The sequence below is a fragment of the Vipera ursinii genome, assembly GCF_947247035.1.
Source record: "Vipera ursinii genome assembly, chromosome: 3".
Taxonomy (NCBI): domain Eukaryota; kingdom Metazoa; phylum Chordata; class Lepidosauria; order Squamata; family Viperidae; genus Vipera; species Vipera ursinii.
In genome coordinates, this window is record NC_139516.1 from 93100624 (window position 1) to 93244802 (window position 144179).

General features: G+C 38.7%; 1 protein-coding gene and 1 pseudogene across 3 annotated transcripts; one reads left to right on the plus strand and one right to left on the minus strand.

Moving 5' to 3' along the window:
* Nucleotides 1–2607: 2607 nt before the first annotated feature.
* On the minus strand, nucleotides 2608–81187 carry NEK7 (NIMA related kinase 7). Of its 2 annotated transcripts, XM_083359931.1 has the most exons (10): nucleotides 81003–81187; nucleotides 73557–73642; nucleotides 67950–68090; nucleotides 46275–46337; nucleotides 42033–42143; nucleotides 29854–29962; nucleotides 27105–27212; nucleotides 20664–20758; nucleotides 15907–16020; nucleotides 2608–7238 (listed from the first exon to the last, which is right to left on the minus strand). In XM_083359931.1, exons 2-10 carry the CDS (start codon nucleotides 73611–73613, stop codon nucleotides 7128–7130), a joined length of 909 nt encoding a protein of 302 aa, XP_083216057.1. In that variant the 5' UTR covers nucleotides 73614–73642; nucleotides 81003–81187; the 3' UTR covers nucleotides 2608–7127. The 2 variants fall into 2 exon arrangements, with proteins under 2 accessions (XP_083216057.1, XP_083216058.1); XM_083359932.1 differs by lacking the exon at nucleotides 67950–68090.
* Nucleotides 47411–48623, plus strand: LOC310638681 (transcription factor GATA-5-like; annotated as a pseudogene). The gene has a single exon. The product of its transcript is annotated as a transcription factor GATA-5-like (transcript).
* Nucleotides 81188–144179: the final 62992 nt, after the last annotated feature.

The window sequence follows — 144179 nt, forward strand, 5'->3', positions numbered from 1 at the left end:
TAGGTATCTGCAGTTCCTCTCACGTTCAGTTCACTCACTGTTTTGTAATCTGTACATAAAAGTAAGTTACGCTCATAGAGACATTCCACATGCAACATTTTGCCTTAACCTATTTTAGAAGGGCTTAGGATGCATTTATAAAGAAGAGGTCACTTACAAAAATGGATAGCTGAATCCATCTCAAGCCATTAGCAGGCCATTATATAGACCTAATAAGTGATAAATGGAAAGATGTACACTATATAAAGCTTTATTAACCTCATTTCCATGACTTTTTGTTTGAATAGGTTTCAACAAACAGAGTAAAACCTTGATTATACAGCTTAAGTGTACTTTCCCATTCTTGGTATCATGTTTTATTTGGAATCACTAGAACGTACTTCTGTATAGAAATGTATCTTATTTGACCCCTTCCTGCTCTACTTAGTCAATAAATGCTTGTTGTGTTAACAATACTGCAGTTGTTAATTAGGTCACTTTTCATATTAGTTATATGTAACAAAGAACTACAGAAGCTACAATCCTTGCAGAACTGAGATTTGATTTACAAGGTTAACAATCAGACTGACAATTGAAATCAAACTGCACATTAGTTTCTCCACATTCTGGACAAGCGGGTCAATTCCTCCGATTGGTTATCCCTAGAGGGAAGTAAAGCATAGTGGAGGAAGAACATATTATGGCATAGTACTCCTGTGCTAGCTATTGGATCAATAGCCTCTATCAGCAGGACTCTACTTAATGAAGCTTAGACTGTGCCATAAGTCTGCTAACAGCTGTAAGTTAACACCAATTCCAATAAAAACAACCGTTGAATCCAAATAATTGCTTCATTTTTTTTCCTACCAAAGAGATTTATGAAGAAATCACACAATGTGCATAAGACAATTGGGCATCAAACCTGCAGAAGCTAAGGGAGAAACTCTCAGGTCATCTGAAGGACAGCAAAATAGAATGCAAGACAAGAGTTGATATAGCTGCTTATTTTATTTTTCATAGCCAATAATTTTATAATCTGCTGATTTTATTAATCATATAATATAGCTCATTTATACTCAGTTTAAGACTTACATATGAAGTGGCAAACTGTGTGTGTGCACGCGCATGCGTGCATTTATGAGTGATAGTTATCTGGAGCTGTTTATTCTATAAAAATAATGATCATTAGAAGACCCCAAGTTAATTAGCATTGCAAGAAATTTCTGGAAACAGGTCATCCTCAACATATGACAATTGAGGCCAAATTTTAGTTGCTAAGCAAGTCATCTGGTGAGGTTTTCAGTGATATTGTAACTTTGAACTGTCACTAAATGAACTGTTGTAAGTTGAGGACGACCTGTTTTCTAGTACTTATAGCAATAGCACTTAGACTTATATACCGCTTCATAGTACTTTACACTCCTCTCTAAGTGGTTTATAGAGTCAGCATATTGCCCCAACAATCTGGGTCCTCATTTTACCGACCTTGGAAGGATGGAAGGCCAAATCAACCTCAAGCCCCATCAAGATTTATATCGATATATTTACTGTATGCATATGTGTGAGAGAGTATATACACAATATATATTTTAGCCCAACATTTATACTATGGGGGGTGGGGGGGAAACGGCAGCGATGGCAGGGTGATCTGCATGGCAGGTGGGAGGGAAACCTGCCCCACTTGTTTCACGGCCACATTCGGCCGAGCCGCATTACAGCAGCATTGGGTCCAATACGCGAGGCAGCAAACAGCTGTATCACGCTGAAACTGGCCGTTTGCCACCTCCTGCCCAATGGTGCTGGCATGAGACTGCGGAACAAGCCGGGTGACAGTAAGAAACCAGTATACCAGTTCCTTGCCTCCGCCTGGCTTGTTCTGTAGCCTCATGGCAGCCACATTGGGTGTGGTGTGTGAGGCGGTAAGCAGCCATGTCGTGCCAAAACTGAGGGGCCATCAGGCTGTGGCTGCTGATGGACACAGTTGGTCCCCATGCACTCGCTGTGTGTGGGAGGCCAATGGTGTCAGGTAGCAGTCGCCCCGGCCCCGGCCTCGCCTTGCCTTATGGTAATGTCACCCCTGCCCTGCCCCCCTGCCTTGCCTCACCTCGCCCCACAGGATGAGCCTCCTGCCCATCTCACCCAGCAGAGACCCCCCTGGATCTCCCCCAACCCTGCTTGGCACCCACAGGCGTTTCTCTCCACGTGCAACATCAAGGTAGCCACATCCACCCAGTCTTCCGTGACCACCGCAGCCACACCCATCCAATGGGCCATGCCCACCCAATGGGCCACGCCCACCTGCACCTGATGATACATAAGTGGGTTTTGGGTTGCAATTTGGGCACTCAGTCTTTAAAAGGTTTGCCATCACTGGTATAACCAATTAAAAATACATTGATGTAGCTTACAATGCTCAATGATTACTTTACAGCACAAACTGGAACACTAATTCATAGAATAGGATAATAGGTGCATGATGCAGCCTTTGCTTTCCTGTTCTACTGTATTTTTCAGTATATAGAACTGCATGCAAAAATTATTTTCTTGTGCTAGAGAAATATAGCATTAATATTTAATAACTCTTACGATTATAGAAACAGAAATTTAAACATGCAAGGTATTGGGATATTACATTCTGATTAAGGGTGAACCTTAGGAGAACATAACCTATTCTCTATTCTCTAAAAACTGCAAATAAAAATGCTTAATTTTCACATCATCATCATATCAACATAAGCATTCTTCAAACCTAGGCATGTCTGAAAGAAAATAAATGTAGGTGGGTTTATTTTACCATATATTTTATCTGTGTGTTTTTATATTAAGATATGGTACAACATAAAATTCCGAATACTGAGTACAATCATTGTGCAAGAGCAGATTTAGAAATCAAACACAACACAAATATTCATAAAGCCACAAATATTACCGTACATTACTGGATATCAAACCATGCATATTAAGTCTTGTTTTGTTTAGGATATAGAATAGAAGCAAACAGCTTGGTTAAAATAAATACAGCAAATGTATTAACAGTTCCCATACATGGAATCTAAAAAGAAATATTAAGGCATTTGTTACCTAGCAATTGCTAACTATGTAAAACGGTTTAGCTTGGAGAGAGTTGGGCTACCCGATTTCCGCTGTAAAAAATCAACATTACTAGACAGTAGCTGAACAATACAGAAAAATGCTTTTTGCTGCCATCTGGTAGTTACCAGATATATGCAACCCAGATACAGTACTGCAATGATGAAGAGAACTTGAGTAAGTTGTTTTCCTGGGTCTTGCCCTGTTGATCTTGGACTAGAACTTAAGAGTAGATCTTCCAAGAATGAAGGTCCAGAGGCAGAAATGGCCCAGCTGCCCTCCTCCTGCCTTATACTGTCAAGAACCTGAGTTCCTTTTTGGCCTCTTATGCAAGTTACCACTTTTTATTATTTGAGTGAGATCGAACAGGTGGTTGACATACACCCCCCCCCCAACATACACGCCTCCCTATCAAATCAAGATATTAAGAAATTTATTTTGTATTCCAAAGCATCAATAATAGTTCAAGGTAGTAAAAGTTAATGGTTCTTGCACTGCTCTAGCACAGTTTGATGGATTCTTCCCTTAGCAAAGCATTATGATCCAATGATGGCTTTAGAAGATCCTACACTGCCAGTCTAATATAGCTGACTGTGGACAATCAGAGTTGTAGTCCAATATGTTTGGAGATAACTCTTCTCAGTATATCAGTGTTCTGGATGGAACTTCATTATTTACTGCAATGAATGAAAGGGATTTCTGTGCCACCGAACCGTGACTTGATTTTATACAAAGGGATGGTACTAGGGAGGAGAAGGAATTATCCTGATCATGATTTAAGGATAATCCTTAAAAATAAAAGGATTATCTTGATCTTGGTTTTGCCAGTATGTAGTGGGATTGGGGCAAACTTGCTCTTTTTAACAAGCCTTAAACCCATCCAATATGTCTGATGATAACAGAAGATATATGAAACCAGTAACTTTTTCATACTTATGCAATTAATTTACACACTCAGTCCACATCTTTATTAGCAACATCAGAAAGTTTTACAAATATGTCTTTGGTTTTCATTGGAATTAATGTCATAATTATTCCCAATATTTATTTTTAGAAGCAATTCCCCAAAGTATTTTGTGTAAGGTAGCGATACATGCGCATGTGGGCATGCGCGCACACTCACACACACAAAAATTAGTGCCACGTACTTGGAGTGAATTCAGTAAAATTCTGTTTCAAATATGCAATGTCAGAAGGCCACATGAAGATTATGCTACTTTCAATGCTACAGCTTCTCTTCAATGGGGAAAAAATACAGTATTCTGAAGTATTTTTGCATAGGAAAGCATGAATGTTGTGGTGGGAACAAGGGCCTGGGATATTATTTTAGTCACTGTTTTAACAAATATTAGGTTAGTTTTATCCATAGCCAAAAAAAAGTTTAAGAATCTTACAGACATTAGCATTTTTCATTTTCTTTGAATTTCCTGTGAAGTCAAACATGTGCTAAGGGAGAAGGCAGAATTTCAAGTTTCTCCCTCATGGCTTCTATGACTACATGCTGTACTAAAGTTTTAACTATACTCCAAATATTACTGGAGATAGAAATTAAAATCACATTAACATAAGCTGATGCAACCAAAAGCATGAGTTCCATATCTGTCCAATTAGTGACCATCAGACCTCATTATTCCCACTAATCATGTATTAAAAAATCCTGATTAAAAAAAATCAGTCACCTAGTTAAGGTAGAACAGCAGGAGCAGAAAAATGGACAATGCTGCTAAACATTTGAAAGACAGATGGCATGTATCTTGTTTTACTTAGATCAGGGGTGTCAAACTCAATTTCATTGAGGGCCACATCAAGCATTGCAGTTGCCCTCAGGGGGCCGGGTGGGCGTGGCCTACTGGGTGGGTGTGGCTAGAGTGCGTATGGCCTACTGGGTGGGCATGGCCAGCTCTACATAGTTCTCATCAAGGGTGCCTATGGGGGCCTGAGCAGGAGTGGGACAGATCTGAGGGTCTCTGGCAAAAGGAGGGTCTCTGGGCCAGGGCCAAGGCAGTGGGGGCCGTTCCCTCACTGTTTCCAGGATGGCTTCGTGGGCCACATGAAACCACTTCGCGGGCCGGATCTGGCCCCCGGGCCTTGTGTTTGACATGTCTGACTTAGATCATTGCAAGGAGGATAGAACAGGGCTGGCTGTAATCATGAAATGACACATATTTTATAGTCATGAATGTGACTGAAATAAATGGTGAATTGGCACTAATCTGTTAAGATTAATATTCACAATGAAAGATTGAAAACTTTCTTTTTTTCATTACCCCTTTCTTATTATATTATGGATTTCAACTCTATATGTTGAGAACTTCAGAGTAAAGTCTGGGAGACACTATCTTAGGGAAGCCATGTTTATGATCTTCAATATCTTAAATAATCAAACCTTTATCTACATAATTTCCTGATATCAAAAATTAATATTCTTCCCTTTCATGATAGAATACTATCTGTTGCTTTATTGATCTATTTCATTTCAGGTAATTCTAACAAAAACATCACCAATTCAAAACTTCTTTTTTTTTAGTTCCAGCCAACTATTATTGTCTTTTAAATTAATAAAGGATTTTCAAAGCAGATACCTTCACTGTAATAGATAATTCATATCAAATCCTGCCCAGCAGTTACCTATTGCCATAAGTCTTAACCACAGTTATAACTTTATCATTAGGCTCCAATTGCATAAACAAACATACATAATGGCCTCCATTCAACATTATGAGTCACAGCATATGGAGATATTATCCTATGTAAATCATTTGAAGGATCTTCCAAATGACTGTAATTTATTTTAAGTGTCCCTCATATTTCAAATATCTTGGGATTATTTTCCCACACAACGCCTTTTGCGACTTCTGTAATATTTTCTATAACCACCCAAGCATCAGAGTACCAAAGTAACAGTAATGTAGCTTTATATTATTTCAGCAATGGCTGGATGTTACTATGAAGAAACTACATTTCACGGCTTGGTTCATCCAATGTGTAGGAAATACTGTTCTTTAAAGCAAATTTCTTTTAAACCCCAATCTCTTAGGTTCTTGGAGTCAAAGTTAAGTTCTCTAACTAGTGCACTAATTGTATGTTTAGCAATGTAATACTGACATAAAAACTAATTTATAACTGGAGCTTACCCTTAGTAGCTACAGATTTGGAGAATGGTCACACTACAGCTACAAACCTGAACCTTAGGGCAGTAGAACAAGCTGACTTGGGAGACATTAAGTGCTTCTTTCTATTTAAGCCGTCTGTCAGAGAGATAGCAGAGAAAACCTGTGGTACAAATGAAGAAGGGAATTGGACCAGGTGATCTCAACATCCCTTCTAACCTGGTGACTGATTCTAACTCCTAGACATTGTGCAAATTCTCTCTGTTGTTGAAATCAAAGTTAGGGATTAGGGTTATAATACAGTACAAGACTAGACAACAAACAATTTGACTAGATTTCTTTTCCTTTGTTTCCCCAGTGTGGGACAATATGCCAAAAAACAATGAAAAAGCCACATAATGTCGAATAAATATACATTTTTTTGACAAACAAAACTATACATTATTTTTTAAAAAATATTTTTTTTAAAATTCCTGGGAGAAGGGTAGAAAGAAAACCAACAATAAATTTACTAATTAATAATAAATTCAGTACTTATGTTTTCATCATATTCATATCCATAAATTATTACAACATTCAAGATTTAAAAATTTTGCGTGTAGGAATTAAAGAGTTATCTTCCTATTAAAAACCTGCAACTCAGACATGTTATACAAAAGCTAAAACTATATAACAATGTTTCCCCTTTATTCAATAATTGTATAGTATATAAATGAATTGCAATTACTCTAATTTGTAACAGTTTACCTATGTTCAAAACTATTTCATACCTTAAAATTTAAAAATATAAGTAGTCTTTACTTCTAAATTCTATAACAAAGGTGTGACTATATTCTTGGCACATAAGTAAATTTAAAGCAATAGACAATAATAAAAAAATTGGGGAGAAAGTATATCAATGTTTAAATGTTCACAACTTGTTTTTGTTCCTCATACAGGGCAAGTCTTTTAGCTGGTAGCTGTGCGGGCGTGCATGCGTTTTGCTACATCATAAACATAGGCTATATCTGGTCGTTTCTCTGGATCTGGGTTGATGCAGATGTTAACTAATTGTCGGAGCTAGAAAAAAAAGAGAAAAAAACAGCATATAAAGAAGAAAGAATTAAAAAGAAAAGAAAAATACTCCTGTAGACAAAATTATGAGAGTGCTTTTGTACTAGAAGTTCAATGCAAGTTATAAATGCTGGGGGGAAAAAGCAAGGCAGTAACACTTAAATATGTGTTTTCTTATAAAAACAGTATTCTTTAAACCACTGCATTTCCTTTTATATAATTCTTTACATACTTTTAATCACAGTAGTTTTGCAGGACTCCAGGCTATATTTAATAGTACAAATCACCTATTATATATCTAAGTACAAGATATATAAAATGGCCACACTGGACAGCAGGATGCTTAATGATGTTTCCATGATGGATTTTTCACTAATCTTAAAGTTGCTTAAAACTATTATGGAAAGAAACTGGGTTCTCTTTTCAGTGACTTTGCAGAGAGCTGAGAAATGCCTGCATGGAATGGAAATATTGTCATGGTTTCTAAGACTTGCTATGCAGAAAGGAAAGACACATTATAAAATGAATATTTTAGGCTACAAATCTATTTGTCTAAAACCACTGAAATCAACAGAAACACTGTTCACTCTTTGGTTTAATATGTAATGATAGCATCCAATCTTGAATTTTATTTTAGATGTGCAAAATTAGTACATTTTTTCCCACAAAATGGACTCTTTCCCCCTCTTTTCTGTTTTCAGTATAATAAAGCAGCAAGGAAAGTATGCAAAGTATGCTTAGAAAACATATTCAGTAAATAAAAAATTATAAAAGAGAGCACTGTTAAAACAAATTATATAACAGGAGCATTCATTCTTCTAATTGTTCATCTGCTAGTATTTCCAGGTTACTGCAGTCCTAGATCACAGGAGGCTTACAATATGACATACAGTAGAACAATTATATTTTGATCTAATAATAAAAAAATCTCCTTCAGCAACATCAGCATATCACCAAATAACACTGGAGCATTTAATAATATTCTTGAATATCAATAGAAGATAGTGATCCTAATTTTAGACTGATTTCAGAACGAGGAAGCCATTAGCTTCTGATACCCACCCTTTATCTTCCAGAGAGTAAACACAAAGACAGCAGCATACCATCCCAGCCAGTCCATACTTGGAACAGACCAGATTTACCTACGTAGGACTCAAGACTTGTACAGTTTATACATAAAATCAGCATCATCATTTCATATGCTGCCCAATTCCCTTGACTTGTACCTGGAAACAAATTGCAACCAGTGTATTTCCAGCATCAAGACATTAACCAGACTTAAAGGCTCTTACCCATTAAACACACAGACAGCTGCAACAGTGCAGCTGCAACTTTTGAGTGGCTTTCAAGTACAACCCTATGTAGATTGAATTACAGTAGTTCAAGCATGAAAGTGACAAGGGCATGAACAACTGTTGCCAGTGCATCAATAGCAAGCATGCATAACACAACACCATTCCCAGCATTCCACAGAGTTCTTAGCAGTAACTCTTCAAGCACTGCAAAGATAGATAGCATATGATTCTGAAAGTCTAACATGACTAACAAAAACCTCTGCTTTTCAGTTACTTCTCAAAGTCAAGCTGGCAAAGGAGGCAACGTATTGCTTAGGTTGTTACAGAATAATGTGAGACCCTCAATTAGTTCAACTAGCTCCAGAAAGCCAGTTATTCTTTCTGCATTTCCATAGAACTGATTTAAAGAAATATATACTGTGGACCTCGTCAAAGAAGAATGTTAATGTATGCAAGACAGAAAATATATAATTAAAATGTATCGTACATTATTAAATACCGTATTTACTAATGAAAATGCTTCTACTGTATTTCAGTAACATCTGTACTGTAGTCAAACTTTCAGCTAAAGTTTAAGGGAAGGAATATGCATACAGACACATATTCTTAATACTGTTTTCTGATCAAAATATTATCCATGCTCATTTACTGGAACAAAAAAGAGGGAACAGAAACGATATAATCTAATTTTGTTCCTTTTCTGAATATTGACCTTGGGTTTGAAAACAAAAGGGTAGAATGAGGTAGATATCACGCATTTTAATAGCTGTGATTGGGGAGAAGGGCCTGTAGGTTTGATTTAAATCTTTCTAAGTAAGATCTCTGAAAGCCTTGTCAGAATATGAGCATTTGCACTGTACTCTATGAACATCACTATGACCTTGAAGCATAAGAAGGCATGTTGAAAGACCATGATTTCTTACCCAATAGTCCAGTAGCATGAACAAGCCCACATCGTTCTAAAAACTGCCAAGAAGCTATTCTATTAACATGGAGCTTATGGCATCATTTGTATATGGCTGCCTTCGAAAACAGTAATTTGAATTGGGCTGAGTTAGAGAAGTCAGGATGGCTGCTTATTTCCCTTAACCTGTTCTGTGAACGTTGCTCAGTGACAGTATTTTGTCTGAAGCTTAACCAGTTGGTGGGACAAATTTCTTTTTTACATTAACAGCAGGTTTGTCAGTCTCCAAGAGAGAGAGAAAGGGAGACAGAGTAAGAAAATCTCCCCTAGGTCACAAAGGAGGACTAAAGTACCCTGGCCATGACACCAGCAAACAAGTTAACGGAAATCTCCTATAAAAGTACCAAAAAAACCCAAACAGGCATGCTCATTCTGGCAAGGATACTCAATGTATTACTCATTATGAAATAGTGATTAAAGAGTAAACAAAGGCTTTAGTAGAAGCACTGTCAAGTGATAGATATGGGAAAAACCACAAATACTGGGAGAGTGGACAGGAGCTTCTCAGAAAGGGATCTCACGGTTGTATGGCGAACAGTTTGGAATGTCAGCCCTGTGCACAGAAGCAGTACAAAAGATAAATTTCATATCATTACATATATTTCAGTTCTGTCATTTTCCTTTCCTAAATTTTAATAAAAAATCCTAAGGTTATACTTTTTTTTTACTTTTCCAAAAAATCCAAATTGAACTTTTCCAATTTCCATATGGCTTCATTGACCTCTTTTTCCCTTTGTGGAATTTGTTTGAAACGTTTAGTGACTGTGGTTAGGAAGTAGGAGTTTTGGCTTTACACATGCAGGGGAGAAGCATCATTTATTTTTATTTATTTTTTTAATTCCATTTTATATCCCGCCCTTCTCCAAAGACTCAGGGCGGCTTACAAGCTTAGCAGTGATACCTTGGTTTAACCAGTCTGAATCTAGTGATGGTTTGGGAGTCTTTTCTAGATATAATAGAAATTAGCACAATTCTGAACCGATGCCCTAAATTGTTACTGCTTTGTCAAAATTAGATTATTATTTTTTTTTGCTATGGTTTCAATGGCATCCGGAGGCAATATGAAAGTATTTTTAAAAATATATCTCTGATTATATAAGCGGAATTCAAAATTTAAAAATACAGTACTATCAATAGATTTGGACAGATTACTATATAAGGAGCCTAATTGAAATAGAGCAACTGAAGTGAAATCATATTTTTGCAACAGATATTTTATAACATAGTTTATATTAGATTTTAGGAAATTCAATGCACTGATATGGAGGCTTATTTTATAAAACATCTCTCTCTGATATGGAGGCTTATTTTATAAAACATCTCTCTCATTTCTAACTTTATTTGAACAAGTATTTTGCCTCCACAATTTCTATTCCAAAGACTATTTAAAAATACTGTAGGGACTACATATATTAATTTATGAGAGCCAGGAAAACTGCAGGGTATAGTCTAGGGCAGTCACCAGTATTGAACACTGACTTAAAGGTATCAACCCCCCAACCCCCCCAACTTAAATCCTTATTTTCCCATTTTGTTACTGTTAAAATTAATTTAAATATTAATTGCATAATATTACAAGATTCATTATCTAAATATTTTAGTTAATAAGATGCATCTTTTTTATTAATTAAAATTAGGTAATGAATCATGTAACATTATGCAATTACTGTATTATTTAATTTAAAAATTAACTCTCAACTCTTCCTTTCAGTTTGCATATAATAAATAAAAGAGGAAAGAATTGTAAATAAAACTGCCAATATCATATAAACATCTATTTGTGAAATGTATTTAAATACTGTATATACCTGCAGTCAAAATATAAAAATGCCCTCAGAGGAAATGGAATTTTCACATACTTAATCAATGCATTATGATGGAATTTTAGTAAGCATTAAATACCTTGGAGAATCTTATTTTATATAGATTCACATTAAATATATTCCAATTTGATTCACATTTCATGGGGTATAATATTTTGTTTTGAAAATTGAGCACTCCAGTTCATAGAGTCAACGCTCAAGAGGGAAACTATATGCTAAAGAGGAACTGAAAATAAAAAGGATTGGAAATAAAATTCATAGTAATTAATTCCACTTAAAACTGGAAGAGGTATAAATATATGTAGTTTTGACACACATATGTTCAGACTTTTTAGAGTTGGAAATGATACCCAAAGGGGTAATTCTCCAGATTCTATTCCCCCATTCTTGATCTTTTTGTAGAGGGAAAGCATTATTATTCATCTGTCATGATACCATAATTCTTGACCAATGGATCTTAATTGTGGAAAAGCTGGAACAATGAAAGCACAGACCCAACATTTTTAGCTTATGGGCAACTGAGCATTTGCAAGAAGGACAAATCAATGTAAATACAGTTGGAAGAAACAGAAATGTTTCCTTTCTATGAACTTCCCTTTCTCTCCCTCTACAATTTGAACTGTCCCCAACTTGTTGGATATTTAAATAATTCTAGGTCTAACCTGTGCCCTATACATATGGATATAAAATAACAATGATGGGCAGTTAGAATTCATGCTTTGACTGGATTTGTGCCTGCATGACCAGAAAAAGGATGAAGATAATCTAGGTTGCAAACACATGCTTCACGAAGACCAGAATAAGGAGCCTTTATGGTAACAGCCTAAGAAGCAAAAAGAAAAAATGCAAACTTTTGGGGAAGCAAACTTACTATCATCTTTTTATTTCTATATCATCATTAATGTAAAAATAAAAAAGTCTCCAAAGACAAGGGTGTCAGATTTTTCTGCTAGTAAAATTCTCATTAATGAGCTGACCTTGAGATCTAGCACATATCCCTATACTAATTTTTGGATGGTGTCTATTCATTTGCAGTCAAAGTCAGCCTTAGATCGCGTCAGTGAGCTTGCTAGAATTAGAGAGACAAATTGTATATATAAAATTACTGCCCAGAACACACATAAAACATTGGTTTGTCAATTTCTCTCCTTCCTCCTCATCAAATATTTTTAACAACAAAAAATAAAAAACAACATGCTGTCTTTGAAACCAATACAGTAATTAGGTAATTTCAGAATACTGAAATGAGACCTCCCTTTTCATCAATTAGAAGCACTCTAACTGTTCAGACATTAAAAGAAACATGGAAATTAAATGCAGTTGTCAGCCTAAGGATGTAAAGAAGTAATAGAGCTATTCACAGAAAGGGCTTCAGATAAGGAAAGGAGCAACATTATCACAGCATATTGTGCTGGCATATGAAATGAGGAGTGTTACGCGAGAGTAAGAAAGAAAAATGGGCACTCAAAGTTTTATCCAACTAGATCCTCACTTAGGAAGTATCAATTGGTTTACATGCTGGGAACTAACGTACACAGTGGTTCAAATGCTGAAAAATATCAAATGGAATAAATCTGCACTGTAGTAACTACCTACCAAAAATGGAAGTACATTAAAACAGATTTTAATTAAAAATATTTTCTTTATCTAAAAACCTTCTGTCAAAAACAGGCAGAGGTTGATGCAAAAACACATCTTTGTACATATTTCTTTGTTCTGTGACCCCTTAATTCTTCTATTCAACTGGGATGAACCTTTCAGTCTACAGAAAAGTTTAGCCTACATTTTCTCGAAGTCTTTTGGATGCTGTGGTAGATACAATACAGTCTTCTTCTGTATTACAGAGACTGTGCAAAACACAGAACATTAAAATGTACAGTTAACAGGGATTGTAACTATCCTTCTTTTAAAAAATACCAGTTTTGTTCTAAGTACAATTTTGGAACAATGAACTGTTCACAGTAATAGCACATCCTCTATTACTGAATTTTTCACTTTGTCAGGAAGTGATTTCCATACTTCTAATAGATCAGGGCTTTCCTTCTTCCAAATGTTATTGTATAGAAAAAGGGTTTTAAAACAAAGACTGTGAAAATAAAGCCCTTGTTTCTGAATAAGGGGGAAGTGCAGCCGGATATTTTTAAAATTCCCCCCTCTCCTATGTATATAATAATAATTATTGTTATTATTATTACTTCCCTTTCTGAATACCAGGGCTTCCATCAGGCCTGGACTTTGATATCTGCCCCTTGGCTGAGAATCTATATATCCAACTTCACACTTAGCTGCAGTGAAGTAGCCCTCCAGGCAGGCCGACTTCAACGAACCACTAGTGGTATCATCATTAAAATCCTGCTGAAGGTCACCATGGCAACCGCCTGCTGAGGCTTCACTGCTGCACGGCGGCATCTCCTAATCAGCTACCATGTGAAATGCAAATTCAGACAGTCTGAAAATTAGTCAAGAAGAATAGAGGATGAGGATGCAGGTACGTGAAATATTCATGCGCTTCGTGGAAAAAGGAAGACAGCATGAATGACACAACAAAGAACGGCCCCTGACATTCTTGCTATCATTTTGCATTATTGTTCACACCCTAACGTATTTCTAGGCCTCCAGTTCTGAAATTGCCTCTATGAAATGCCATATTTATATTCTGCACAATTGTCATAATTAAAAATGGCCACTGGAAAAAAAAGAGTTAATTGGAAAAGCTACATTAAGTCAACGCTGCATACACCAGCGAAGACCATCACATCCACTTCATCGTCTTCCTAGTCATCTTTAAAAGCATAGAGAACTTCACAGTCAAATTCTCCATGTAATAAAAGTGCAAATATTATACAATGATTTTTTAAAGAGATCCATAATTCATGGACCACAGTTTCTAATTAATAACTAAAATCTTTAAAAGCAATGAGATTCGGAGTTTGGAGTTATATTGTTCCCCAATTCCCTAAAGACAGTGAAATTTTACTGTTTACAAATTATGAGCATTTTATATGTATTTCTACATAGTTTAATTTACTTTTTCTGCTATTTTACTGTGTTCAAAATTTCAAAAGAAAATATGTTCATACATTTTATTTATTTATTTATTTATTTATTTTATTATATTTATATAATGGTAAAGGTTATTTCATTATATTTATACATGGTAAAGGAATCACACAAACACATAGTCATCTATGTATTAGTTACAAGAGACGTGAACATATTCATCCTTAGCAGAAATATTAACTTTTTTTTGCTGTGTGTATCTAAAGTTTTTATCCTATGACTTTGGAGGCATAACTGTTCCTCGCCAGGGCACTGCATACTAATGGACAAGAATCTCTGTAAAGAATATATTTTTCCTCTCCTCTGCAGTTACGTATGAATATACAAATAAGTACTGAATTGATTGTCAGAGAAACTGAAAGCATTTCCATTCTCTGCCACCTTTGTCCAAACAACCAACATTGCTAGAGAAGGTATGGAAAGCATACCACTGTTGCCCATTTTGTTGCAGCATGATGTGGTAGTTCCATGTACATCTCTGAATGCACACTCAGAATAACAGAATAGTAAACAGATTTATGATGATTCCTCTATATATATAAGTACATCATGTTGGAGATATGCCTTGCATTTGAAATACAATTTGTGATATATAATAAAATGAGGTTTCCAAGATTTTTCGTATGTGTGCTTTTTGTTGGTTAGGGCATCATACATACTGCAAAATTATTATTAGGGCTACACAAGGTATTTCAAAAAGGTTGGTTTGCAAAACCTTAAAACATCCAATGTATTTCAGTCAGTATCTTCAATTGTCTTCCCATACCTCTGCGTGCACAGCCACACTGCTTTGTTCATTGTCCCACTGAGATAACCAAGGTAAATCTTTGAAACAGCCATGCTGAGCTTTTCAGATGACACAGTTGCTTTAATGCTTCAAGGAATTCTTGCTTGCAACAATGCACTTAATGGTGTTCATAAAGCATCCCTCTCAAATACTATGCACAGTTCTAGTCATTACTCCTGAACAGAGCATAACTACTTTCTCATCACATCCATGTAGGCACTTAGATCACAGTAAACTGAGGGAGTTTCATTCTTTCACAATGTCTTCAAAAGGGTAAATAAGAAACCACAGGATATATCATTCAGAAGATATTCTATATAGCTGAAAATCAGAAATTCATGTTGTTCACCGTGGTGTAACCAATCTAAGCAAAGAGGATTTCAGGGTTAACTGCACTCAGTTTAAGCAATTTTCCCCTTATAACTTGGAATTTTAATGCCTTGCACAGAGTTGCAACTATAAAGAAAGCACAAGCAGAAGATATAAAAAATACTATGTAGAACATTACAGCAGTTCTTTCAAAACCATGGCACATTTAAGGTTCACATTTGCAGCCATATTTAAAAAGCATTTTTTTATAAGTTCGGCTTCCAGGAAGAAACCAAGTCCTCTCACATTGAAATTAATGAGAGCTGTGCAAGAAAATCCCAGCTATGGGAAACTGCATGCCACATCCTAGGAGAAATAGGATGCTTTTAAAAAGTAAAGCAAGTTCAAACAGCCCACCAAAAAGGAAGTTACTTACTTCTTCCGAGTAGTGGTCTGACGGAAGGGGTGGATAATCACATTGTTCTATCTTTTTACATAAAGAATACAAGTTCATTTTGTCACCATAGAAGGGGCTTTGCAATGCAGCCATCTGTGTGGAGTAATAAAAAGGATATACTTTTACACTGGGGTGGCAGAGAAGACTCAAATACAGAGGCTTGGCTTTATTTTTTTAAAAAATCCCAGTTTAAATTAGAGGCAAATACTTATTCTCTCTCTATGCTATTGGTTTGAGTCACTTACTTCTTACATCTGACGTTCAGCATATTGGATTAGATCATTTCTACAGCATTACACTCAGCTAACATTCCTGTTGCATAAATTAACTGAAATTTCTTATGTACCCAGAACATTATACCCAAATTTTGATTAATATAGTATTTTCTCTATATAAAAAACCAAAAACCATTTACAATCACCTATACCATGAAGTTTCAATTAGAAATCAGAGGAGCTTTGGTAGAATTCACCTAGCTTACAAAGGCTCTGATTTTGTTTTTCTCTGACAAATTTTATGCTCCCTGTGACACACCTTGTATCATGAAAACTATCATATTCTAAATTACAAATTTTCACTTGGCAGATAGAATTATATTCAAAACCAAAAGATGTTTTCTGCATCATGGATGTATTTGTTCTATGTTTCATTTAAATATTCTTCTTTAAAAGTTATGGGAACTATGAATAAATATTAATCCAAGCTATAAACAATAATAAGCAGTAAAATGAATAAGTTTATTATTTAAAATGAGTGGGGATAAATAGAAATATTTCTGCATGCTCCACTTTCTTCTGTTTGGCTATTTTTTGCCTATAGTCTTGGTCACTTTTCAACTGGTAAGGACATTTCTGAAGGCTGTAAAAGCCATCAACTGATATGTACTGAAAAATATTAAAAATATAAGTAGTCATCCATCAATTTAAGACTTTATTTTCTGCAACTATCAAGAAGCACTTCGTTGTTCACAGAAGACAAGGAATGCAATTCCCTGCAAAGAACTGTTTGCTCTAAAATTAAACATATGCACTGTAAGGTCTGTTTAAGGTCTGTTTAAGTCATATTTCTAGTATTTTTCTAATAAAGCATTTAATCTATTGAAGCGGTCCATTTTGCAAACATGATCCCGGTTTTACCCCCAAAACTCCATATATTTGGTATAATTATTTTTAAAATGTTGGAACTATTATCATTAGTGTCTCCACTGCTTATTTTAAAATGTTATTGCTTGGCTTTTCAAAAGCAAACAAAAAGTGCACCATACTGCTAAACTTCAAGAGATTTGTACAGAAATGTTCACATTGCCTCTGAAAGCCTTTAAATCTCTGAACCACAGCAGCATGAGCATTGCTCAAAGTGCAGCACTGCCCCAAAGTCAGTCACCCTTTTCTATATGTGCTAATAAGTTTGATTTTGGAAGGACAATGTGTACATTCCCCAGACAGGCAAAGTGTGTGTGAAACACGCTAGTCCATGCTGAGCTACTCAGTGAGCTTCAGCAGGGACAGGACAAGCTGAAAATGGCTCTCATCTGTCTTGTGGTCTTTGAGACAAGAGCATTAACTCCTTCACGACCAAAAAAGGATTCTCATTTTGATAGAGGTGCATAAAGGAATAAAGGAAACAAAAATGAAGAACTAATTAAATTTATAGCAAGAAGATCAAAATTGGATATCATAATTGATGAAAACTAAAGGTTTGAGACTATCAAGGAAAACAATGATTTCCAATTGTATTGCTGCCATAATATTAAATCTTGAAACCACCTAATTCATGCAGTGTATTTTATTTCAGTGCAATTAAATACAGAATTAGAAAGTTTCACCACCCAATCAGCATGCATGCACAATTGCAAAATAAACACAGAGATACTCAGCATGGTATAAAACACGTTCATTAAAAAGTAGTTCTGTTTCAATGCTTTAAAAAAGAGAGAGAGAAAAAATGAAAAGGGGGGGGGGAGAGAAAGCTGAATGTCCCCTAAGGAGTTAAAACAGGACTACTATATTTTCATGCATCTCCTGCTTTGACAGATGAAAAATGTCAACTGTCCTGTTTTTATTTTCAAGCTTTTGCACTATTCATCTGGTTCATTAGTGCATCTTGCTGCTGCCCCTGACAGCTGCTCGCCCTCTCCTCCCAGCAGCTGAATTTTTCAGGCTAATTTGATCCTCCACACTGAGACGATCGCTAGAATGATTGACTTGCTCCCTGACCTCCAGGGTCTGACTTTCCTGATTAGTATTCTAGGGGTGTCTGAGGGACGAAAGCCCACTGTCTGTCTTCAGGGCTGGTGGCAATGCTCTCCCCCACCACCTCACTCGCTCATTCTCTTTTTGGGGAGGTGGGGAGGGAGGAAACTGTAAGCCACCAACCTACGACCCTGTAAGGATGCAATTACTGTGCTGAACAATAAAGAAAATGTGTAATATCTACTTTTTCATGTAAAGGTCCATGTAGTGGAAGCATGGCATGTTGATTTTAATTAGTAAAGTCTACCTTGTTGCATATCAATTAACACAGGGTGATTAGAGTGTTTTGAATTGTTTTTTAAGCATTTCCAGAATATTTGAAAGTCTAATTTTCTGACTGTAAAATTAACCTTCAACAAAAACAAAAAAGGTAAGTAGTTAAGGAAAGAGAGCAATTTTTAACAGACTGTAAAACCAGCCTTCTCCAATCTGGTGTCTTCCAGATGTTGTAACTTCAACTTCTAGAATTCCCAAGCTGCAACACTGGGCATTGCATTCTGGACACATCTGGAAGGCAGCAGGTTGAAGAAATGCTATATCATAGAACAGCAGTGAATAGAAACCACACTTAATTTTAGATTCAGCTAAAGTCCAACCAGACTGAAAGATATTAACATTCAAATAAAATATTGGCTGAAGAATTATTTACGGGGAAGCTATGTAATCTTTTAGGAAAATCTCATGAATATGCAAAAAAAATCTTATTGCCAATTTGAAAATAATATAAACCAATGGAACTAATAATATAAGTAACTTAGAAATCCTTAAATGCACTTTATGTTGAATATATTGAGCAAGTCAAGAGTAAATTTCATTATTAAATTTGTACCATAATTAAATTGCTAAGCACATTGATTTGTGCTTCTTAGATTGTAAGCCGCCCTGAGTCTTCGGAGAAGGGCGGGATATAAATGGGATAAAAAATATTGCAGTATTCATGCTTTTCAACCCTCCTATTATTGGAGCTATATTGAGAAAAATCTTACTGTTCTGTAAAGTGCCCTACAATTATTTAATTTTTATTACAAAACTAAAGGTCCACAAATTCCTGTTTTTTTACAGAAACAATGGCTGAGTAAAAACTGAGGGAGTGAAATAAAATTATGGCCACTTATAATGTAAGATAACATTCCTTTACCATGTTGCTTCACAATATGCCATTAATGTGCCCCAATCCTTAATTTGTTTGCTAAATTTTAAGGAAAGTAGAAAATTAAATTCTTTAAAACATGATCTTATTACATAATTATAATTATCTGTCAAAAATTAGGTAACATGGCAACTGTGAGAAAGAAAAGAATAATGTAAATACAAATCTTAGTTACTAATTTCATTAATAGTACATGTTTACAAATAGCAGCATCACAGGAAAAAAATATTTTTTAATAAATCCCAGTTTAAGATATAATAACTAATAAATGTCAAAAATAATGCTCTCATTAAATATTTATTTCCTTTATAATTCAGTCATCAAGTGGTAGTTGAGATAAGCAATTATATATAGCAGTAATCTAGACCAAATAGGCTTTCTGTATACATGAGTCTGAGAGAAAATAATCATTTTACCATTGAATTGTTTTTTCTTTGTTTAAAAAAAAAACTTGTCATGGTACTCAGAAAATCCTAATATTGTAGGGTTTTTTTCCCCTTGATAGAGAGTTTTGATGAATTCTACTGAACTGCAATGAAAGTGATTTATCACTTCACCTTGCATGTAATTACAGAAACTTTTCTAGAGAGCTTTAGAGTGAAAGACTGCAAGCCAATGGGTAAAACCTTTACAGCTGGTTATAAAAATCCAGGTTTTTGTAGAATTTGGTTATCTTACTGATCTCATTATAATTAACATTTTACAAGCTAGAATTACGACTAGTTTAAACAAATCAAATGAAGGAATATCTTTTCCTGATATTATTTTTCCATAGATCCTTTACCTCTGTATCAAAGTATTAATGATCTTGTGTTTAGTCAGTTATATACAAATAGTCAGCCCCTGATATACTGTATAAAAAGGACAGAATACTAGTTTCCTAAGCTATCATCAGACTTAGAAGAGTTTAGAGATGTTAAACTTTAAAATTCAAAAACCAAAACTTTAATAATTAATGAAAATAATAGCTGATACTACAAGTGTTGACTGGAGTATGTCCTTGCTAGGTCCATTTCATGTGAAGATAATGTTTTCAATTTCAAATTGTCACCTTGGCAGTTAACCTTGATACTGAAAGATGAAGACTTTGAAAGAGTTTATTTTGCAAAGTATATGCCCCAAATTTTTACAAATATTTGTATTATATTTTCTTTATAATGTGAACTAAGGCAAATATGCAAATTTCACCACATATATCTGTAAAATGCCAGATTTCTTTACTTTCAGACAGTACTAATTTATGGAATGAAAAGTATCATAACACAAGTAGAAAAAACATTTTGATCAACAAAACATATCACCAACTTACGTGTATTAAAAGTTGTCAATCTTACCTCATATAACAGACATCCTAGAGACCAGATATCTGATTTGAAGTTATACCCATTTTCATGGATTCGTTCTGGAGACATATAATAAGGTGTTCCCACTACAACAAATATAAATACATAATAAACAAAAAATTAAATCAACAAAAATGATCTTCCAACATTTGCCTTGAAAAGAGTAAACTTCAGTAACTGAAAATTATTCCAAATAATTTAAGCTTTGTTTTATGAAATTAATTTCATGGTAACCTATTTAAAGAGTAGCAAAGTTTTCCATAATTATTAAGAAACCAAATTTTTTAGAAATTTAGTAATTTAATGTTATATTAACCTTACTAATGTTGTCAATCACAAAGTGATAAATTCTATATGGATATGTTTATTTATGCAGCATTTATTAAATAAAACATATATTGGTTTTATAACTAAAGGGGTTTCCCATTTATTTTTATTTCCTTCATTGAACAAAACTCATTAGACATATTTTTCTTAAAAGCATAGGCAACATACAGTTTGATCTTTACATTATTTAAAATAAGCAGAAAAATGTTGTTTCTAAGATAATCAATAAATCTTTTTAAAGGAAATGGCATCTTTATGTTATTAAGGCAAAAAAAAATTTAAAAAAGATTTTTTTTCCTAAAGCAGTGAGTTTATGTGTATAGAGATCTGTATGTCGATCTATCTATAACTCCTTTTAACTCAATTTAACATTTGCCAATTCATAAAATTTAACTAAAATAATAATCCAACTGTAGTTAATAGAAACAGAACTGGAAGAACAACAAAAAACAGGAAAGTTTAGTAAGGAATATGTCATCTTGCTCTAACAGGTGTTTCATATTGGATAGCAACCTGAGTAGGGTCTCTTATAAAGGCATTATACACCTTGAATTGATTCATTATCCCAGTTTCAGAAGCAATTTTGTATTTACCTATATAATTATGTACATAAATTTTGCTTCTATATAAGATGAAATGTTAGAAATTATTTACATTCCCAATTTGATAACTGATTAATTTGTTTTTAAATAAGTATAGAAACATTTCAAAATAAACACTGCCACAGAACAAAACTTGGAGTCTACATTATCTTGTGTTTTGTATGGAATACATCTTGAAACATGTTAAATATTCTGGTTGTAAGAAATAATGGTAACGTGGAATAAACTCTTTTCCTTTGTTTTTCATGTCACAGTCTCATACCAAATCCTCATAACAAGTAACAGAAACTGCAGATTAGGGCCTTTTTGAAAAGCAACAACCTCACACAAAGTAAAAAAACACAAATTAAGAAAAAAACAACCTACCTTATCAAAACCTAACAAATGAAATTAACATTTTGCCTCTGCATTCTTACATACACCCTTAATTACACTTGACCTTATACACAGATGAAGGATCAATAAGCCAACCACACTAACATAGTAGAACCTTTAATTTAAATGCATTTTAAAAACAAGATACAAAAGTATACTCTGAATGTAAATTGCAAACATACCAAATGGTTTACCGGTATTATTTGTGTTAAGAACTATGTAAACTTTCCAGCACTTCTGTGAAGCATGATACTCTGTACATGGGGCTGCCCTTGAGGACCACTCGGAGGCTCCAACTGGTGCAGAATGCAGCCGCGAGAGTCGTGTTGGGGGTCTCCCGATACTCCCATGTTACAACTCTGCTCCGTGAGCTGCATTGGCTTCCAGTTGCCTTCCGGGTGAGATTCAAGGTGCTGGTAATGACCTTTAAAGCCCTACATGGCATGGGTCCGGAGTACCTTAGGGAGCCCTGCGGCTGGCATCAACTTCCCTCCGCCCAGTGCGCTTCCACAAAGAGGGCCTCCTCAGGGTGCCACCAGTCAGAGAGTGCCGACTGGTGACCCCCAGGGGGAGAGCGTTCTCTGTGGGTGCGCCTGATCTGTGGAACCGTTTACCAGTTGAGCTCCGGATGGCTCCCGACCTTCGCTCTTTCCGACATGATGTAAAGACCTATTTGTTTGAACAAGCCGGCCTGGTCTGATGGGTTTGGGTTTTATCACTGTTTTTATGTAATTTATTTGTTGCATTGGGCATTGGTTTAATCTCTTCTTAATTTTTGTATTTCTGTATTTTAGTATTTATTGCCCTGTTCACCGCCCTGAGTCCTTTGGGAGAAGGGCAGTATACAAATTAAATTAAATTAAATTAAATTAAATTAAAAAATTAAATTAAATTAAATTAAATTAAATTAAATTACATTAAAATAAAATAAAAAAATAAATAAACTTTTACATTTACCTAATGGTTATTTATGTGGATTTCATTATAGCACAAGTACCATACTTACCAGGTAAGCAAGAAGTTTCAAGTAAAATAATTTCCTTATCTCTGACAGGAAACTGCTATCTGGAAAAATCTCCAAATTAATATACTGCTCAAAAAAATAAAGGGAACACAAGATAAGACATCCTACTATTAAATACAGTACATTGTGTTGTTTAAGTGTTCCCTTTATTTTTTTGAGCAGTATATTATCTGTGTATTAAGACTAGTCTCAGGGCAGTCTCTGGTCCAATACACTCTGCTTGATCCAGGTGAATCAATGAATGGGCATACGCTTTTGGAAGAAGGGACCACAGATGGATGGATAAGGTATATAAAGAGCAGCTCCTGAATGGTTTAGTGCACAGGTGCCAAACGTGCCATGTCATGTGACAGGTCATGACGTACTGCGACTTTTTTTGCATTGCTGGAGCTGGGGTGGGTGCGGCCTTTGCATGAAGCAACCAGCCTACAGCCCAGCAGTTTGACACCCCGGTTTAGTGACTGAAAACCTAACCTAAATGATTCCTAGACTGAGATTCCTAGTCTCCTGGTGGATATCACTCAAATGTTGTGGAGCAGAAATTATGCTTGAATCACTCAGGAAGGGGAAGGATTCTCTATGATTGATCCACGTGTGCTAGTATTTGCAGGCCAGCATTCATCCAACTCTAGGCAGTGGGCAGGTGGCTGCCAAAGATTTGGAAGACAAGGTAACAGAGTAGCCCAACCTGTTTTCAATGGTCAGACCCAAATAGTGGAAGCAGAACAAATTCAACTTAGGAAGTAACCATCAAGTCAACATCAAGCTGTAGGCAGAGTGACAACATGTCATGTGCTGAGAAAGGAGAACCCTCTCTTCGCAGGAACACTGATTGGTGGGCAAGATACATACCGTAGTTTCTGGCGTGTAAGACAACTTTTTAACCCATGAAAATCTTCTCAAAAGTCAGGGGTCGTCTTATATGCTGGGTGCTGAAACTTTAGGGACAGGGCTGGCTGGAAAACCTGGAGCGGATCTTCCATTTAGTCTGTGCAGGGAAAGCGGGACCAATTGGAGTAGAAGCTGCAGTCTGTGATTTTTTTTACACACTGGGGTCTGGGCATCTTTCCTTCTAAAGTTGAAGAGCAGCTGTAGGCAGGTGGGGAATGCAAGAGCAACTTGAAAGGCAGGTGGGGAATGCCATAGCCAGCTCTAAGGATACATTTGACTCAGGAACAGGGCGGGCTGGCTGGAAAACCTGGAGCGGATCTCCCATTTGGTCTTTTTTTTTTTTAATCCCATTTATATCCCGTCCTTCTCCGAAGACTCAGGGCGGCTTACAATTTAAACAACAAATCAATGTGCTTAGCAATAGCCTTCATTCTATGTATATGCCTTCTTATTAGAGCTTTCACCCCCCCCAAGCAGCATGTTTATAAGTGTTTATAAGTGACAGTTTTCCTACTAAGTACCTGCATGTCATAAGCATTTGAATTAAAATTACCATATTAAAATCAAATCTGATGTTTTTTAATTTTTATTTGGTGTGCATTGGAAGAGGGGTAGTCTTATACAGCGAGTATAGCCCAAACCCTATAATTTAACAGGAAATGTAGGGGGTCGTCTTATACGCCCAGTTGTCTTATACGCCGGAAAATACGGTATTCTTGTCCACAACTGATCTACGGGGCAGAGTGGGGCGGGCGGGGACCAAAGAAAGCCCCTCCAGTGGTGGAAGCAGCTGATGCACAGTGGCGGCAGAGGCCTTTCACCGTCACTCCCCCCAGGCTCTGAAATGGTGGAAGGGGACCAGGTAAGGTGACTGAGCCTCCCCCACCCATCCTCCATAGCATGGCAGTCCGGCTCAGGAGGAGAGTGAAAGGGAAGAGGAAGGCGGGCAGATGGGTCATTGAAAGGGTGGGGGGAGGTCGCCGAGTGGGGAGTGGCCTGGCTGTGGGAGCCCTGAGATAAGCAGGTGCAGGGCACATGGGGCAGTTCTACCCTACCTGCTTTGCCTCACCCCAGTGTGACGCATGTGATCTCCTCCTCCATTATGACCCTGAGCAACCAGACAAGTGGGATGGAGTGGGTGGGCTCTTAACTAGGGCTTATTTTTGGGGTAGGGCTTATATTAGGTGCATGCTAAAAATCATGCTACGGCTTATTTTCTGGGTGGGTCTTATTTTTGGGAAAACACAGTACAACCAGTTTCCATTATAAAAACCTCATTGCGGACAATGGATTCATTTAACAACAATGGTGTTTTGCTTAACCACAGTGATTCACTTAAAGACTACTTCAAAAAAGATGGTAAAATCAGGCACAGTCAAGTGGTGATCTACTTATATCTTATGACCGTAATTCCAGGCTCAACTACAGGTAGTCCTTGACATACAACCACAACTGAGCCCAAAATTTATGTGGCTGAGACATTTGTTAAGTGAGCTTTGCCCCATTTTATGACTTTTCTTGCCACAGTTGTTAAGTGAATCACTACAGTTGTTAAATTAGTAACATGGTTGTTAAGTGAATCTGGTTTCCTTATTGACTTGGCTTGTCAGAAGGTCACAAAAGGGGATCACATGACCCCAGGACAATACAACTATCAGAAATATGAACCAGTTGCCAATTTTGATCACATGACCATGGGGATACTGGAATGGCTATAAGTGTGAAAAACAGTCATAAGTCATGTTTTCAGTACATTGAAACTTGGAACAGACATTAAATTAACTGTTTTAAGTTAAAGACTGTCCGTACAGTAGTAGGCTGATTCTATCTGTAATTGGTTTTGGACATCCTCTGGGATACTATAACACTGAACTGGCCATGGATAGATATCTTTTTACCAATACTTGATCTACCACATTAAGAGGAGCAACTTTAGACAAAATTTGTAAAGGAATGGGAGCAAAACGCCATACAAATTCACTGAAAGCAAACAGGAAAGCTTAATGAGAAACATAATCCTCTTCTGGGTGAAAGCAATATATCATTGGTTTCATGCTAACACTTTTGGAAAAAGAAATTAGCTTAATGGCACTTGACAGAAACTAAACTATTGCTGCAAAAGACAAGAATATTCCAAATGAGTGCACGTCACACATCATTGGACTTGAGTGGATGAAGACCAGCTGGAAATATAATGATTTTTAATATTTATTTCCAAAGCAGCAAAAGATACTGCAGTGACTATAAGATAATAAAGGTATTTCTTTTCTTCTCAACCAAAGACAGACCCATATGGATTCATAAAAACTATCAGCTGTTAAGCAAAAGCAGAGCAGCACACGAGGGCATGAAACCAAGAAAAAAAGTCTGCAATAGTAGCTCAAAGGCCTGATTATATATAACACAGCATGATGACTAAGCAGAATAAGGGGGCAAAGATTAGCTGTAAGACCTGTGGCTCTGAATTTACTTTGCAACAATTAGGAAATCAATCAATCAATAAAAATCAGGAAAGACCAAAAAGAAAATGAACTGCTTCAGGGTCCAAATCATTTGTGTACATCAAGCCAGTTTGAAGATGTGAGTTTAGGCTAGATTGTAAGTGTGAAACCAATGGAGTTTTATTATTGTTTTCTTTTTACTAGGGTACACCATATGTTACAATCTCTAGTCTTCCTTAACAGCATGACAGTTTACATGACTAGTCTTCTCTATATGATTAATGCAGGAATGTATGATCCAAGCACATGCCCACTTAAGTTATCTTACATGGTGAATGTATAGGATAATAGCAAGAAATCTTGACAAGAGGGATCTCCTCTTGCTTTGAATCTCACCGCACCAATAAACACATTTCTTGTAGGAAAAAATAAGTCCCTACCATAGGCTGCATTAAACAAGCATTCAAACCAAAAATAAAGACTGACACATTTGAAAAACTATATTGTTTTGTAAAATAATCTATTAAAATCCCATTCAACAAGAATGCCATCAAAATCAGTTATAACAAAAACAGCTTAATTTTGAATGGATGTTTTTGAATCTATGCAAATGAAATTTATTTAACAAACAAATATTTTAATCTATATCAATAGACAGCTAAATTCTTTAACTAAAAATATATCATACAAAAGGTCTGCTCCATACACAGTACTCTAGATGTGTAACATTAACTTCCACTTTTAATTATACATACAAAGAAATCTTTCTGACCTAGAGAATGTGCTGCTGTGGTTTTAGAGCTGAAAAATCTTCCCAATCCAAGATCTCCAAGTTTTACTACTCCTGTAGCAGTAATGAATACATTTGCAGGCTTAATGTCTGTAAGAAAAAACAAAGTACTGTATAATGCTATATACTTTTAATAGAAAAGCCATTATTATTATATTAAGTATTAATGTTTGTTCAATTTTTGTTTCCTTTTTTAAAAATACAACAAAAATATTATCAATTATTTGTTTCATCTAGTTGTTAAGAAACCATGAGGGTGTGAATTCTAGTCCCGCCTTAGACATGAAAGTCAGGTGGGTGACTTTGAACCAATCACTTTCTCTCAGTCCATACCACCACACAGGATTATTGTTGGGGGGAGGAATAGGAGGAGGAAGGAGTATTGTTGTTGCGAAGTCGTGTCCGACCCATCGCAACCCCATGGACAACGTTCCTCCAGGCCTCCCTGTCCTCTACCATCTTCTGGAGTCCATTTAGGCTCACGCCTACTGCTTCAGTGACTCCATCCAGCCACCTCATTCTCTGTCGTCCCCTTCTTCTCTTGCCCTCAACCTTTCCCAGCATTAGGCTCTTCTCCAGTGAGTCCTTCCTTCTCATTAGGTGTCCAATGTATTTGAGTTTCAACTTCAGGATCTGGCATTCTAAAGAGCAGTCAGGGTTGATCTTCTCTAGGACTGACCGGTTTGATCGCCTTGCAGTCCAAGGGACTCACAGGAGTCTTTTCCAGCACCATAGTTCAAAGGCTTCAATTCTTTGGCGCTCAGCCTTTCTTATGGTCCAACTTTCACAGCCATACATTTACTGGCCTTGGGTTATTTATAAAAATAATATAGATGGGATAAAAATATCTTAAAAAATGATTAACTATTTTTAACTATTATCTGTGCCTTCAAACTTCAAGCATAATTGAATTTAACATACAAGTTATTAATTAAAATATATATGTATCTTTGCACTAATTTTAGGCTGAAATCTTTTATCCACTTTTAGGAAATAAATGCTATGAATTCAAGACGGCTTGCTTCTATAAAAAAATGAATTGAATTCTATAATTCTGTTTTCTATAGGTAGTGAAAAAATGATGCTCTGTGGGTAGTAACAATGACTTTACTAACCATGTATCAGTCTCATAATGATTATAAGAATTATCCTGGTAATACACCTGGTAGCATACGGTAATTTATTCCCTGAATGTTTTGGGACATTTCCAAATTTTATTTGTACAAATATTTAATTAGCAATGAAAGGTATGCTTCTAAATGTTTGAATAAGGAGGTTATGTAGGGGCAGATTGTCTTCTCTATGATTACTCTAGCTATCCACTCAGATTAATAGGAGACACCTTTTTCTGTCATGTTCTGAACATAGTTGCTTATGTCCAAATATGGAACTCTTCTCTTGAAACATCTGTTTGAAAGCTACCTTAGTTATAAAATAGGATTTAGGCTAAATTGCTTTAGTTTCTATGAAAAATCTTAAATCATAATGAGGTCATCTTACCAATGTCAAAGGGAAATGAATTTAACTAACCTGCTCTGGATCTCTATCTCACAGTGACTTTCAAACTCACTAGTTTGTATAATCTACATGTCTTGCTGTCAGAAACTATTTGCTGCTATGTTTATACTATTTTATAAATAAACTGAATGATGAACAAGGATAAAATAAGCACATTTAATGTATATCCATTACAAGATAATCTTAATTCATTGGCTGGACTTCATACCCCTCGTAGTTATCTAAGAGACAGAAAGAACTGAAATTTAAAAAATGGTGAAAATTTTCAAAAAACCTTTTACAAAATAAACTACAGTCCATTTGAAGCCCTATTCTCGGATGGAGAGGAAATCTTACTTATTCAATCACTGTGACTACATCACACTTTTCAGATATGTTAATGATCAAATTTCTGTCCTTGATGACAGTTACCTTACTACTGGTGGATAAAACTGCTCACAACTATGGTGATTTAGATGAAATTTCTATACAAGAGCAATCCATAAGAAATAATAATAATAATAATAATAATAATAACAACAACAACAACAACAACAACAACAACAATAATGAATTTTGTGCCACCATCCAGGGCACCAATGACAAGGAAAAGACAAGCTTTGCTGCATCTATGGCCAGTGATGGAGCAATTACAGGAAGTGTGTTTCCCTGTTTTCTGCAAGAAAGAAAAGTTTGATCTAAATGCCAGCTGTGGTACAACTACAGAAACCAAAGAGGTATAATCTGGGCTCCATCCACTAGCTACAGATACCATCTAAAGGGCTTTTGGATTTTGTACGTGTACATACATTTGCATAGATTGCAATATTTCAGTTTCCGGTTTTGTATAGGCTGCCCCATGTAATCAAAAGGCAGGGTATAAATCTTCAAGATACATTAAAATTAGAATCTACCACACATAAAACAGCATGCATATGAATGTAGATCACTTATTTTAATTCAAATGATTTTATATATATACATAGACATACATGTTTGAAACTGACTGGAGCAGGCGATAAAACTCATTAAAAATAAACAAACGTAACTAGAGAATAGAGAATATGTCAATGGTTTGTTTAAAAATGACATACATAAAAATGTATTTTATTTGCCTATTTTAATAAATAAGAACAACTGGAAGGCGCCATCACTTGTCTTTGTAGCTCATGTAATATATACTACAGTTCTTATATTTGTACAACAGTAGTTGGGATGAAATGCAACTTATTACCTCGATGCATGACACGACGGGAATGCATATGTTCCAAGGCACTGCACAGCTGAACAAAGTATTTCCAAACTGTCCTTTCTGGGATCAGCCTCTTCTGCTTCTTAAAATGCTTTGAAATAATAAAATAATACTGCAATCTGGATTTGTCATTCAGCAATGATGCAGAAAATTATTAAAATGAACAAACGAGAAATCATTAACACAACTGAAGAGGCAGGACCATATTTAACAAAGAGAAAGATAGTTCCTCAGGGACACGCTTTCCATGAAAAGAACAGGCATTCAAGAAAACAGCTTGAACCAAAGGAAAAGTCTGCTAGGGTAAGATGAGACTGGAAGCTTATGTGTAACTTAAACTGAACCTTTACTTTCACAAGTGATAAGTCCTCATTTGGTTATGTCTTTCTTCTCCCTGAGTCTAATGAATATAATTAGATATTAGATCATGGCTTAGAATAATATGAACTATACAGGCTCACACATTCTCTTCTGGTGCATTCTTCAAGAACAACTATATACAAGAAATAAATCGCTGTTTCAATTTTGTAATTAATCACAATTTAATATTATTTCTGAATCTTAAATTGCAATTAATCTTAATAATCATTGGTTGACACAGCACCAAAACCCATAATTTAATCTACACTATGATTTAAGTCTAGCCAGTGTTGTCCCAATTTTTTTTGGTTATATATATTTAAAATATATATTGCCCTTTCCCATGTATATTTCTCCAAGAAATATACATGGATTTGCTCCAGTATTTTCCTCTTAACATCCCTGGAGGGACATCTTAGGCTGAAAGAAAAAGGCAGATGAGTCTGACCATATAGAAATACCAAATTGACTCTCAATAGGTAATATTTAAAGGGTACCTGGTATGTTCATTTATATATGCACAGTATATGCATACATATATGTACATATATATAAAACAAGTATATGACAGACACTAAATGCTGAAAGATCAACTTAACTAAAAAAGTTAAACAAAAGTAGGGCTATTTAAGAAACCCATCTGAAATTGAAACCAGAGAAGTTTTGTGATTCAGAATTCAGAAGGACACAGGTACAAACCAGATCATGATAGATAAGCAATCTATCTAGGATTGCATTTTGGCCCTTCTTGCTTCACTAGTCAGTTTGGTCTAGTAGTTAAGGCACCAAGGCTAGAAACCAGGGGACTGTGAGTTCAGATCCCATCTTAGGTATGAAAGCCAGAGGGGTGACTTTGAGCCAGTCACTCTCTCTCAGTCCAATTTACCTCATAGGACTGTTATTGTGAGGAAAATAGAAGAAAGGAATCTTATGTATGTTTGCCACTTTGAGATATTTATAAAAATAATAAATCTAAAAAAAATCTAAAAAATAAACCCCCAAGGAGTTTTCACTCAGGTCCATCAATTTCTTTCTTAACCAATTAAATAAAGCAGGCTTTGATCATAATCCAGATCTGAACACAGATATTACTGATAGTTTGATCAAATTAGCTTTTGAAGGGAATCTCATTAGCCTGGCTTGTGGCAAACGAAACACTTATTAGTGGGTAAAATAAATAATAATAGGGAGAAAGTTTCATGCAATAGCAAAAAGGAAGATGGAAGATTCAAACCTGTAACTTGTTTTTTTTTACCCCTCAATTGCCATTTGAGAGAGCAAGAGAATGATATTATGGCTGAGCTTTCCTTAAGACAAGCAACAGCATAAAATATTTAAAAGTATTTTATATTTATTTTTATATCATTTCCTTTTACAATTTTTAAAAGCTCAAATAAGGCAATTAAATGCCAGTTGCTTGAATGGTGCCATGGCTGAGACCGGGATTGAATCCAAACGAATTCAGTGAACTGTTGTCCCTATAGCAGAAATTTGCATATCAGAGAATTGTTTGATGTTGACAAGAAGACAGAGACCAGAATTCTTTTTATATATAAGTGAATACACAGCTTCAAGAATATGAATATAAAGCATACTTCTTTGTTTTTAAAATTATCCCTGAAGATTTTAGCATGTACTTCTAAACAAACTTCCCTATTTACAAAAAACTTACCTATCTGGATATCCCATCCCTTATACATCATCATCATCATCATCATCATCATCATAATAAAGTTGGAAGGGACCTTGGAGGTCATCTAGTCCAACCCCCTGCTCAGGCAGGAAACCTTATACCATTTCAGGCAAATGGTTGTCCAGTCTCTTCTTAAAAACCTCCAGTGTTGGAGCATTCACCACCTCTGGAGGCAGGTTGTTCCACTGGTTAATTGTTCTAACTGTCAGGAAGTTTCTCCTTAGTTCTAGGTTGCTTCTCTCCTTGACTAGTTTCCATCCGTTGCTTCTTGTCCTGCTTTCAGGTGCTTTGGAGAATAGCTTGACTCCCTCTTCTTTGTGGTAGCCCCTGAGATATTGGAACACTGCTATCATGTCACCCCTCACCCTTCTCTTCATTAAACTACACATACCCAATTCCAGCAACCGTTCCCTATATGTTTTAGCCTCCAGCCCCCTAATCATCTTTGTTGCTCTTCTCTGTACCCTTTCTAGAGTCTCGACATCTTTTTTACATCGTGGTGACCAAAACTGGATGCAGTATTCCAGGTGTGGCCTTACCAAAGCATTGTAAAGTGGTATTAGTACTTCACTTGATCTTGATTCTATCCCTCTGTTAATCTTTAGCAGTATAATATGTACGTCTGTATTTGTATCTGTGTTCTGCTTTGTGTTTATTTATGTTGGGATACTGCATGGAACACAATCACTGTTACCACCACTGAAAATTGGCTATGGTAAACTCCCATTGTGGTAATTCTAGTCAAGTAGAAATATCAAATATCCATTTGTTAACCAAATTTCTTTATTTGCCTGACCTAAATGGAAAATGTTTTAAAAAGATCTGCATGGCTACTTCTTTAACCTGCAAATAGGATCAGGAGACAAACTTAATTTGACCCAAAGGAGGAAATTTCATCTTCCTTGAAAGCATGATGAGGAAAGATTCTTTTTTTCCTAACCTGAATCAGAGGCTAGAATTTTTGGCAGCCTAGTGATGCAAACTAATTTGGACATTAGTGCATACAAACTTAGCATTTGTAGGTGTTCTCACAAATATTCACAAATTGTTCAGCAAATGTTTGAACTTATGATGGCGCTGAATTAGGAGAGCTACAGCCCGTTCTTGAAGTTGTGTCTGTTGCAGCATCCCCACAGGCAAATGGTCACAGTTTGGGGGCTTGGCAACCAATGCACATTTATGAAGTTGCAGCATCCCATGGTCATGTGATTATCATTTGAAGCATTCACTGTCAGCTTCTGTAAGCAAAATTAGTGGGAAAGCTGGCAGGAAATTGCAAGTCATGGTTGTGCTTAATGACTAACATGAAATTTACTTAAAGACAGAAACTGCCAGAAGTGACATCATGTGCTTTCTTGCTTTACGTCAATGTTGCTTAGCAACAGAGTTCGCAGTCCTAATTACTGTTAACTTTTGTACTTCCATCTTTGAACTTGACTGGTTACTAGCGATGCAGCTAAGAGGAATTCAAAACTGTCTTGCAGAGACAACAAAAATTCAGCTTCACTCAGTGAGGCAATACAAAATTTAATTTTTTTTAAATTCCATTTATATCCGGCCCTTCTCCGAAGACTCAGGGCGGCTTACAAGCTTAGCAGTAGCCTTCATTCTATGTATATGCCTGCTTATTAGGGCTTTCACACACACCCCAAACGGCATTATTACAAAGTCAGCTTAATTGCCCCCAACAATCTGGGTCCTCATGACTATGCCATTTACAACAAACTAACCAGATGACTTTGGGAAATCTCCCTTTGTCTGTTTTAGTTAAAATAAAATGAACTGCACCCAATAAAAACAAATAAGCATATAGCACCAAAACAGAAAAATCCAAAACCTGATCTCATAATAAACTATAGTAGAAGTTTTAACAACAAACGACATATTCCTGGCATCACCAGACACCGCTGGAAAAGGCATTATGGAAGCAACATGCATTCTTGATCCTACAAGATTGTTCTTAAAACATCCAATGTTTCAATTTTTAGAAAGGTTAAAAAAAACAACCCATCAACCAAGCATGATGAACAGTGGAAATGACTGGTAAATTAATGTAACTCTGTTATTAGGAAAAGTAACATAATATAATTTGGTAAAATAGCTCCATTGTAATACTAAGAGCTAGAAACTAAGTCAGAGATTCAGGATAGATGGTGGAATATTACCGCTTGATCTAGCATATCACTGGAAACACTATTTACTTAAGAAATGGAAAAAATATGGCATTTTAATATAAATTAACTGGATTTTTCTTGAGTTGGAACCTAGCATCATGTGCAGGGAAGATAAGGGGGTCAAAAAGGAAGCAATATTGTTGCACGAGCACCTCCCTTTTTCTGTTCTTTGTAACACGGCACAAATGGGTGAAACTGGCAATCACAGTACTGCTGTCGTCATTCTAACAAAACAGGAAGATCATTATATTAAGAGCACACAAACAGGTTGGCAAATGTTCCTTTTAGCACATAAGTTAAGAACTGGCATTCAAGTAAATTATCTACTGCACCCACAAATCTCTTTGAAAGAACAGGCTATTTAAAACAAAACAAAACAAAAAAGCTGGCCTAATTAAGACACAAAAATCAACATCAAACAATAATTAGAGGTAGCTTCAGAACTCATAGCAACAAAAACACAAGTAAACAGTTCAAGGAGTTATTTTTATCTTCCTTAAGAAAATCATCACCATCTTGAGGTCTTGCCATCTAGTTTTATAGCTGCTTCATTCAGTACAAGAAATACTATTTTAAAAAGATCAGAGAGTGCATTTGGGGGGCATAGAGCTTGTGTGAATTGTGATTTGAGGAGGATTGTGGAATTGTTTCCAAATGCAGAGAAGAAGGTAAAGTTGAGGGTATGTGAGTTTACTGGTAGCCTTTGACTTATGACCACAATTAAGCCCAAAATTTATGTTGCTAAGTGAGACAGCTGTTAAGTGAATTTTGCCCCATTTTACAACCTTTCTTGCCATAGTTGTTAAGTGAAACACTGCAGTTGTTAACTTAGTCACATGGTTGTTAAGTGAATCTGGGTTCCCCATTGACTTTGTTTGTCAGAAGGTCACAAAAAGGTGATCACATGATTCCCAGGACACTGCAACCATCATAAATATGTATCAGTTGCCAAGCGTCCGAATTTGGTTCACATGACCATGGGAATGCTGCATTGGTTGTGTGAAAAACGGTGATATGTCACTTTGTTTGGTGCTGTTGCCACTAAGTGAATTGTTGTAAGTCAAGGACTACCTGTATAGCAGGGGTGTCAAACTCAATTTCATTGAGGGCCGCATCAGCATTGCGGTTGCCCTCAAGGGGCCGGGTGGGTATGGCCAGGATGGGCGTGGCCTACTTGGTAGGTGTGGCTAGAGTGCGTATGACCTACTGGGTGGGCGTGGCCAGCTGTACATTGTTCGCATCAAGGGTGCCTATGGGGGCCTGGGCAGGAGTGGGACAGATCTGAGGGTCTCTGGCAGAAGGAGGGTCTCTGGGCCAGGGCCAAGGCAGTGGGGGCTGTTCTCTCACTGTTTCCAGGATGGCTTCGTGGGCCACATGAAAGCACTTCACGGGCTGGATCTGGGCCCCGGGCCTTGTGTTTGACATGTCTGCTGTATAGGAATTGAAGGGAAGCGTAGTTGCCTTCTGTAACCCACAGTAGAAAAAACTGAGGCAGGGATTGAGAGTTGGAACAGGAATCAGGATAGGCAGAGGAAGATATGGTGGGAAACAGGGAGTCTGCCACATTTAGAGAAGGAGGTTAGTTACTTGAGACAAATTTCCCATTTTCAGCCCCTGTCTTCCTCCTATCTTGCCAGATTCTCAGAAGATCTAGTGGTGTATTTTGAGTTATTTTGATATCCATCATAACTTATAACCAAAGTCAAACATTTTTCTCTACACTGTCTTTAAGGCATGCAATTTCTTCTTAGTGCATCAGAAATTGGTATGCCAGCAGAAAGGTACAAAACACAACAGATACAACTTATACCTGTCCAGGAACTTCCTTTACACATTTCCCATGCACTGGAAGTATCTCCAATGGAATGCTGAAATACCAAACAAGCCAGGTCTATCTTTAGAAATTCTCCTCCAGGTGTTTCCAAACTCTAAGGCATGATATCCTTTAAGTCAGACATGTCAAACTCGCGATGTCACGTGACGTCGCGCGACGTATCAGAACTTTTTCCCATTGCCGGCAATGGGATGGGCGCGGTTTCTCCGTGACGCTCCGGCCCGCGGGCCGGCAGTTTGACACCCCTGCTTTAAGTGATGGCATCAAGTTTATGGCAATCACTTCAAAGTGAAGTGTGCCTTACTTTAGTTTGGTGCCAGATAAATCTGCTTTCCAAGTTGATTTGTTTAAATGAATTGTTTTATTTGTGAGTTAAGGTAGTAGATTCTAATAAGGTTTTATTTTCGTTTTTCTGCATACAGTTAGTTGGAAATGCTGCCAAAGAGCAACATATATGAGAAAGAGGAAGGGGAGGAAGCTGGTTTTAGTTGACCATGGACCCACAATACAGCTATAGCAGCAGTACTTTTCAAACTGTTATTCAACTCTCACATCAGTATAGAATCGTTCAGATTATCAAGACACAAAAAGGTAATTCAAAATACGTGCCTACTTTTTCTGGTTGCTCCTGCTAGCCTCAAACCTATTCGGACTTTTTGAGGATTAAAGTTTACCTAGACTTCACAGTAAAGAAGGAAAAGAATTACTTTTTCATCCTATTATTGTGATAGGATAATTTTACCTTGAAAAGTGTTTTGCAAATATTCACAGTGGGCATTTGAGATTCTCTAAGATAACCCATGGGATCAAATTAAAGGAACCCCTTAAGCACTAAAGATAGTTTTACCGGACTGTGTTGTGCCAATGCAATAGCACTGGAAAAATATTTCTTCTTGGTATTGACACAGAAATAAACTAAGTTCTATTTCCTCACATTTGGCTGGAGTTTTCCCCCATTTGCATTCTGACTATTATCTTACTAAAGATATTCCTTTATTTAAGATCACAGCTGGGGACAGAATTTCTGTTGTTAATTAAGTCAAGCCCGATTTTATCACCTGTTTGCCATGGTCATTAAGGAAATCACTATGGCTATTAAGTAAAACAAGTGATCATTAAGCAAATTCAGCTTGCTAGCAAATATCAGCTGAAAGGCCACAAATGGCAATTACATCACCCTACGATACTGCAACACTCATAAACACATGCCAGTTGCCAAGTACCCAAATTTTCATCATGTGACTGGGAGGGATGTTGCAATGGTCTTAAGTGTAAGGACTGGTCATAAGTCACCATTGTAAATTCAAATGGTTGCTAAAAAATGGCAGTATGTTGAAGAGTACCTGTACAGATAGACCTCAACTTACAACCAGAACTGAGCCCAAAATTTCTGTTGTTAAGTGAGACATTTGTTAAATGGGTTTTGCCCCATTTTACAATCTTCCTTGCCACAGTAGTTAACTGAATCACTGCAGTTGATAAATTAGTAACCTGGCTGTTAAGTGAATCTGACTTCCCCCACTGACTTTGCTTGTCAGAAGGTCGCAAAAGGTGATCACATGACCTTGGGATACAACAACGATCATAAGTATGAACTAGTTGTCAAGCATCTGAATTTTGATCACACGATCATGGGGATGTTGCAAAGGTCATAACTGTGAAAACGGTCATAAGTGACGTTTTTCAGAGCCGTTGTAATTTTGAATGGTCACTAAATGAACAGTTGTAAGTTGAGGGCTAACTGTACTACATCACCACACACCACAACTTCTTGCTATATAGAAGAGTCAAATAAGGTGAGTATAACTGCATCAAACTGATCACATATATTACTCTGAGTCATTTCTGAATTCCATAATGAAACCAGCACTCTGTTGGGAGAGTCAAATATGCAGACAGGGAGCTTTTAAAGTGTTCTCATATATTACCCTAAATCCATAAGGGATCCAGCTTAGTATGCTCTTGTGAAGGATCACTGCCATAGTAAGTCCATATTTCATTAATATTTTGTAACCAGAACATGAGACTGGATACAAAATCCTTTACACCATTGACATCCTATGTTATTGTGGCAAAAAAAAAATATTGCATTGGTTAATTAAGTGGCAAACATAAAAATCTAGAGATGCACCAAAAAAAGAATATCTTAAGTTATTTACTCTATGCCTGTTACAAAAGCTATTGTCTAAATGCTGTATTTGTGCATTTGTGTACCACCAGCATTTTTCATGGCATTATGCACACACACACATACAAGGAAAACCAGGGACAACATTCAAAGCAGACATATACTTTGTTTTAATACTTCAAAGAGTAGTGTTTCATTCATATAATGCACCTTGCAAGACATCTCTTTTGTACATTTTTCATAGCCATAGCCAATAATATAATAATAGAATACAATCAAGCACATTATGTTTTGCTTATTAAGATAAGATGCTTGGTATATGAGGGCTGTGAATATTTAAAAATCAATAGGCATATCTGAATAGCCTGATTTCTGCACTTTTTTCCCTTTTCCTCTCATATAGAGGTTCTTAGTTTTGTTTGCTTAATAGAATTTTTCCCCAAATATTTTGTTTGCTTATTCTCCCTTAGGCAGCCAAGTGCAAAGTTTCTTTTTTTAAGCCATATAGTTATAAATTTTCTTGTAAATTATAGTGCAAAGTATATAAGCTTATTTATGCTAATATAGTTATTAAAATAGACATATACATTACATAATATTTATTTATTATAATGTTTTAAAGCACTGTGTTCCTATGTCTATTTTTAAAGGAACTTTCTGACCTGAAAGAAGCATAGCACTTTTTGACTGATCATTAAAAAAAAAAATCTAATCTTTTCCAGACTTCTATGAAAGCCTGGAAAAAAGATGCCACTGGTTTAAGAAATCCACTCATTACAGTTCAGGCAAGTCTTAAAACAGTATCTTCTTCTTCTTCTTCTTCTTTCCAGACCTGCCCAACAGCCTAACAGAGATTGGACTCTTTAATGAATAGCCAAGAGGTGTGATGCCTATAGTCAGCAGGGCCTCCAACTGTTTTCAAAGAATGCGCAATGCTACAATTCCATGCCAAATATACACCAAAAGAATCCAATGAAAGTAGGAACAGAAGCCCATTAATATCTTAATTTAATTACTGCTTCTTGAGTTTAATTATTGATTCTCTCTGTTCACATAATAAGCAATGTACATTTAGAGGCATTATTGTTTTTCTAATGTGTTACATATCATTTCTCCTCAAATTGTCACCTAAAAAGTATCTGGAAATGCATTTCCCTCCCAACCTCCTATATTTCTAACATAAATTCATAGTACAAGAACTAGGAAAATGTTACTATACCATGACACTTTATGCATATTTAAACATAGCCAGATCAAGCTGTCATTAACTTCAAATGGTAATCTGAATTCACTACATAAAACATGATGTGTACTGTATGTTAAGGGGCAACTGAAAATACCATTGAACAGAACTGGGGGGGGAATAGAATCAAATCTGACCATGGACAAAATCTGGATTAAAACAGCAGGGGGAAAAGAGTCAAGTACAGTAACATTAATTGGTAAATTTACTAACCATAGATTCAAACTGTGATTTATACAAGGATATGATTACATTCAGAACTGTCTTCTCCGAAGAACTACCTAAGAGGTAACGGTATTAAAAGTAAATCAGCATTCCCATTCTGATACTCTCCAAAAAATGGAATGGAAGACTAACACCTCTATATAATATGGAATATTATGGAAAATTCCTGTAATTAGAAATTCTGTAAATCTAGAAAACTATATCAAATTATTTTTAGTTCATATTTTTTTCAAAAGAAACTGCCAACCATATCACTGGAATCAAAATAAAAGAATATGTATTAAAAGCAAGGTAATTAAAAGGAAGACAACTATTTCATACCTTGTCTCTGCCACATAAAAAGGCCAAAATTAAAAATAGGTAGCTAGATTATATTAATATGCATTACACATTTAAAAGAGAAAAACACACAGTATTACTTAAGCAAATGCATTCAGTTTGGTTAATTTACCAAAACATTATCCATCTATGTATCCTATTAATTAGCTTAACTTAAAACTGTCATTTTAGCAAGAAACATTATTCAAAGTAAAAAATAAATTTATTGTATTCTCTTCCAAGGAACATACAAAATAAAGTTCTATTTTCAAAGTGTAGTAGCAAAATAAAATTGTACTTCAACAAACATGAGACACTGTATTGACTTGTTAACTAATATCGTCTGAAGAACAATGCTACTGTGGTTGAAGAAAAATTAGGATGAAATGAAACAAACAAATTGTATAGTTTTGAAATGTGTATATTACACATACTCATTTTATAGTTATTTACTTAAATATACAAATTGGAAAAATGAAAATATTTGACTTTTGGACTTTTTAAACAATATGCCAATTAGAAAAAACAAGAGTGGATATCTTTAGAACATAATTTAAATAAGTTGCCCGTCTATAAGTTCACCAAATGTTTATTTCTAAATTTCATATTTGGTTACTGAAATATTTGATAATAGAGTATGTTGTTTGTGTTGCTATACAGGTACTCCTCAACTCAGAACTGTATTTGTGTGAATGCTCCAACACTGGAAGTTTTAAAGAAGAAATTGGACAACCATTTGTCTGAAATGATATAGGGTTTCCTGTCTGAGCAGGGGGTCGACTGGAAGACCTCGAAGGTCCCTTGCAAATCTTGTTATTCTATTATTCATAAGTCATGCTGGTCATTAAGCAAGTCATCACATGATTGGCCTGATTTTATAACATTTTTTCTGAGGTAGTCATTAAGCAAATGCCCCAGTTGTGAATCCACTGTTCACAATGGATGTTTTTTCCCAGAAATCTAGCAAATTGTCGTAAATTGTGGTCATGTGACTGTGAGATGCTGCAACTGGCCGTAAATGTGGGTTTACATATTTTTTGTATTTTATATTTAATGTAATATGAAATGTTAAAATATATTAAGGATTTTCATTTATAGCAGAGGAGTGCAAGGATATTCTATATTGATTCTCTGGCATTAATTTCTTTGGGGATTCACAGAATCCTCATATTTTATACTTATGTACTTTTCTTCTTCAATGTAACATATTTTAGAGATGTGAATAAAAACAATACTGAAAATGTGTCTGTGAACATACATGTATGTATGTGTGTGTGTGCATAAGTAATAACTATTTTGATCGTAGACCAATGAACGATACTGAAAGATGAGTATTTCCTTATTTTATGTGTTGTATAAAATATCTACTGCATTGATTTACAAACATTTAGCCAAAACATGTTTCATTTTACCTGCTAATATTAATCTACTTTTAAATATAAATAAATGTATGTTCTTTTTGGAATACAATACACTTACGATTTGTTATAGAAACAAATCAAAAAAGGAAAAATAGAGGGAGGGGTAAGAAAGTAGATTAATATAGGTGAAGAAAGAAGAGATCATAATAGGCTGCTTGCCTCAGTATTGATTCTAGTTCTGCTTTAGAGAATCCAAAAATAGGTTAAAAAACCAAACAAACCTGTACCAGTTGCCATACTAATTCCTAATTCATCTTTCCCCACTCCCAAACAATAGAAAGAGAATTGTATAGAATTTTTATAAGCAACTTTCAAACAATAAACTGGAGAATGACTGCTGGAAAGTATCCACATGTCTTTTGGGGAGCAATATGTGTATTCCAAAGACACAATATATAAATATGTCTGGTGGACCCATTCTTATTTATCATATATTCAAGTTCGAATTAGTTTTTATAATTAAATTCTGGGTCAAACCTGAAGGGCATAGGAATCCAATTATACTATTAGGGCTCATGTGTCTAATTTCGGGGATAATTCTGTTTTTATTTCATCTATATTATCCTATATAATTTATTTGACAATAAAATATAATCTTTAGCAGCTGGTTATATTGTAAAAGTCTCAATTGAATAAATAAGATGTACATATACCTACTATATGAAATACATTAGCTATTTTTTCTAGATTGAGTGAAATTTACTCCTTATCATTAATCAAACTAAATATCTATATGTAATTCATTCTAACAAGAAAAACTCATACCTTGATCATCCTAGAAAGGTCTCCAGCATCTGCTAATTCCAGCACGATGTTTAGTTCATTGTCTTCAATAAATGATGCATAATATTTGATTACATTCGGGTGGTTCAGTTGCTACGAAAACAAATATATTTCAGCCTACAGACTACTATTCACAGATACAATACACCAGTAGTAAAAATGATAACATATTTATATGATAACTATTACTCTGCCATTTAAATCTCCCCAAGTGGGAAAATAACTTTTCCTATTTTATAATTAAAATTAAAATTATATCCATTCTTTCCATACTCGCCAGGTTTAAAAAAGAAAAAAAAATACCTGAAGAACCCCCAACTTACAAATCAATGCAATCCTTGTTAAGGCAGCGAAAGTAAACCAAACTCAAATTTTCGGGCTGTCCCAAAAGTGCTTTTTTACAAGGCAACTGAACTTTCTTGTTTTCTTTGAAGACATTTCACTTCTCATCCAAGTCGCTTCTTTCATCTTCTTGGATGAGAAATGAAATATCTTCAAAGAAAACAAGAAAGATCTGACCTGGAAAGTTAAGACAACCCAGGTGACCAGAAAGGCCCAACAGAGACTTCACTTTCTCAGGGTGTTGCGGAAGAACAGGGTAGAACAATGGCTTATGACCCTTTTTTACCGGTCTACTATAGAGAGCGTCCTCTTGTATGGTATTGTGGTTTGGTATGCTGGTCTGACAGCCGCGGACAGGAAAGTATTACAGAGGGTAGTGAGCACAGCACAAGACATTGTGGGCTGTCCCCTGACACCACTGGATGATATCTCCAGGGCTCGCTGCCTTGGAACAGTGAGGAAAATTCTTAGGGATGACTCACACCCTGGTCGGTATCTCTTCACTCTCCTACCATCGGGTAGGAGATACAGGAGCATTGTCAGAATCCATTTATATCACATTTCATAATTGTATAGGTAGAACAACGTGCTATTTTTCTCCGAGGGGGGGAGAGAGGATGGTTACTAAAGCGATTTTCAAACAACAGGGGATGTTTTAACTGGGGGAAGGAGGGGGACAGACAGGTCTGGATTGTATCTTCATTTACAACTGAAAAGGAAAGCAATAACCATAAAACCAAGGAGAGTTCCCTTTCCCATGGAAGGACCTGACACCTAGCAACTGATGACAGCCTGACCAAATGGATGAGGGGAGGGGCTGAAATGGGAATGCTTTATATAGGATTGAAATGTAACTTTTGTTAGATTCCGTCTTGTATTCCCACAATCGATTCCATCCTAGTAAACATTTTCCTTTTGGACTAAACTTGCACCCAAGAGTTCTTATTTCCTAAGATGTGGATTGAGGTGGGTCCTGACAAGCATAGCCAGCCGTACCAACAGGCTGAAAAACAGCTTTTATCCATGGGCTGTTAGGCTTTTGTATGGGAAATAATTTTATAAACTTTATGTATAATTGACTTGTGAGGCCGGTGCATTGTGCAATTAGCTCACATGGTGTAATAAGATGGAGGTTTTGTGTCACTGTAACTTGGGGGTTGGGGGCACAAAGGGAGGCTCAGCCAATCTCAATGTATACATGTTTGTACTTTGACAATAAAGGTTCATTCATTCAGTTGCCTTGTTAAAAAAAATCACCTTTGGGACAACCATGTCCTGGATGACTAAGAATCTCTGTAGACAAGTTTTCAGGATATTCTCCTCTTTTATTTTAAAATTAAATATATTTTATTTTTTAATTTTAATTATATTCATAGTATTTATTATTATAATATAAAATGCATTTTGTTTTTAAAATATAATACAATTATAATAAAATTAAATATTATGTTTTATTTACAGAGCCAGTTTAACATAGTGGTTAAAGGCACTGGGCTAGAACCCAGGAAAGTAAGTTTTAGTCTTGCTTTAGGCCTGAAGCTACTTCATGAGTTTGGGCCAGACATTTTCTCTCAGACCTAGGAAGAAGGCAATGGCAAAGAACTTCTGGAAGTCTTAAGAAACCTGCAGGGATTTGTTCAAGTAGTCACAAGGATTCAAGATGTTGGCTATACAAAAGAATACAAATAACTGCTTAGTGACAATTAGGAAATAGGTTTTCTCTATGCTGAAACCTGTTCTTGCAAGGATCTATCTTCTGCCAATGCCCAATGTTGGCATTTTTTTAAAAAAAATCCAATACTAACACTAGCGAATGCTGTTCTTTTCAATGGAATAATATAGCATTGTACATAAAACAATACATAAAATAATTTAAAACCTAAAGACTTTATTTTATTTATTTTATTTATTTTAATTCCATTTATATCCCGCCCTTCTCCGAAGACTCAGGGCGGCTTACAAGCTTAGCAGTGCAAAGTGCAAAGGTTTGATGTATCGTTTCCAGCATGCTGCAGAAGAAATTTTTGAAAAGATAAAATTATGGACAGATTAATGTACAATTGTACAGATAGCTGCCTGCAATTAGTGCAGGTTCGCATCCCACCAGGCTCAAGGTTGACTCAGCCTTCCATCCTTCCGAGGTAGGTAAAATGAGGACCCAGATTGTTGGGAGCAATTAAGCTGACTTTGTAATAATGCCGCTTGGGGGGTGTGTGTGAAAGCCCTAATAAGCAGGCATATACATAGAATGAAGGCTACTGCTAAGCTTGTAAGCCGCCCTGAGTCTTCGGAGAAGGGCGGGATATAAATGGAATTAAAATAAAATAAATAGTCTTTTGACTTATGATTGTAATTGATCCCAGAATTATGGACATAAGTCATGCTGATAGTTAAGTGAGTCACCTCAGGACTTTTCTCAATTTTACAACCTTCCTTGGGTTGGCTTGTTATACAAATGTGGCTGTCATAAACCAAAGACCACAGTCATTAAGCGCATCCATTGTCTGAAAATTGGCATTTTTTGCTGAAAACTGAAGTAAATGACAGGTTTTTTTTGGGGGGGGGAAATGTAGTAAATTGTGGTCACACGACCTCGGGACACTGCAAGTAGTCATAAATGTGGGGTCAGTTGCTGAGCACCCAAAATGTGATCATGCGACTGTGGGCAAGTGACCTAGCCATCAGAATTTCAATGAGCTATATGAGTAGCCCCAGAGAAGTGTGCCATAACTTTGCATGGTCACTAAATGACCAGATATAAGTTAAGAGCTATCTGCATAAATAAAAGGTGTAAACATAATAAGTGAAAAATAGATTACATACCTAACTAATTTTTAAAATCATATGTTATAATAAACACTTAAAACAAGCAGCATATATTTTCCTATAGCAAACACTATCTGCAGATTTTAGAAACATTTTAAAAATAAAGCAAAATGGAAACCAAATACTTTACAACAGGGGTCTTCAAACTTGGCCCTTTTATGACTTGTGGACTTCAACTCCCAGAATTCCTCAGTAAGGGCCAAGTTTGAAGACCCCTACTTTTACAAGGTTTGACAACAAAAAAATCCCTCAGTAATTGGTTCAAGTGTAATACAATACATATAAATAATCTCAGCTATGCGTTTTTTTCTTTTTGTGAATATGTTTACGTTCCTTGGCCAGTGCCTTCATCATACCACCCATATAACAAACCTATTTCAAAGTAAGGGAAGGCAGTAGAGAAAGGTAGCATGTTAACAAAAACAAGAACTCTATAACCTATGAGCAAACAATGATCCTTTTTAAAATTATAGGTAAGTTAAAATAAAATTTAAGTTATGTTCTAACCTAAAACATAGCATATAATCTATTACCATGTGGAGAAGAAACACCCAAAACCTATAAAATGTGTATGCTGAAATTAATTTCTAGATGGAAAGCCACATTAGTCTATAGAGAAAAATAACAAAAATTCATATAGGATCTTTGGTTTAAAGGTTGGATCAATTTATTATCGGGTAAAGTTCTTAAATTATGGCTCACTTTATCAAGTACATCTGGTGTATAGTAAGATCAGTAGGTGAGAGCTGTTCACTCAGTTTTAAGTTGCTGGAAGACCTTTGGTGCCTTTTCAGGATTCATTCTCATTCCCCCAGGAAGAAAGTCACTAGGCCAGATTTAGTCTGCTTCAAATTCCACAGATGAATGTGAATCTGACATAAAATTTTAATTCAAACTGACCTATTGACTATTCAGTGAAGCTCTAAGCTAAGATAGCTTGCTACTCATATGTAATGACATGCACAAAATTACCTATATCCAATAACTTATTGGTTCTTTTATTATCAAAATAGTAATGTTGGAATATATTCATTTCAGAAAAGAAAAGAAAATTACCTTAAGAAGATCAATTTCCTTAATACAATCTGCACGTGCCTTTGCATCCATTAAATCAAATATCTTTAAAAGAAAATAAAGGGGAAAATTACTAGTCGATAATACATTTACAAGAAATATGTGTTCAATGTTTTCTCTTTAACTGAAAATGTGCAAGATAAAAGCAACCCATTGCATTAAGAAATTCTCAAGTACTGAACCATGAGATATAAATTAGACAAATTAAATTAAAGCCTCATGGAAGCCCAAGATACAAATTCATGAGACAGCGCAAATCTTTGTAGCACCTCAGCATGAATTACTGTTCCAGCTCTGCCTCTTTCACAGCAGGAGAGGTGAATAATTCTGCCCAGCTTTTCTGAATGAATGCATCATTCAACCACAGTGATGCAGCAAAAATAGGTGTTCTTAAAGGAAAGTCCTGGAGTCAGTGCTCTATGATCTCTTGAGAGATGTTCAGAAACTCACATTACATTTTATCACAACAAGTTCTCTACAACGTGTAAACTTTCCAAAATCATTAAGAGAAGTACCCTGAATTTGAATTCAGAAAATGAGTGTATCTTAGTTGCATGACATGTCAGAAACACTGTCAGGTACAAATGATGAAATATGACATTCATGTTCTAAGAGCATTTGGGATTATAAAATAGTAACATAATTGTGCGCTAGTCTTTGACTTCCGGTTTGGCATTCGACGAGATGGGTGGAAGAACCCAGGTCTCCAGCTTCTTAGTCCGATTTCATTCTGCCCGGCAACCCCAAGGGGTCGAAAAGTTGCCCTGGAAAGGCAATGAAGAAGGAGGGATGCCTCAGGAGTCCTGACCAGATGACTGAAGAAACCTTCTAAAAGGACGGAAGAAAGGCCCCCACCATCTACGCAAAAACAAAATTCATCGAACTTTGCTACTGTCGAGCAGAGACCTAGGACTGTGCCTCAATGTTTCACGAGAGCAGCGAAAAATCTTGATGTTTTCGGCCTGGTTTTAGTTACGAAGGAAGGTGCTTGACAATTCCTTTGACTGTAACAGCCCAGAAGTTTAGCCAAATGTTTTGTCTTCCTGTTCTGGTCCTTTCCCATCCAAATTGCTGGCTTGTCTTGATGGACTCCTGACCACTTGCTTTGATCCAGTGTTGTCTGTGCTTTGAAGGACATAAAATGTACCAGAGTTTGGCACTTGCTCCAAATCCTAGCCAATCAGCCTACCCCCATGATTCTAGCAATTTCCTGCACTCCCCAGCATGTCTGGTGGTGTACGTCCCCACCAGTCAAGTTTCCTCCATGCTCCAAAGCCTACCTGCAAAGCTGTTATCCCACCCACCATGGCCATCCTCTGGGTGGCCACCCTGGGTGGGGTCAGCCAGCCAGCGCTAAGGCTTCTCACTTCAATGCTGGCAGCCCTCACCCACCGTCTGGTTTTTCCTACACCCACAGCCCTCCTGGGGGGAGCACTGCTGGTCAAGATGGGAGCTAACAAAGTCCACTGTTGCTGGGCGCTGGAGGGTGTGACCAGTACGGCAACACTCTGATGTGCTCTGTCAATGGATCCTACTCCAGCCGGTATCCCGGTGCTTATGTGAACCCAGCAGAGATGCCTCTATCCTGGCCCACCAGCCATTTTGAGAGCAGCATCTTGCATAGCCTCCAGACATGACAAGGAGCCTTGCATGGCTAAAGATCCATGTTCGAGTTCTTGGAGGAATACCCCGATGGCCAAGAATGTGTTAACTGTGGGGCCATGTCCACCCCCTTATAGAGGAAAGATGGCACAGGGCATTATCTGTGCAATGCCTGTGGCCTCTATCACAAAATGAATGGGATCAACAGGCCTCTTATCAAGCCACAGAATGTCTTCAACTCATCGAGCTGGTCTTTGCTGGATTAACTGTCACACGACCAACACAACTCTCTGGAGACGGAATGCAGAAGGGAAGCCAGTGTGCAATGCCTGTGGATAATACACAAAACTCCATGGGGTGCCAAGACCTCTGGCAATGAAAAAGGAAAGCATCCAGACCAGAAAATGGAAACCTAAAAATGTTGGTAAAAGCAAATCCTCAACAAACAGTTCCACAACTTCAACCACCAATTCTCCTTCCTCACTTACAAACTCAGTGAGCACAGTCTCTTTAAAAAGCGAATCCGCCATTAGCCCACAATATCCAGGACAAGCAACAGTATCAACTTCCCAGCGTCCAAGTAATTCTGAAAACAGGCTGGAGGACCCCCATCCCCAGGTCAAATATGAGCCAGAAGGCTACACTTTCCCAGCATCTGCCATGTCCCAGCTGTTGGGTCTAAACATTGGCCCTTGTCAAGACTCCTGGTGTGCCTTGGCCCTGGCCTAAGCCTTCCATTCAGAAAATCAAGGAATCCTTTCTACCCCCTTGAGGACATCACTGGAGAGCAGACAGAGACTTCTGGGCTTTAATCCTTTGCAGTTGCCAGGTTTCTTGTAATCAGAAATATCTGATTTTCTGTTTCTTGGAAATATCTTCCTTCTTCTCTATGGAGGCTGCCAGTGATACCCTGCCTGCCATCTTTTGCTGCTGAGTCTGTTGGCCCTTTGAATTTCTAAATGTTGATATTCTTTCACCAATCAAAAGGAAGGGATTTGGGAGCTCTGACCTCAGCTCCCTTCTCTCAAGATCCATCCAAAAGAGTTTGAAATCTATATTGTGTTCATGGTGATTCTTCTTCTTCCTTCCCCTCCTCTTTTTTTTTAAATGACTCCTTTGTGTGCAATTTTATTCCACTTCCTAATAAAGATAATGGTAACATCTAAAAAAAAATCAAGAGATGTGCCTTGAATTTCAATTCAGAAAATGAGCGTATCTTAGTTGCATGACATTTCAGAAACACTGTCAGGTACAAATGGTGAAATATGACATTCATGTTCTAAAAACATTTGGGATTATAAAATAGTGACATAATTGTGCAGCTAGTTTTTGACTTCCGGTATGGCTTCTTTGCCCGATTTCATTCTGCCCGGTGACCTCAAGGGGTCGGAAAGTTGCCCTGGAGGGGCAATGAAGGAGGGATGCCTCAGGAGTCCGGACCAGATGGCGGTTGGTCCAGACGGACTGAAGAAACCCTCTAAAAGGATGGAGAAAAGGCTGCCTTGTAAGCTCAGACAGCCCAAGTCATCATTAGCCAGAAGAAAAGCGAGGAGCTGTGATGCTCTGCTAAACAGCTGATTGTCAACAGCGTGCTGAAACTGGGTGAGCCTGCTCTTTTTCCTTTTCCTTTTGGACCTAAAAATGTTGATCCCCTGATTGGGAAGAGCTATAAAGATCCCAGAAGAACTAGGGGAGAAGAGAGTTAAAAGTGGCGAGCAACTACAGAAAGGGGAAGGATTTTAAGGAATATAAAAGAACTCTTAAAAATTGAACTTAGACTGACTCAAAGAAAGACTATTTAACCTACAGGATGTGGGGGGAAAATTAGATACAATTCCTAGGGTAAATAACCTATAATGAACTTTAAAAGAAAAACTTTGTAATAATCTTTTAAAACCAAATATTGACAAAAAGAGTGTATGAGGACATCTAGTGGTGAAAGAAGATACTACAGTAACACTAAATAATAAAAGAATCTGAAAGTGTTTGACCTTGAAACGACACCTGGTGTAAACCAAGTGCCTTTGTATGAGTTTACAAGTGAAAAGACTTTCTACAATTATATTTGTTGACTCTGGATATAACCAAAACAAGAATTACTTGGAAACAGCGATGTTTTACATCTGAGACTCGACTGGAGGATTTGGATTTGGCCTAAAGTAGTTGGCTCATTCTTTTTGGCTGGATTTTAGCCTAAGATAGTTGGCTTTTTTTTCTTTTTTCCTTGTTTTATTTTGTTTTGTCTCCTTGAGATATTGGATTTAGCCTAAAGTAGTTGGCTCCTTTTACGGTTTGGATTTTAGCCTAAGATAGTTGGCTGGAAAAATGAGTACATCAAATCTCACCAGACTTATGAAAAAGACTTCCTCTGCACTCTCTGTTGGAACATCTAGCCCAACAACCCAGGGATCTATTGAAACAATGTTGCAGAATGAGAAAATAAGCAAGGTTCAAAATGAGATGCAAACTACATTAAAATTAATTCAAGAATCAATACAAAAAAATCATGAAGAGACAAAAAGTAATTTTGATAAATTAAATGAACAAATCTTAGACATAAAGACACAATTTGAAGTCCACCATCAAATGATTGTTAAAAATGAACAAATAATTCAGAAACTGGAAAATAAATCAATTATATTGACAAGAAAATGGAAATACTAATACAAGAAAATGAAAAATTAGAACAAGCAAATCAAAATCTGGAAGGGGAGGTGGCGATCTTAGAAATGGAGAAAGCGGAACACTACTTAAGATTTCAAAATATCCCTGAAGACAGAGAAGAAAATATAGCAGTTGTGATTATTGATCTCCAGGCAGAGCTTTGAAAGCAGACAGAGCACAGATGCAAATGGAGATACACGAAATATTTTGAATGAATTCAAGCTAGGTAAGGAAATACAAACTACCCAGAGAAGTGCATGTAAGATTTATAAAGAAAACGAGATGAAATACTGAGAAAAGTTAGAGATGAACCATTACAATATAAAAATAAAGAAATTGTGGTCTTTAAGCAGATACCCAAGAGAGTAAGAGATACTTGAAGACAATATCATTTCTTAACTACAAAGCTGATTGCAAAAGGCATAAATTTCAGATGGTTAATGCCAGAAGGGATCTTAATCAACTGGAATAATACAAGATACCAGTTGGATTCAATTTGGAAAGCAGAAGATTTTGATGAAAGAAATTGAGCATTCTTAGATGAAGGAGTGCATCATCAAGAGGAGAGAAAAGATCAAAAACAAATAGAAGAAGTAACTGAAGAAGTAATTATACAAACAGTAGAACAGAAAGAGAAATCTAATCAAGACTGAAGGAATTGCCAAAGAACAGAGAATCATGAGATCGACTAGCCTAAATATAAATAATTGAAATGGAGAAAGAAAATGGATTTTCTTCATTGAATATAAATGGACTAAACCAGTGATGCCACCGAGTGTCCCAAAACCGCCCTGCCCCACGCACTCCCCCCTGCCCCACCTGCCCGCAGGGCCACCTACCACCTCCATGGCCCACCGCAGATCGCCCAGGTGGCCCTGCAGCACCATGACGGCCACATCCTCCACCTGCACCCTGTAGCATCATTTGGATGCGACGGGGCATGAGAGTGCAGTCTTGTCCCTGCTGCCTGGATGACATGTCCTTGGCTGCACTGCTCTGCGTGGGCCACGCCCAGGGGCAACTCTCCTACGGGGGGCAGCTGGTGAGGAGGGGGCCACAGGGGGAGGCGGGGTTGGGGCAATGGTGCGCGTGTCCACAGAAAGGTCTCACCCATGCCATAGGTTCGCCACTGGACTAAACTCCCCATCAAAAAGAAACAAAATTTTTAGAAAACTACAGAAATTAAATATAGATATAATTTGTCTGCAAGAGACACATATAAAAAAACAATATTATAAGCTGTTGGAATACCCCAAAATTGGGAAACTTTATCATGCATCAGCACAATAGAAAAAAAGAGATGTTGCTGTATATATTAAAGAGACAATAGATTCTAAAATGATTTATTCAGATGAAGGAAGAATTGTGATGGTAGAAATATACTTACATCAAAAACAAACATTGTTAGTAGTAATCTACACACCAAATAATAACCAGGAAGAATTCTATCAAAAATAATAGAAATGGAGTACCAAAATATTTGTTTAGTAGGAGATTTTAATGCGATAGTGGATGGAACATTAGATTATAAAAGTAGAAAAACTGGAAGAAGATTACTTAAGACCGTTTTTAATATGATAGAAGAAATTGGAGTACAAGATGTTTGGAGGGAAATTAATCCAGGAAAATTACAATATACATTTTATTCAAACAGTCAAAAACCCTGGTCCAGAATCAATATGATCTGGATGATATCTGAACTGAGGATAAATATGCAGGAAATTGAAATAGAACCAGGTAAATGGGCAGATCACAACCCTTTAAAAGTGATGTGGAGAGGAATAGAAAAAAATCAAGATGGACTTTGAACCAATCTATATTAAAAGAAAGAGAATTTATAGAACTAGCAAAAAAAGAAATGGAGTTTTTCTTCAAAGAAAACAAAAAAGAAGATAAAACATTACAAAATGTATGGGATACAGCCAAAGCATTCTTTAGAGGTATAGCTATAACATATATGGCCAAAAAAAAAAAACAGAAAAGACAGCAATATGTACTATTAAAAGAAAAATTTGAAAAACTAGAATCAGAACTACAAATGAATCCGCAAAAGAAGATTCTGAAAAGAGAAATGAAAAAAATAAAATACAAACTAAATCTGTTGGATTCAGAAAAATTGGCACAGCAGATAAAAAGAGCAAAACAATTTTTTTTAAAATGCAAATAAACCAGGAAGATGGTTAGCTTATAAACTTAAAAAACAGAAGAAGAAAATGATAAATAATTTAGTAGATAAGAAAGATTGCCTACAATTTAAAAACAAAGAACTAAAAAAGATAATTAAAGAATCTTACAAGAAACTGTAGGACATAGAAGAAATTCCAAGAAAGAGAATGATCCAATATCTGGAAGAAAATAACCTTCCAAAAAATTTCAGAAACCTGTAAGATTATGTTAGAGGAAAAAATAACAATGATGGAAATAACAGAGGCCATAAGATAAAAAAATTAGAAAACACTGGGGCCAGATGGACTACCAGCAGAGTTATATAAAGCTTTACAAGATATACTAAGTGAACCACTGAAAGACATTTGCAATGAACTTATTTTGGAGGCTAAACTCCCAAATACATGGATAGAAGCAAATATTAGCTTAATACCAAAAGAGGACTCAGATTTGACACAGATAAAAAATTATAGACCAATATCATTATTGAATATGGATTATAAATTTTTTACTTAAATAATGGCAGAGAGACTGAAAAGATTCTTAACTGAATTTATACATTCAGACCAAAATGTTTTTTTGCCAAAGAGACAAATTAAAAATAATTTAAAAGTGATAATGGATGTATTAGAATATTATGAATTACATCCAGGGAAACAACTGGCACTAATATTTCTAGATGCCCAAAAGGCACTTGATAATGTTTCCTGGCAATTTATGATTCAGCAATTACAAATAATGGACTTTGGACAGAACTTCGTAAACGTGATATTAACAATATATAATAAAGAAACAGCGAAAATGATTGTGAATGGAGATTATACTGAGAACTTTGAGAAAGGAAAAGGCACGAGGCAAGGATGTCCATTATCTCCATTGTTATTTATTTTCACTCTGGAAGTTTTAAATAGAACTATTAGACAAGATAGAGAAATTAAAGGACTAGGAATAAAAGGCAAAACATATAAACTACAAGCATTTGTTGATGATTTGGTATTTATTTTAGAAGAACCTTTGGAGATGATTCCTAAACTATTGGGAAAGATAGAACAATACAGAGAAATGGCTGAACTGAAAATAAACAGAGAAAAAACCAAAGTAATAATTAAAAACCTTACAGATAAACAAAAAAACAACTGTCGGAAAAAACAGAATTGCAGATAGTCAAAAAGGTCAAATATCTAGGAATATATTTAACAGCATGATGCTCAACGATAAAAGAAGATAATTATACAAAACTATTGAATCAAATAACACTGGATTTGGAAAAATGGAAAAACTTGCAATTGTCAATATTAGGAAGAATTACTACAGTGAAAATGAACATACTACCAAAAATCTTATTCTTATTTCAAACAATACCTATAAGACTTGAGAAATAATTCTTTGAAGACTTAAATTTGCTAATCTTGAAATTTATTTGGTAAGGAAAGATAGCTAGAATTAAGATGAAAATGTTACAAGATGCCAAGGAAAATGGAGGTCTTGGTCTACCAGAGTGGGTTTTATATTATCAAGCATCTGTATTAACATGGGTAAAAGAATGGATAAAAGGCTGTTATATCTGGAGGGGCATGATTTACAATTGGAGTGGCACACTTTTTTATGGTATGGGAAAAATAAAGTCCATAAATATTTCCAAAATCATTATATAAGAAATGCATTATTAACAACATGGGGAAAAATAAAATGTAAAATATATTTGAAATTCCAGGGTGTTGTCAACAATGAAAGCATTTGTACACCCAAATTTAGTGAACCTTGAAAAAATCTGGACATATAGAGATATTCTAAACTCTGAAGGGAATTTAAAATCTAAAGAAGAAATGGAAAATGAGGGTATCAATCTATCGTAATGGGCACATTTACAAATGCAAGCTAGATATGATAAAGATGTTAAACTGTAAGGATTTTATAAGGAACAAACTGTGTTTGATAAGATATTGTTAACTTCTGATGAAAAAATCAAGAAAATGTATAATTTTCTATTAACTTTGAAAATGGAAAGCGAACAATTTAAAGAAACAATGATAACATGGGCGAAAATTTTTGGATATAATATAAGGTAAAGGTTCCCCCGCACATGCATGCTAGTCGTTTCCAACTCTAGGGGCCGGTGCTAATCTCCGTTTCAAAGCCGAAGAGCCAGCGCTTGTCCGAGGACGTCTCCGTGGTCATGTGGCCGGCATGACTAGACGCCAAAGGCGCACGGAACGCTGTTACCTTCCCACCGTAGTGGTCCCTATTTTTCTACTTGCATTTTTACATGCTTTCGAACTGCTAGGTTGGCAGAAGCTGGGACAAGTAACAGGCGCTCACTCTGCTACGCGGCACTTGGGATTCAACCCGCCAAACTGCCGACCTTCTGATCGACAAGCTCAGCGTCCTAACCCACTGAGCCACCGCGTCCCTTGGATATAATATAGAATTAGAAAAATGGCAAAATTTATGGGAAAGAAAATACAAACTGACAATGTCAACTTCCTACAAAGAAAATTTATATAAAATGTTCTATAGATGGCACTTGCCACCAGCAAGACTAGCAAAAATGTTTTAAAACATGTCAGATAGATGTTGGAAATGTAAACATAGGTCAGGCACTTATTATGATGTTTGGTGGACATGTGACAAAGTAAAGAGTTATTGGAAAAAGATATATACCTGGCTAGAAAAGATGATGGGAGAACATGTAGATTTTAAACCTGAACTTTTTTTTATTAGGTATAATGCCAGAAAAGACTAACAAACAAAGCTTATATTTGATTTTGCATGTCACACCAGCAGCAAGAATTATATTCACGCAATACTGGAAAAATGAAGGGATACCATCAGATGAAGAAATAATTTTAAAAAACTAGAATGCACAGAGATGGATAGACTGACTCAGACTGAAAGAAAAAGAAGAAATGGAATATTATCAAACTTGGGACTTATTTTATCAATGGCTAGAGGAAAGAATAAAGGATTAGGAATTAAATATGTATTAGCAAATGTAAACTCAGACAGCACGTTTGTTGAAAAATTATTACTGAATGTATGGGAAAAAACCCAATAAAAACTTTTACCAAAAAAATTGTGCAGCTAGTTCTCAATGATCCTATTTCATGTAAGTAATTTTTTTAAGATTGACTCCAACGCATCTACAATCTTTTGAGCAAAACAAGAGATACCATACACATGATAATGATGCCAAGTAGAAAGGATCAATTCTCATACATCTGTATGGAGTCATAATTTTTCTACTTGTGTTTGTTTTTAAACTACATTAAGACTACTTGGTGCTTATACTGCTTTTTTTATTTGTTTTAATCCAAAATTACAGAAATTATGCTGCCAATAACTACAACTGCTGACAGGGCTCTGAGGACAATTTATCTGTTCCTGATCTAAAACTAAGCTTCACAGTTATGATTAGAAATGCATTTTTTTTATAAATTTGAAGCTACCAGGAAAAAAAAACTAGAAATGTTAGAGGAAATGCAAAATATACAACTCATTTTCAGCATTATTGTTTATTTATTTAGTTTTTATTAACTTTATTTTTATTTAGTTATTAACTTCATTGATTAGTTCATAAAAGTATGTGCATTTTAAACATTAAAAAGCACACTTTGGTCAGGTAATAACTGTAAACCTACTGTTTTTTACTTTTGAGTAAATTTAATTTTTGTTATAAATGAACTACAACTTATTTTAAAAAATTGTTTCATTTTTCCTATTTTAGAAAAAGCAGACCAAACTGTAATGTTAAAATATCAGTAAACATTACATTAAAACAAAGAGACATATTTTTAAGAAATACAGGAAGCACTAATTGACAGAGGAAATGGGTGGGTGAAACCAAAGCTTTTTACCACATGAAACCCTGCATAGTCAATTTTAATTTCTGACTCTACTATTTTTTAACTTCTTTGTAAAATATATCTATACAGTATTAAGAACCTTTCTACCCTTTCATCTGTTAATTTGATTTAGTGTGAAAATTCCAAATATAGACCAACTTCCTTCACATCTTAATTGCCTCATATAGTATTTTAAAAAATTAGGAAATATTCATAATACCATTTTTTAATCTGACAGAACAAGCAAAAAAAGACCCTGGAGCTTTTTTTAAAAATCCAAATATTTCTTTTTTTCCCCCATTGCTTTAATCAAGAATCTAGAAAGCCAAACATCTTCGTAATTAGTTTCTGCACAGAACCATCTAATTCATTTTACTATTTCAGTGTATGCATAAATTATAATAATGCACAGAACATTTACTGATATAAGAAGCCTTAAGTTCTTTTAAAAAATATCAGTGACAAATTTAGTGTTCCCCTTACATCATAATTTTTCTTGACAAAGATTCTTGTCAGGTTCCAATAATCAAGAAAGACACATAGTAATACTTCCAAGCAGTTTTGTTTATTGTTCCACACCTATAAACAGAATCTTGTCAAACTAAAGCAGACTATTACCTATAAGAAACATATTCTGGGAATTATTAGGGAGGGTTATCTTCACCCTCTTTCTATCACACACAATATCTAAAAAATTCCCTTTCTTTGGAATGCACCCCTCCCTCCTGGGAATCCAGAGTACATTCCATCACAGACTTCTCCCTAGCCGTAAAAAATCAAGGACAGTATTATTCCAACTGTTCTCTCCTTCTGATTCCATTCCCAGTTCTTCTATTCTTAATATGTTTACATTTTATTTCATTTTCTGTTACAAGATCAGGAATACCATGTGTACACATTCAATCCTTAAAACTAAAGGAGTAAAATAGAAAGAATGCAACTTCAAAAGCCCAGAGTAACTGCATTCAGTACTGAGCAATCATTAACTTTCAAAAGTAATGAACTCTAATACATAATTTATCCACATATTTTTAATGTACTGCTTCTTATATTTTTTCTTTAAATATCTTTATTAAATTTCAAAAATCAATATTAAAATACAAACTAACATAAAAGGAAAAGGGAATGGTTTCGGGGTTTGTTTTAATGTGATTTACAGGAAAAGTGAAACAGTGATGAACTATACATCATTTTCTTTATATTGTAAACTATTTTGAGATGCTTCAGCATAGAATACACACACATGCACATACAGACACACCGTCTTTTACTGGTATTTTTTGAAAATACCTTTCATCTCATGTTAACAATACATCAAAACATGTCTGTAAGAATGTTCTTTTTAATTTCCAGGAATCCTAAACAAATTGTATTTCAGAAATAGGAAATATCTGATTATTGAAAAAGCATTGGCGTGATGTAAGACTCATAGTTAACTTTCAATATTCAACTTTCTTCATTTTTTCCCCTGAATAGCCTGATGTATCTAATAGAATTATAAATATATTTTAAGCCATTCTAATTGTTAAAAAATAACAAGTTATGAGTTTTATTTATCACTTTCATACATTGCAAATTCTATGACGGCAGAAAGCACCGCCTCTAATTTGGAAGTTATGACTCAGGAAGGAGACTGAGTAATATTGCACTACAATAGTAGGATATGTCAACAGAATGGAATGTGAAGATTAAAGCTTGACAAATGGAAAGGGGGAGTATATTCAGGGGTGGTTTTTTTAATACATACTGCAAAGGAAGTTAACGTAGATGAAAAACTTAGAAGTATAGATTTACAACTTCAGGTTTACAAGTGAGCACATACAGTATTCATAGTTACTGTAGACCTTTAGACAAGAATGCAAAATATTCTATTTTAGAACACTTTGGCACCAAAATTCCAAGATTTAGCACACATAGCCAGCTTCCAAAGATCTGACTGCCTCTGAGAAGACCTAATGGGCACACATTGCTATTATTTGTCCAGAAGAAATCTGAAGTTATTGAGCTACCTTTAGCACTTCACATCTGATTCTGGCTCTTTCAAATTTATTTGTACACAATTTTCTCTCTAGTTTCTTGATCCATCACTTTAAAAAAATGGATAGATGAGTCAGATTAGTTCAAATGAAGACTGAATGGGAGCAAGCACATAAGAGAAGCTTCCAACAGCTTTTTGAAATTGAAATTTTATCTGTTAGGCAACTTCTGAACAGCCCCAACGATAAGCTAAGTAATAAAAGGTCTGAAGTTCATGACAACTCTTAGTAGCTTCTGGCAGGAAAATGGCACTGATGAGATATAAAACTACTCTCTTCTACTCCATGGTCTTGATCTGAACAGAGTTACTCTCATTCTTCTTTTGGTTAAGAAAACAGAAGTGGCAAGCCGTAATTCATTTTGAACTAGTATCTGTCATGCCTCCTTCGGAGCCTGAATCTGATGAGGAAAATGAGCTGGAACAGGACCCTATGGAGGTTGAGGGAGAGGTGTTTGTGGCTTCAGAGGAATGTGGGGAAGAGCAGGCAGAGGCAGGCCAGGGCTTTTCAGGATTGGGACAGGATGAACAGGAGAGACAGAGTTCAAACGATGAGCAAGGGCCACCCTCTCCTGATTCTAGAGTGTGGAGAGGGAGGGAGCAACGCAGGCAGGCTCAACTACTCGGGAGGAGAGCATCCTGCCCCTCTCCACAAGGCACACCTGGAGTCTGAGACTTAAGGAGAGGCTGTGAGGAGAGGCATTTGTCAGGAACAAACGCTGATTCCTTGGAGTTTTGTGTGTTGTTGCTGATCTCTTGTTCTGTGTTGTGATTTCTGCTTGGAAACCCGGAAACTAGGACTGACTGACAACGTTGCTTGGATGTTCCAAGACCTTGGATTATATTTTGGCTTCTCTTCTGAAACTGCTCAGGCAAGCTTGTATTTCCACAGACTTCTTAGATTTTGGATGTATGTGTCATTCCTTGTTATCTCCGTGGCCTTGAGTAAATTACTCTTCTAATCAGACTGTGTGTGAAACTACTTACAGCCCAGAGGCGGCTGAAGGTGTGTGTGTGTGTGTGTGTTCCTTTGTTTTGAGGCTTGCCAGAAACGTGGGAGCATTTGGGGAAAATTTGGAGCAATTAAAGGGTGGTTTGAATTGCCAGCTGACTGCATTGCCTCTGTGCTGTGCCCTGGGTCATCACAGTATCCATAACATATCACTTTACCTAAAATCCAAAAATTAATTAGACACATAACAGGAAGGACATCCAAGTAATCAGTTTACAATCATAATAGTCCAAAGAGTCAATGAAAGTTAGAAAGAAACAGTAATCTGCTTTGCAATATGAAATAATGTTTAATTTGTTAGTGTTTAATTATATAAAACATTAAAGTAAAACAGGAGATCAATGAATATTTGACTGTCATCTGTTAATAAATACATGATTTCTAAGAGGACTTGCATTTATTCCAGTAGCATTCTTCTCCCTTTCAAAACTGTGATGCAATACAAAACTGAATAAATTATTTTATTTGGTTTAACATCTAAATCTCATATTGTGTAAATTAAACATCATGGATTTTACAAATGCATTATAGGAAGGAAAGAAACCCTGAAAAAGTAACTTTTCTTTGCAAAGTACAACAATCTTAATTTCATCTTCCCAACTTAAAGCTATAGCTATGCACAATCGGTTCATAAAAGCTAAATTACTAAAAAGGCAAACGTATCTTGCAAAATATGCCCACGATAAACCCCAATATGATTCTATGAAGTAATCGTATGCAAAAAGCAGGCTGCTAAGAAAATTGCAGGCATATGTGCTGCCCGTCTCTCTTATTTGAACCTTCTTCCCAGCATGGCAGAATTGCTTGTAAAAGTTACAGCCTTGAAACAGGGTGGAGATGCTATATGGTTTGCAAGTTCTGCACCAACACTCAGAGAAAGCAAGTAAAAGGAGCTTATTGTGTTTATTTCATAAATTTATATGGCCGCTCAACTCACACACAGGTGACTGAAGGGTCTGGAGAGAAATAAAAAGGCTAAGCCAAGCCATGCCCAACATTGAGAAAAGTACCAGTGTTTTACCTACTGCCCATTAAGAAAGAAGAAAAACAGAAGAAATCCTTGGGGGGGGATTAAAGACAAACCAGGGTTTGTAAAATTTAAAACACTGTTGTATACTGGTAATAGTAGCAATATAATTGAAATTGTATATTATAGCACAGAACTACAAGTTTTATAGAGTATAATAATAAAATATAGAATGAGGAACAATGTCTAGTTGAAACAGAGTATAGAAATCAATAGACGTAGAAAGATTTTGCAAAGTATGTTATGTGTTTCAATTTTGTGCCTTGGATATTTTTCCAACATAAAACATCATCCCATCCCTTGTAGGGAGATATAAAAAACAAGTTGTCTAGAGTCTACTACTTTTGATGGTTTTTTTGAGCTTGAATCAATCAAATTTGGGTATAGTTTAAAAAGAACCTGTGACAAAGTGATTTTTTTAAAAAAATTTAGATAGCATCTAATGAATATTAGATCCTATCAGTATCTGAATTATCATTTCTAAGTGATGTTTCCATCAGACTGATGTACATTGGATTCTTATTAGCCCATTACAATTACTTTGTTCTAAGAAATGATTGTATATAAATCTGTTAGCAGGAATGGACACCTCTTAATGTTTATTTTACAATAATTCTTTGATTATCCAAGTTTTCCATAGACGTGGTAAAGGGGCATGCTAAGGACACTCTAGTTTAACTGGAAGTGTCTGTAAATTGCTTCCACACATGCAATTCTCTTTTCACAGCAAGACATATGTCCTGTTGCATACAAATTTGCTATTTGTATACTAGATGCACTAAGATCCCTATCAATTGGAATAGTTCCTGCATATATACCCTTAGTTTTTAATGTCTATAATCTATTAGGGTAAGCAACAGAGGAAACAACACTAAATGAACACAGAAGCCAAAGAGCAGAGACAGACTTGCTTGCTCTTAAGATAAGAGTCAGCAAATTGGGGTGTGAGAATAGACAGGGAGGCTCTGACACCTCCCCCCCCCATCTAAGTGGGTGAGAGTCAACTGCAGATTGATGGGGAATGGGTGAATGATGGGATTTGGGAAGATTATTGAACTGGTAGTGGGTGGGATAGTCAGACTTCTTTTTTTAGCTGCAGCTGAATCTTAGTTGGGTGTTGTCTCTGGCCCTGTTGGTTAATTAAGGAGGCTAGGAAGACAGGGAGTGAGAAGAGGATAATGGAAACAATGAAAAAGGGAGTATAACAGAAGATGGGGGTGAATCAGTCCAAGGTAGGAGAAGTTAGAAATCTGGCATCATTCTATACTTCAGGTCCCACTATCTTATTTTATAAATCAGATATCCAGAATACTGAGTGCTCTAGGCTCACAACGATGCTTTTCATCACCCAGTCACTCTTTGTAGTAAATCTAATCTTATCCACAATGAAGTTGAACACAAGAGGGCAGCCTTGCTGTGTGCACCAATAACTGGCAAGCTAATGAGAAAGTAGTATTCAGAGAGATCTATTTAGCTAGGTTTTTTAATGGTACTTAAAAAGTCATGAACTTGGTGTTGGTGCTTAAAAATCATGACCTTAAGACAGGACTAGAAATTGCAAGCTGTGAGTCCAAGAACTGGGAGAAGTGCTATTCTGCAAGTTGTTGAATGTTGAGGTCATACTTTTGAGGTTGGATCAGGGACTGAACAAGTTGGGGTTGCTGCTATTGTGCATCCCCCATATGTACAGCACCTTCCCTTTCCAACTGCTTGATCTCACTACAGAGGTGGTTGTAGAATCACATAAGCTATCGGTCCTGGGTGAATTTAATCACCTCTTTGTAAAATTATTAATCCATTCTTGTGAAATCCTTAAGGAAATGTTAACTTGATTTGTGTAACTTGCGACTGTTTGCCTGACTACTTCATGGGGGAAATTACTAAAAAAAACAGGTAGACAGAATTTGATAAGATGACAGAGACATCTTCCAATGTTGGGGGGGGAGGGAGCTTTGAATTTGAGGAGATGGACAGGTCTCTTTGTAAATCAGCTCTATCACAGGTAGACTAAATTGACCACCTACTTTATTAGGATGGTAAGTATAGGCACAGATAGCCGAAGCCAGGTGATAGGCAACATGGCTTTGAGGGAGGAGATAGTTTCAGCAGATTTGAAGGAGGTGTTTGCTAGTCCAGGGGTGCCCAAAAACCGGTCCACACAAACAAGTCTCATCCATGGGATGCAGGCAGCATGCGAAACCATGCCTCCTTTGGCCAGGGAAAAACCTCTCTCCACGGAACCAGTCTCTTGGAGGCTGCTATGCTAGTCCACCTGCTGTTCAAGAGACCTGCCTAAATCCATTTTGACTTGTGAACTACCATCCTATCTCCATTTTCCCTTTGGTGAGAAAAATTTTGAGGATAAAAGGTATACAATTGCAAGGAGACATCAGGATTCAGACATAGGGTTAGGACAATAGAAATGATGCTGGTTGTTTTCATGGACAACCTGAGATTTGGATGAAGGAATCTGGGTGGAAAGAGCATGATCATCCTTGTCTTGCTGTCTCAGTGTTCTTCAAATGTTTTGACCATGATATTCTATAGACCACCTAACAGTAGTAGGAGTTGGGAGCACTATTTTATGGTTCTGCTCCTATCTAAATGGACAAACATTGGTGGGGGTCATTCCGTGCTTGGTTCTCTCTCAACTTGTGTTTTAACACTCCATAAAAATCATAAAATCAAGATGAGGGACTATCAATATATTGGTTATATCCAGCTGAGGTCAATGAAGGATACTAGAAACTCTTGATTAGAAGCTTGGAGACTGTTCTAGTTCTTTTTTTAGGCATAGCTGTCTGGTTGATTTTGAACCAGTTATTCTCTCTGAACACAAGCTACATCACAGGATTCTTGCGGGGAAAATAGCAAGAGGAAGTATGGAATATGGTCTCATTGATCAAACCAAGGCAGAATAAAAAATAAATAAAAATGTCATTAGAAAACAGAAACACAAAAAGAGGGCACTTGTCCCCCTCTTTTCACTCTTCTCTTTTTCTAGTCCTCAAGCAACACAGAAAAGTGAAATTCAAATGTCATTTTTCATGCAATTGATTACTATGGCAAAAGGACTCAGCATTTCCTGAGATCAAAAATTGGAAAGATTTAGGCTTAAGTACTAAAATCAAATTGCTTTCTAAACAGGTTTACTTTCTCTGATAATTTGGATCATTTGGAGGGATGGGAGACTTGGTGGTGCAATGGTTAGAATGCAGTATTGCAGGCTAATTCTGCCGATTGCCAGCAGTTCGATCCTGATCGGCTCAAGGTTGACTCGGCCTTCCACCCTTCCGAGGTTGGTAAAATGAGGACCCAAGTTGTTGAGGGCAATATGCTGACTTTGTAAACCGCTTAGAGGGCTGTAAAGCACTATGAAGCAATATATAAATCTAAATGCTATTGCTATTACAGAAGACTGTTCCTATAGTGACAAACCCATTATTGTATCTTTCATTCATCATTTTACAAATGCAACTGTATTATGAACAGTATTATTGCATGAATGAAGACAAATATACATGTCCCAGGATAATGTTGCAGGATCCAATCTGCATTTCTCTTCTAAAACCTTACCATAACTAATAAATGTAAAAACGACATTCCTGTGTAAATACATATTTATTTCTCATTAAAAATGTTTTATTTATATCTTAATGAGATAGAATCACTATCCTGGCAAAACCTTAGCAGCAGCAGAAGCAGCACTTTGTAGAGGTTTAAATCTTGTCTACTCATCTGCCTCATAACAGCAGAATTGTCAGAAAATAATGGGGGTTACCTTTTCTTTGCTGCACGCATGGAAGTTTTCTGCCCCAGGTGAGCAGCCTGGGGTGCAGGAAAGGTCTGAAACTTCTCCTGAGGATCTATTTCTCAGTGCCATCTCTAGAGGTTGCAGAATGACTATATTCAGCTGCCACTTCAATTATGACTTTAGGCTATCACTCTGGCCTCTGGACTTGCCCTCTTCATTGCTTTCAGGTCACTTCTGACTTTTCCAGCAGCTTCAACATCTTACCAGGTTCCAGCTTTCTGAACCTATGAGATCTTACTTTTGCAGTTGACGGACCTTACACACAAAGTTGGAGAAACCTCCTCATCCTTTAGGATCCCTAATGCAAATTAGCCCCAAAGCAAGCATGGGTAGAAGCTATTTAAAAGCAGTTAAAAACACAATTGAATGCTTATGCTGTCATACTACAAGCAGCTGAGGAAGTATTATTTTTGGCAAAACCACAAGACACCCCAGACCCAGAGTCTTTCAGTAATGGTCCAATACAAAGGTGGACAAACTTTGAATCAGACAAACAGTTAAGCTTTCATTTTTTAATTACAAGCTTTACTGTCCCACTTCCCAGCTTAATACTTATTAGTTGAAAATAATTAAAACAAAAATTAAAATCATGTTTAATCATTTAATCAATTCATAATTTAAAAAGGCACTAGGGTTACACTATGTGAGAAACAAAAATCCAGACAACCTTTAAACTGGACTAAAAAGTGTTTCCTGTATATCTTTATTGCCATTTACTAATCAACCAGAAGTAGTGCCATAGAAAATCCTGCCAAATGTGAAGGTGCCAAAGGAGTACTGCTAGTGAAGTGGAATGTAGTTTGACCATCAATTTGGATGTCTATTATGAAACGTTATGGAAACTCAGATGAGCCATCCATAACAAATGTCAGGGCAAGCTGACTTCCGGTGTAGTGTTGGTTCACGATAATGCTCGCCCGCACACTACTACACGCACCCAAGAACTTCTGAAGCAGTTCCGTTGGGATGTTTTTGATCACACACAACCCCCATAGCCCAGATTTGGCACCAAGCAACTACTACTAAGGAATTTGAAACCTCATAAGATGTTAAGACAAGTGCCTCAGTTTGAATGGTGATTATGTCAAAAAGTAGTGGAATGTTGTAGTTTTCTAATGTGTATAATAAAAGTTCTGTATCTGCAAGTGTTTGTCATTGATAACCAAACGGAGATTTATTTCCAAATTGCCCTCGTATATTAGGTATACAGTAAATTAGCTAGACAAGGAAGCAACACATTGTAGTGTAGTTAGAAGTAGTTCTAAAATAGTTCTTAAATTCAAAACTTACTTTTCTTAATCCAATGAGTTAATTTAAGCCTCAACCTTTGAAGACATAGAATATAAATCAATTAATCTATAGATACATCATTTGGAACACCTTACATAGAAGCAATTATAACACTCCTGTAAAATCACAGGTATTTAATTCAAAGAACAACGGCTTTTTTATTAGAACATATAAGCTACAATCCAATCTTTAACAATATAAATATTAGAATCTTAAAATTAAACAATATTAATTAGGTTTTTTTAAGGAAGGTGACACAATCTAATAGGAATGAAAAGTGAATTGGAATTGCTAGAGATACATAAATAATAACATAGTTGCCAAACATTAAAATAAAATGGCGAGGTATTTAACTTTATGAAATTAAGATTATCTTTCTTAAGAGCAATGCAATCCTCAAGAGGCAATTGACTGACAACATAAAATAAATAATTTTGCTCCAGGATAAAAGCAACCTTTTGTCTGCACCTTCTGACAAAAACATGGAAGTAAATGCAAGAAAACACTAAATTCCCTAAGATGTAAAATACAAGAGAGTTTCTGGCAAAGTTCCTGGGTAGACCAAGCATACTATACTAAAAACTGCCGTAGTGCATGCACAGAGAGCAACACATCTAAAACTTTTGTTGTTGTTGTTACTGTTACTGGGCAATTCACAATCCTGCTAAGTTCCTAAGCTTAAAAACAGTTTAGTAAAATACAACACTGGTTTTTGACTTATTTATGGGATGATTTAACACTATTGTACCATGCTTTCTCCTCTTCACTATTTTCTGTTACACCTCAATTAAAAGGGTTTATTTAAGTTGGTCTTTAAACTTTAAAAAAGGAAGGGAAAGGAGAAAGAGACTTCAAAACATGACCTACCCAAACATGATTAAGAATTAAGCCTTAAGAATGGTCTATGGATCTACAGAAATAGTAAGATTAAGCTATATAAACATCCTGTCCAGATTCTATCATGATCTTTCACAGTATGACAGCACAAACACTGACAATACTTTGTAAATATTAAGTAGAAAGGGTGGAAAAAGCAACCTAAAAGTTGGAATAAGGAGGTGGGAATCATTGTGTTTTTGTTCTCTCTCACCCTCTTAACCTACATATCCACACAATCTTCTTATCTAGGAGAAAAGGCTTCATCTTTACCTTTATCTATGTATTTGGTAGTGCAAGGACCTGTTCTAACAATTTTAGGCTTGATTCTCTACAAATCTTGCCTAATTTGCTTTAGTCTGCAACTGCAAATATGTTGGAAGAAAATTTTATTGACACCAATGCTTTAGTACCACAAAACATAATGGTTATCAGCAGAAAGCCAGACAGCAGTATGGAAGGGTCAATTTCTTATTTTAGTCCATAGCCTGGCTTTATTATAAGAAGACTGTATCCTTCTTTTCTATCTATTTCACATCTGCTACAAGTATTCATTAGATCTCGTTTTCTAGTGTTAGTGAGAATAAAGCAAGTTTACTAGACTGCTACAGACCCACAATGAACACAGGAATAATAAAATGTTCTCATGGCAGGTAGAAATTCTCAAAAGGGTTGTACCTGACGTTGAGCTGAGATATAATTTCTAGGCAACTCTAATGCTTTGGATTCTTGCTTTGAACAAGCAGGAGCACAGACATAGCTCTTAAAGCAGCTGTATCTTTTTTGTGTGGCAGCTGCAAAGAAAAGCCACGTGAACTAGAAAAGTTCCATAGCAAAGTGTAATTTTTATTAATTCCATTATAAAATGTTATGAATGTTGCGACTGAAAATATTTAATGCTGAGAACTCAACTGCTTCTTAAAAAGGAAGGTCTTTGCTGATTATCATTTTATGAAATCACTATCCTTTTCACAACATTGTTTCAGAAACCTAACAGGTTTTTTTGTTTACTTGTTTGTTTACTGTTTTATGAAGCATTTGTAGTTCTTCAAGCAGAACTGACTCTAAGTGATAAGGTTTGGAAAGAACAATTAAATGGCTTGCCTTCAGAAGTTGTGGATGCCCCATCATTGGAGGTTTTCAAGAAGAGACTGGACAGCCATTTGTCTGAAACGGTATAGACTCTCCTGCTCAAGCAAGGGATTGAGCTAGATGACCTCCAAGGCCCCTTCCAACTCTTTTATTCTATGTTTTACATTGTATGAAACAATATTTAAGCAACCATGTTAGAATTGACAGATTTTTTTTTCACTTCCTAAAGATGCTTACCTGAACTTTTTTTAAAGCTACTGGCACACCATCCAACAAGCATGTAGCTCTGTAGACTTCGCTAAATTGTCCACGGCCAATCTTCTTTTCTATCCGAAAATTGGCTAAAGTATTATAGCCCATATCAGGTCGTAAGGCTTTCTGCAATCCAGGAAACAAAAACAAACATTTAAATAAGCTTTCTTTTATCACCCCCCCAATAGAACTAGTTGTTCAGAATATTAACTCCAGAAAAATAAATGTGGGAGAAGATATTCATGGAAATATAAACTTGCATGTAGTGGCAGGAACAAGGAAATACTCTTTATTGGCAGCTATATTCAAGTGGGTGCTTGAAAAAAATTAAGCAATGTTTGTTGAGTTTGAAATGCTCACTTGAGAAATGGAAACATTATACAAACTATGAGATAATATATCTAATTTTAAAAATGAATTCTAAGTGCCAGTAATTTCCCACTTAAAGATCTACAATTCCCTCTATCTTTTTAAAACTGACAAACAGGTCTATGCAGTGCTTTTTTTTTTAAAGGTGCCAGAACTCACACACGTCATACAACCCGCCTTGCCTACCCTACAAGGTTCCATCCCAAAAAGGTGCCAGAACTCCGTTCTGGGCGTTCTATGACAAAAAAAGCCCTTGGTCTATGTTACCAATGGGAGGTTTGATACTTACAGCATACTTCCAGGTTCAATTTAAGCAACTAGCTTTGGTCTTCAAAGTCGTAAGAGGCAAGGATAATGTTTCTGAACAGATGCAGGGAAAGGGAGTACAAGTTCCAAATAAATCATGGAGTTCACTGGATAACCTCAAGTATGTTACATGGTTGCTCAAGTATTTGATAAGAATGTAGGAATTGTTAGCCAGTACAAGGCATCATATGAAGTGGTAAATTCTCGTTAATTGGAGGTCTTCAAACCAAGGCTATGCCACCATGTTTTTAAAAACTGTTCTAGTGGTTCCTGCACTATGCAAGGGGTTTGACTAGATGCCTCTAAAGTTCTTTCCAGCTCTAGGATTTGATGCAAATCTATCTTTGATAACTACACATTACATTTAAGTACAATGAAAGGTAAAGGTGCCTCTTAATCTTTTCAGCTACTATTCCTTGCTATTTGCCATGTAGGGCAGTCTTAGTGGAAACTGCACTCCAAAATATTTGAGGGTGCCAGACATATGCCTGGCTTGGATATTTCTTCTAAATATCTCCTTGGCACGTGTCAATATTATATGTATATATGTATGGTATATGTGTCTGTGTTTGTGTATACACACACACTTGTGTGAATTGAGAGGAACACACATATATATTTTACGTTGGTCTATCGGTCAGTTTAATATTGTTCATATAGGTATTACATTCAGAAGACAACTCCTAGAGAGAAAACAAAGCTTCCTACGGGCTACAGCAGACGAAGCAGAAAATATGAAGGAGACATGGAATCCACCATGGCATTTCATTACTCCAGAGAAAAACTAAAAGTTTAACTCATTACTGATGCAAATACATGGAAGAATATGTACTAAACCACAATCAGAACCTGTGTGAAAACATTTGCAAAGACATCAATTAAGCACCCCTTACTGTACTGCTTGAAACAAAATCAAGATGAACACAGTATTAGAATCTACAGTTTTCCTCCACTTCCATTCTTGATGTTCTTTTACAATTTACTATTTAAACAGACTCACACTTGATTAATATACAGCTGACATTTTATATATACAAGGCAAGACAATGAGTAACTTAGTATTCCAGACTGTATTTTGCTCTGTTATACTGTATAATGTTTGTAAATTAAAGTTTTACAGATTTGTGCATTTAATACAATAGTCTAAACTGAAATAACAAGAACAAAAGGATCTGGAGGAGAACAACTTTCTCATTTCTAGAATTTATATTTTAAAAGCATACCAATTCAAAATGATCTGGGAACAGAAATACTCTCCTTAAAATTTCAGCAGCTACTAAACATCAACTTAGACTTTTGACTCATCAGTTAGTCAGCCCCACAATCAAAAATATTCACCAGATGAAGCAGAGTCCAAACATGAAGCTGCTTTGGTAGGAATGGCAATATAGCAATTCAGGAAAAATGTACTCCGAGTGCCTATGCAGGTTTAATGAGTTCAGCTTTAGTAGTTAGAGAAAAACATTCAAAGTTGGGGAAACTGTCTCTTATTATTCAAATGCTCAGACTACAGAGAAACAGAATGTAGCTTCATTAAGTTTGGAGTATTTCTGTGGTTATTTAACCAGCTTATATTTCAAAATTGGAATAGTGAATTGCATCCTCTGTCTGCACAGCAACTTGACAAACATTAGCATGAACTACTAAGGCAGTGTGACAGCCGCATGCTGAGAGCAAAGTCTCCCTAATGTGTTTTGGCATGCAGGTTTGTAATCACACATTTACATATGCAATGACCTACATTTGCATGTCAGATCACACACTGTCTGGCTTTATTAAGACCGGGCACCTCTCTGTGTTTGGCGGTCAGAGTGGCGAGAGAGGGCCAGAGGGTGGTGGGTTTTTTTGGCAGCGGAGAGATGAACTGCCACTGAGAATTAGACTGAGATAGCCTGAGCATTAGACACTTCATTAGAGGTAATCTGTTTAACAGTGGGCACTGTATGTAAACTTCACAGCCCATTTGCAGCATCTTCTCTGCCCACCCAACCCCAGTGGTCTTCCTTCAAAGGGCAGTGTGGCTGACTGACAGCTTGTCTCATCTGCTCCCTTGTTCTGTCATACATTTCAGACACAGAGACCTGACATGAGAAGCAACATAGCTGCACATCTCCAAGTATATAGCGGGACTCCCTTCCAGACATAAAGGAATTTGGAAAAGGAATAAACTCATGGATAATAGGGCCATCAGTTGGTCAGAGAACATATTATATAGCAATGATTAGACTGCATTGTATTTTTTTTTAAAAAAATGGCAGTATTTTCTATAGTATCTAACAAGGGGATTCTGATTTTTTTTAATAAAGCAGAAATTCATATACTGAACTAAAATGACCTATTTTAACTCATTCCTGTATTCAAAATAAATCCATAATTTGTGAATGAGATGAGAGTTACAAGAACAGACTCTCATTCTCCTTGCCTCTTTTGACATCAGTTCTTCCCTCCTTTCCTTGGTCAGTAGACAGTATGATTTGCCTGGTACTGCATACAAAGAGATAAAAATTTGCAATATGCCATCCAAAGTGTAATCAAACAAGCATCCATCACATACCAAGAAGCACATATTGTCACATTATAGGGAGGAAAACATAACCACTATGTAAACTGTATTTTCAGTCCAAATTCGACTACTTTGTTGAATTTGGACCCTGTCAACAGCCTTTCCCACTCCTTACTAAAGAACTGCAGCTATAGACCCGGTTTCAACATTTTAATTAAAAAGTTGCATTCCACCACAATGGAGGTCCATTCTTCCAACAATAGCAGGGCCAACACTTTTATGAAGGCTTGAAAATGATAATTGCAAAAGAGAAAGAGAAGCACATTCTTGCTAATGATTTCCAAAATCCAAGAGGCAACTTTGCTTTGTTAACCATTACTTTCAATTATTTATAGCTGCACTATTTTGTACTGACTTAACATTCTGTGGACCTAACATAGTACATTTTCTCTTTTAGGACAATAGAAAAGGGTTCCAACATGTAAGTTTCCCTTGGGACTATGAAAAAACGCTGCAGGGATACCAGTTACATTATAGCACATTATCTAAAAATCACCTTGCACACTGCCTTTCTCCTAATTACACTATTTTGCTGCTCTGATTATTTTACAGAGTATTTATTTTTATCTCTGGTATTATTCAAGCATGATACAGGGTTTTTTTTTCAGTCAGCTGAGGTGCCAACAACTGACACAAACCCTGTCACAAATCAGAGAGCAAGGACAGTCTTCAAATTTATGATTTAACGTTCTGCTCTGAAGCACAAGTCACAAGCCACATCATCCCTTGCAGATGTTTAGTCACACTCTACCCTTCCAGAGGTTATGATTGCAACTGTATATTAAACTAGTTTTTTATTGCATTTATCTTCACCACCCCTGAAGCACTTTAAAGAACTGTCCTGTTCAGATATACTCTTGAAACTTAAGATTGTTGAAAAATGAAATTTCTATGTCACTTTCAATATGAGGGGTGGGGATGGGGAGCTGGCAGAAATATTCACTTGCAAGAACAAACTGAAGGTAAAAATGTTTTCATTACATTACGGTGAACAACTTGAACTCACTTGCACATTTCTATTCTTCTCAAAATACAACAACGGTTCTCAAGGTTTGAAGCAATTCTGGAGCCTGGCTGAATACTAACATGAGAACATATCACTAGAAACCAAAATACCTTTGAACAAATGCAAGTAACAAAATCTATTCCTATCCACTTTAGCAGATAGGCAATAGTCAGCTATAGGAATATGTTGAAGGATTTTTCCTTAAAAAAAACTGAAGTAGAGAGGATAGACAAAGAATAAGGTTAGGTTATTCCAATTGTGATTTTTCCTTGGAAACATCATTGTGGCAAAAATCCATTTTCTTCCACGGATAAACTGTTAGCTTTACAACCAGATTGAGCTATAAATCATCAATCTCCAGCTGTGTAATCTTACTACAATTTCTCAGCTTAATTTGGCAGAATACTCACAGACAATGCTCAGCTAGATGAGAATCTTCACTGCAGACAAAAATGAATTCTTACCAAACAGATAGAAAGCTCACAGAACACAACACAAATCTGGGCAGCTCACAACAACAATGTATTTGTCACCTCCCTTAATGGTCTTAGACAATTGTGATATATTTACAGAATGTTCCTCTCTTGCCTGAGAACCATCAGTTCCCACCTCACGAGCCACAGCTCTCACATTATGGACATTTTTGCTGGAGCTGCGGTATAGATAAGGTCACTACATCCAAAGAAAAAAATGAAGCAATTAACTGTGATTACACACTTAAGTTTTCATCAGAAACAAAAAATAAAAGAATATAGCATCAGAGATTTAATTTTAAGGCAAGGAAATACTTCTTGAAAATATAAAATTTGTGTAATTTCTGTTAAGGTAATTGCTAGTTTCAGGAGAATTATTTAAATTCGGCTTAAAAAATAAAAGTATATCAAAAGTGATACTTTTACTGTGATTAGTTTGAGTTATATAATCCTTCCAGGCAGTGATGGGATTCAAATATGTGAACAACCAGTTCTCTGTGTAGATGCTGCTTCCGTTCTGGGCCTGGGCAACAATTAGCTACCGGTTCTGCCATAGCGGGGCAAACTGGCTGAATCCCACCCCTGATTCCAGAGATCTGTTATTGGATGAATTAAAATTTTGATAAAAGGCTTCAATTTTGCATTGCTCTTTTCTTTCCTTTTTTTTGACAGTGTTCTTCATTACCCCCATTTAGCCCTGTCCATGTTCCCCCATCCATGTTTCCATTGGTTCCAGAAAAGGGAATCAGAATCAGATTCTGGAATAATAATAAAATTGGCATTCAAAAGACCTTTCAGTCTATACAATAACAGTTCTTTTAATATTAATATACTCCTGACTATCTACTTGTAATAGATTATCTAGATTAACTTACCTGTGGTTGAAACTGAGACACAGGAGGACCTGGCAGGCCCTGTGATTGTTCATCCATTATGTCAAATCACAATCCTTTTGAATAACCTGTATTAAAACAGGATACAACGAAAACAGATTTTTCCTTGCATTTTTATGAGACACTTTACAGGGTTAACATGAGCAAAGGATTATAATCATAGTAGTGATAAAAGAGGAAATCACAGAAAAAATAGTGAAGTCAATGTGTTTACATACAGGAAGAGCAAGTTCAGTCAGCCAAAGCAACATCAAGTGATCTTTTGCATGTAACCTTTAGCCTAAGCTCATATTTAAATATCTGTGCCCTTTTCTTTTCATTTTCTACAGATGAAAGCTGGTGGCTCGCAATGTGATCTACTGTTGTGATTCAGGGTCAGCCTGTGGGTTCGGCAGTTGGGTCGGATGACTCAGAGGAGGAGGGGGGTGTTGAAGAGCTTGCTGATGAGAGCCCTCAGCCAGGCCCCTCCCACCTGGTCACGACGGAGACCCAGCTGTGTGAGCCTGACAGCGTGGATGAAGATGACCCACAGCTGGCCCTGTTCAAGGACGCCCAACGCAGGAGGCAGTCAATCAGGAGTAAACAGAGGAAGGCAATGGGGCACCTCGGAAGGAGGCAGAGAGAAGCCACGCCCTGAACTGAATAAAAGGGGAATGCGTGGGAGGGCTGGTTTGCTGAAGGCAACCGCTTGAATAGCTCCTGTTTCATAGCTCCTGTTTCATGGTTGGTGTCTTGTTTTGCTCTGTTTTATGTTAATAAATTTGGCAGGCTTAATTCCAGCCTCTTGCCGTTTGTAAAGGGGTTGTCCCTGCCTTTTCTTCAGGGCCGGTAGCAGGCTGGTACAGAACATCTACATAATCTTTTTGTAACTACAGAGACATCTGCAGGATCCAAGGCATTCATCACAATGATTAAACCATCATTGTGCTATACATACAATACTATAACATATATACAGTGCATTCAGAAAGTATTCACTCCTTTCACTTTTGTCAATTTTGTTATGCTGCAGCCTGATTCTACAGTTGTTGAAATTCATTTTTCTTCTCATTAATCCACACTCAGTACCCCATAATGACAAAGTGAAAACAGAACTTTAGAAATGTCTGTAAATTTATTAAAAAGGAAAAACTGAAATATCACATTGCTTAAGTACTCAAACCCTTCATTCAGTACTTTGTTGAAGCACCTCTGGCAGCAATTACAGTTTCGAGTTTTGGGGGGTATGACACCACAAGCTTTGCACACCTGGATTGGGGGATTTTCTGCCATTCTCCCTTGCAAATCCTCTCAAGCTCAGTCAGGTTGGATGGCGACCATCAATAGACAGACATTTTCAGATCCCTCCAGAGATGTTCAATAGGGCTCAAGTCAGGGCTCTGGCTGGGCCACTCGATGACATTCACAGAGTTGTTCCTAACCGCTCTTGGGTTGTCTTGGCTGTGTGCTTAGGAAAGTAAACTTTCGGCCCAGTCTAAGATCCTGAGTGCTGTGGAACAAGTTTTCATTGAGGATATCCATGTACTTTACTCCATTCAGCTTTCCCTCCACCCTGACCAGTCTCCCTGTCCCAGCTGCTAAAAAAGATCCCCACAACATGATGCTGCCACCACCATGCTCCATTGTTGGGATGATATTGGCCAGGTGATGAGCGGTGCCTGGTTTCTCCAGACATAACATTTAGAATTGAGGCCAAACAGCTCAATCTTGGTTTTATCAGACTAGAGAATCTTGTTCCTCACAGTCTGAAGTCCTTCAGTTGCTTTTTTTCAAACTACAAGGCGGCTTTCATGTGTTTTGCACTGAGGAGAGGCAAAGATTGCCCAGATTGCTGCAATGATGGTTGTCCTTCTGGAACTCTGTCCCATCTCCACACAGGAACTCTGGAACTCAGTAAGAGTGGCCATCAGGTTCTTGGTCATTTCTCTTATTAAAGCCTTTCTCACCCAATTGTTCAGTTTGACTGGGCGACCAGCTCTTAGAAGAGCTGTGTCAAACTTCTTCCATTTGAGAATTATGGAGGCCACTGTGCTCTTAGGAACCTTCAGTGTAGCAGAAATTTTATTGTAGCCTTCCCCAGATCTGTGCCTTGCAGTAATCCTGTCTCTGAGCTCTGCAGGCAGTTCCTTTGACTTCATGGCTTTGCTCTGCTACAGTATCCATTGTCAGCTGTGAAGCCTTCAATAGAGAGATGTGTGTCTTTCCAAATCATGTCCAATCAATTTAATTTACCACAGGTGGACTCCACTCAAGGTATAGAAACATAATGATCAAAAGAAATGGGGGGTACCTGAAGTAAATTTCAAGTGTTGTTGCAAAGGATCTAAATATTTATGCCGATGTGATATTTCAGGTTTTTTTTCTTTTTAATTTATATACAGACATTTCTAAAATTCTATTTTCACTTTGTCATTATGGGGTACTGAGTGTAGATTAATGAGAAAAAAATGAATTTCAACAACTGTAGAATCAGGCTGCAACACAACAAAATTGACAAAAGTGAAGGGTGTCTGAATATGCACGGTGCAAAAGGGGTGGGGTTTGTGTCAAACAGAGCAACTCTGCTTTCATCATTTGCCCCCTTAATTCCATACCCATCACCAGCAGATAGCTCTGAATACAAACATCAATCACTATTGTTTTTCATGGAATATTTACAGGTAGTCCTTGACTTACGACAATTGAGCCCAAAATTTATGTTGCTAAGCAAGACAGTTGTTTAATGAATCTGGCTTCCCCATTGACTTTACTTGTCAGAAGGTCGCAAAAGGGGATCACATGAACCCAGGACACTGCAGCGTCATAAATACATGCCAGTTGTCAGGCAGCTGAATTTTTATCACATGACACACAGACACCCCCAATGCTGCAACAGTCATGAGTATGAAAAAACAGTCATAAGTCACTTTTTTCAGTGCTGTTGCAACTTCAACACAATGAATGATTGTAAATTAAGGACTACCTGTAATTTCCCAGTCTGGTCACAATCCTGGTGTTTCTTTTTTGTTTTATATCTATGTATCAACAAGATAAAATCATGGCTGGCTTTTCAACATCAGCCATAGACAACTATAGGATGACTCCTCATTGTTTTTTAACCTGTGCAAGAAATTCTAATCCAAATGTTAAAAATCAATAGGACAAGCCACCATAGTTGTCTCATAATTTTTCTACAGAATTCATTTGCATTCAAGCAATGGAAGAAGGAAATTACTGGGATGAGAAGCAACCTGGAGTTTCAGAAAACAAAGATATTGTGCTTTAAAAAACTGCACGGAATATACCATCCTCCAAATACTGAGGAGCTACAACTCCCAATAGCTTCAGCTAACATAGCCAATGCAAAAGGATGCTAGGTGTAGTCAGCGATTTCTGCAGAGCTACTGGTTTCCTTACTCATTACAGAATTCATGAAAGCTTTTGTAACACTAGCATTTTTTAGCTACAGAAGTGCAAATATATCCTGCACAGGAGTCAGTTCCCATGAAAAATAGTTTGATTTTCCTTATAAGTTCCAGAATGGATGTCTGGATTTAAAGCACAGGAGGGGAAGAAGAGCTGGCCAGCATCATCATCACCTAACAGCATTCCACTAGTAAAAGCACTCCTTGAATTATTGATTTTATTTAAATAATTTATGCATCAACCAATTTCATAGCAATGACTCTGGATGACACAAAGGATTAAAAAATAAACAATACACAAAATATAAAACATCCAAAACCACTCATTTAAAATAGTACTGATAATATAACATGTGCTTGATGTCTAAAAATCATTTCATTTCAATTGATAAAAACCAGAACAGACAAATTCACTAATACTGATGGACTTAGGTTCCCAGCCCAAATGCCTGAGGGAACATCCTACTCTTTAATGCCTTATGAAAGGCCAAGAGGTCAGGACTATTCAGCAATAAGGAGGTACATTGTTCCATAGGAAATGAATTTCTCAAAAGAACTCAGGGTCAAGCAAAAAAAAACCCCTGTAAATGTAATCTAACATCCATTTAATCACAAAAAAAATCCTATTGAAGTTTTTAAAAAGTCCCAGAGAACATTTTTATTGCCAGAGAAGCACTGTAAACATACTAGAAATAAGAGTTCATGTCTACTTATTCTCATTCATAAATAAATAAATGAGACCCTCTAAATAAAAAGTGAGCAGACATGTAATTCTGTAACTTTCTGAGGTAAATCCAACGTAAATTGGTAACCCTCATGTAAATTCCACAAGGGCGAGTTGGTACTGCCAATAATATACTTCTAAGGATTGTAGATTTGCATGCAATTTTTTTTGAAACATGTGACTATAAAATAATAAAAGGCTAAGTACATATACAGATTTGCCCAGATTTAAATCCTATGGATGAGTTCCCAGAGGAGTAGGATTTCTTCAATTTCTCCTATTTCCAGAGCCCCAAAGGCATTAAACATTTAGATCAGTTTGACAGTTGGCCCAAATATATTTCTTCCCATTGGAAGCAATAAGAGGAAATATTTTTCCCAAATAAGAAAAAAAAGGCAGTGACAATGTTTTTATCCTGCCAGTCTTGTTACCAAACGGGCATCTGAAGCTTTTGGAGAAGGAATTGAGAGTTCTGTTCAAACAATAAGAACATTCTGCCAGTAGCAGCATGAAATGACAATTTTTAAAAGTCACATTTTAAAAGCCATGAAGATAATTCTTTATTATCCATTTGTTCAAGAAGAAGCTATGACTGAAATTCAGCACTGAGTAAAATGAAAAAAAAAACGAGTACACTTTATTAGCTATAATTTTTCCCCCAATAGTATTACCTCAGGTCATGTAGATCTGAAGTAACATTAACATAGTGAAAACACTATGGAGGATATTAAAAAATGTTGCAAAGAACGGTAACAACAAAAATGCATATCTACAGTTCCTCATTAAAGCCAAGCCAGAAATCCAAATATATTGATCATAGAAACACTGAAAAAGTCTATCCAATAGAATATCACATAGCAGTATTACTGACATAATAGTTGCACTTCTAACACTGAAAGCTTTTTTAAAGTGCTATAAATAATGTAAGTTAAACTAAAGTACAAATAATCTTTCCTAGACATTTTTCACCATCTCTTATTTTCACCTTGTAATTCTCTACACAACAGTCCTTAAGCCTCTGCACTGTGCTTGAAACGTTACCAGAAAACTATTCCACAGTAGTTATTTCCTTCTGCTTTTAATCTCAAAATAATTGTAACTGATGCAAACAGCATACATCTTAATAACAACCTGTACACTTAAGACCAGTGTTTTTGTGTGTGCCCATATCAGTTTGTATGTGTGATTTTTTTCCATCCTCTCTCCATCACACACAAACGCTATACTAAAGAATCCTAGGGTTTCTTAGAAACATTAATATGATCCATAACATTTTCCATCTTCCCTGCACTATGTTCAATACAGGTGCTTTCAAAAACCCATTCATTTTCACTGGTTTAGACCAGTGTGTGTGTGTGTGTGTGTGTGTGTGTGTGTGTGTGTGTGAGAGAGAGAGAGAGAGAGAGAGAGAGAGAGAGAGAGAGTGTGTTAAGAGCATCCAAATCTGACAATACAAAGGCCCTCCTGTGAGATAAAATCCATAAATGATACAAATACTGGGGGATTGTAAAATGGGACTCTGTTAACATTGTAGCAGAAGTGAGAAATGATTTTTTTTGGATAAATCAAAATCTAGAATTCTCTGCTTGACTTCTTTCCAGGTTTCAACCAAGCCTAGCATAGATTGGTGGGTGAGTCCACAGTGAACCATGTCATCCATTATTTGTTTCTTCCAAGAAAACTGGTTGGTATCTGTCAGGACTCATGGGGTAGTAATTCATCCCCCCAAAATTTGTTTAAGCTAAATACTTCAATTAGCACAGACAAGAGAAAGGCACAGATTGCATAAACTCTACAGTGTTAATGAGCCAGAAGTCAGCAAAATATTGGCTCAGGCAGTATTTAATATTTTATTAAATATTTTATTTTTTATTTAATTTTATTTACTTTTATTAAATATTTTTTATTTTATTTAATATTTAATATTTTATTGTTATGTATATGTAGGGGTGTGGGTCTATAAATATGTTGTATATAGTATGTTTTAGGTGTGTCATGTATGTTTCACTTTGAAGCGGGCAACTAAATTTCATTTTTGATGTGTGCCATTGTGCCCATAGTAAAAAATGACAAAAAAGATTATCCTATCTTATCTTATCTTTTAATTGCTCTATCTAAACACTTAAGCAGTTTCAAGCAATGCTACTGCACTTCTCCAGCCATTTAATAAGACATAATATCTTAATCCAAAATGAATAAAAATATATTTGTAAGGGGAGGGGGAGATAAATAGCAGCTTCTGCTAAGTGGACTGAAAACTTAACTTTCCCTTGAAAATGCCTTTAGAAGTAAAGGTTTCTCCAAATGTAGTTCAGTTTGTTTACACCCATGGCTCAACTTAATACCCCAGGAAATTTGATCACGAATGTCATCTCCTTTTCATTCCTTTAGTAAAATTTTGAATTTTACTAAAGAATTTTGTTAAGAGGTCTAACTAACAAAGAGAGGTTTTCTTCTCCTCCTCTGTCTCCCCCCCCCCCGCCAATACCCTATTTTTGACAAACACAAACTTATGTTGGATCCACTGGCATTTCTCTGCAAGATACAGTATGTACGTTCAGTGCAACGCTTTCAAAACTGCCTAGAACTCAGAAGTCAAATTCCCACGGACTTTCACTGGTGTTCATTCCTGGATAAACGAACCTAGGCTTACAAAACCTGACACCATATTCATCGAAAAAAACTCATCTCTCTGCTAGCCTCAGCCTGATCAGGCTGGGTTAAATACTGAAGCCGGTCTGCGGCCCTAAGGCCTACGCCTTGACTTAAAAACCAGGATAGAGAGAGGGCAAGAACCAAATTGGGGCTGGGCTACATTCTCACTAACAAACTCCGATTCCAGCAAGTCAGTTGCGGATGCCGTCCCCCAACAAATCTGGAGAGGCTACCCATTCGCGTACTTTACTTACTAGTTTACTTACTATCTACTTAGTAATAGTTCTCATTAATTGGCTGGCTGTTCTCGTTTTCTTGCAAAGCCGAAAACCAACACCAGCCCGGCACTCTTTCTCGCTTTTCAAGCTAGCGTCCCCCCAGCCGGCTGCACTCGCGGGAAGTCCTTCCTGAAAGCGCTGCCGATTGGGGGCTGAAGGAAGAACGAGAGAAGAGGGAAAGGAAGGAAAGAAAAGCTGCACCGGTTCTCGCCTCGCGCCAGGCGGTCTTCCCCTCTTTTCAGCCAGAAAGAAAACCAGCAAGCAGGTCCCCCCCCTCCCCTCCTCTCCCCTCCCCTCCGCCACCACGTGAGCGAGGAAAGCCGGGCCACCGTCTCAGAAAAAAGGCAAGCCAGGAGAAACTACCTACCGCCCGAAAAGCGGCGAAGGGCGCCGGCCAGGACGAGTCGCGGAGGTGGAGCCGGGGAGGCTCAGCAGAGCGCACGCGTGAACGGGACGCCCGGGACTCTCGCGCGCTGGGTCGGCCCGGGAGTGGCGTTTGGGGAGGGGCGACCGTGGGCTAAAAAAATTCCCCGCCACCGGCTCGGCAGCTTTGGAAGCAGAAGCTTTTTCAAAGCCCGGAAAGTTCTTACGTTGAGAACTGAACTTTGGAGGGGGTGGGGTGGGGGGGTTGATCTGAAAGAGACGCGCTCATAGATTGCAGCCGCCCGGCCGTGCGGTTTGGTTTTGTTTCGTTTTTTTCCTCTTAAGGTCCCGCAGTGGTGTTTTATTTCCTTTTCTGAGCCTGAAATTGCTAGTAGTCGTTACGTAAGTCAGACTTTATCGCGAATGCTTCATCAAGGAAGAGGCTGGGTTCCGTTTGCTTCACTAGAGGATTGAATTTGGACTGAGCGGAGAACTTGGGCTGGAAGACCTAATGTGACTGACCTCTTCCAGTTTTTGATTTAATGCAAATGAAAATTGGAAATGTCTTCAGTATAACCTGGACCTTCAACAACTCTCCTTCACATTTAGAAAAAGATTTATAGCAAGGAACTGACCGGGTGAAAATAAAGCGCACAAGCCTAGGCAAAAAAAAAATATCATTTCTATGCTGTTGACACAATATTTTGCTCATTGACAAGGGTATTACATATCAAATATCGGTTACAATCATCCTAATTAAAATCCTTATCTGCAAATCACAGCCTAGCAAAATGGTTTAAAGGATTTCTAAGCACAGTGACTACTTCCTTATGACTAGTTTTCTGTAAATTTTATTTATAAAATTTATTAGCCACCCATCTCATCATAGGGTAATTCTGGGCAGGTTACAGTTACACAAAATCTAAAACAAGGTTAAAACCAAAACATTAAAACCAATTTTAGATCTTAATTTGTTTTGCTTCAGGGATGTTATTGTCTTTCTTAAAATTATGTGTAAGGGACAAAAACAGCTGTCCCTGTTTTATTCCTCTACTAGTATACTTATATATCTTTGCTTAAAATGTAAATTTTAACTTGACACAGAAGAAAAGGCTACATCCCTATGGATCTGACACCTAGTTATGCAACATTATATCTATTTTCCTCAAACTGCTAGCTAGAGCCTTTGATTTACATTCATAGAAATGCATAAAATCTCCTTCTTCAGACTTTTGTGAAGTATCTTTTGTGTTGAGTTCAAGGATACAAAGTGACCAAGAAAAACACCTCTATTTCTGTCTATTGGAGGAGTTCAAATACTTTTGTAAACTGTGTATATCTATGAATCTAATGTGCCCTTTATCGTGTTACTTCATTTCAGAAAACTGAATAAAGGCAATGTAGCCATAATTTTAAGGGATAGGTTAATGCTGCATTTTTCTGCTAAACAGGAATACTAATATTAAACACCTATGGAAGGGAGTTACATCTTTATGATGCTGCCAACTGTTATATTTTAGCTTCATTAGTAATAAAGGAAATATATATTAGAAACATGCATCTCTCATTTGTTATATTTATTTTGCTGAAATAAATACAATAAGAGATGTATGTTTTAAATTCCTCACTATTTCATCAGATATGAGTAGGGCACTTGGCTAATTGGAGAACTTACTTTATTTTCTCCATTTTCCATTAGATGTAACAAACAATTGTGAGAGTTTCAGAGATCTTTTTCAATGAAATGTGCAGAGTTCCCCAAACCTCTTACTAAACTTTTTATACAGATAGTCCTTGACATACGTCCATAATTGGGCCCAGAATTTATGTTGCTGAGACATTTGTTAAATGAGTTTTGCTCCATTTTACAACCTTTCTTGCCACAGTTGCTAAGTGAATCACTGCAGTTCAGTTAGTAACATGGTTGTTAAGTGAATCTAACTACCCCATTCACTTTGCTTGCAAGAATGTTGCCAAAGGTGATCACATGTCTCTGGGACACTGCAACCATCATAAATATGAGTCAGTTGCCAAGCGCCTGAATTCTGGTCACACGACTGTGGGGATGCTGCAAAGTGAAAAATGGTCCTAAGTCACTGTTTTCAGTGTCATTGTAAGTTTAAATGGTCACTAAACAAACTGTTGTAAGTTGAGGACCATCTGTAAATAGCACCAGCCAGATAGATGGCTGCTTCCTTGGTGAAAATCACATTATTGGAACTACTGTTTGTCTCTAACAGTAAAATGAGAAGTTTTGCTCATAGAATTTTTCAAAAGGGGATTGGATAAATTTATGGGAGAGATCTTGCCTTCTGGAATGTGAGTGTTCACAGGACCTTACTACATTCATCAAAAGGACATAAACAATGTCCCATTGCACTGCAAGCTGCTCCTATTTCTTATGTATGCAAGTATCACTCTATCTATACTGCTTTGGTATTCTGCCCCTCCCTTGCCTGCCTCTCCCATAGATACTGCTGGTCTTAAAATGGTTAGTCATTACAAGAAACAAAACGCTGAACTAAGATGACCCTTGACTTGATCCAGCAAGGCTATTATTATGTACTTATTTCTGGACTCATCACTGTTGTCTCAGTGACTGTGTTTGTGTGCCAGTTTAGACTGCTACACCAGCCACAACTCCACCTGGATAGAGGCATCCTGGCAAAACACACCAATGACTTCTAGCTGGATTATTGCAATGTGCTGAATTGAGATTGTAGCTGCAAATGGTTTCAAAAACCTCAATTACTTCAAAACAGAGCAGATGAACTAGTAACTGGGCTGGCCAGTACAATCACAAGGTGCTACATTGCAGCCCACCAGTTTCATTACATTTCTGGGAGGGGAGGGCTGTCCAAAGTATTTGTGCTATCCTATAAACTAAAGACTTAAGTGGCTGAGGCTCAGATTACTTAAAAGGACATCTCCTCTCACATGTTTCTATTTGGTTAGTGAGATTTTTATCATTTCTCCATGATTGTCTTTGAGAATATGGCAAAAGCTGCAAGCCACTTCTTATGTATTTAAATGCATGAAATACATAGATACATATTTATTACAAAGGAAATCAATGATGTTCAAGTACAGTTGTTGAAATATTTAAAAATAACCAATATATAATATAGTAATATAAATGCTTTATTAATGCATTAAATCAATAACAAGGCAAGCTAAATTTCTGCTAGAGCTTAGTGAAAATAAAGTTATACTATTTTCCCCATCCAAATGCATGAACCCCTTGAACTCTGTCTAGAGTAAGGATCTCTGCCCTAGAGAATGTGGTAAAGTAGGGAGAGACAAAAGAAAGAACATTTTTAATAGTGATGTCCTATTTCAAAAGTTCACCTTCTCACTGCATTATGATCTTTTTGACAGCAGGCAAATACCTTTCTATTTCTGTAATTCATTTTGCTGTAGTGACTGCTAGTTTGAGTGAGCTCTATCTCCTGTTATGTGACTGTTGTTATTACTGAGGATCTTATTGCTTTGCCTAAGGCTGCTGGTTTATTGTTTATAACATTTCAATATTGAATTTCTAATTATATGAACCAAATGTCTTTTAAGCTATAACAGAAAAAACATTAAATAAATGGACACGTTCTATAGGTAATTTTATTATATTTTAATCTGTACATGCTTCACTCAGGTAATAGCTGATTTATAATATAATATGCAATCTAATGCAATGTAATATTATAATATTATAATATAATATAACATAACATAACATAATATAATATAATTAATATAATATAATTAATATAATTTAGAATAAAACTGACATTCCAGGTGGATACAGAACATGAAACTACTAGTGGACAGCCTCTTTTGAACTTTACAATTACAGTCATTTATGCAAAATCACAGCAAGTGTCAATGGAAGAGTTTTATCTAATTTTTACTATAAAATACTTGTTAGTAATTTATAGCAGTTAAATTTTTTTCTTTACAGTAATTTTACATAATAAGAAACCTCAATGTTCTGCCTTTTGGAGTCTAGAACTGAATCAGGAGCTTAGCTGTAAGACATAATTTGTTTAACCATGGTTGACAAAATCAAAATTGGCTGAATTCATACAACATGCAATTTCTGAACATACAGTTTGTAAATTACAGTGGGTGAATTGACAAAGATGTTAAGACAAAACAAAATGAGACCCATTATGCCTTAATGCAAGATATGAATCCAGCCATATTCCCTTTGTGGAAATTAAGTTATGAATGCAGCTTTCCTGGGTAGAAATATTTTGGCCATAAATATCCCTGCCATCTATCTTAATTGTTATCCAGAGGTTTATGAAAGTTGCATATTATTTAGAGACCTAAAACAATAGGTAAAGTTTGGTAGCTTTTTTGACATTGCTCTGTTTCTATTGAGATGTTTATAGCATTATAAACTGTTTAGTTGCCAGACAATGTCACTTCTCTATCTATTCAATAACTATAAATTCCTTTGACCTTGAACAGTTGCTCAGGACCAAGATAATGAATCAGCTGAACGAATAGAGGAAGAAAATATGTTTCCGAGCAGAAGATAGTATGATATCTCTATGAACATCGTTTGACTATTGTTTTTGTATTTTGTTGGATCTGTTGGCTGTAGTTCAATATAGAAATTCAATACTCCCCATTTGTGTAGATTTATTAGCAACAATAAATGGAGTATAGCATTGGATTTTAAAGGATGCCGTCAATTGATGTATCATTCAATGTATTTTCTGTTCTTTAACACCATTATTAAATGTTCTGTTACTTTAATGGCTCCTATATCTTCAGCAAGTAATAATCACTATTACATCTATGAAAACAAAGAAGTCTTCTGGCTCAGATGGTTTTCCTATCATTGTATAAGACTTTTACTGATTTTTTTGTTCCAATAGTGTATGTGATAGAAAGATGGTGTGACTCAGCAAAGAAGGGAAGATAAGGCTGTTATTAGAGGAAAAAATATTTGAGTAGTGGGAAAATTCAAAATGTGGGTGAGAAACCCCACATAACTCTGCCTTAGAGCATTAGGTATAAGCTGAAGTAAGGAAGGTCTTCAACAGGCTTTCAAGATTTTCTTACATTATCCAACCATATTAAAGTGCATTCTAAGAGTACCAGCAATATCTGTTTCCTGATTTTGCTACTTCAAAGGACTGACATTGTTTATAATGATGCTTTTTTGAACAAAGCTTCCCCAGGTTTCCTTGCTCAAGCTTATATAACCCCAACTTTAAAGGCAGATAAAAATTCAGCTCATTATACAAACAATTTCCCAAACCCCTTGTTCAACGTTGATGCCAACATTTTGATAGCAGCATTAGCACAGAGACTACAGAATATTACCTTTGATTGTCCATCTTGCACAAATTGTTTTTATAAGGGAATAATAAGCATAATATAGTAACAGTTTATTGATTGATATTTTGGACATGAATTCAAAAAAATTGGAATTGATAGCTGTGATCACAGTTTGAAATAAATAAATGGTAAAAAAAATCCAAGGAATTATGGAGGAAGGTAAATATTGTAAAAAATGGATATAGTTTCAGGATAGATTATATTTAGAAGTATTCTACTGTTAATAACTTGAAAGTATTTTAAGCAAATTGATGAATTATTAGAGTAACGTCTCCATCCAAGCTTTGTCCCTGATTGTTCTACAAGCTCCTGGGTGCAGTTGAATTGAATTGTAAAACTATGTATTGCTGCACACGTTGTGGGTAAAGTTTTGATAATCCTGCTGCTGAATCTACAACTGTGGTGGCAAGCCTATGGCACATGTGCCACAGGCGGCATGCAGAGCCGTCCCTGTGGGCACGTGCGCCATCACTCCAGTGGGAGGCGGGGCAAAGCTGCTCCCCTCCGGCTCTCCACATGCGCCTACGCTCTCACTCTCTTTCTGTCTGCACTGGGAGTCGGAGCAGCTGCAAGAGCTGGGCGGATCCAGGCTGGATGGTGGAGGCAGCTGCCAGTTATGTCTGCAAAGCGATTTTGCACCTCTCTGCAGGCATAGATCCAGGCGGCAGAGGTCTTTTCCAAGCCTCTGGAGCTCGGATCCATGGCCGCAGGGCAATTTTGCAGTGCCCCAGTGGCTCAATCTGGGCTTTGGAGACCTGGAAAAGGCCTCTGCTGCCTGGATCTATGCCTGCAGAGCAATTTCACACACACATCCAGGCTGATCCAGGTGGCAGAGGCCTTTTCCAACCCTCTGGACCTCATATCATGCCTGCGGGGTGATTTTGTGGCACCCCAGTGGCCCAATCTGGGCTTCAGAGGCCTGGAAAAGGCCTCTGCCATCTGGATCTATGCCTGCAGATCGATTTTGCTTCCCTCCCACAATGGCTAATCCAGGCGGCAGAGGCCTTTTCCAGGCCTCTGAATCCCAGATCGGGCCACTGGGGCACTGCAAAATCACCTCACGGCCATGGATCTGAGCTCTGGAGGCTTGGAAAAGGCCTCTGCTGCCCGGATTGGCTGGGGGAGTGGGTGCAAAATCACTTTGCAGGCATAGATCTAGGCAGAAGAGGCCATTTCCAGTCCTTTGAAACCTGGATTGGGCTGCTGGGGCCCCCACAAAATCACTCCATGGCTATGGATCCAAGCTCCAGAGGCTTGGAAAAGGCCTCTGCTGCCTGGATTGGTCCTGGGGGGGGCGCAAAATCACTCTGCAGCCATAGATCTGGGTGGCAGAGGCCTTTTCCAAGCGGCTGCAGTGGCAGGGCAATCCATGGGTGGTGGGGAAATGGTGGCAGCAGCACAATCCATGTGGCAAATGGGAAACGGTGGTGATGGCAGCGCGATCTGTGCAGCGGGTGGGGGAAATGGTTGCAGCAGTGCGATCTGTGTGGTGGGTGGGGGGGAAACGGCAGCGATGGCAATGCGATCCGTGCGGTGGATGGGGAAAACAGTGACGGCAGTGTGATCTGTGCTGTGGGGGAGAAACGGCGGCAATGGCAACGAGATCCTTGTGGCGGGTGAGGGGGAAATGGCAGTGGTGGCAGGGCAATCTGTGCGGTGGGTTGGGGGGGGATGGCACTAAGGGCAGGGCGATCCAGGCAGCAGGTGGGAGGGAAACAGTGGTGGTGGCAGCGCAATCTGTGCGGCAGGTGGGGGGGAACCTGCCCCACTTGTTCCACAGCTGCTTTCAGCCAAGCTGCATTGCAGCAGCATTGGGCACAATACGCAAGGCGGCAAACAGCTGCGTAATGCTGAAAACAGCCATTTGCCGCCTCCTGCCCAATGCCGCTGCCATGAGGCCACGGAACAAGCCAGGCATTGGTAAGAAACCAGTATACCGGTTCCTTACCTCTGTCCGGCTTGTTCTGAAGCCTCATGGCAGCAGCATTGGGTGTGATGCATGAGGCGGCAAATGGCCATGATGAGCAAGGTGGCAAATGGCCACGGCCAGAGGCAAACAGCCACTCATGCCGAAACTGGCCGTTTGCCACCTCCTGCCCAATGAGGTTGTCATGAGGCCATGGAACAAGCCGGGTGGAAGTAAGGAACTGGGTTGGGGCTCTGCAAGGGTTGGATCGGAGTGGTGGGAGAAGGGCACTCTCCGAGGGTTGGGTTGGTGCAGCAGAGAATGGTACTCTGCGAGAGTTGGGTCGACACACGTGGGGCTTCTGCCTTGCTTTCTGTGCCATGCTGGGGCTGTGCTGGGCTGGGCGTGGAACCTCCATGCTGCTTCTTCCCCTACACACATTGGGAGTGCCCACCCCTCATCCCAGGGCAGCTGCCACCATCCACGCTCTTCAGCCTGTTGCTGGCCAGCCTCCGCCTGAGGACACATGCGGGGAGAGGCACTGCCCAGCTCGGTAAGCCATGGTCTGTTTGCAGGAGGAGGAGGAGGGCTGACTGAGGACAGGTGTAGCGCTACCCACGGGGGGAATCTGACCAGCCCCAGCCTGGAGTGGGGGGAGAGGCCAAGGAAGCCTGAAGAGAGGCATCCTGGCATGCCTGACTGCCTGACAATGGGCTGGAGAGCGCCGGATGGCGGCAGCTGCCCCGGGACAAGCAGTAGATAGGGTGGGCACTCCTGATGTCCGTAGGGGAAGACGTGGCGAGGAGGCTCTGCACCCAGTCCAGCCCAGCCCCAGCACAGCAAGTGAGGCAGCAGCCCCAAGTGCATCTCCAAGCATGAGCATGCCCTCACCATGCCAGGCAAGCAGAGCCATGGCATCTGCGGCAGAAGAGCACAGGTGGGCAGCGGAAGGCATGAGGAGCCCCAATCCCAGCACAGAGCCTCCCCACTCTCCTCCTTCTCCCCCCTTGGAAGAGTTGCAGGGCTCAGGAGCCTCCCCTCCTTGTCGCTTTTTGGAGTTTTCATCCTGCTTTCATGAGATAGCAGTGTTTAGGAGGGGATGTAGCTGCCCCCTTCCCCCCCAAGCCATCAGCTGAGCAAGATGCCCTCCTGCCCACTGCCCCACCAGAGACCTGCTGGATCTCCCCCAACTGTGCCCGGCCCCCACAGACATCCTTCCCCAGGAACAACATTGAGCTGGCCACGCCCACACTGGCCACGCCCACCCAGTCTGCCATGACCACCGTAGCAACACCCACCCAGTGGGCCACACCCACTAGCGATACATAAGTGGGTTTTGGGTTGCAGTTTGGGCACTCAGTCTTTAAAAGGTTTGCCACCATTGATCTAGAACAGGGCTTTTCAACCTTTTCACCCATTGTACCACTTTTAGGAAATGGCAACATCCGAGTACCACCAGTCACCCAGCAAGGTGTCAAAAACTTGATGACCCAAAAAAAGGGGGGGGGGAAGTGATGAAGTACAGGTATTCCTCAACTTACAACAATTTGCTTAGTGACTATTTGAAGTTACAATGGCACTGAAAAAAGTGCCCCCCAAGCCACAGCCGAGTAAGACACCTGCCTGCCCGCCTGGCGGTGCTCTTCCTCCTGTCCAAGGTTTTCATTGTTGTGAGCATTTCTGTTGAGGATTGGAAGTGGGGGTGGGGGTATTTGGTTTTTATCCCCCTCCCCTCTGCTGGGTGGTTGCAGCAGGTTTTGGTCACTTCACATGACCCTGGGACACTGTAACCATCATAAATATGAATCAGTTGCCAAGCATCTGAATGTAAATCACAAGACCCTGGAGATGCTGCAACATTCCAGCTGATCGGCGCTTCTTCTGGGCTCAGCAGAAGCACTGGGATCAGTGCCAAGCTCCAGCTGGAGCCTGGCGCTGATCCTGGCACTTCCACTGAGCCCTGACAGCCCCAAAGAAGCGCTGATCCTGGTGCTTCCGCTGAGCCCTGACTGCCCTGAATGCAAAACATGTTTGCTTTTCTTCAGAAGAAGAAACACTGTTTCCATTCATTTCATAATCTTACTGTTCTTGATGAGTCTAAATATCCTGGCAGCTCATTCGGGGGCACATTGTCTCTTGATTGCACATTCTTTCTTCCAATCCTTTATATCAGCCTTATGTTAGGCAAGGTCCTAGATATCAATCTCTTACTTCAGGCAAGATGGTACAGATAGCTTACAATGCAAGCCCCACCCTTTTCTGTTTGCCTTGCCTTGCACACCATCTTGCCTGTTTTAACACAGAGAAAAATCATAGATGCTGTTGACCTTCTCCAACCTGATCCTATTAAATGTGTCAGGACCCACCCCAATTCACATCTTAGGAAATAAGGACTCTTGGAGCCGAGTTGTCCAAAAGGAAAAAAATTACTAAGAATAAGATTGGTTGTGGAGATATGAGACAGGATCTGGTCTTGAGTCACATTTCAAATCTATATAAGCATTCCCGGTTCAACCCACTCTCCTCAAAACTCCATTTGGTTAGGATCCCATCAATTTGGTTGTCAGGTCCTTCCGTGGGAAGAAAGGAACTTCATGCCTTCCTTTGTTGATTGCCTTCTTCCTACAGCCCCAACAGACAGATCACTTCCCCCCACCTTTGTTCCCTCAGATCAAAGTTTCTTTGAAAGCAGCTACAGATAGACTGAATAAACAACCCCCTCCCTCCTTCTACCAGTATGGCAGAATCCTGGTAGGCACAATATTTTAACCATACATTTATGAATGTGATATCAATGGATTCTGACAATCTGCTCTCCTTTTGGTGCTCTAACGTGGTGTTTATTAACCCACCCATTTTCCGAGGAAGGGAGGTGTTTCCATGCCACTAAATATTGGATCTTTCCGTGGTGTTTTCTGGAATCCAAGATTTCTTTCACCTCAAAATGTTGTTCTCCCTCCACCATGATTTGGGGTGGGGGGGTTTCTTGTTCATAGGGGTGATTGTTGTTCTCTTTATTAGACTGCAGTGAAAGGTTGGGTGTATCCGTCTAAGGGTTTTGGGTAGTTCTAATTCGACTGTCACTGGGTTTATGTTCCTTTTAATTGGAAAAGGACCAATATATTTTGGACCTAGTTTCTTACAGGGTTGGAGTGATTTGAGGTATTTTGTGGATAAATAAACCATCTCTCCTATCCTGACAGGTGCAGGATCAGTTCTTTTTTTGTCTGCCTGTGTCTTGTATGCTTTTCTAGCTGCTTGTAATGCTTCCCGAACAATTGGCCAGGTGTTTTGTAATTGAGCAGTCCATTCATTCAGCTAGGGAATGACCAGTTCCTTTGGGATTAGTTCTGGTATTGGGTTAAAGCTCTGACCTGTAGCTACTTGAAAAGGAGTGTAACCTGTGCTAGAGTGGACTGCATTATTATATGCTACTTCTGCGAAAGGCAGTAGATCCGTCCAATTTGACTGCTGGAAATTAAGAAAGCATCTTAAATATTGTTCAAGTACTGAGTTAAATCGTTCAGCCGATCCGTCCGACTGAGGATGACGACTAGATGAAAGTCCTTGGGTGGTTCCTAAAAGGGAAAAAAATTCTTTCCAAAATGCTGACATAAATTGCACCCCTCTATCAGTTATGATGCGTTGTGGTGCCCCATGCAATCTGTAAATATGCTGTATGAAAAGTTTCGCTAATGCTTTTGCAGTTGGGATTTTTTGGCAAGGAATGAAATGTACTTGTTTAGAGAACAGATCTGTGACAGTCCAGACTACAGTGTTTCCATTACTTTCTGGTAGTTCTACAATAAAGTCCATGGCTATTTCTTTCCATGGGGCTGAGGGGTTCGACACCGGTTGTAGCAGTCCTGGTGATTTCCCTTGCAGCCTCTTAGCCATTGCACAAGTTTGACAGCTGCCCACATAGCTTTCCATGTCTTTTTTCATGGATGGCCACCAAAATTGCCTTTTAGTTAAATGTAAGGTTTTTACAAACCCAAAATGTCCTGCTGATTTTGTATCACAGCACAGTTGCATGAAATTGATTCTCTGGGTGGCAGGTATATATAGCTTCTCCCCACCCAAGGAAGTCCATCTTTAATTGTGCACACATGTCTATTTTTCTGGAACCATTCATCACTTTCCAAAGCTTTCCGGAATTCTATTCCAGTTTGGCCATCCACCTTCGGCTTCATTTTTTCTTGTGCCCTGGTGGTGACTGGAACTGCCAGTTGTTGTTCAGGCACAAGTGGTTTAAAGACAGTAGTCCTTGTGCTGTTATATTGGGGCAAGCAGGATAATGCGTCTGCCAGGAATTTTTTTTCCCCCAGTAAGTGTTTGAGCATAAAGTTGAATCAGTGGAAATGTTGGGACCAGCGCGCTTGCTTAGGAGTGAGTTTTCTGGGCGTTTTTAGTGCTTCCAAATTTTTGTGATGTATCCAGACTTGGAAAGGTATTTTATTTCCTTCTAAAAATTGGCACCGTTAGTAATGCCCACCTCAATGAAAATGCCTCTTTTTCCCATATTGGCCAACGTTGTTCTGTTTCTGTGAGTTTTCTGGATGTGTATGCGCATGGTTGCAACGTCCCCCCATCATTTTCTTGTAATAATACAGCTCCTACCGCTACATCACTCGCATCTGCCTGTATTACAAAAGGTTTGTCGGGATCTGGGTGTTTTAGGACAGGTTCAGCAGAAAAAAGTCTCTTTAGCCTCTCAAATGCTGCTTGATACTCCATTGTCCACTTTACAGGCTGGCTGGATTTCAGGGGGACCCCCCTTTCATTTTCAACAAGTTTGTCAGTGGCATGGCTATTTGGCCAAATGCAGGGATGAATTGGTGGTAGAAATTTGCAAACCCCAGGAAACTATGCAATTGCTTCTGTGTGCGGGGGTGTGCCCACTCTAATACTGCCTTGACTTTCTCAGGGTCCATTTCGATGCCCTCTGGGGATATGTGATATCCCAGGTAGTCAATTTTTTCCTGGTGGAATTCACATTTCAATTTTAATTTCACACTTCAACTTTAATTTAGTGTATAGATGGGCAGCTCGCAACTTTTTCAGGACTGTTCTGACTAGTTTGATATGTTCCTCTTTGGTCTCAGTGAAGATAAGTATGCCATCTAGGTAAACCAGGACCCCCTTATATAGGTGCTCTCTTAGCACATCATTAATTAATTGCATAAAGACTGCGGGGGCCCATGCAGTCCAAATGGCAGTACTTTGAATTGGTAGCAACCCATTGGGCAGTTGAATGCAGTCTTCCATTCATCTCCTTCCTTAATCCTAATACGGTAATATGCTTCCCTCAGGTCTAGTTTAGTAAAAATCCTTCCTTTCGATAGGTGGGATAGCATATCCTTCATCAGGGGTAAGGGGTACAGATTACATTCACTAATTGTGTTCAAATTTCTATAATCCACACACAAGCGAAAATAACCATTTTTCTTCTCCCTGAACAGGACTGGGGCGGCCACTTTGGGTTTGGCAGGCTCAATAAATCCTCTTTCTAAGTTTTTCTTTATGAATCTTTCCATTTCTGCCATTTCCCTTGGGCTCATGGCATACATCCTGGGTTTTGGGAGTTTTGCCCCGGGTTTGAATTCTTTAGCGCAGTCTGGGGGGCGGTGTAGGGGGGGGAGCTCATCTGCCTGTTCCTCACTGAAAACCTCAGCAAGGTCCCTGTATTCCTCTGGTATCTCTGGTAACTCCTTCTCTTTCCCCACTGCTGCTTTCTCCTCCCTTCGGGTTGGGGGGGTTGCTTTGGGGTTTTAAGCTTTTCTGCTCCCCCTTTGGGAAGTTGAGTTCTGCTGTCCTCCAGTTTATCCCGGGGTTCCATTTCTTCAGCCATTCTAGTCCTAAAATCATTGGGCATTCCATGCCTGGGGCCACTATAAACGTTATGTCTTCCTCATGGGACCCCAGGGATAGGTAAATTGGTAAAGTGGCTAGGGTAGCTGCTCCCCCCTGCTATTGATCCATCTAATTGACTAAAAGAGATTGGTTGTTTTAGCCTCCTCACTGGGATGCTCAATCTCTCCACCAGCGTTGGGCTGATGAGGCAGTGGATGCAACCAGAGTCTATCAGAGCTTTTATTTTGGCTGCTTCAGGCATAGAGGAAGCTAATATAGTCACTGTCTTAAGTATGGGTGGAAGGGGTCCACTTACCAATGGTTCTCCCTCTGAGCTGTCTTCTGAGTTGTCCACTGTCCCTGTGGTGCAGGCCAGAGTCAAATCCCAGTTCCTCGCAGGAATTGTGGACTCTACAGCCCCTGTCCCCTTCATGGAAGATTCTTTTGGGTTGCCTTGGGGTTTCCCTAGTTTCTTGGAGGGTGATGCCTCTGTTTTACACTGGGGGGGTTGAGTGGCATTCTGCAGCACGGTGACCCTCTCTCCCACATTTGAAACAGCCTGTTGATTTTTTAGCTGTGGGCAGTGGGTTCTCCCTCTCGCGTGTTTGCTCGGTTGGCGGGTGGCCCCATGGTTTCCCCTGATGGTGTCTCTTCAGTAGGTCTATCTCCCCCTCCTCTTCCAGGACATACCAGTCGTCGAGATGGTGTGGGTCTCCTCAAGGCAGGCAAGCATCATACAGGTCGTAGTTTAGCCCATCTTTGAAATGGCTAAGGAGGATGTCTTCTGGCCAGTTCAGCTTGCTGGCAATGGCTTGAAATTCTTGGGTGTATTCAGCCACTGGCCATCTGCCCTGCCTGACTGTTTCGATTCTCTCTCTGGCTTTACGATTAGCCAAAGGATCTTCGAAACATCGCCTCAAGGATGCCATGAATCGGTTGAAATCATTGAGTTCTGGGGCATTGGAGTCATGTAGGTTCACCACCCAGTCTGCAGCTGGTCCGTCCAGGGCGGATTGCACAATTCGGATGCGGGTTTTGTCACTGGGGATGTCCCGTCCGTATTCTTCCATATAGCTAAGGACTTGGGTTAAGAAAAACCCCAATCGTGATGGCTCCCTCTTGAATTTTGTTTCCACGGGCGGGAGTCTTTGACTGGAGTGTTGTCTGCGCCACGGACGGTATCGCTCCTCATCCTGCTCTCCATCTGTGGTTCGGGGGGGTTACTGCTGAGGCAGCAACTCCTGTTCCTTTGGATGGCCCTGGGGTTTCAGGTGCTGGATCCCCTCCGTTACCTCTCCAGTTGCGGCCCCAGGTGCTGCCTCAGTTGCGGTTTTCAGCTCTCTCCTCCCTTAGTGAGCTCAGGGTTGCTTTCATCAGGTCAATAGCTTTTTCCAGAATCTGCTCCTCCTCACTGGAGTGCAGGGAGCTCTCCATCTCTTGCCTCTATTCCGGTTGGTGGTCACTCCGTCTCACGGTCACTTCACCCGATGCCTTTTCCCACTCACTTTTCCTTCCAATGCCCATCGACCATCAGGGTTTTTGGTCGTACTGCTCCACCGCTTCTTCCCCGGGGGAATATGCTGCTTCAGCTTCCCATCGTCTCTGGGATTCCATTCGGGGGGATGACTCCCTCTCCATGGGGCTTCCCTCCTCTCTTGCTTCGTCGCCAGACATAGTATTTCGTGCAAAGTCCCCCGGTAAGGTTTTCCCTTCCAGGTTGACTCTTATAGCAGATCCTGTCTACTGTCAGGACCCACCCCAATTCACATCTTAGGAAATAAGGACTCTTGGAGCTGAGTTGTCCAAAAGGAAAAAAATTACTAAGAATAAGATTGGTTGTGGAGATATGAGATAGGATCTGGTCTTGAGTCACATTTCAAATCTATATAAGCATTCCCGGTTCAACCCACTCTCCTCAAAACTCCATTTGGTTAGGATCCCATCAATTTGGTTGTCAGGTCCTTCCGTGGGAAGAAAGGAACTTCATGCATTCCTTTGTTGATTGCCTTCTTCCTACAGCCCCAACAGACAGATCACTTCCCCCACTTTGTTCCCCCAGATCAAAGGTTCTTTTAAAGCAGCTACAGATAGACTGAATAAACAATCCCCCCCCTCCTTCTACCAGTATGGCAGAATCCCGGTAGGCACAGTATTTTAACCATACATTTATGAATGTGATATCAATGGATTCTGACAAAATGTTTTGAAATTCTAAGAGGTAGCTCTTTGGAAAAAGTTACCTTATACTAATACTATGCCTTTCATTTTTATGGAACCAATTAGCATCAGGCAAACAATGTTTTTTCAGATATGTAAATATAGATGTAAATATAAACCAGATATAAATTAAGATAATTTGCCTTAATTTCCAAATTCAACCATTTCTTCTAGATGCTTGTCTTGTTCTGCCCTTTTCTGACAAACACATCTCAAAGGAAAGGGGAAAAAACATTGTATACAAGGCAAAACAGAAGCAAAAAATGATTTTATGTCATTCAGAGATGTCAAAGCTACAAGCTACATGCTTTCTGAAGTTTGGACTCTTTTAGAAGAGACAAGAGCCAGACAGACTACTTTTAGAAGGGAGGTGTGAAAATGATTTCTCTGCTTACATCAGACTACTAGTTAATCACATCAGCTTACTTATTTAAAAGATTTATATGGCCGCCCATGTTAGAAAGCACAACTCTGGGCAGATCACAACAACAATAAACACCAAAAAACAGTAAAAACCAAACAACAAAAGGTGGCATCATCCTCTGATGCATCCAACTCAGCCATTTGCAAGCTGCATATTTATGACTTTCTAGAAGCTTAAGAGAGGCACGGCCAGCCAGGTCTCAGGTAGAACAATGTCCCACAGGGCAAAGGCCACTCCTGAAAAGGCATACTTCTTCAGTCTCATTAAATGGAAACATTCAAGGGAAATAACATAGAAAGTGCCCACTCTATCCAACATGGTGGAATAAGCAGATACTCTCAGGGAGATAATCTGCAAATAATCTGTCCCTGTGCCACGTAAGTTTTAAAGATGAAACCCGGTGCATTGTATCTGGAAAGATACCGGGAGCCTTTGCAGCTTGCACAACAGATTTGCAATATGGGCAAAGCAAGTGCCTCACAATACTGCACATACTGACTAGTTGTAACTTCAAGGAGAGCAGGTTGCCATAAGCCTACCAGATGTGAGTAACCATGAACAAACAGTCTAGGAATGGCACATCCATCCCATAACATCTTTTAAACACAGTCATGTATAAAGGCAGATACTTTTAAAATTAACTTCTGTGTCATTGTTCAAAAATATCCTTCAGTATGTCCAACGTTAAAATATTTTACTCTATTTAGTATTAGTAAATCAAATTTAAATGTTCTCCTTTAATTGTAATATTGAGGTTTCTTCTAGTTCTCTCTATGTCCAACCTTCAAAGTCCCATACTATTGTGTGTGTTGTTGTTTTTTTTAAAAAAAAAATCAAAACAAAAACATTTTCCTAGGGGGAAGAGTTTTAGATTTCCAAAAATGTATTTCAAATCCATCTGAAGGTCTACGGAGATTCTCAATCATCCAAGTATTGTTGTCCCAAAGGTGCTTTTTTCAGGAGGTAACTGGACTTTCTTGTGCTTCTTTTGAAGAGGTTTGTTTCGCTTCTCATCCAAGAAGCTTCTTCAGCTCTGACTAGATGGTGGGAACGATTTATATTGCTTGCAGATAGATGGTCATTTGCATTCCTTTAGAGAGTCACTGAAAGCCTGTGCCTGATTTCAACAGTGAAGGGACACAGGCAGAAAACATCCTGCAGCCAAGAAGGCTCCACACACATTTGCACTTCTCAGGTTACCCTGAGGACATAGGTAAAGGTTCCCTCGCACATGTGTGCTAGTCGTTTCCAACTCTAGGGGCTGGTGCTCATCTCCGTTTCAAAGCCGAAGAGCCAGCGCTTGTCCGAGGACGTCTCCGTGGTCATGTGGCCGGCATGACTAGACGCCAAAGGCGCACGGAACACTGTTACCTTCCCACCGTAGTGGTCCCTATTTTTCTACTTGCATTTTTACGTGCTTTCGAACTGCTAGGCTGGCAGAAGCTGGGACGAGTAACAGGCGCTCACTCTGTTACGCGGCACTTGGGATTCGACCCGCCAAACTGCCGATCTTCTGATCGACAAGCTCAGTGTCCTAACCCACTGAGCCACCACGTCCCTTTCGAGGACATAGGCAAACCTCCCAAAATGGTTTCAATGACTCTCTAAAGGAATGCAAATGCCCATCTGTCTGCAAGCAATATAGATCCTTTCACTCCCCATGATTCTAGTCAGCGCTGAAAAAGCTTCTTGGATGAGAAGCGAAACATCTTCAAAAGAAACACAAGAAAGTTCAGCTTGCCGCCTGAAAAAAGCACCTTTGGGACAATCCATTTGGACCTTAAATCAATTATCAACTTTCCAAAAATCAAAGTTGTAATCACTTTTTTGCTGTTTATAAAAAAAAAGTCCTTAACTTTGTATTTAAAATTTCATTCACTAAGGATTGAAGGAAGCTGTTTTTAACAGTCAAAAGGCATTTAACAAGCAATTTCCAAAGGTTTTTAGAAAAGGAAGGATGTGAACCCAGTGTCCTTTTCAAGGGACTGACTATGACACCGTTGCCTTGTAGTTATCTCATGAGGAATAACTATCTGAAGCACCTGTGGGTGATCTCAAGTCCTCTCCTTGTCTGGAGAGGAATTATAAAGTACCTGTATACTCATCAACTCTTTATTCTATCACTGTCATTGGCTCTGCTTTTAGCAGAGCTGTCTTCAGTTCACCATTTCTTCCATGGAAGTCACTACCTTCAAATTCCTTATTTCTCCTCATCTCTCCTCCTGCCTTATCATTATTTCACGAAAACACACATTCACACACACACAAACAAACAAACACATGCATGAAATGTACTGCAGTCTGCATCTTGGTTGGTATTGTGGGAAGAATCCAGAGAAAGAAATATTTTGGGGAATATTAAAAAGGCAGAATATATTTCCCCAAAAGAATAATGAAGAAGATCTTTAAAAAGACAGAAACCAGCCCTCAGAAATCAGCCCCAGCCCCTAGGCAGAGGCCAGCTTTTAGAAATGCAAATTCAATAATCGATTCAGGAAGGTTGGAGCCAGGAAGCTATTAGAAAGACAAAGACACCTAAAATCTACATATCCCCACCCAAATTCTAAGGACCGAAGACATAGTAGGATTAACCCACCAATACCAAAAGGGCACACTCAGACTCAGGTCAAAGTATATGACACAGGAAATAAAAAGCCTCAAACAGGAACAGGAAACAACCTCAAGAACCCCAGAAGGTATAAAAGCCCACCACTCTGTTCCATGTGGTCAGTTTTTCCAGAACCATCTTTCGATCTGGATCTCCTCTTCAATAAACTACAACCTTCTTTCTAAAGCAGTCTCCATTTTGATTATTCCCGGCTTGGACTGGACCCTGATGAAGATTTTTCTTTCAACAGTATGCATGTTGAGTTCTTTAACATCCTATTCTTCACTGCCTAAAATATTAATTTGTAGATCCTTATTGGGATAATGGAGAACTTCATCTTGTGACAGGACATTAGGAGGGTAGAATAAATGATAGGAAGGTATGATATTTGTGAAATTTTAAATTGTCAAATTCAGTCTACTTCTAGAACAACTTTTTTATTATGCCTTGCACTGTTTACCCCATTCACTAAGTTTTTAAAAGAGGTTTAGAACTTTATGTTCTTCGTTTGCAAGCTTCCTTTGTTGTGTTACCTTTTTCCTTCCACAAAAAGGTATTTTAAGAAAGCAAAAATGATAATTTCACAGCACATGTTCTGACAGTAGCACTTTGGGCAAGAGTATCACTACAGTTCAATATCACATCATCTTACACAGAAGTACAGATGTAATGAAAGTGGGTAAAAATCTTGAAAGATTTCTAGTGAGAAGAATTTTAATTGGAATCCATTTCACTACTAGGAGAAAACTTTTGAACAAGAGACAAGATTGTTCTGGATATGCATTTTTCAATACATTCAGAACATTTATTCAGGAAGAAGTCTTCGGTAATAACATAAGGACAAAAAGAAATATCTTGACTTCCACAAAAAATAGTTTAAAAAGGCTTCATGGTTATTTACTTTTAATTGAAGTAATTGTGATTTCTCCAACCTTCTACGTCCACATTTTTTACAAAACCTTTTAGCAGGTTTAATATCATTGATCATTTCAAAAACATGCTTTCTATCAAAAGTAAATAATGACAGAGTTATTTTTATATTTTTATCAACATGAGGATATAAAAAGTAATTTATAAAACTGTTCCTCTAATGTCAATTTAGTCCTTTGGAAGTGAAGACTGCTGTCTGTAGATTTCAATTTAATTTGTACATTTGTACATTGTGTCAAGGAGAGAAGCAACCTAGAACTAAGGAGAAATGTTCTGACAGAACAATTAATCAGTGGAACAACCTGCCTTCAGAAGTGGTGAATGCTCCAACACTGGAAGTTTTTAAGAAGAGACTGGCCAGCCACTTGTCTGAAATGGTATAGGGTTTCCTGCCTGAGCAGGGGGTTGGACTAGATGACCTCCAAGGTCCCTTCCAACTTATTATTATTATTTATTCATCATACATACTGTAATAGACATAACACACAGCACTATCTTCCTGTCACTCTCTTTCCCTCTCTCCCTCCCTCCCTCTTTTCTCATGTGTGAATGTCTGTGTGTGTGTGTGTGTGTGTGTGTGTGTGTGTGTGTGTGTGTTGTTTACTATCACATCATTATATGTCAAGATTTCTACAGGAATCTCTGTATACTATAACAATATCAAGACATGCTTGCTTCGAACAACTACAGATAACTGATCTAAATACCAACTCAGGTGCTTCATTTTTAAATCAAATGTATGCAGGCATTTCTTCTATTACAAAGTAAATTCACAGGATTAGAGGTATTCTGGGTAACATCATTCTAACTTAATTTTTATCCCCAACCTGGCAGGGCTCACAGTAGTCATCATATACTGTAAAGGAGATGTTATTCTCCTTTTCTCCAGAGGAACTTTTAAAAATTTATCCTCCCTCTAAAATCACTCCATTCTGGACTTTTAAAGTGTTTGTAAGCTATCCTTAAAATGCTTTATTTTTAAGGCTGTCTGGTTGCCTCTTCTGATAAAATACTACTGATACGCTTTTCTTGTGTAAACAGAATCTGGAGAAAGTTCACTGTTGTTACATCCTAATATCTTGCAGGTAAGTGGAGATTCAGCAACACAGTCAGATGAAAGTAAACCAAAAAAACAAACAAACTCCACAATCTTTCCATATTCCTTCCATACAGTATTTCCAGGAATATAACCAAAGAAAGGTGTCTGTCTTTTGAAATATCAGATTATAATCCCCACTGTCCCTACCAACATTGTCATAGCTTATGTGGCTCTTGGGGATGATAAATATTATAATCCAACATCTCTGGAAGACAACTGAATGAGAAAATGTGCTGTAGAACATATTCATTACTTACAAATCATAGAAGTTAAGGAAAGCAACTTCCACAAGGACTGTGCTTTGTGATACATCCCTGAAGTGGGAAGCTCCTTCTATAATATATTCAAGCAATGTCTTCCAGACAGTCAACTTCAATTTCTGCGAGATTCGATTCTGTCAAGGAACACACTTTATGCTAAAATATTCTTGATGCTGGCATCAATCCATAACTATCACTGAAGTACATCAACCATGAGAGTGAAAGAATAAAAAATATTGCACACCTCTTGGAACTGTGTCTTCGTGTGGGAAAAAAGGAAGTTCTATCAGCTAATGGAAGCTGCAGTAAGACAGCCTGATGCCACCTGAGAGGCATATGTTCCCTTCCATCACTGAACTGGGGAGAAAAGAAAAATGGAATTAAACAGCTAAAGAAAATGTAGAATATTTTACAGTTACCCACTCTTCTTTTTTTATTTATAAGATGTATAAGTTATTCTAGTTCAGAGGGTTCAGATACTGTACAAAATCAAAGCGTCAATAAAATTCTAAGTAATGGCACAGATCTTTTTCAAGCTGTATAATCTTAAAAAGTGTGTTTAACTATATTTTGGAAGACTACAAGAATACGAGCTATTCTTGCCTTGAGGAGAGGCTGTTTCAGAAAAAGGGAGCAGCCGCTGAGAACACTTGCTTTCCAAGATGTGGGGTTTTTAAAATATATTTTATATTTATATATATACATATAAACACTTATACGTATACTGTATACATATCCCCTTCATGGATTACTGCCTTGTCATGGTGAAGGGGCTTGCATAATTCAATGAAGCTATGAGCTATGCCATGTAGGGCCACCCAAGACGGAAAGGTCATAGCAGAGAGTTCTGACAAAACGTGATCCCCTGGAGAAGGAAATGACAACACACTCCAGTATCTTTGCCATGAAAACCCCATGGACAGTATCAAAAGGAAAAAAGATATGCTGCTGGAAGATGAGCCCCTCAGGTCGGAAGGCGTCCAATATGCTACTGGGGAAGAGGAGAGGGCTAGTACTAGTAGCGCCAGAAAGAATGAAGCACCTGGGCCAAAGCCGAAAGGACGCTCAGCTGTGGATGTGTCTGGTGGTGAAAGGAAAGTCTGATGCTGTAAAGATTTTTTTCTCCATAGGAACCTGGAATGTAAGATCCATGAATCAAGGAAAGCTGGACGTGGTCAAACAAGAGATGACAAGCCTGAACATCGACATCTTAGGAATCAGCGAACTAAAATGGACAGGAATGGGTGAATGACCAGATGACCATCAGATATACTACTGCGGGCAAGAATCCCTCAGAAGAAATGGAGTAGCCTTCACAGCCAATAAAAGAGTAGGAAAACCAATACTGGGATACAATCCCCAAAATGACAGAATGATCTCAGTTTGAATCCAATGCAAACCATTCAATATCACAGTAATCCAAGTCTATACCCCAACCACCAGTGCTGAAGAGGATGAAATTGACCGGTTCTATGAAGCCCTACATCACCTTATATAAGTAACACCAAAAAATGATGTCCTTATCAGAATGCTAAAGTAGGAAGCCAAAAGATAACCAGAATAACAGGCAAGTTTGGCCTTGGAGTACAAAATGAAGCAGGGCACAGGCTGATAGAATTTTGTCAAGAGAATACGATGGTCATAGCAAACACTCTTTTCCAACAACCCAACAGACGGCTCTACACATACACATCACCAGACAGTCAACACAGAAATCAGATTGATTATGTGCTCTGCAGCCAAAGATGGAGAAGTTCTATACAGTCAGTAAAAACAAGACCAGGAGCTGACTGTGGCTCAGACCATGAGCTTCTTGTTACAAAATTTAGGCTTAAACTGAAGAAAGTAGGGAAAAGCACTAGGCCACTCAGGTATGAACTAAATCATATCCCTGACGAATATACAGTAGAGGTGACAAATAGATTTAAGGAATTAGATCTGATAGACAGAGTGCCTAAAGAACTATGGACAGAGGTTCGCAACATTGTACAAAAGGTAGCAACTAAAACCATCCCAAAGAAAAAGAAATGCAAGAAAGCAAAATGGCTGTCTGAGGAAGCTTTGCAAATAGCTGAGGAAAGGAGGGAAGCAAAAGGCAAGGGAGAAAAAGAAAGATATGCCCAACTGAATGCAGAATTCCAGAGAATAGCTAGAAAAGATAAGAATGCCTTCTTAAATGAACAGTGCAAAGAAATAGAAGAAAACAATAGTATAGGGAGGACCAGAGATCTCTTCAAGAAAATTGGAGAGATGAAGTGAACGTTTCATGCAAAAATGTGCATGATAAAGGACCAAAATGGCAGGGACCTAACAGAGGCAGAAGAGATTAAAAAGAGGTTGCAAAATTACATAGAAGAACTATACAAGAACGAACTTAACGTCCCTGATAACCACGATGTGGTGGTCACTGACCTTGACCCAGACATCCTAGAATGTGAAGTGAACTGACCTTAGGAAAGCTGAGCAACAACAAAGCTAGTGGAGGTGACAGTATTCCAGCTGAGCTATTCAAAATCTTAAAAGACGATGCAGTAAAAATGCTACACTCAATTTGCCAGCAAATTTGGAAAACTCAACAGTGGCCACAGGATTGGAAAAGATCAGTTCACATTCCAATTCCAAAGATAGGCAGTGCCAAAGAATGTTCAAACTATCGCACCATTGCACTCATTTCACATGCTAGTAAAGTCATGCTTAAAATCCTACAAGCTAGACTTCAGCAGTATGTGGATCGAGAACTACCAGAAGTACAGGCAGGATTTCGAAGAGGCAGAGGAACTAGAGATCAAATTGCCAACATATGCTGGATTATGGAGAAAGCTAGGGATTTCCAGAAAAACATCTACTTCTGCTTCATTGACTATGCTAAAGCATTTGATTGTGTGAATCACAACAAACTGTGGCAAGTTCTTAAAGAGATGAGAGTACCAGACCATCTTATTTGTCTCTTGAGAAACCTATATGCGGGTCAAGAAGCAACAGTGAGAACTGGACACGGATTCACTGATTGGTTGAAAATTGGGAAAGGAGTCCGGCAAGGCTGTATACTGTCGCTCTGCCTGTTTAACTTATATGCAGAGCACATAATGAAAAAGGCAGAGTTAGATGAATCAAAAGTTGGAATTAAGATTGCTGGGAGAAATATCAATAACCTAAGATATGCAGATGATACCACTCTAATGGCAGAAAGTGAAGAGGAACTAAAGAGCCTCTTGTTGCAGGTGAAGAAGGAGAGTGCAAAAGTTGGGTTGAAACTTAACATTAAGGAAACCAACATCATGGCATTCGGCCCTCTCAATTCTTGGCAAATAGATGGGGAAGAAATGGAGGTAGTGACAGATTTTATTTCCCTGGGCTCCAAGATCACCGCAGATGGGGACTGCAGCCAAGAAATTAAAAGATGCTTGCTCCTGGGGAGGAAAGCCATGGCAAATCTAGACAGCACACTAAAAGGCAAAGACATCACCCTGCCAACAAAACTGCGTATAGTCAAGGCTATGGTCTTCCCAGTTACAATGTATGGCTGTGAAAGTTGGGCCAAAGAATTGAGGCCTTTGAACTATGGTGCTGGAGAAGACTCCTGCGAGTCCCTTGGACTGCAAGGCAATCAAACCAGTCAGTCCTAGAGGAGATCAACCCTGACTGCTCTTTAGAAGGCCAGATCCTGAAGTTGAAACTCAAATACTTTGAGTTTCACCTAATGAGAAGGAAGAAGAACTCACTGGAAAAGAGCCTAATGCTGGGAAAGGTTGAGGGCAAGAGAAGAAAGGGACGACAGAGAATGAGGTAGCTGGATGGAGTCACTGAAGCAGTAGGCGTGAGCCTAAATGGACTCCAGAAGATTGTAGAGGACATGAAGGCCTGGAAGAATGTTGTCCATGGGGTCGCGATGGGTTGGACACAACTTCACAACTAACAACAACAACAATATATACACATATACACATATACACATACACAAACATATATGTGTATATATATGCTTCTATTTGATTTGTTAAACTAGGGTAGAAATTTTGCATTAGATATAGTGACTGAGGAATTCTGGGAGATGATGCCACACATCTTAAAGTTGCCAGAGTTGAAAAAAACTGCCTTCGGGATTGACCATATTAGCAAGTAACATATATTAGAAATATCCCCCATAGTTGTAAACTCCTGAAAGTTGCTTTTCATAATTATCTGCATGTACAGTATACTGTGAAGAATTTACTTTTATGTTAACTCCCATCAAACACATTAGGATGTGAGTTTATATATAAGAGGACAACAGAGAGACGTAGAGTCCAACAGAAAGTATGTAAGATTTTAGTCAGACTTTCCCCTCAACAATGTTCTAATGTAGGTTGGATTATCAATACAGGTAGTCCTTGAGTTACGAATGTAATGGAGCCTGCCCATTCCATTCATAACTCAAGAATTCGTGGGGAGTTAATCTCGTACCTTGAACAAGATCACTCCCTGCTTTCGCCCATGCAATCACTAATCAAATGTGTGGATGAATATGTGGTTTGTTAAGTGCACATGAGGTATCACAGGGTGGGGAAGGTCATGGGGGGGCCTAGTGATGGAACGGGCCCCCAAGGTCTCCCCAACCCACTAAGAGACCTCATGGTTCAGTGCAAGCCGGGAATAAACAACATGGTGACTGCTTTAGAAAGAAGGTTGCAGTTTATTGAAGGGGAGAGCCAGACAGAAAGATGGCTCTGGAAGAAAAAAGAGAAAAAGCACATGTAGGGAGTGGGTTCTTATATCTTCTTGAGTTTTTTGTTTGGAGTTGTTCTTGTGGCATGAACTTTGTCCTGAGTCTGAGTGTGACTTTCTGGTATTCTGATGGTGGTAGGTTAATCCTATTATGTCCCAAAGGTCATATCCTGCTTCCCTGAGGCTGTGGCTGATGACTCTTAGATTTTTGGTGTGAGGGAGTGTTGATTCTAGGGATCTTTCTTCCTAATCCCAGTTTCCTGACTCCAGTCTTTCTGACAAGATTATCACATCTGCAATTCTGTTTGGGACAGAGAGACTTGGGGGCGGGGTTGGTTTCTGCTTTTAAAATCCTTTAGGGAAATATATTCTGCCTTTTAAATATTTCCAAAAATATTTCTTTCTCAGGGAGTTGGGGGGGGGAACTGAGTTCCCACAATACATTATGATCTTCTCCAATTCTTTGTCTTCTATTCTGTTATCCCTTAGTATTCCCACATCAATTATCCACGCTTATCCACACTTCCTGCTTTTCAGCCACAGTTAAATCTCCTGTGTTATGGGCCAACACTTTATCAGTTTGTATTGAGAAATCCCACATTTTAGCCTGTTCATTTTTTACTATTTTTTCAACTATATTGTGCCATAACTCCTGCCCTTAATCAACAACTTCTGCCATGGCCCCTGCCCTTTGAAACATCATGCTCCCCAAGGGCTTATACCCTGAAGTACATTGTCTGCTGTGTAATTTACTCATGGAATATCCTCAGTAATCATTTCAAGTGGGGACCAAGTAGAGGTATATAGCTAGACCTTTAGCTTGGCTCTGATAATAAGGCTGAAGAATATTACAAATTACATGGACTTTATTTAATCATTTAATATGTCAAACAAATAGAAATAAAGAGGGTTATTAATCTGTTCTTCAGCTAATTTCCCCAGAAAATGATATTTTCTAACTGCTGCAAATATTGTGAATAATAATAATTTTTACAAGTCCTCACTCCTAGAGTGGAAGAGCAAGCACACAAATAATAGTAAGCAGCAAAATCATTAGCTACATTTTAAAAAATCTGAATTGTTTAATTGCCATGCATCAAAACCTTCTTAAAAACTCAAACTGAACATGCAACAAATAAATAGACAAGCTCTGGAAAAAAAATTGAAAAAATAATTTAAACTTTTAAGTGACAATCATTCTGAAGTACTTCAGCAGAGTAGTAAGAACCCATTAATAATCATCTTATGAGCAAGTTACCTTTATTAATTAATTATTATCAGTCCTAGAAATATGTTTCAGAGACATTACAGCATGCTGAGAATTTATCAACTATTTTGTATAGTATAAACAAATAGTGTTTACCTAATAGATCCATTATCGTAGGTAAGCAGACATAAGCAATATTTATTTCTGACATTCCATCATTAGCTTTTTAAAAAGATGTCTGAAACCTCTATATAATAAAATTACCATAGTAAGAAAAATATTTTCAGTTCTGAAAAGGCAATAAATGATGGGTTGATTAAAGATGATTAATGAGTTTGTGCTTCAATGTTTCCCTTTGTTTCCTTGTTTTAAAAAAGCACACACACAATGAAATATATTTATCATGTCAAAAAATATTTTTCTGGTGTTCAAATGTTATAATTGGATGAAAAATAACACTGCTGCCACCCAAAGAAAGTTGTTAGCATATAAATCATTATAAAGAATCCAGCATTTTAAACACATTAAAGATATCCATGACTGCATAGTGATTTTACTTTTTGGCTTGGAAGTGTTTTATCCTTTCAGTCAGACATTCAGAGGAATCAAGAAGTAATTTGAAAGTAACATTAATAAAATTACATTTGGTATTCCTGGCCATTTCAGCTCCAACCACAATCCTAGATATTAAGGCGCAGACAAAGGTTGCATTGGTTTGTCAGTTTAATTGTGGGCAGCCAAGAGCCAGCATAAATAAGGAAGATGGTATATAAGTGGGGGGGGGGCAATGGAATTTCCAGATGAAATTATATTTTGGGGTTTGGAGAGAAAGGTTTCTTTTTTGGGAATTTAAGCTTAAAATAAAGCATATACAGTACAACTTGTTAACCATTTTCCTGGTTCCTAAGGCAAAAAACAAGTCCTCCATTGCTCAGGGGTTTTCCACCCAAGGACATTAGTGTAATTTCTTAGTACTTAGAGAAAGTCACACACACACACACACACACACACACACACACACCCCAATAGTCGTATTCAACCTCAGGGCCGTTGACTATCTTTCTCTACTTCCAAATTCCTTTATTTCAAGTATGCAGCAGCACAATAATTTGGCACAATAATGCCAAAAATTCAGGGATATGAATATTGAAAAGGATATGATTCTAAAAAGAGTAATTAGTAATTACTTTCACATAGTCAAATATGTTCAGCAAATAATGCAGGGCTATGTCTCTTTACCCCTAATGCCTGTAGGGCTCAGGCTGAAGCCCTATGTATAGATACTTGAGAATAAACTCTATTACAATTTCTGGAATGTTGTTATAAGCAATATTTTAAGATCCAACCTTCCCATACCTGCTTCAGAACTCTATGATTTTTCTGCTTTCTTCAGCTAAACAGGAACTTTTGGTAAGCTCGTCTTTCAAGCAACAAGTGAGAGGCATATGTCACTGGAGCATCAGGTTGCCAGGAAAAGAATCCAAAGGTATGGAGTAAACAAGAGCCAAATACTGTTAACAAGAAGTAGAAATAATAATGGAAAGAAGGGAAAATGCAAGGAAACTGTAAGAATCTCACCTTTCCCCCCTAAGGTTAGAGAGGTTGAAATCAGCGAACACTTTGATGCAAACAAAGTCATCACTAAAAGCCAACATGGGTTTGTCGAAAACAGATCATGCCAGACAAATTTTATTACATTCTTTGACCAAGTGACAAAATTAGTGGACCAGAGGAATGCTGTAGATCAGACATGTCAAACACAAGGCCCGGGGGCCGGATCCGGCCCGCGAAATGGTTTCATGTGGCCCGCATAGCCATCCTGGAAACAGTGAGGGAACGGCCCCCACTGCCATGGCCCTGGCCCAGAGACCCTCCTTCTGCCAGAGACCCCCAGATCTCTCCCACTCCTGCCCAGGCCCCCATAGGCACCTTGATGCAAACGATGTAGAGCTGGCCATGCCCACCCAGTAGGCCATACGCACTTTAGCCACGCCCACCCAGTAGGCCACACCCACCCTGGCCATACCCACCTGGCCCCCTGAGGGCAACCACAATGCTGATGCGGCCCTCAATCAAATTGAGTTTGACACCCCTGCTGTAGATAAAATTTACTTGGACTTCAGTAAGGCATTTGATAAAGTAGATCACAACTTACTACTTGATAAGATAGAAAAATGTGGGTAAGATAGCATCACCACCAGATGGATTCGTAGCTGGCTGACAGGCCGTACTCAGTGTGTGGTCCTCAATGGAACTGCATCTACATGGAAGGAAGTATGTAATGGGGTGCCCCAGGGCTCTGTTCTGGGCCCAGTGCTCTTCAACATCTTCATCAACGATTTGGATGAGGGGATAGATGGGGAACTCATCAAATTTGCAGACGACACCAAGCTGGCAGGAATAGCCAATACTCCAGAAGATAGGCTTAAAATACAGGAGGATCTGGACAGACTCGAACACTGGGCGCTATCTAACAAAATGAAATTCAATGGTGAAAAAAGTAAGGTTCTACATTTAGGCAGGAAAAATCAAATGCACAGATATACTATAGGTGGTACCTTGCTCAATAGTAGTAACTGTGAGAGGGATCTCGGAGTCCTAGTAGACAATCACTTCAATATGAGCCAGCAGTGAGCTGCAGCTGCCAGAAAAGCCAACACAGTGCTAGGCTGCATTAACAGAGGGATAGAATCAAGATCAAGTGAAGTATTAATACCACTTTACAATGCTTTGGTAAGGCCACACCTGGAATACTGCATCCAGTTTTGGTCACCACGATGTAAAAAAGATGTCGAGACTCTAGAAAGGGTACAGAGAAGAGCAACAAAGATGATTGGGGGACTGGAGGCTAAAACATATAGGGAATGGTTGCTGGAATTGGGTATGTGTAGTTTAATGAAGAGAAGGGTGAGGGGTGACATGATAGCAGTGTTCCAATATCTCAGGGGCTGCCACAAAGAAGAGGGAGTCAAGCTATTCTCCAAAGCACCTGAAAGCAGGACAAGAAGCAATGGATGGAAACTAGTCAAGGAGAAAAGCAATTTATAAATAAGGAGAAACTTCCTTACAGTTAGAACAATTAACCAGTGGAATAACCTGCCTCCAGAAGTGGTGAACGCTCCAACACTGGAAGTTTTTAAGAAGAGACTGGACAGCCATTTTCCTGAAATGGTATAGGGTTTCCTGCCTGAGCAGGGGGTTGGACTAGATGACCTCCAAGGTCCCTTCCAACTTCTTCTTCTTCTTCTTCTTCTTCTTCTTCTTCTTCTTATTATTATTATTATTATTATTATTATTATTATTATTATTATTATTATTATTATTATTATTATTATTATTGACAAGATTGTTCCTACTGTAAAATGCCATCAAAGCCCAAAGCAACCTGCTCAGAGTATAAATGAAATACTAATCTTAAATCTAATCTTAAATCTCACTTGTCTCTATCATTTTTGGAATGCATTCAAGATAGTTTCTAACTATTTCAGAATGTCTAAACCCATATAAGGGCGGAAAATTTGTTCTATGATGCAAAGTGTTAGAATTGGAAAATATGCATGGAATACATGTATGAACTTACTGCATACTAATAAATTAAATAAGAATCCAGAAGATGCAAAGGAATATACAATATAAACTGTTCTATATTTCAGGGAGAAGTGAATATGTGCATGCACAGCCGCGGTCTATGTAAAAATAGTCACATTTTCCAGCACTTGATTATCTAGTATAGGAATGATTCCTGCCACAATATGATTACACATATTATTAGAGATTCTTATTACTATGGTTTTGTATTAGCACAAAATTTTATCAATAGCCTTGTGGCATTGAAACCTAAGAGCAAATTATCCTTTCAAATCTAACTTGGCCATTGAAAATATTGGGACATATTATACATGGAATAATGGTATGCTTCATTGCTACAGACATGACTATGAAGAAAAAGAGAAGGAGGAGAGTTGGATCTTATTAAGAAAAGGCATCTAGATCATGTTTGACAAATCATTATAATCATCAAAAATATTACAACTTTTGGAATTTAGCCTTTGCCACCATTACTCTTATCCAGTGCTTTTTTTGTAAAAGAAAAAGGTGCCGGAACTGACACATATCATACAACCCGCCTTGCCTACCCTACAATGTTCCATCCCAAAAAGGTGCCGGAACTCCGTTCTGAGCGTTCTATGAGAAAAAAAGCCCTGCTCTTATACATACATACAGTACATACATACATACATACACAAATATTTGCTGTCTTTAGCAAAGTTAAAATGAAATTTATGGGTGTGAGAGAGGAGAAATAAGGTGAAGAAAAAACTTATGATGGATGAATGGACTTAATATAAAAGAAAAGTGAGACTTTAAAGAATAAAAGGCAAGCTATGACATGGTGTATAGAGGTGGAAGAGCGACGATGGCTTCTAAGGGTAGAAAGGTATGAAAACATACACCAAGTGAGCTTGGTGTAAACAAGGTTTAGCTATAATTCCTTTCCTGTTTATTATCTCATGCCTTTAATTTCTTTTGCTTATTATATTTTAGTCCTTTTCTGTGCTATGCCTAATGTTGCTTACCCCCAATATATACATAAATATATTATCTACATATCTGCTAATAATAAAATAAAAGCAATTAAAGCCTGAAAAGGTGAGTTCAATTTTTAACCACATATTCACTATAAAGACGAAAAACAATATTTCTCTTGAGTATAAAAACAGCATAGCATTTTATACCCTAGAAAGAAACACTGAAATGTTATCAAGCAAGCTAGTAGTGAGATGAATGAATTGGTATCCCTGTGTATTTAAATGAGATTTATTTCCTTCACTTATTCTCATGAAAATATCCCCATAGCAACCTCTTTTAGTTTTTAGATCAGCTATTTATGCAGTATATGCAATGATATCTCTAGCAAAGGCCCAGAGGAAATTAGTAAGTCAGTCAGGCTCCCTTCTCTAGAGTCACAGAATCATCAATAATTCAGCAAACGTTGTATTTAATATCACATTTAGGTAATTGGGCACATTCAGCTGAAAGGAACAGCCTTGATGTTGGAAAGGATTGCAATTCTGGTAGTGCAAGTGCCAGTTTTGCAGCAGTGTTTTTAAAGTGGTACTGCCTCAATTAATTTATTTATTTCTGGAAGAGCATTATTTTAAAAATGGTCATTGTGGGGTGGGGGAAGCATGGCATATGTGCAGGATCAGATGATGTTCTTGCTAGCACTGTGGACACAACTCAACAGAGTGCAGCAGGCCCTTTGCTATTTAGGATATTTAGCAAGGAGAGCCAATTAATGGCTAACATGGTCATTACATTTGGATTCATTCATTACATTTGGATTCCAATATCAAATACAAATAAGAGGTGCAGCAAAACTGAATTAAAGTTTGTTTCCAGATGGACAAGCAAATTTTTGCCATTTTAGTTTCATATAAAAGAAATAATAACAAGTTTAAAGACATCCCATAGTGTTCTCCTTCAGTTGCTTGCATATATTTCATTATCAAAGTGCTGTTTTATTCTGATTTGGGTTTTTTACAGATGCAAACATATCTAAACCTCTTACGAACTTAAGAAGCTGCTTTATCAATTTTCAACACAGAAATCCAAAACAGGTCTCTTATTATATCATATGGTTCTCAGCAGCCTCCTTTTTGAAAGATTGAGGACAAGAGAAGAAGGGGACGACAGAGAATGAGGTGGCTGGATGGAGTCAATGAAGCAGTAGACGTGAGTTTAAATGGACTCCAGAAGATGGTAGAGGACAGGAAGGCCTGGAGGAACGTTGTCCATGGGGTCGCAATGGGTCGGACACGACTTCGCAACTAACAACAAGCCTCCTATTTAATTAAATTAATAGCTATTCTGGAGGATGTTGTCTGACAATTTTCTTTTACTGTTTTAATTTGTATATCTTTTTTTTCATGAAAACACACACATGACAAATATTAACCATAAGCCTAATGCAAAAAGAATATTGTGTAAGTGCAGATAAAACAACACAGTGGACAATTAAAGCCAAAACCCTTTTAAAAGACACAGTGAAAAAGCATCAGCAATAATGATAAAGAATTTGTTTAAACTGTTGCTTTCTAACAATGGAACTAGCATAGGACACGCATGCTGATATTTGTTGCTTTCATATTACATGTTATATTGTATTTATACTTCAGAGATTGACAAACTTTCCCAAGCTCAGAATGATCAGTGTTCTAAAATTAATGGGAAGAAGTTTAATTTTTCAAAAAGAAGGCCTCTAGTGACTAGCAAAAAATAATGCACACTTTCTGGAAGTCCCATTAGCATTCAGTCATAAAATAGAAGTATTTTATGTAGTATTTATATGCAATGCATATTGTAGTTTTTATTTCACCTTAGAAGACTACACAGAGTCGTCCCATCCTAGACCTTGGAGCCAATTCTGGGCCAGAGAGATACGATTTTCCCTATTTTTTTGTGTCTGTGTGAGGGTTGCTTTCAGAGATTATAATGGAATCAAGGGGAGAGAGAAAAAAACTGTAGAGCAGACATGTCAAACACAAGGCCCGGGGGCCAGATCCAGCCCGCGAAGTGGTTTTATGTGGCCCGTGAAGCCATCCTGGAAACAGTGAGAGAACAGCCCCCACTGCCTTGGCCCTGGCCCAGAGACCCTCCTTCTGCCAGAGACCCTCAGATCTGTCCCACTCCTGCCCAGGCCCCCATAGGCACCCTTGATGCAAACGATGTAGAGTTGGCCGTGCCCATCCAGTAGGCCATACGCACTCTAGCCACGCCCACCCAGTAGGCCATGCCCACTGAGGCCATACCCACCTGGCCCCCTGAGGGCAACTGCAATGCTGATGCGGCCCTCAATGAAATTGAGTTTGACACCCCTGCTGTAGAGGATTGGGGGAAGGATTTTTTTTTCAAATCCCCTGTAAAACAAAAACAATAACTTTTTATACAGCACGTGTCCTAAGCCTTTTGCTACTGTGCTCTGGGCAAAGGTCACTGTGGGAAAGTACGTGCTTTGCATGCAAACAATCCCAAGTTTGATTCCTCCATCGTCAAGTAAGGCTGAGAAAGGTTCCTGTATAAAACCCAGGAGAACCAGCTCCAATCAATGGAGCAAGCAGGACAAAACCAGATAAATCATTAGTCTGATTCAGGATGAGGCAGCTGCTGCTTATGTCCCTAGAATCCTACACTCATCATTGGCCATTAAAGGCCACATAGTTCCTAGTGGTAAAAGTTTTGCTGAGATAGTGAAGTTCTCTCTGCTTGTGAATCAACACCTTTCTCAGCCAGAATATTATTTCTAGTGAATTCATGAAACATTTAAACACCTTTGCATTTTAAGAAGAAAAATACATCAAATAAATTGTAATAAGAATTAAATTATAGCAGCCAAATGCAGAATGCATTCAGAATGCTGCATAGAATGCAATTCAAAAGAGAGTATCAGGCAAGAATGTTTCCATTCAAAACCAATTAAACCCTAAACTGGTCTGAAGCAAAGATTTCACCCGTTGGGTCTCTTTACTTTGAAAAGAAAAATAAAGCAAAAGGAAGTGTTTCTCCTTCTCATGGGTTCAGACCTTAAGATCATCCACAAAGCCAAAGACGGGCAGGTTCAAATACAACAGAAGGAAATAACTTTTCAATCGATGGGTAGTCTGCAGAATTTACTGCCCCAAAGTGAAATAATGGCATCCAATTTGATCTAATTTAAAGGGTGAATTTGGGAGGTTCATGAAGGCTATCAACAGCTAATAATATTGAAGGTTCTTCAATGCTTCACAGGTGAAGACTTTAAATACTGGTTGCTTGTTAGCAATAATAGAAGGGATGGAGGGGAACTATGACCCCAAACCTTACATATACTATGAGCTTTTTGAATGATGTTGGTATCTCTGCAGTAAGGATGCTGGAATTATGCCCTGATCCTGCCAGATTTCTCTTTGTTATGTTAAACGCTTTTAAGCGCCAATTAAAAATCTACAGGACCACACTGTTCCTTTTAAAAAGACTGCTATAACTCACCTTCTCCCCCCCCCCCAAAAAAATATTTACTCCTCAAACAATAGTATCAGGTCCTGGAGCTCCACCCATTTTTCACCTAAGAAAGTACAACACCACAAAGATCTAGAGAGGGAAAATTCACAAAATTGGGGGGAGGGTGTCTTTGAATCCACAGCTATGCAGTCTTGCAAGGATTAAGACTAAGCCTGTACCACCCCATCAACCCACAATACCCTCTTTGACAGCATCACCCAATTGTTTGGGGACTGAGATTTATAACTGGGTATCACCTGTGCATTGATTATACCTGACCTGTGCCATTGGATAAGAGGTCTCATGTGCTTGTTAAGGAAGAGTTAAATAGAAGTGAAGCTCGAACTCTGATGAACCAAAGAAGAATTCAGTGCAGGACTTATTTGAATGAGTCATAGCTGAGTTAAAGAAACAGTAAATATTTAGCATTTGGAAGACAAGTTAAAATAACAGTAAAAATCCTATTTAGGAGAGTTGGATTTTTCCATTCAGGAAGCTGAAACCACCATATAAAATCAAAGTGAATCTATTCTATATATTTATGCTATCAGTTATAACAAATTGCATTTTAAAATCATGTAAAACTTAGTTTATCATAACTTAACAACTGTGTGAATAACTACTTTGATAAATATATCCTGCTATGAAAGATTTTGAAGATCCTAGATCTTTTCCTTATATGTTCCAATGCTTTTATTTTCCTTTCCCAGCCTCTGCATTTGCTAGCAGAACTTATTAAAACATTACATTCCAAGCCTTAGATATAAATAGTTTAATTCCCAAGGAACTAATACTGCTTTTGCTCTATGGATTAACTGGCAAGTATGCTGAGGTTTGCACGGATGGCCTCCACAATGCTAAGCATATAACTTCCAGGGTACAATAAGCAAAAGCTTGAGGTGTTCCTAAAAGTTGTGTACTATTTGGAGGAAAAGTTAATAGAAATAAGACCAAATTGCTTTTTAGGTTTGAAAAGAACATGCATTTCTTTTATGGAATAGCTCCAAACATCTTTAAAGCAGGGTTAGGCAGTATACATTATTATTATTATTATTATTATTATTATTATTATTATTATTATTATTATTATTATTATTATTATTATTATTAATTATTATTATTATTATTATTCGTTTATTCATAAAACATGAAACTCAGTCAACTGAACACTCAAACTGACTGGCACTAATGATTGACATGGGTTGCTGCCAGCATCCTAGGTATCAACCAGGTATCTCCTTAAAATATAAGATGTTCCAAGTAGCGCAGTTTTTTGTAGCTTTGCTGGAGTTATTCCAGGAACCTACAATTTCTTGATGTATTTTGCAAAGTTTTTGGACATAGTTCCAGTGCCCCAATGACAGTGGGTATCACTGTTACATGTTTCATCCATAATCGCGCAGTTTTGATAGCCAGGTCACAGTATTTCGTAATTTTTTTCAGTTCTTTTTCTTTGACTCTGGCATCTCCTGGTACAGCGATATCAATCAACTGTACACTTCGGTTCTCTATGACTGCGATATCTGGTGTGTTGTGTTCCAAATGGTGATCTGTCTGTATTTGGAAGTCCCACAAGATCTTCACCCTTTCATTCTTGACAACTTTTTCCACCCTATGTTCCCATGACTTTTTGGACACAGGCAATTCGTATTTTTTACACAATGCCCAGTGGATTAGTTTAGCAACTCGGTCATGTCTAGCCTTGTAATCAGTTTGCACGATTTTGCTGCACTCACATATTAAATGTGAAACAGTTTCAACTTTGTCGTTGCAAAGTCAGCAGTTTGGACTGTCAGTAGATTTTTGTATCTTCGCTTTCATGGCATTAGTTTGTAGTGCTTGTTCTTGAGCAGCCAGTATTAAGCCTTCTGTTTCTTTCTTGAAGGTTCCCATCTTAAGCCATGCCCATGTCAAGTTGTTATCATATTTTCCTTCAATGTTTTTTAAACGCTGTCCATGCAAAGCTTTGGTTTTCCATCTATTTAATTTGTCATCCAACCATTTTTCCTTATATTCTGCCTTTGTTTCTGTTATTTTTATAATGCTCTCTGTTTTCACAGCCTGCAGCAATTTTTCTGTACTTTGATTTACATAGTCATTCAAACTTCGTTTTTCTTCTTCTACAGTTTGGTGGATTTGCAGTAGCCCTCTGTCCCCTAGTCTTCTTGGCAGGTACAACCTGTTGATGTCACTTCATGGATGTAGAGCGTGGTGCATATTCAAAAGTTTATGCGTTTTCCGGTCTAGGTGTTCCAATTCAGCCAAAGTCCAGTTGATAATTCCAGCTGGGTAATGTATCTCTGGGACTGCCCATGTATTAATGGCTTTACCGTATTTTTTGGACCATAAGACGCACTTTCCCCCCCAAAAGTGAGGGGGAAAACGAGGGTGCGTCTTATGGTCCGAAGGTGATCCGTATGGCCAGCCCCAACCTCCGCAAGTGGAAAGCAAGGGAGATTGCCAGGAGCACAAATCGGCACGTGCTGAGGAACGCCAATCTCATGCTCCTGCAATCTCCCTCGCTTGGTTTCAGCTTCCCTTGCTACAAGAGAAAGCAGGCTGAAATGGAGCGAGGGAGATTGCCAGGAACGCAATCAGAACGCGTTCTGTTTCAGCCTGCTTTCTCTTGTAGCAAGGGAAACTGAAACCGCATGAGATCGTGTTCCTGGCAATCTTCCTCGCTCCGTTTCAGCTTGCTTTCTGCAGAGAAAGCCGGGCTGCAGGGCTGCCTCCGTGGGTACTGCTCTAACACAGACAGGGAAGGACAAAGAGGGAGAGAAGGAAGGAAGGAAGGGACAATGGGAGAGGGAGGGAGAGAGAAAGAGAGAGAGAGAGAGAGAGAGATAGGGAGAGAAGGAAAAAGAAATAGGGAAGGAGAGAAAGAGGGAGAGAGAGAGAAGGAGAAAGAACAGTCATAAGTGTGAAAAATGGTCATAAGTCGCTTTTTTCAGTACCATTGTAACTTCGAATAGTCGCTAAGCAAATTGTTGTAAGTCGAGGACTACTTGTACTTTATCATTTTTTTTCCTTTTTGGGGGGGGTCAAGTTTTTGACACCTTGCTGGGCGACTGGTGGTACTCGGACATTGCCTTGTCCTAAAAGTGGTACAATGGATGAAAAAGTTGAAAAGCCCTGTTTTAGTATACTGATACTATTTGGTTCAGAATATTTTTTTTCTTGTTTTCCTGCTCTAAAAACTGGGTGCGTCTTATGGTCCGGTGCGTCTTATGGTCCGAAAAATACAGTAATTATATTTCCAGCATTCAGCTTTGATTTTAGTATTTTGCAGACTCTCCTGATGTATTCCTTTTGTGTTGACTGTTTGACTTTTCCATTCAAGATGTTATCTGCTTCCAATATGACTAGGTATTTGTAACCATCATCCTTTGCTAGTGCTTTCATAATACTTCTGTTTCCCAGTTCTATTATTATTATTATAAAACTTTTATTCATAAAACATGAAACGCTCAAATTGACTGGCACTAATGGTTGACACAGGTTGCTGCCAGCATCCTAGGTATCAACCAGATATCTCCTTAAACTGTAAGATGTTCTGAGTAACACAGTTTTTTGTAGCTTTGCTGGAGTTATTGCAGGAAGCTGTATTATTATTGTTGTTGTTGTTGTTATTGTTATTGTTATTATTATTATTTCCAAAAATGATAGCTAAAAACCACATTTCTCATCATTTGGAAGAGGGGAAGAATTTAAAACAATAGTTTAAATCCTAAAATAAAAATATTAAAAGTTAGAACATAAAACATAGAATAATAGAGTTGGAAGGGACCTTGGGGGGGATTCTAATCCAACCCCCTGCTCAAGTAGGAGAACCTATACCAATGTTATGTCTGTCTCCTCGAGTTGTATATTAAAAAGAGTGGATAAAGGAGGAGGAGGAGGAGGAGGAGGAGGAGGAGGAGGAGGAGGAGGAGGAGGAGGAGGAGGAGGAGGAGGAGGAATCTCCTGCCTTGTATAGTGGTACACTCTGTCCTTGACAACCTGTCCTTTGGCCCAACAGTTTATGATAACTGTCAACCAATCTCTTACCTTTCCTTTTGGGGGAAGGTTGTTCAGAAGGTGGTTGGTAGTCAGTCTGCAGGTGGTGAGAGGAACCTGGAGAAAATGGATTGCCAAGGTTTCAAGTCAGGATTTAGTACTGCTGTGTGAATCAGTATGCCGATGATACCCAAATACAGCTTTCAACCTTGAGCTAGCCAAAAGAGGCTGTAAGGTTCTGTCCTTGTAGGTTTAGACAGAGAGGAACCATCTGCAACTCAATCCTACCAAGACTAAATAGATGTGGATGTTTGAACCTCAAGATCTGTAGATATTCTATCTTGACTTTGAATGGTGTACAATATTTGGGGGGGGGGAGTTTTATTCACAGCATTTTGCTGTTCAACTCTGATCAGGAAGGCTTTTGCACCTTCATATGGTGCACCAGTTGCACCTTTTTCTAGATTACAAACCCCTTCAGTCACTCATGCCCTGGTCATGGCCTAACTTCTGAAATACGCAATGTATTGTACATGGACCTACCCTTAAAGACCACCCAGAAAATTTAACTGGCCCAGAATATAGCACAGCAAGTAGTGATGGGCATGGCTCTATATGCCCATGTAACACCTCTGCTTTGCACGCTGCACTAGTTGCCAGTTTGATTCTGAGCATGATTCAAGGTGTGGGTTGTGCAAAGGGCCTGGTTACTTGTGAAATCACCTGTCTCCCATAGTGCTTGCCCAAACTTTTCAATCTTGCAGGGTTGGCACACTCTGTGTTCCTTCAATTATGTAATGTCATAGATAGGTACCCTGGCAGTGCACCTTCTCTCTAGCAGTCCCTGGCCTCTGGAATGAGGTTCTCCATGAGATCTAGATGGCTCCCCCTCTGCTGTTGTTCAGAAGAGTTCTGAAGACTTGGCTGTTTACCCAGGCCTTTGGCGAGGGACAGCAAGATCTTTCCTTCATTCCACTTAATTTGTTACATTTGCCATCTTTTATCTTTTATTGATTATATTGGATAATTTCTTTGTTTGATTGTTATGAGCAGCAGTGGTAAGTCAATTGAGCAACATACAAATTTAATTTAATAATATGATGTGGCCCTATCTCCAAAACAAACATCCTTGTTAAATGAAGGGCTTGATTATGAAAAGTTTGCCCAACCATGTTTTTATGCCATGGGATGCAGTCCTATCCTGGCCATGATCCCCAGTGATACAGTGGTTAGAATGCAGTATTGCAGGCTAATTCTGCCTATTGCTAGCAGTTCGATCCTGACTGGCTCAAGATTGACTCAGCCTTCCATCCTTCCAAGGTCAGTAAAGTGAGGACCCAGATTGTTCGGGGCAATAGGCTGACTCTGTAAGCCACTTAGAGAGGGCTGTAAAGCACTGTGAAGCAGTATATAAGTCTAAGTGCTATTGATATTGCTAATACCTTTAAAACATTTTCTTAGCCTTTCCCCTCCCCCTCACCCCATTTGACTGGTGTGCTCAAATGTTACTTAAAATCACTAATATAAAAAATGAATTCTAATAATATATTTTGTTTACCCTTAAAAACATACAAAACAAGTTAACCATGTCGTGACTGATAGCCAAATTTGCAAAATGAAAACAATTACTTGTTTGAAAGAAATCTGAGCAAAACCATTTGCACTGACATTTAACTCATTTCTATGGTTACTTGTTTTTTTTTAAAGTTCCATCAACTCTTTAATCTGACAATGGCCATTTTTACATACAAGCTTGTCCTTATAAAATCAGAAACAGTTGCTTTTCATATCAAAATGTTTCTAACAAAGATGGAATAGAGGTTTTAAATGTCATGGCTTACTGTGCAATATTGGGCATATTTTGCTATGGGATTTGCATTTTATGAGTCGATACCTAAGAACTCTGACAAACTATAGCGCAGCAAAAGTAACATTGTCATGAAAAGATAGAAATTGATTAAAAGTTTGCTCTTGGTTAGTGAAGAGGTCATTTATATAACATATTAATGAAGTCTTTTTTTCTATCATTTTAGTTAATTTTCTAACTAATATGATATATTTTCCGATACTGTAATCTTGGATTAAATCTTCCATGCATAGGATATATTGTACTTCTTCCTATTCACTAACCATATGTTTTATTGGGAGAATCACAGTCCGAGGTTACAAAAAATAATTTAGAGGTCCCTTTAAAACTGATCCAACATCCTTAACAAAAGAAATGAAATACCTTTGATGGGATGAAACCCATGATTGGAATATACTACTAGAGTTGCATTGTATGTAAAGAATTACTATAGCTATACAGACATACATGATATCTAGGATGAAAGCCTTCTTGAAAGTATTTGGGTGAATATTAGAGGAAAAATAAATTATGTTGCTCTAGGTGTGTATTACAGGCCATCCAACCAAGCAGATGACATAAATCAACTTTTTGCAAATCAATTCACTGAGGTGTGCAGGAAACACACCATTGTAGTAATGGGGGACTTTAATTATCCTGACATCAACTAGGAAACAAAGTCTGAGGTGAGTGATGTGTCTAGTTGATAATCAACCAAAAGGTAGAGGAGGGAACAAGAGTGACAGCTATATTTGACTTAATTCTTACTAATAAGGATGAAGTAGTTGAGTGTAGGAATTTTTAGAGAGAGTGACCACATCATAATATAGGGGTCCCCAACCTTTGTCAGTTGGTGGACCAGAGGAAAAGGGAGGGGGAAGCATTTTACAAGCATGCTTGCATGCATACGCACGAGGCCGCAAGCATGCACATGCTGCAAATGGGGCAGGGCTAGTACCCACATGATACTCACTAGCTCCGCCCCATACTTGGTGCATCAACGGCTTGTTTTTGTGCCCCATGGCACAGTGGTGACCCATTCCTGCACATTGTCATCCATTTTGGCACCTTGAAGCATGGCAGCGGCAGCCCATTTTCCTGTCCTGAGTCACAGCGGCAGCCCGTTTTCACATCCTGAGGATCCCCCATGGTATCCCATTTTCATAGCCAGGTCATGGCAGTGGATTCCATTTTTGTGGCCCAGGTGCTGCAGCTGCATCCTGTTTCCATAGCCGAGGTGCAGCGATGGCCCATTTTGATGATTGAAGTGCAGTGGCAGCATCCCATTTTCGTGGCTGAGGTGTGTCGGTGGCCCACTTTTGCTGCCCATTTTTGTGCCCCGTGGCCAAGGCACTGCTGGGCCATGGCCCACAGGTTGGGGACTCCTGTCATAGTAGAATTAACCATAATATAGGCATAGGTAACTCTGCTGCCACCACGTGGCTGTTTTGGAGAAATTACAATGTGGGCAGTCAGACCCTCCTACTCTATGATGTATTTCCTCTTCCCTTCCCTTTCTGGGATGGACTTCCTCCTCCTTTGTCTCTGGAGAGAATCCCATCCTCCATTATCCAGCTAACATGTGACAATAGCAGACTCGTACAGACGCTGGGAATATTACCATTTTCTGACCTTGGAGATACCTTGGAAATATCTTGGAAATGCTGTACAAACTTCATCTTACTCTACATGCAATAAAGGTATTTCTATATGATAAAAGGTGTTTCCAAGAGTTCAAACTATCTGAAGAGAGCTGTTAATGTTAAGGAAATCTGCTTATCTAGACCATAGGGGTCTTATCAAGAGATTAATTAATGCACAATGGCTTGGATTCAGAATAGTAACTGAACAAAGTCAGAATAGTGCCCAAGATTTTAAGAGAGCTGACTTCAACAAACTAAGAGATAAAATGTGAAAGATTCCATGGATGGAAATTCTAGAGGTAAAAACAGTTCAGGATGCTTGGGAAAATCTGTAAAACAAGATTATAAAGACTGAAATGAAAACAATACCATAGAGAAAAATAAATAAGAGAGACCAGATGAAACCAGTACGGTTGCACCAAGAGGTCTTTGACAAACACAGGGAGAAAAAACCCTTCCAATACTTGAAGAGCTGTCATAGGGAAGAGGGGGTCAATATATTTTCCACTGTACCTGAGAGCAAGACAGGAAGCAATGGGGGAAAGCTTATCAGAAGGAAAGCCAATCTGGAAATAAGAAAACTCCTGACAATGAGAATGATTAATCAGTGGAACAGCTTTTTCATCTCAAAAGCTATTTGTCATCCAAATGCTATTCCGGTCAAGCAAAAAAAGAAAGTACCGTATCTTAATTGAAGATAGCTGGCTGCAGCCTGATTTATGAGGCAGTCCTGATCAGAGTTTATCTATTGGAAACAATTGTCTAATCTCTTGCTCCATTGTGTCATTCTTGTGAATCCTGCTCATGAAACTCTGACCTTGAAATAGCTGACAAACTTGACTTGGGTCTCTGAACTTCAGAGTGGAATTTGAGTTCTCTTCTGCGGGCTCCTGTTAAAAGCAAAACCATCCACCCAAGCTTTCTTTCCTAGACACTTAGTTGATTTACGTTCCTTCCCTTATCTGCCGTTATCTATCCACCTTAGGTATATCGCTAGCAATGACCACTAAAAGCACCTGATGATCTCCTTATATTGGCTCAACTGAGCTGGCCTATTCTCACCACCTGATTACCTGCAAATTAAACCTCTTTTTTCTCCTACTGCCAGTAACTCATATTATCACTATTGACAGTTTCTATTCCTTCTCCTAAGTATGTCAATCCTGGACTGTACCAGAGCAGCAGCACTGCTCATGTTTGTCAAATGATCATTTAAGCCAACAATTCATTGAAGCTTTTCCCTTTTCTCAGTGTCCTTCTGAAATCTGAGGCAGTTCTGGACAAGTTGATTTGAAGGAGTTTATCTTGCCATCTGTTTATGCAGCTGTCCCTCAAATGCCTGCCTCACTCATCGCTCCTTTCACACTCATTCATATGTGCACCAGATCTCACCACCACCTTCTCTTCCTTTTCTATTTCCACTGCAGCTTACAGAGTATTATGCAATACAGGTTTTAGAAAAAAACCAAGGAATATAAATAGCAGTCAGCCAATCCTGCCAATGGCATAGTATCACCGGAAGCATGCCACCAATAAAGGCACAGGTCTGATAAGAAAAATAGAGCAGAACAAAGGTAGCATCAGATAAAGTTTGCACCATGGTTAGGCACAAGTAGGGAAAGAAAACAAATCAGCCCTTAAACTGAGTAATAACTCATTCTGTGCTTTCTCTTCTCTTACTAGTGATTATCTGCTTTATTTCTGTAACAGATCGCTTGAGATGTAACAGGTGAAATGGCTGAAGCCCCAGATAAACTGAAGTCGAATTCTGACCTTTGTTTTACAAAGACCACAGCTTTCCTCTCTCCTCTCCTAAGGGCAAAATGTTTTCTGCTTGTTAATAGTTGACCTTTATTTAACCCCTGCCAATATCCTGCAGCAAGTTATTCTACTGTGTCAATTTCTTAAGGAAGATCCTATAAATAAGTGAAAATTAAAATAAGATTATGGTTGCTTGTTTAAAAAGTGCCTCACATTGAATCAAAACAAAAGAAGCTTGCCTTTCTGAGGGAATTTTGTGATATATTTTCTGCAGAGGGGAAATCTTTGTGAAATGTGTATAGCTGCATGTATGCACATACAAAATATTCTCTCATGATAAACTTTAGTGTACAATACATTACTCAATTAACCCAATTTGTTGTTTTCTCATTCTGTTCAGGGGCCTTCTCTTCCAGGAGGTTGATGAATATGAATCTTCAACAGATCCATGGAACCCATAGTTAATTAGGAGGCAAAAAGATATAAGGCCCTCAACTCTTCCACATTCTGTGCCATTGACCAAGCCAGACTTGTTCATCTGCTTTAAGACGTGTTTTCTCACTCCAAGGACAAGTGTGCCATACAGAGCCATCTTTACAAGTTGCCGCTGAGGACATTTTGGTTGCTTCTTCTACCAAGTTGTTCATTACTTTTCATAGAGATCCATTAGCATTACGACCCAAGGATAATGGGCAGTTCAGGGATTTCATTGGCTTCTTCTGTGTTCTCACATCAACCTAAAGCACAAATTAAATACAAAGGCAGAGTTTGTATACAGTACTAAAGTTAAAGTAGAAGGGAAGTTTGTGTGGTAATGCTGATGGTTCTCTGAGTTGTACAAATACAGTGACCTTCATCCCACAGGCATCTCATCCTCCCAAATGCTTTCCTAGACCCGTTTCTTTCTAACTCCAGATCTTAATCCCCTGATGTGTTGTTCCAATCCCAGAACAATTAATAATAAAAGATGTAGAAGAAGTTTGTATAATACCTATAGTAGATTATAGTTCCCAATTATAAACCCTATAAAATTATAAGAAGTTTGATAGCATCTTTTTAGACTAACAAATTTTATTAACAGGCATAAACTTTAGGGAGCTACACCTCATTTCCTCAGATGCTCGTGTCACACCTTTTAATAAAATGTTATTCTGAAAAGATACTACCAAACTTCCTCTGATTTTGGCTACCATAGACTAACACAGCTTTCTTCCTACAATAGCTATAAAAATTATAGTGCTTTAGTAACTAAATCACTGTCCCATGTATGTTTTAACATTATTATATCTAGAATGCAAATATCACTAGGTAAAAGTAAGAGTTTCCCTGTCTAGTCAGACAACTGTAGGGTGCGGTGGTCATCTCTGTTTCTTGGCCAAGGGAGCCAGTATAGCTGAAGACATTTTCCATGGTCATGTGGCCAGCATGGGTACACGCCAAAGATGCATGGAATGCTGTTACCCTCCCAACTAACTGGTACCTATTAATCTATTCTCATTTACATACTTTCAAACTCCAAGGTCTGCAGCTGTTTGCATTGCATGTGAAGTAGAATAGTGAAACCTAAAATCTTCACACTCAGTATCATGATTTCCACCATCGCAACATCTTTCAGGTGGATGCCCCCTGAAAAGAATCTCCTATTCTTTAAATTTAGGACCTCAGAAAGAAATTCATTATCTAATCAAGCAAAAAAAAGCATGAAATGTAACCAGACAGGTTTACATCTTTTCTAGGGATTCTGAGGCTAATCAAGAAAATAGGGTTTTATAAAAGGTAAAGGTAAAGGTTCCCCTGCACATGCATGCTAGTCGTTTCCAACTCTAGGGGCCGGTGCTCATCTCTGTTTCAAAGCCGAAGAGGACGTCCGAGGACGTCTCCGTGGTCATGTGGCCGGCATGACTAGACGTCAAAGGCGCACAGAACGCTGTTACCTTCCCACCGTAGTGGTCCCTATTTTTCTACTTGCATTTTTACGTGCTTTCGAACTGCTAGGTTGGCAGAAGCTGGGATGAGTAACAGGTGCTCACTCTGTTATGCAGCACTCGGGATTTGACCCACCAAACTGCCAACCTTCTGATCAACAAGCTCAGCATCCTAACCCACTGAGCCACTGCATCTCTTTTAGTGTTTTATAGACACATTAATTTTGTTTTATGGCTTCATGCGCACAAGACCTCTCTGGATTTTCTTTTGACCTCTTTTAAAATTTTCAAGGGGAACATTTCACTTTCCAGGTTTCCCTCTTGCACTAATGCTTTTTTAAAAAATCACTGAAGGTTTCTAATGATGGAACAAGATTATAAGAAATATCATAATTATTCTTGCAATCCTTTTTTCTTCAATTAGTATTTCTAATCACATTAGACATGTTTTTAAAATCCAGAGAGGATGCCTGATCCCTACAGCTATCGTGAACCATTAACTTTAATTAAAATTTACAAGTCTAATGTTGTTACATCTGCTAAAAGCATTAACTGCCATGTTAATTACCAAAAATGTTAATGTTGCGTTAAAATATGAATGTGTTCCCTTTTGACAAATCATCTCTGCTTCCTCTACCCCCACCTTGCTGGAATGTGTCCTAAAAACTGCAAAGTCTGGAGAACAGCAGGCACCTAAACTATGAACAAAATAATTAAACCCTTTATTTGAATATTGAGTTTACTGGGCCTGATTGCCTGATTAGATCTGGGAAAGGGTGGTATCTAAAGTCAATATACATTTTTTTTGCATCTGATATACTTTTTCACAACTTTGATATTCTCCAAACACAAACTGCATATCTGTATTACCTATGTCCAACAACAGTGTTTTATTTTGCAATCTTTGTACAGTGTGCATAATATGTAAACTTTGGGTTTGAATTTTTTAGATCATTCAGAGTATTCAAGCTTTGAAGAAAGGATTAAATCAGTATATCTTTTTTATATGACTTTCAAGATTGATGTCCTAGATGAATGATATCACTCATTTAAATTGGGATATAAGGAAAAATATTTTTGTAGAATTGATATTCAAGAATGACCTTCCCAATGAATAGACAACTTATTAGCAAGAGAAACAACCCCCTTTTCCTGGACTTGTATACAACCCCTAAATGCATATAAAATATATAAAAATGCATTTTAAAAATTCAGTAGGCTTGTTTCAATTCAAGTACAGAGGGAATCAGCTATCCAATTTGAGTCATAACTGAACTTTTAAATTTTAATTCTTTGTCCTTAAATATTGGCTTGTTGTCTCAAGTTGAAGAACAACATTATAAAGGAAAACACAAGAAGCTGTGTTCCTACTTTTTGTTTTTCTTTTCTCTAAACTATCAGGGCCCTTTTATACATGTCCCTATGTTACCTAATTTTCTAAACTTTGATTATTCCTCATTTAATGGCTGAATTGATGCTCAGTTCCCTGTGTAGTCTTTTGAAATGAGGCAGAAGCAAATGTAATATGCAGTATTTGACCTGCAAAGGGGTGTTTACATACACATGGAAAGGAAACCATCGAGGTACAGCAAGAAATTAGAATGCCCTTGCCTCAACAAAAGCCGTGAACAGGTTACTTGGTTATTTGTAAGAAGGGCATACATCAGAATCACCCCAGGGTCTCAGTGCCCAGATATCTCACACTTTGGCACAGAATAGCAAGATTAGAAATGAAGTTTTATTCACTGATTTACCTTATTTGCTTAAATGAAGAATTAACAATGTGAAACAGACCCTCAATTTAGTAGCAATTAGCAGTTTAAATATGGCAGTAAAAGACAAGCCATCTTGGGAGCCACAACCCTACAGTAGAGTAGAGGGCTTTGCTGGGCTCTGCTATACCTTCCTTCCTTGCCACATTCTCCCAGCAAACCTGAGTGTACTTAGTATACATTTTGTGACTTTTTAAAATGTTAAGAAGTGATACAAACTCTCGAGCAGGAAAGACGCCAGGCAGATGAGTACAGAAGAATAGTTGCTTTATTCATAACTATAACTGTACTAAGGGTTAGGGGTATCCATGCAGTCTTTATATAGTCTTCCATAGTCTGAACAACCAATCAGATTGAACCCATCATTCCCACCAAGTTGACTGCAGCTCGGACTGGAAAGTCCTATCTGTGTTGCTGGAGAACCATTAGCTTTCCAGCGTACACGTGATAAGGTATTCCCAAAAGCTCAATACATAACACAAACTATAGCTGGGCTGCAGAAAATTCAGCTTTCAGTAGATGGCAGCATAAAGAAACAGTCAACTCTTCGCAGCTAAAGTGTTATGTACTGGGCTTTTGAGGGAATACCACGTGGGCTGCTGGAGCAGCTAACGGCTCTCCAGCAACCCAGACTACAAGTCTCCTTTGCTGCAATTGGCTATCTCCAAACGGCAATGGTTGATTCAAACCTATTGGCTGCTGCCTAGGGGCTAGATTATATATTGCGGCTGGTTGCAGCCATTTCCTCCAGTACAGTCACAGCACAAAATAAACAATGAGTTACCCTGTACTCTGTTTCGTGTCTTCATTCCTGCGTCAAAGAACCCGCTATTTAACAGTGGCGACGAGGATGGGATCCTGCTTCACTGAATAAAGAGCTGAAGTCTACGAGGGAAAGGCAGCACACGCTGGAGGGAAGAGGCATTTCACCCCCCCTCTCAAGGTCGGCTAGCAAGCTACACTAGCGACCTAGTGCTCAGTGGACTCATTCCCTGAGCCTGGAAGCAGGATCTGGAAGAACGCAGGAACCAGAAAGAAAGAATGCCAAAGGTCGGAAAACTGCGAGAATTTGACGTGAATCACCCGGAGGAATGGCCATCATATTTATTGCAAGTAGAAAACTACCTCAGAGCCAATCAGATCATGGAAGAAGGACTGAAGGCCGCAACGCTACTCTGTGGCAACCTTTGATTTGGCCGAGAACCTTTTCGCGCCGACACCAATCAAAGCGGTCTCCTACGCAGATCTCAAAAAGAAGCTAACAGGGCACTTCCAGCCCAAGATGTCTGAAATGGCTTGGCGGTTCAAGTTCGACCAAAGAGTGCAGCTACCCAGGGAGTCAGCTTCGGAATTCATTGCGGGCCTAAGGCAGGCCGCACGCCTATGCAAATTTTCAAATTTGGAAGAGCGTTTATGAGACCGGCTCGTCTGCGGCCTACGGGACAGAACGCTTCAGCAGAGACTATTTGCTAGGCAAAATTCAATGTTTTCTGAAGCACAGGATGAGGTGATGGCCGACGAAGCTGCCGGGGGCACAGTTCAGACAGTACAGCCCACCAAATAGACAAAGTTTATTTATTTAGTTAGATTTATATACCGCCCTTTCCCTGAGGACTCAGGGCGGTTTACAGGGAGTTAAAAAAATCCAACATACAAAAATTAAAAACCGAATTAAAAAATATTAAATTAACCCTGTAGACTTAAAAACCCCAATTAAAATTTCTCCTCAGCCTGGGCCCGAAAGCTCAAAGAGCCAGGTCTTCAGGCCCCGGCGGAATGGTCGGAGGTCGGGGGCAGTTCTCACCTCCACCGGCAGCTGGTTCCAGAGGGCCGGCGCTCCCACTGAGAAGGCCCTATCCCTGGGTGTCACCCGCCGGCAATCTCTCACCGGCGGAACCCTGAGCAGACCCTCCCTGTGGGAGCGCACTGGGCGAAGGGCGTTTGATGCCGGCAGCAGGTGTTCCCTCAAATAACCCGGACCCAGGCCATGTAGGGCTTTATAGGTGATAACCAGCACCTTGAATTTCAAATTCAAAGAAACAGTCCACCTTGAGGACACCAAACACACCGGAGAATCTTCCGAGGAAGAAGAACCTGAAATCAACCGACTCCAAAGGCAACCCAACACGCAACACCGCAACAAACTGCAGTGAGAGGACAGTTACAAGGCAGTTCTCTTACAGAGATGTAAGGGGTGTGGCGGCAATCATTTTCGTGCCAATTGCAGATTTTGTTCAGCCACATGTAGAGCTTGCAGAGCCCACCAGAGAGATCAGCCACCCAAACATCAGTCGGAAGAACCAACTAGGAGAGCTACTGGGGCCCAGGGTCCAGTTAGTGTGGGATTTTTCAGAAGCCGTAGAAGCGTATACCGCACCGGGGCTCGACACCCCCTCAAACCCTAACTTAAGCTCATGGTAGAGCTACAAGGAGTTCCATGTAAGATGGAATTGGACTCTAGCTCTGCAGTCTCAATCATTTCTACAAACGTCGTTTGTAGGCACAGTAACAATTGGGCCAAACTAAGACCCACAGATATAATCATAACAGATTTTCAAAATGCCCACATTAAAGTTAAGGGAGAAGCCACTTTGTTGGGAAAGTTTAAAGGGTTTTGGGGGCACCTGGATGTAATAGTAGTAGGGGGCCAGAGAACGAGTCTCATTGGACTCGATTGGTTTGATGCCTTAGGTATTCAGATTATTGGTATAAACCGGATACAAACAGCAGACCTTGTGTCAGTGTGCAAGGAATATGTGGATGTTTTTGATTCAACCCTTGGAACATACACAGGCCTGCCTATCTCTTTTAAGCTAGATCCCAACATAGTTCCAATCAGGGTTAAGCCTCGTAGGGTCCCCTTTGCCTTAAAACATAAAATTGATTCCGAAATTGAAAAGCTTGTAGAACAGGGCGAGTTACAGCCTGTTGATAGTGTGGAGTGGGAAACTCCTATAGTCATTCCACTTAAAGCCAATGGGGAAATTCACGTTTGTGCTGACTATAAATACACACTAAATAAAGCCCTCAAGCAACACGCTTACCCGGTCCCAGTGGTCAACCATATTTTAGCCTCCTTGCAAGGGGGTACTATTTTTGCTAAACTTGATTTAGCACAGGCCTATCAAGCAATTGCCAGTTGATGAGGCCACAGCCATGGCTCAAATGATCGTGACTCAAAGAATGGCAGTCAAAGTTAAACACTTACAGTTTGGAGTCAGTGTTGCACCCGGTATTTTTCAGGGAATCATGGAGCATACAGTCAAGGGTATTCAGGGTGTCTGCCCTTATTTTGATGATGTTCTTATTGCCGGGGAATCCCCTGAAGTGTTGGCCAGTAGGCTCAGGGCTGTCTTGCAGAGGCTTCGTGAAGCAGGCCTCAAATTAAAAAAGAACAAGTGTAGTATTGGGGTTTCTTCAACAGAATTCCTGGGTTTCTGAATTGATGCTAACAGCATTCACCCCACTGATTCTAAAGTGAAGGCCATTAAAATGGCTCCTAGGCTCAAATCAAAAGGAAAGCTACAAGTATTCTTGGGTCTCCTAAACTTCTATCACACATTTCTACCTCATAAGGCTGCAATAGCAGAGCCCCTCCACAGGCTTCTAGATAAGAACGCTCCATGGAAATGGACTAACTTACATGAAAAAAGTTTACAGGACTTAAAAGCACTATTGTCAGAAGAGTCCACTGTAACTCACTACAAAGAGTCTAAATCTGTATGTCTTGCATGTGATGCATCTCCCTATGGGGTGGGGGCAGTTTTAAGTCAACATAGAGAAAAATGGGAAACAGGTTCCTATAGCATTTTACTCAAGGACATTGTCCTCTGCTGAGCGAAACTATGCTCAGATTGACAAAGAGGCCCTACCCATCTTTGCTGGAATAAAAAAATTCCATGACTATTTATATGGCAGGGATTTCACGGTCTACACTGACCACAAACCTCTGTTGGGACTTTTTACAACAGACAAACAAACCCCCCACATACTATCTCCAAGAATGCTGAGATGGTCTATTTTCCTGCATACAATTTTAAATTAATTCACAAACCGGGCAAGGAAATGGGCATGCTGATGGCCTTAGTAGACTACCACTGCCACTAATGGATCCAGATCTGGCTCCTGCTGCTAGACTATTGTCTACACAGAACATACCTGAGTTTCCCCTCCATGCAGGGGACATTGCTGCTGAAACTGCCACAGATAAAATACTTACCATATTTTCCGGCGTATAAGACGACCCGGCGTATAAGACGACCCCCTACTTTTAAGAAGTTTTTCAAGGTTTTTTGTCTTATACGCCGGAAAATACTTACATGCCCTGCCCTCCCTGTCCGTCATAATCCAAAATTCCATTTGGATCAATCAAACACAACTCAGTGATGCCAGACTGGATTTGCAAACAGATCCAAAACTGTCACATTCAGAATCACCATGGTATCATGTTCTCCTAGAGTCCTCCATTGAATTCAACAGACTGAAGTAATGAAGGAGAGGTTTGAATGAAAAATATGCTAGACAGTTTTAACTGGAGTGTTAAATCACCACTCTAACACTCACGCGCCCCCCCTTTCAAAGGATTGTTTTTATGGTCCTGTCTTTCGATGTTCTTATCCCATCTCTTTCCATCTGCAATTTTCGGACAGCTTTTTGTTTAAATAAAAAACGTATCCCAAGAGTTATCGATAGTCTTTACAAAAAACTAAGGCCCCTCGAGTTCAGAAGTCTGCTCCCCCCACCCAAAAAAAATCCCAGGAGGAAAAAAACATTTTCTACCCATCAAATAAAAATATAATGGCTCTCTCCTCTTCCCTTCCCCCGTTTCACATACCATTAAGCAGAGCCGAAAACCCCATGCCCCTCCTGTTTAAAAAGTTTTGATCTTTGCAAATGACCTTAGCAAAACTTCTGCGCAGCAGATGTGGGAACAGTGGGGGCGTCTCATCCTTCCTCCCGCTCCGGATTGATCCCCGTCCCACCGCCCCTCTTTCTCCAATTTGAGGCCGAAGCCAGTTTCTGAACCAAGAAAGGGGAGTTCAGTACAAGGCGCCCCAGGATCGAGCTAAATTGCCGGTTAATGCAGAACGGAGAAGATGGGAAAAGTTCCCCAAGAGTTAGAGCAGGAAAGGTGAGGCAACCACTGACCAAGGGGATGGAAATCGTCCGAATCCACGCAAGCGCTCCCCGCAACTGCTTCTTGCCCTGCTTCACCCTCCCCAAATGAAATTAAAACAACCTCTTACCACCTCGCCCGAGACGCAGGCCAATAAGGCGATGGCGAGCACCATCCACACGTTCCACATTATTCCTGCGTTTGCAGCTCTCGCTGCGGCTGCTGCTGCGCGTGGGGCTGCTGGCCGTCCTGCAGGCGCTGGGCCATCCTGCCGTTGCCCGAGGGGAGGGCCTCGCGCCCACCGGACTCACCTGTCACCAGCACTGCTCTCCCCCCCGCGGGGAATGCGCTTTTGCTGGGCGGTGCTGGCCGAGACGAGCCAGCAGGCAGCCGCCGTGAGCGCGGCGCTGAGGGGCAGCGGCAGGACGGCCCAGCGCCTGCAGGACGGCCAGCAGCCCCACGCGCAGCAACAGCTGCCGGCTCAGCAACAGGTTCGAGCGCAGGAGCCGCACCGCCAGGCTGCCCAGGAAAAGCAGCCACACCGAGAGGCTGCACGCCCAGTCCATCTCCATGAGGGGCAGGGCGGGAAGCCGGCCGGGAAGAGGGACCGGGAGCCCGGGCCGAGCACGCCTCGGCCGACGGTGAGAGGGAAGTGGCACATGAAAAAGAGGCTGCGGGAGGAGCTGCCCCGCCCTGTGCCGAATGGGAGAAGTTCAAGGCCTGGGGGGGAAGCAAGAGGGGCACCGGCTGTGGTGGGGTGGCGGTTGCCCTCCGGCGCTGCCTGCCGCCTGGGAAACGCTGTGCCTCAGAGGCCGGCAGAAGCACGGGAGCAGCGGGAGGGCCGGCGGGGCCAGTCGGGCCTTCGCCTCCTCTGCGACGGACAAGAGCCGACGGGCAGCGACGCCTTCGTGTGGGGAGAGCCGCCCGACGCTCCCGCCCAGCCGTGTCCCGGAGCCGCAGCGGAGATAGCTCGGTTGCGCGCGGCGGCCCGGCTTTGCAAGAACGGGGACGCTCGACTGATTTGTGTTTTTTTTCCGGCGTATAAGACGACCCGGCGTATAAGACGACCCCCCAACTTTTGAGGTAATTTTCTTTTTTTCTTTTTTTTATTTTCTTTGCTTTTTTTTTATTAAAGTTTTAAAATACAATTTTCCTTTAAGAATCCCCCCTTCCCCCTCCCTCCTCCCCCCCTACCTCCCCCCCTCCCCCCCTCCCCCCCCGACTTCCCAGAGCTAAATACAAGGTATATATATAAAAAGCAATCATAAACAATCATATACTAACAACTATAAACTCTATAATCCATCACTCTCTAGCTTATGAGGTGATTTTCATGGGTTAAAAAGTCGTCTTATACGCCGGAAAATACGGTAGTAGAGTGTTGTCTTGGGTATACACGGGCTGGTTTGAAAAAAGTCCAGGCTCAGAATTTCAAAGCTATTTTGTCAGGAGGCGTGAGTTATCTGCCCATAAAGGGTGCATATTATGGGGAAACAGAGTCATAATTCCCACTTCCCTAAGAGACAGGGTTTTACAATCATTACATGAAGGCCATCCAGGCATTGTCAACATGCAAAATACAGTATCTGGATTAAGAGAAATTCTAATTCATCTTTATTCTGGATTGACCAGACTGCACCTCTGGGTTACCTTATTTTAGGAAAGACATTGTCGAACAATGGTGGGTCCAGAGGATAGCAGCTAAGATGGTGAAGTGAGGGGGGAAAAAAGAATGGTAAACTTATGAAGGAACAGTTGGAACTGTTTGATATATTTAGCTTAAGACTAGAGAAAAAAAACCTGCAGAAAGACAAGGTAGGTGTTTTCAAGTATCTGATAGGCTGCCATGTAGCAGAGTTATTTTAGGAGACAGGCAAGAAGCAATGGATTTAAATTACAAGAAAGTAGGTTGTGACTGGATTTCATAAAAACTTCCTAATAGCAATGAAATGAAACAGATTGCCTTGTGAAGTTACGAATTTTCCTTTGTTGGAGGTATTGAAAATGCCATGAATGGCTTTCTGGCAGGATTGCTGTAGCAGTGGACTCTTGCAAGGGCAGGGGACTTGGCTAAATCATCTCCGACAACTCTTCCAAATCCTACATTTTGTAGTTCTAGGATTCTGTTTGCCCTTCAAGGTTGTCCTAAGAAACCAAAGTCACATATGCTAATATTACTTTTATTATTCAGTTATAGTAGCCCTTTAGCTTCATGAGAAGCAGAGAGAGACTTCTCTGAGATGGTTACTCTGGTTACAGTTGTGGCCTAGATTCAGATTTCTTTTATCTGTCCATTTTCTTGATTGCAGCTCTTCCTCCAATTCTTCAAGGTTATACCTTTTGCTCATTGCAGATTCTCTAATTGCAGGTCCCTTTCATGCAGTTCAATTCAAAGAAAATAACAAGGAAGGGACATCTTTGTAGGTGAAAACAAAAGAGAGATTTTCTAATTCTGCACATGTGTGCATAAAATAAATACATAAAATGTTCAAGAATCCTATGAAGTAATCAGAAAATATATCTGAAGTATTACAATAGGTTCTTGATGGGTCAGAGAGATATGTTGTATGTGAACCAGCCTTTTATTAATAATTTTTTTAAAATAGTTTCTTTTTTAAAAAATCAGACAAAAATGCCCGACAATTTCAGATAGATTGTGGTCCTTTTTTTTTTACATAGACATTCCAAAAAATTTTTTGTGGGGCACCACTAGCTAATTCAGACCATGCTAAATTATGAGCTCCTTATTTCCCCTAAAGAACAATGATGATATCTTAATGTAGCTGTTAAAAGTAAACAGTCAAGACAGAAAGAAATGGATTCTATAATCTGACAAGCCATAAAGAAGATCTACAAGCAAAATTAAGGTTCAGGGTCCATAAATAAAATAATATGGGGCAGGAAATATAACAATGTTTATTTGTAACTAACTGAAAAATTGGGTGGCATACTAGATTCAATCTAGAAAAGATGTTAACACGCTTACATTTAAAGGTAGTGTTTTCCATAATCTTTAAAGATGGGATACTTGCTAAATACTTAAAATTCCACATTACGTGAAATAGAACATACATTTCCACAAACTAGTCTTTCTATATGTAGCAAGATTCAGATATTTAAAACATAAATTTCTGGTTCAATTTATGTATGTATGTATTTATTTAAATTTTTATGCTATCCATCATCTCTGTAAGGTGACTCTGAGTAGCATATATTTATCAGAATATGCCATATAGAAAGTGGCCTATGACAGTAGTTTCAAAGGAAGAAAAATGAAGTAATATTCCAGGGAGAGAATGATAACCATGCGATAGTTCCAGAATTACATTGTTCCACTTTTTTTGGTTGGGTTTTTCATAGATTTTTTTTTAGGAAAAGAATGAGTACAAATCTAACAACTCACAAACTGTGTTTTAACAAAAATAGACTAATTTTCAAAGAGAAAAATGATAGATAGATAGATGATAGATAGATAGATAGATAGATAGATAGATAGATAGATAGATAGATAGATAGATAGATAGATAGGCAGGCAAGGGGAGAGAGAGAGAAAAATTCAGATTTTAATGAGAATATATTTCAATAATATTTAAATTAAATAAAAATATAGTAAGCAAGACTGAAATCAGAATGCTCAGTTGTTCAGACACTGCTGAGAAACACTGAGATCTTGCATAAGGAATTACAGAACTGAATGTAAAAATCTGAAATGTGATAAGTATGTTCCAAGAGACAATATGTACTTAGAAAACTTGAAAATGGAACATTTACATAGTTCCTACTCAAAATTGAAACTACTCCAACCATTACAATATTTTAGAGAAACTGTTGAATAATCATAAACAGTTTATTGGACATTTGCTGCTGTGAATAAAATCAGCCAAAATATACAGAGATGAAACACAAACTTGAGAGAATTCCATTGCTTCCTCATCTACTTCTAGCTTTGAAATCATGGAAGGAAGATAAATGTAAAGTAGCAAACCCCAGTATTAAACCTGAAAAAACCACAGGCTTGGGACTCCCTCTTTTGCCTAATTGGGGAATAGAAGATTTGAAGGACCAAAGAAGAATTTTGCTTGTACGCCACTGGAGTTATTTCATAGCAAATGAATAAAAATGTGAGCGATGTTCACAGAGAAGCCTATTGTTCATATTTGCTGCTATAAGTCAGTTAGCACTTACAACTTCAGCCTCTGTTGTTCTTAAGATAAAACTGGTTCTTTGAAAGTTCCTCTTATCCATTCAGTGGATGATTCACCACAGTGAACTTACTTTGCATTTAACCGGCCCAAAGGCAATTTTTGTAGGGGCTTAATACTGTACAGCATATTTCCAACAGAAAATGATATAAACAATAGTCATTATTATTTTTTAAAATGGAATATGTGTCTGAAAAATAGTTTATAATTGCATGCCAGAAGGCAACTCACCTCCTGGGCTTTGGTAAGTTTGTGTACAGTTCATTGCCTATAGCAATTTGTATAAAATTAAGTTTGTGGGGAAGAAAATGGTCTTTCTCAACACCAACAGAGAAAGATGACTCACTGATTTGTATCAGCAAGTAAACTGGATACTTTTTTTTAAGAACAGCACATGCAAATCCTTAGCTAAATTATCATAGAATAATAATTCCTTTCATTGAAATGATTGGGTATAAGCATTTATTTACAAAGATCATTAATATAGCCCTCCAACTACAATGAATGAGATTACCCATAACACAAAGCTAAAGTCAAACAAGCCACTTTTTGCTGTAGTAGGATGTGTAGAGAGTAAAGGGGATGACCTTGAGGGATGAGACAGAAGGTCTGTTACCAAGGCAACGAGTTGATGAACATTGTCTAGGCCCAAATGAGTAGGAAAGGTTATGAAAACATCTCAGACAGGCTTCCCCCCAATTCACATGAATGTAAAGGGGAGGACCCAATTAGATTCTGCAAGATTCTATTTGTACAGTCAATCTTAATAAAGCTAGCTTAATAAAACTATTTGTTTCTTGGTCTGGTGTATCTTGTAGGGTTGACAGAATGTGACAAAGGCAGCTGATCAGGATAACATTCTAATGTCTGGGCTTCAGGGACCCAAAAACACAAGGTGATTGGTGGAGACAAATCATCATTCTCCTAATAGACTTGAGGAACAGATGAGTGAGACATTACAAGGCATATCCACATATAATGCCTGGCATTTTTTAGGGAGGAAACTTTTATCTACATGGTGGCATCAAACAACCCATCAAACATTTTGCCTTTTCCTCCCAATCAGTTTTGTATTTTAATTCAGTTTTAACTCAGTATGTTGTGAAGATTTGTTGAAACAACTATGTATTCATGCAGATATGAGAGCAAATGGGGTTTGCAATGCATACAAAAGCCAACCTCATCTTGTCCCAAACTACCAAAAATACCAAGAAGGTAGATTGCAAAAACCTTACTTTGGGTTTGTGCATTTCCAAGTAAAGGAAAGGAAGGCTTGCAAGTGCAAGCACAGAGCAACAAACTCATAGTGTCTAGTGAGCTTGTCTGCAAATATCCAAGAGGCCGGAATTCAAGTGTGGAAAGCAAAAGCATAGTCCAGAAATCCAAGAGTCCAAATGTAGATCATCAGTTGCTCTGGATTTGAAGGGGCAGAGTTTCTACAGGCAATAGGTTCAGGAGACAAATATACAGAGTTCTAGTAAGCAGAGAAGTGATTTCCAAAAAGAGATTGTTGGCAGCAAAAGTTATTAAATAGTACCTGCTATGAGTGTGGACAAACAGGATGAGGATGCCTTTGAAAGTAGGGCTTTGTGCCTTTGCTCTGCTTAGTGTTCTGCACAATAGGCATTAGGGCTGGGAAGAAGTCTTGGATCAGGCTCCTTATCATATGGCATGTCAAGTACCCTGACTCTGTCAGGCTCAGGTTGGTGGGCTGTTCCTGAGGTTGACATTTGTCTGAGGCCTCTGGAAAGGCTCCCACCAGCAATTCCTGGTGTTATTCTGGTGCCTCAGAAAGTATCACCTTCCAGCTGAGACTCGTCTGACCATGCTGGCAGTGACACTTGGTTCTGTCATTAAACTTCTCTTATCACTAAGAAGCATCCCATAATTTTAACTGAAAGCAAATCTCCTTTATGTGATTGAGTCTAACCCTAATTGTTTTATTGGAACAATAAAATTAAAAAAGCAGTCTTTGTCTATGTCAATTCAGTAGATGTGCTGGCTTCTCTGTGTTTCTGTAGTTCTATGATGATGACTTCCAGCCTCAGGATGGTCTAAGCTACAATGTCGATGAGTCTACCATTGGGAGACATGAAAGAACAGGTTAGGTATAGATCAGGGATGTCAAACTGCCGGCCCAAGGACCGGACCCGTTGCGACAAAACCGCGCCCACCCCATTGCCGGCAATGGGGAAAAAGCTCCGATATGTTGCGCGATGTCACATGACGTCGCGAGTTTGACATGTCTGGTATAGATGGAGAAAATCTATCTATGTGTCATTAAGAGCTGAAAATGACTTGATGGCACATAATCAATTATTCAATCAACCAGTATTAAGAATCATTAAAGGAATCTCAAACGTTACAACCGCAAAATATTGATATTGGGTTGGTTTCTTGCTTGCTTGCATGTAATTCACAATCACTGTGAAACTTGACAATCCTAATGAAATCTGAAAATGTATTTGTACTTTAGCAAATAAGTTACTTAATTACTAGAATAAACCATAGCCATATTTTGCATCATGGAAAGACATGGCTAAAATAATGTCCAATAAAAACAGAGGTAAAGCAAAATAGGTATTGTGTAACAATAAATTTAAATCAGAAATTTGAATGTTCAACATAATAAAATGGAAAATATAATAATTTAAAGACCAATTGAATGATGAAACATTCACTGTTTAAAGCATAAAGAAATACTTAATATGAACTCTGTAAAAAAAGAATTCTATAAATGTAGTGTTGAACAGAACATATCCTGATTTAAATCCTTAGTAACAAAACTCTCCAGAGCCTCTTTAATGATTGCAAGTGGGCAGATTCATATGGAAAGAAGCATAGCCTTCTTTTAACCCACGGGTCGGCAACCCACGGCTCCAGAGCCGCATGCGGCACTTTGAGCCATCTCCTGCAGCTCCCAGTCGCCTGGTGCACGCGCACCTCTCTGTATGGGCAGTGGTGCGTGCGCACCTCTCCAAATGGAGAGTGGTGCCGCCCGTTTGGAGAGCTGCGCGTGCACCTCTCCGAACGGGCGGAGGTGCACGCGCACCTCCACCCGGACAGGCAGTGGCACCGCTCATTTGGAAAGCTGCCGTGGACCGTTTGCAAAGCTACCGCCTTCAGAGGAAGGCGGCAGCCTGCAAACAGGCCGCGGCAGCTTTCCAAACGGACGGCGCCACTGCCGGTTCCGAGAGGTGTGCGCGCACCTCTCCAAAGGTTTGGAGAGGTGCGTGCGCACCTCCGCCCGAATGGGCAGTGGCGCCATCTGTTTGGAAAGCTGCCATGGCCCGTTTGCAAAGCTACCGCCTTCAGAAGGTGATACTTTCTGAGGCACCAGAATAACACCAGGAATTGCTGGTGGGAGCCTTTCCAGAGGCCTCAGACAAATGTCAACCTCAGGAACAGCCCACCAACCTGAGCCTGACAGAGTCAGGGTACTTGACATGCCATATGATAAGGAGCCTGATCCAAGACTTCTTCCCAGCCCTAATGCCTATTGTGCAGAACACTAAGCAGAGCAAAGGCACAAAGCCCTACTTTCAAAGGCATCCTCATTCCTGTTTGTCCACACTCATAGCAGGTACTATTTAATAACTTTTGCTGCCAACAATCTCTTTTTGGAAATCACTTCTCTGCTTACTAGAACTCTGTATATTTGTCTCCTGAACCTATTGCCTGTAGAAACTCTGCCCCTTCAAATCCAGAGCAACTGATGATCTACATTTGGACTCTTGGATTTCTGGATCACATCTGACTATGCTTTTGCTTTCCACACTTGAATTCCGGCCTCTTGGATATTTGCAGACAAGCTCACTAGACACTATGAGTTTGTTGCTCTGTGCTTGCACTTGCAAGCCCTCCTTTCCTTTACTTGGAAATGCACAAACCCAAAGTAAGGTTTTTGCAATCTACCTTCTTGGTATTTTTGGTAGTTTGGGACAAGATGAGGTTGGCTCTTGCTGAAGATCTTCACCTTAAGCTTACTATGGATTCTGTAGCTCTAAATTTTCTGCATCAAGGAAGTTGGACCAGATTAGCCTGCTCTAAGGGTCCACAACATTCTTAGAATAAGAATGCTACTATCTTTGTCAATACAGTACATGGTCACTTCTGTCTGGCAAAAATACTTCCAGTGAAGAAAGATGGTGAGAAAAGTTTCAAATTAGCTTGGCAATCATTGTGCAATTCAGCTTGCCTCCCTACTTTCAGCAATGGCAGGAGCTGCCATCTTCACTTAAATATGGGAAAGGCACGTTCAATGCCAGGGCTATATCTACCTATTCTTTAAAAACAGATATGTCAAACTCGTGACATCACATGACGTCACGTGACATATTGGAGCTTTTTCTCCATTGCCGGCAATGAGCTGGGTGCGGTTTCCTGATGATGCGTCCAGCCCACAGGCCGGCAGTTTGACATCCCTGTTTTAAAATATGGAAAACTGTCCATTACTTGCAATTCTGTAAGCACTCTAAATTTTATAACATAATAAACAGAGTGACCATTTAAACATCATTATAAGAAACACTGATTCTAACATTAGGCAAAGTGTGATATATTCCTCAGGCAGCATATCTGACATGTCTTTAATTACTAACAAATTGCTACTTATTTAATTATTTTTGAACTAGTGTAGGATGCCAAAATAACTGAGTTAGTTTGGGATATTGTAATCTTTGATGTGAATGGGGGGGGGGAAGCTCTATTTTGGGGTTCTGTCCCAGGTAACAAAATATCCAACTGGACCAAAGGAACAAACATATACAAAAGATTCAAATCTGCTGTTTTAACCTCTGGAATTCAAAACCTTTTGCTTGGAATTTCCATGTCTAATATTTTTTCCAAATATCATTATTACCTTTGTTTTTATCTATATTTTTATGGATTGTTGTGTGCAAGATAGGTGGACATATACGTTAGATAGATAGATAGATAGATAGATAGATAGATAGATAGATAGATAGATAGATAGATAGATAGATAGATAGATGTTGTTGTTGTTAGCTGCGAAGTCGTGTCCGACCCATCGCGACCCTATGGACAACGTTCCTCCAGGCCTTCCTGTCCTCTACCATCTTCTGGAGTCCATTTAAGCTCACACCTACTGCTTCAGTGGCTCCATCCAGCCACCTCATTCTCTGTCGTCTCCTTCTTCTATTGCCCTCGATCTTTCCCAGCATTAGGCTCTTCTCCAGTGAGTCCTTCCTTCTCATTAGGTGACCAAAGTATTTGAGTTTTAGCTTCAGGATCTGGCCTTCTAAAGAGCAGTCAGGGTTGATCTCCTCTAGGACTGACCGGTTTGATCGCCTTGCAGTCCAAGGGACTCGCAGGAGTCTTCTCCAGCACCATAGTTCAAAGGCCTCAATTCTTTGGTGCTCAGCCTTTCTTATGGTCCAACTTTCACTGCCATACATTGCAACTGGGAAGACCATAGCCTTGACTACACGCACTTTTGTTGACAGGGTGATGTCTCTGCTTTTTAGTGTGCTGTCTAGATTTGCCATGGCTTTCCTCCCCAGGAGCAAGCGTCTTTTAATTTCTTGGCTACAGTCCCCATCTGCAGTGATCTTGGAGCCCAGGAAACTAAAATCTGTCACTACCTCCATTTCTTCCCCATCTATTTGCCAGGAATTGAGAGGGCCGGATGCCATGATCTTGGTTTTCTTAATGTTAAGTTTCAACCCAAGTTTTGCACTCTCCTTCTTCACCCGCAACAAGAGGCTCTTTAGTTCTTCTTCACTTTCTGCCATTAGAGTGGTATCATCTGCGTATCTTAGGTTGTTGATATTTCTTCCGGCAATCTTAATTCCAACTTTTGATTCATCTAACCCTGCCTTTCTCATGATGTGCTCTGCATATAAGTTAAATAGGCAGGGCGACAGTTATACAGCCTTGCCGGACTCCTTTCCCAATTTTGAACCAATCAGTGGTTCCGTGTCCAGTTCTCATTGTTGCTTCTTGACCCGCATATAGGTTTCTCAAGAGACAAATAAGATGGTCTGGTACTCCCATCTCTTTAAGAACTTGCCACAGTTTGTTATGATCCACATAATCAAAGGCTTTAGCATAGTCAATGAAGCAGAAGTAGATGTTTTTCTGGAACTCTCTAGCTTTCTCCATGATCCAGCGTATGTTGGCAATTTGATCTCTAGTTCCTCTGCCTCTTCGAAATTCTTCCTGTACTTCTGGTAGTTCTCGATCCACATACTGCTGAAGTCTAGCTTGTAGGATTTTAAGCATGACTTTACTAGCATGTGAAATGAGTGCAATGGTGCGATAGTTTGAACATTCTTTGGCACTGCCTTTCTTTGGAATTGGAA

Coding starts and splice junctions, on each gene's coding strand:
- NEK7 (XM_083359931.1), bottom strand. CDS start 73,613: ATGGATGAACAATCACAGGGCCTGCCAGGTCCTCCTGTGTCTCAGTTT. Junction 46,338..67,949: donor TAGCTTTAAAAAAAGTTCAG/GTAAGCATCTTT, acceptor TTTCTTTTAAAG/ATATTTGATTTAATGGATGC. Junction 27,213..29,853: donor CCGTCGTGTCATGCATCGAG/GTAATAAGTTGC, acceptor TTTTTCTTACAG/ACATTAAGCCTGCAAATGTA.